The sequence below is a fragment of the Larus michahellis genome, chromosome 4 (genome assembly GCF_964199755.1).
Source record: "Larus michahellis chromosome 4, bLarMic1.1, whole genome shotgun sequence".
Classification (NCBI taxonomy): Eukaryota; Metazoa; Chordata; class Aves; order Charadriiformes; family Laridae; genus Larus; species Larus michahellis.
Genome location: NC_133899.1, coordinates 39,411,499 through 39,555,677, shown reverse-complemented (window position 1 = coordinate 39,555,677; position 144,179 = coordinate 39,411,499). Strand labels below are relative to the sequence as shown.

The 144,179-nt window shown below is 39.8% G+C and overlaps 3 protein-coding genes across 5 annotated transcripts; 1 reads left to right on the top strand and 2 right to left on the bottom strand.

Annotated features, from left to right (window-relative positions):
* Nucleotides 1–27,173: 27,173 nt before the first annotated feature.
* DDX24 (DEAD-box helicase 24) lies at nucleotides 27,174–43,948 on the bottom strand. 2 transcript variants are annotated; one of them, XM_074584128.1, is made up of 9 exons: nucleotides 43,827–43,948; nucleotides 42,737–43,477; nucleotides 39,368–39,745; nucleotides 37,511–37,664; nucleotides 36,616–37,131; nucleotides 34,418–34,493; nucleotides 33,627–33,815; nucleotides 30,104–30,233; nucleotides 27,174–28,348 (listed from the first exon to the last, which is right to left on the bottom strand). In XM_074584128.1, the coding sequence occupies exons 2-9, from the start codon at nucleotides 43,458–43,460 to the stop codon at nucleotides 28,113–28,115; spliced, it is 2,403 nt and encodes an 800-aa protein (XP_074440229.1). In that variant the 5' UTR covers nucleotides 43,461–43,477; nucleotides 43,827–43,948; the 3' UTR covers nucleotides 27,174–28,112. The 2 variants fall into 2 exon arrangements, with proteins under 2 accessions (XP_074440229.1, XP_074440230.1); XM_074584129.1 differs by having other exon boundaries at nucleotides 27,181–28,344; nucleotides 30,100–30,233.
* Nucleotides 43,949–54,834: 10,886 nt separating this feature from the next.
* PPP4R4 (protein phosphatase 4 regulatory subunit 4) lies at nucleotides 54,835–126,364 on the top strand. 2 transcript variants are annotated; one of them, XM_074584123.1, is made up of 25 exons: nucleotides 54,835–55,344; nucleotides 55,834–55,907; nucleotides 81,434–81,536; nucleotides 90,300–90,447; nucleotides 91,144–91,217; nucleotides 93,370–93,476; nucleotides 96,190–96,297; nucleotides 100,812–100,933; nucleotides 103,467–103,589; nucleotides 106,177–106,346; nucleotides 107,405–107,524; nucleotides 109,383–109,460; nucleotides 110,983–111,066; nucleotides 112,216–112,398; nucleotides 113,161–113,266; nucleotides 114,061–114,208; nucleotides 115,038–115,182; nucleotides 116,081–116,122; nucleotides 116,214–116,288; nucleotides 118,591–118,666; nucleotides 119,068–119,148; nucleotides 119,490–119,583; nucleotides 120,003–120,073; nucleotides 120,913–121,051; nucleotides 125,255–126,364. In XM_074584123.1, the coding sequence occupies exons 1-25, from the start codon at nucleotides 55,231–55,233 to the stop codon at nucleotides 125,277–125,279; spliced, it is 2,610 nt and encodes an 869-aa protein (XP_074440224.1). In that variant the 5' UTR covers nucleotides 54,835–55,230; the 3' UTR covers nucleotides 125,280–126,364. The 2 variants fall into 2 exon arrangements, with proteins under 2 accessions (XP_074440224.1, XP_074440225.1); XM_074584124.1 differs by lacking the exon at nucleotides 116,214–116,288.
* Nucleotides 126,365–128,861: 2,497 nt separating this feature from the next.
* Nucleotides 128,862–140,131, bottom strand: SERPINA10 (serpin family A member 10). The gene is made up of 5 exons (XM_074584126.1): nucleotides 139,713–140,131; nucleotides 134,274–135,011; nucleotides 132,529–132,802; nucleotides 131,678–131,825; nucleotides 128,862–129,082 (listed from the first exon to the last, which is right to left on the bottom strand). The coding sequence occupies exons 2-5, from the start codon at nucleotides 134,980–134,982 to the stop codon at nucleotides 128,891–128,893; spliced, it is 1,323 nt and encodes a 440-aa protein (XP_074440227.1). The 5' UTR covers nucleotides 134,983–135,011; nucleotides 139,713–140,131; the 3' UTR covers nucleotides 128,862–128,890.
* Nucleotides 140,132–144,179: the final 4,048 nt, after the last annotated feature.

Below are 144,179 nucleotides of genomic sequence, written 5' to 3'. Positions count from 1 at the left end.
TGTGGCATAGCACAATTAAAAGCTCTGTTGACACCAAAGGGTCCCTTTAACAACATTCTCACTGTTTGAACTAACTTCTATAAAATAGTCTTGTGCATTTCTTCGTTTTATTTGCCGGCGGCAAAAAGTAGAGAAGAAAGTTGCTAAATACAAAGAATATGAAGATTTCCTGCTGCAAACCAGTGACAAATTGCCTGCCAGTGTTACTCTAAGGCACTTGCTGGCTCTTTTACTGTACTAAGGGCAGCTGTCATTGCCTCCCTCTGCTCCTGCGCTGTCGTGCGGTCAATCAGCTGTGCCGAGAGGTGCTGGGGGTGTAGCCGGCGGAAGATGGCAGGAATAGCGGGGAGCGAGTCAGACCCACACTCCTGGGGCTGAGCCTGGGTGCCCGGGCAGCACTGTCAAGGTAGAGGACAAGGGAGCCAGATCCCTTCTGTAATCGCTGCAGCCCAGTTTGACCATGGGATCTGCATAGCCTCATGGTTGGGAACTGGGAGCACACAGTTCTCCAGCTGATACCAGCACGAGGGACACAAACCTTCTTCAATTTACCAATACAGCTCTGCTGGGGAAGAAAGTAAGCCAGGACGGCGTAGTGCAGCTTAGCAGCATCACAGCAATTAATTGCTGATGTTGTCCGCTAGGCCAAGATGACATGAAGCTGCTGAAAGGGATGCATTTCTGCCTTGCTGAGCTTGTCTGCTATAGAAGGTGGGGTCTAAAGCATGCCTCTTGCCCAGGGAGATCTTGGAGCTGCAGACTCCAACCAGGTACCGCAGTCAGCGTGCCTGAGGGAGAGGGCAGTGATGCTTGGACGGCTCCACCACACTATCCCTGCAAGACAAGACTGCACTGAAAGCGGCTATAAGCACCCTGAGCCTCCTGACCCCCTTGCTTCCCATTTCCATCGTTGGCTGTTAGCTCTGCTGTGCTGCTGGCTCCGCACAACCATGCAACACTTGGGTAGAGCCAACCTGAAGAAACCTGCCTGGACGAAGTGAAGCCTACTTGCCTCGCTTAGTGCTTTTCTCAGACCCCACAGGCACATCCTCAGCCCCCAGGACTTGGGTTTTGACCATGGTTGGATTCTTTCCCTCCAGGCGACTGTGGACCTTGCCCTAAAATGGCTCCAGAGCACACGCTTGCGTGAGAGCAGTGTGGATGGGGGGACACCTCTGAGCTTCTGCTTCCACCCTTTTGTGAGAGACACAGTCTGTTTTTCTCCACTTATTTATTAGAGGATTAGAGTTGCAGTAGAAGAGGCCCCAGACTGTTTTATAAGGCAACATTTTTCAGCAAATTGGTTGTGATCCCTGTAGCCCCACACAAGGCAACCAAGAGGGTTAGAGGGTTGTGAGATGTTGAAACATCTATTGCACTATAAAATGTATGAATAAAGTCCTGCTCCCTGACTCCCCCCCACATGTCTAAGGTCAACTATGCTCTGTCAGCTTCTACAAACAAGCAAGTCAGTCCAATAAGCTTTGATACTTCTTTTCTCTTGCTTTTATAACAAATATACTGGGGTCAAGGGAATATTTGTGTTAGAATGAGGGGGGTGACCACCCAGTGGAGACTGTTAAACATAGATCCAGCTTGCAGAAGGCTCATTTGGTGCAGATAAACCCATTTGTGTTTTAATGCTGTATTTAAACACTTAGGTGATTTTCTTTTAAGTAAATTCACTGCTGTGTTGTTTAGATAGAGGTAAAGGACCTGTCTATCATTACCAAAGTCTCTAATCCTGCTGAGTGACACATACCTTACAGAAGATGCATTAAATGCACTTTTTTAAATAGATCTTAAATCCTAACTGAATCCTTGCAAGCATTCCAGGTCTTTGGGTTTTCAGTCCAGTCTCAGTCTGAAGTGATAATTCTGCACCAAAAGGTCTATTGGCAAGAGCTATTTAACACCTAGTCAGGTGTTAAGCCTATAAATAGTTTATCTCTTGGCAACGTTTAGACCTTGAGCCATGAAAAGTCACTGGCCTGCTTTCACTATGAGGTCAAGTCTGTTTGAAGAAATAGCCTGTTTAAAGGACACAGAAGTCCCCCTGCAGACTTTAAAAAAACACCCAAACCAACAAATCAAAAAAATTCTAAAACAACTCAAACACAAAAACCAAACCAAAACCCCAAACAGGTTCTCTTAGAAACCCATTTGAGTCATTGGTGTGAAGTCTCACACTGGGTTAATTTCCTTGTTGGGTCACTACAGATGCTGGCTGTATTCATTCTCTATTCATGGAGCAACACCTTGCTTGGTGAAGAGTTTTTCTCCCTTCCACCCTCACTACCACGTTTTTCAGAAATTAGATTCCATGGGATTAGAAGTTTGAAGCCCTCAGTAGCAGAGGTATGAAGTCCAATACATTTCCCTGACAAAACCTTGAAATGAAATCACTTCAGCCACCTTGTTTTCTTACCTTTCCACATTCTCTGGGTAAACCAGGGTTGTTTCCTTTTGACAGGCATCCACCAGCAGAGGCACTTTACATGATTTTCTCACACCTCAGACTAGCTGATGCTTTGGACTCATCGAATGAAGAAGTGGTCCCCACTGTTCAGGCAGGGGTGGAGAACGAGGCACGGCATGTGTTTTTCCTAAGAAGTCTGTTTCATGCCTCTTCAAAGTTGCAGGGACGGAACCTGAAAATGTGAAACCCCCACATATAAAAACTGGCAAGCACAAAGAACTCGCAATTTCTATTTTTGGCATTGTTGAGATGACCTCCAAACGCAGCAGAGGGGAGCAGGCTGAGTGCTGAGATACGAGTGCTCCTAACTAGTCATCTTGAATCGATGCCCGCTGCTAGACGCACTCCCCAGCAGTGAGATTAGGCTGTTATGCAGAGGTCCTGGTCCTTCATGCATTTTGTAAGGTGCAGGCACTTCCTCAGAGGTCTATGAGCAGGCAGGAAAACACATCCTGCAGGAAGAAATCTGTACATCAGCAGGATTTGGCCCCTACCATGCAAAAAAAGAATAAGTTGCATGTGATAGATGGTAGGTGGCACCTATATCCCTTTTGTGGTCCATTTCCCTTGTGCCCTTCTACCGATTATTTAGATGACAGTAGGGACTCTGTGGTGACAGCTATCATCAGGAAGCAGGAGACTCTCTCAGCTACAAACCAGAACTTGATAAAGAATTTAGTCATCCTGTCAGATGACTACAAAAAAAGCTAGCATGAACTTGAAGCTTTGCTATGAGAACATGATACCACAAAAATCGTAATGTTATTAAGCACGTTATTTATGGTTTATAGGATGGTATTTGGGTCAACAGAGTCAGAGCACCTAAAAATCAAATTCTTTGTGGTGCTGAAGGATATCTTCTTGCAAGAAATCCTTAGGGTCCAGAATTACATATAACAGCTGAAGAGGGGAACATTTCTCCAGTTATTGCTGACCATAAATATAAAATATATCCCCCTCATTTGAACAGGATGGAAAAAAATCCCTGTTGTCAAAAGAGCGGTGTCAGTGGCCACTGCACAGCCTGGATTCCCTCCCTGCTGGAAGTCTCTCATGGATATCAAGTGGGCTCCTGGAGGGGGGCCAAGTGCAATCCAGGCCACGGCGATACACAGATATAGTGATTGAAGCCTAATTTTGAGCCATGTTTACAAAATGTTGCTACTGGAGCCGATTTCTATGGTTAAAATATTACTCCTGATTATTTTTTTTTTTGTTGAATCAATCATCCTTATTCATTATTTTAATTGGGATAAATTGAGAAACCGTGCCCTTGCTGGAAAGAGAAAGCAGTCCCGCAGAAGCCTGTCTCCTCAGATCATCACCCTGGATACGATACTCCAGGTCAGGTCCCAAGGAGGCTCAAGTGGCGCCCACAGGGCTTGGGCTGTGCCCGGGTGTCCCTCCTCCTGGCGCCGGCCTTTCTGCCGACGCCGGAGATGCTTGAGGTTTGCTTCAGCGTTGGTGCTAAGAGAAGAAGGTGGCCCTGCCAGCAAAGGCAGAGCTGCACAGCTCCTTGAGGAGCCTTGGTGCTTGTGGACCAACCTATCCTACACTTGTCCAGCCCCAGGCACAGGCTAAATTTGCACAGACACTTGGAAAGCCATTGGGGAACTGGAAGCCATCACAGCTGGCCACCTCCCTGCAAGTGAGAAGCACAACAGCAGGAGAGCTTTCTGCTTTCTGCACCCAGCTGCTGGTGAGTGCGCTTCCCCTACTTCAGATGATGGGCAACAGCTCATGGAAAAAAAACCAAAGAGCTGGAGCTACCCATCACCTGGCAGAAATGTCACTTCGGACAGCAGGTGAGCCGGCTGCACAGAGGTCAGACAGAGTGACAGGGAGGAAACGGGGACAGGGACAAAAGCAGCAGCAGCGGCATCGGGAAGCTCCCAAAAGAAAAAGAGGAGTTCCCAAAGGGATTTGTACTGGGCTGGAGACCTGCTCTTTCACCGTGGGAGGGATGGCCTTTTCTGGGAAGCTGGCAATCCCAGACTCGCTGCGGGGGGGCAGAAATTCACACCGAGCCAGGAACATGGCAGGCTGCCGTCAGCCACCCCATCCTACGGGGCCCTGGCAGGAGGTGGAGTTGCGATCGAGCCAGAACACGAGGCAGGTAAGTAACAGACACGCTTTGAGCCTGGCACGTGTGTGGCACGTCTCCGGGGGGAGCACGCACATCCCCATGGTCAGTCAAACTCCCCGCAGGTCGCCCTGCTCACCAAAGCACCCCGGCAAACGCAGAACCACCCAAGACGAGCAGCATCACCGACCGGATCCGGAGTATCACAGCCGTGGGCAGTGTCTTGCACAATCAGCTGGGAACAAGGAGATCCTCAGCTCTACCAGCGAGTTACGGAGAAACTGGGAAAAAGTCACAGACCGTCATGCTTTAGTTTTCCCGCAAAGAATGCTATTTCTCCACCTCTCCCATTTTCTCTGAAAGTTAATAGACACATTAAACAACTGAAATACTGGGGGAAAGGTGCTAAAAAGGGCTCTGTATCATCAGCAGCACACGCACCCATCCACGTGTGGCATGCATGTTGCACGATGCATCGCTAATCTCATTTTGCTGCCAATCTGTAACACTAACGGTGGTGGATGAGGCTCCTTTTAGGTGATCTGACAACAGACAGGCTACAAAGGCAGGACAGGGAGACTCGTACTTCTTGGGCGAGATACGTCACAATGTGTTCTTCAAAGCTGATCTTTCCAGGATTCAGCCCCTGGGAATGTAAACCTGAGGAGCAGAGTATCATTGGAGAAACCCACGGAGCACGCAGCCTACTAGGATAAATAAATCCCCTTGGAGACTAAGTTTGCCTAAGTTTGGCTATATATGGACATTTCTAAAAAGTGAGAACTGCAATGTTTTTTCCATCAGTATTTCAAGGGCATTCTCCAGTCTCTCCCAAAGCCCCGTATTAAAGTGGTTTAGCAGCATAATCCCATCCTAACAGAGAGATAACAGAGACATGGAGAAGTGCTTGGTCAGAGGAAGAGACAGGGAAAGGGACAAGAATAGTGTCCAAAGACAGTTCCCAGGCTCTTACAGCTTTGGGTCTAACTCTGAACCTTGCCTCAGCTCTCTCAATCCTCAGTCGAAATCCTGGCCCTACTAAGACAAGGCAAATTCTTTTACCTTGCAGAAATAAAGAGGAAGGCGGAAATCAGTTCAGCTTATGGTCTCAAAAGCCAGATCATGGACTTAGTCTGCATCTATATGCATTTTATAGCCAGGGCAGGGAATCTGGAAGGTAACACATGTTAATAACAATAAATAATCCCAGTACTGTCTGGGATTATCTGATGGGGTACAGAAACAGACTCCTTCCTTTGGTTTTTCTCATCCCCTGTGCCTGCATTCCTGGCTACAGCACGTGACTACAGCGAGGGCACAGGCTGAGGAGAGCAGAGCTGTAGACTCAAATCCTGTAGGTTAAGAGGGGACTTGAGGCAACTAATGGTTTCCTGCGGAGGAATCCTTTCCTTTTCATCACCAGGATTCACTTCCGAAAAAATATTCATATCATACACTTAGTGACACAGCCTGATGAAGCTGGAAAGTTGCAGTCTGCAGACTCAATGCAAGATCCTATGAAGAAGGCACAAAACAACCTACCTTTGGGCAGTTGTGGAATAATACAATGCAGTGAGAAAAAGCGGAAAGCATCCACGCGACACTATTTTAGATTAATGTACTGCTGCTGCAACAAATCAAAAACCTCAGCATCAGGCTAGCTGGTTTTCCTTAACTAATTCTTCTTCTAGTGCTCTTTTTTTCATTTGTTTTCCCTGCATGTCCAAGCTTGGTAAAAATAGATGTAACCGCTGCATAATGGAAACACACTGGTAATAAAAAACATTGACATTACACTGGTCGTGCTGGGAATGAGTGGGATCCATGTATATTTTGGTGCACTCTGATTCAGGGCATCCGCTTCGAAATTAGTGCTGAACCCCTCTTTTTAGTTCCTTCTTCTCTGGGAGAAAGTAGAGGTTACAAAATGGGCAGAGCATTACATACCCGATCGCCGTGGGAATGGTGATGAGTGATGCTATTTGAATCACTCACAGTGCCAAAACCATATCATGACACTTCAGAGCCATTTCAGTGTGAGGCCAGTGGCCACATTATCCAAGGGCTGAGACCTCTGAGAGCACCAGCAGCCGAAAGGGAAGAGTGGGCTGTGATTCTCTTTCACTCATCCTCCTTCCTACGCTCCCTCCCCCACAGCAATCCAGCCCTGAGGGGCTCTTCAGCTCCGGGGTGGACAGAGGTAGAGGAAGGCATCAGGAACAGAGGTTTTCCATGGCCACATGGTGTGAGCAGGAATGGAGGAGCAAGAAAAGGCAGGATGCAAACCCAGCATCGCAGATCCCATGATACCATGTTACTGGTCAGTAACGCACACGCTGCACTGTGTTATCAGCGTCCGTCACTCTGTGAGAGGTGATTCATTACCTATAAAACACAGGGGCTCTCCTGACTTATGCCTGGTGAGCGTCTTGCCCAAGATTTCCAGTGTCGTAGCAGCGTGTTCCATTCGCAGCTCTCCTGCTGGCTGCCAAATCTCTATACTAGAGCAAGTCTGCTGGAAAACTACCGAATTGGAAAGGAAGCGCCTGACACTGCTTCGCACCAGGCTGCAGTGAACCAAGCCCTTGACTTCTCCCTCACACCAGTCTAAATGGGAGAGCTGGTTGCTAAAATTTTGTTTCCTAAGAGTCACTAAATTAGACACTCCTAAGTGACTCGCCAGCTGATGCAGCTAGAGGCACTCATTGCAGGCAGCATCAAGTTCTTTCAGATCTACCCGCAAACTCCTTCTCTTTTGTCTCAGTCCAAAGGTAGCATTAGTTTTAATAGCTCTGGCATCAAACCACTTCTCAAGACCAGCCCTCCTTGAGTCATTGAGAATTATCCAGCTACTAAAAGCCCTGTGGGAGAGCAGCTGTGTGCCTCCTGCCCCGTGCTTGTTGCCAGACCCAACAAGGAGTGGTCCTGGTGCCAAGGATGCTAACCTTTAGGACAGGTAGGCAGGTGGTGGTGAGAGCTGGCAGGTGTGGAGCTGGGCCCAGAGCCCGGGATGGCAGATTCACACATGCTTTCCAAAATGTCCCACTGCTGTGCTGCAGATCCTGCTCCCTTCTCGCCTTGTGAAACCCAAGCTCCACCCTGGGCAGCTGCCGAAGCAGGGCTTGGTGCTGCCTTCTCCTCGCTCCTGCCCAGGCATTGCCATAAGATGTAATTTGGACCTCTCAACCTGAGGACAGGGAAAGAACCTCAAATTTAATTCTAATAGCCCTGCCATTGATAATAGATGAACGCTGTGTCCCTGTGCTACGACACTTAAGACAATCAGTGACTGCTGCTCGGTTGTGGGGCAGGCTGCATGTGGGGCTGGGCGCTGATGGCCCTGGCTCCTTGGTGGAAAGATCACCTCCCTTCAATCCCAAATCAGCTGCCCAGGCTACAGGGAGGTAAGGAAGATCACACGAACTCTTTCCATAATGTCCCTAGCAGCAATCTTTAGATAATGCCTTACAGTGAGTGTGGGGTTTTTGAGCAAAGCGACCTAAGTATCCACCTCTGGGATTGGGTCCCACTTCACAGGCCTTTTCTTTTGGTTAAATAGTGCTGAATAGCTGACCTGGGACATTGAGGACTTAAACCCGTGTTTCCCAGTTCCCAGCGTCGCGTTCCTCACAGGAGGCACCACATTGTCACATGTGTTTGAAAACCCCTCTCAACCTGAAAAGCTGCCAGTGGGGAGCAACGTAATGCCATTGCCCAAAACAGCATAATCCCACCTTCATATTGATGTGACTGTCCCTGAAAGTCACATGGATGTGGGGACCCACTGTGCCAAGGACCCGGGTAGGCACTTGCTGGTGAGAGGCTTGTCTCTGGTCCCCTGATGCTCTCCAGGGTGCGGTAGTGGTGGATCTTCAGTGCCTCTTCATCCACAGCACAGCACAGTGGGCTGGGTAGGACTGGGCCGCTCACTGGACTGCCCTGGATGATGTTTTGTATGAAAATTGCCTTCTGATCACACAGAGGATGAGAGAAAAACCTCCTCTCCAGCTGGTACCACAGGCCTGTGACCAGTCATCCCATTGGAAAACAAACAGGAATTGCTTCTTGTAGCAATTCACTGACTCAGTCACCCCAGGTTCTGCTAAGTTCCACATTTCAGATTTTTTAATGATCTTCTGATACTATAGTTACTACTTATAGTGCTGGTGTGTCGTTAAAGACCCAGAACGAACCAGTATCCCTGTGGGCTGTGCAGCTGTAAAAAAAAACAAACACAACAAATCCCCTCAAACCACCCCAGCTGTGCTCATTTGGAGAAGACATGGATTTTGCTTTGCTGTTGAAGGCTCAGTTCGATAGTATTTGGAAGCTGATATTCCTTGATAAATAGGAATTACCAAAGCTCAGTTCAAAGCTTAGAAATCTTTAAAAAACTTCCCCTTTATAACAAACTGCTGTACAACAAACCCAGGACAAAGTCAGGACAACAACAGACAGCAAACTGAGTTGTACAGTGAGATAAAGAAGAAAATAAGAATGTGTTTAAAGGCCTGAGGAAGGCAAGTGGTTTTGTTGATGATGTGTTAAGAGAAATGACTGAAGAACAGTTTATGCACGTGAAAACATGGCCCCAGTAACTCTGTCCGGGTCGGCCACCTGAGGGGCAGCCAGCACCCCAGAGCTCTGCAAAGTTTCGTTGACCTTGGGTAGTGTCATGGATATCTTATGTGATCAGCTTCACTGGGACTCAAAAAGCAGGATTTAGAGGTGGCTGGGTACATCCTACTCATTCTGGCTGCCTCTGCCCAGCTCCTGGAGCCCTCTCTTTTCTCCGAGTCTCCTTGCCCAAGATTGCCGCGTGGGTCTCGCCTCCCGTGTTTATCGCTGCGGACAAAGCCAGCTTCCTGCAGGTGGAAGGGCAAAGCATCAGTCACAGGGAGAAGGCTGTCATGCACCAGTCCCGGGGTGAACCTCGTCGAAAGAACCACTGCTAATAGGCACTGCTGATGCTGGAACTGCTTCTGAATGAAAACAAGACTTTCCAAAAACATGTTTTTTGATAGAAAATATAACTGCCCTTTGAGATACTACAACAGATACGTAAATACCTGGAATACAAAAGTCACGGGGTCTTTAGACTAGAGTTGCACTTGGCTCCATATATCCTTCAGCTTTCCCAGAGGCCAGGATCAGCCCCTCTTCCCCCAGGGAGCGAGGCCAGGGCCTCCCAGGGTGAGGAGGCTGAGGGGTCATCTCGGGATCCCAGCCTTAAGACGAGAATGACAGCTGCAAATGTAAAACATGTCTTTTAAGAGGCATCACAGCTCCTGTTTTGACTGCAGTCTTTCACGTTTTTGGAAATTAAATCAGAATTTTCCAATGAATGAAGCATTTCCATTTCAGCAACAATTTCTCTCGCTTTTTCTCTCCTGCCAAAATGCTTCAATGGATTTCAACTAAAACTATAAACTTCTGCATATCATTTTTATTTCCTTATTCTTTTCTTTAGGCCACCCTAAATCCCCTTTCTAGAAGAAAACCAAGTATCTGGAGTTGCTGTGGTCTTTGTTTCCGTGACACGGCTATAACAGCAGAATGGTGCCCACGCTGGACTTGGTTCCTCTGGCATGAATCAAAAGCCCTAACAATTACATAGACAAAACTCAGAACCGTCTCATTCCTCCTCTATGCACCTTTGTTTGTGCAGGGTGTAAAATGCAGCCGAATCGCACCGGTCCCAAGCAGCTCAGGTGCAGGGCAGGTCTAGCCAAGCACTGCTTCTCCTCACCTGCAGTTCCCCACCGCCTTCTTCCAGTTCCTCTGGAGATTTCTGCCTGCAGCTGCTCATCATTGCCTGCTGCATGGACATGCCATTGATGCTAGCCCAGCTCATCTGTAGTGAGGAGGGATGACCAGAGTCCCAGCCCTCTGCTCCCCTTCCCCACTGGGCATCACGCAGAGGTTGTTCTGCAGCTGTACCCACCGTGGGAAGCCCCTCCCAGAAAGGACATACGGCAGATGCATTTGCCACTGAAGCAATTCAAAGGAGATTCAGCACAACCGAAAAGAAGACCCACTACCTGATTTATCTTTGGTCACATTCAGTTGAGCGCCATAGTTTTTCTCCAGCAGCCAGCCAAAATCTGTGGAGAGAAAGTAAATGTGACCCTATTGAGGCTTTTGGATGTTCACTTGTCAAGAGGAAGGGAGAAAAGAGGAGAGAGGGATGGGGAGAGCAGGTCCATCCGCATCCTGAACTAATGACTGGCCTCTCTACAGGGAACAAACAGCTTTGCCGGGAACTCAGAAAAGACCTTGCTCAGCATCAAAATTTCTCATCTCAGGCAACAGAAGAAAGCAGTAACCAAATCTTGTACAGCTCAGTTTATCTGACTGATTATACCACGTTCTAACTTATTTCCCCAAAACAGCGTTGAGCAAGCAAACACTCATTTTCTCCTTCCTACACGAAGGGGCTGTTTCTCCTTTAATGGATTATTGGCAGAAGCTGGTAGGCCTGAAACCTCCAGACTGCTTCATGACATGAAAAGACACAAGCTAAAAGAGGAATCAGACTTCTCTGGGCTCTGTCAAAGCTGTTTGTTTTCCATGTGGGCCTCAGGAGGATGGCAAGGTTATTTGTAGAAAGCTTGTGCTAATGTTGTGTAGGTTCCCTTCCACGCCACTGCTACCGAGCCTATTTCCAGAATTAACCATGTTCACAATGAGCAGTAGCTATGTTCCAAGTTGATACACAGGAATCAATACACTTCTGAATTAGAGAAGTGTTTAGCGATGCTATTAAGAAACCACTGTTTGAATGCTGGCTTTACCAGTTCAGTGAAATGGGGATTTAATTGGGCATCAATTCCATTCCAGCTGGGCTACATCTAGATGGATGGTTTGAACTGTCTCTTTCCCCCAAAACTCAAGAGGACTGGTGTGACCCTGAAAGGGTTACTAAGCATTGGAACAGGCTGGCCAGGGAAGTGGTTGAGGCACCATCCCTGGAGGTATTTAAAAGACGGGTAGACGTAGTGCTTAGAGATATGGTTTAGTGATGGTTTTTGTCAGAGTTAGGCTGATAGTTGGTCTCGATGATCTGAAAGGACCCTTCCAACCTAGGCGATTCTGTGATTCTATGATTCTATGACTGAAGCTGTGGTCTTCCCTTCCCTAAGAACAGTAGCTTAGAATCACAGAATCACAGAATGTGTTGGGTTGGAAGGGACCTTTAAAGGCCATCTAGTCCAATCCCCCTGCAATAAGCAGGGACATCTTTAACGAGATCAGGTTGCTCAGAGCCTCATCCAGCCTGGCCTTGAATGTCTCCAGGGATGGGGCCTCCACCACCTCTCTGGGCAACCTGGGCCAGTGTTTCACCACCCTCATTGTAAAGAACTTCTTCCTAATGTCTAATCTAAACCTGCCCTGCTCTAGTTTAAAACCACTGCCCCTCGTCCTATCGCTACATGCCCTTGCAAACAGCTTGTATGGTTCAGTTTAGGATATATTGGTGACTTGGAATACATTGGGATGAAAATGCATGATGCAGAAACACAAAGCAGGCACTCATAAAGTCCTTCTTAAATCACATAGATACCCGTATTTCAACAGAATGTGCTTATTGCCTTATACAGTGGAAGTAATCATGCTGACTTAAAGCTTGCTGATTTAGAGAGTTAATTGACTTTGATCATATTTAAACTCTGTTGCACAAACTGAATAATAACTACAAGATAAAAAAATCTTATATTCAAAAATATTAAGTGGTCTCACTCTTTGGCAGCAATTAAGGAACAGCACAAAGCAAAAAAGTGTAAGAGAATATTAATGCTATTAAGATTAATCCACCCTTCTGAAAAACTGCAGAAGCTTTGGAGATGGGGCACCGGCAGTAACCAGACTGCTGGTAATGGCAAGTTCACACCACCACCTCGGAAACCTGCCTTCCTTGGTGAAACTGGTCACACAAAGAGGACTCCTCCACACAGGTGGTGGCATTGCCAGCTTCCAAGGTGGCTGGAATAATCAGGTGGAGATGTGCCTTTTGGATATCCCGGAGAATAGCGGTGAGACAATGAGCACAGCAAATACCATGGTTCTAAGGACATTAAGGACCAGGGAGCCTGGATAGGAACGCCACTTAACCTCACATCAGCCAAATTAAGGTAAAACAAAACAATACTTTTACTGGCAATAGCGACAATGTTCTAATTGATAAATTTTTACTGAAGCTGAGGCAGTTTGACGGGTCGCAGCCACAGCAGTGGTGATCCTGACACCCGCCCTGGGGCAGATGGACCCCAATGTGCCAGTGGGTCTGCCCCAGTGCCGGGATTTCAGGAGCCTCCTGCAGCTGCTTGGGGTACCGACAGATGCTGTTAGCAGTGGAACCATCGGCGTATCAGTTCCAGCCAGCCACGTCATGGACTGTGGAGGTTTCGGTTTGCTGGAAATTCAGAAGAATGTTGGTTTCCACCCAATTTGGATCAAAACCAGGCTTTTTTAAAAAAAAAAAAAAACACAAAAATTTCCCATGACCTCTCACTTTTTGGTTGGCTCAACTTACTACCTGCATGCACAGTGCTTCGTGCAGGGACCCTACCCTGGAGAGAGGTCAAAGGCATACAGTGATATACAGCCCAAGATCCAAGGCAGGGACAAATACAGACTTGCCTCAAACCCAGCAATACAAATCGTGTTTTATACCATTGAAACTTAGTTTGAAGCTCACTCAGTATTAGAGCAATGGGGTCAAACACTTGAAGTTTTATATTTTCTAAGCAAGTCTGCTTTTGTTCAATGCATATAAAAAGCCATCAAGAATATTAAAATCCTAAATAGGATTTTCAACAGCATCTATCAATTTAATTACTTAGTGGAAAAGGCAACAATAGGACTGTGTTTTATTTTTACATTAATAAAAAGGCATCAACAGGTGGGATAACAATCTGATGAAGCTGTATCTATTTCCAAAACTATCAGCTTAAAAAAAATAAATTTGTATTCATGAAGCAAGATGATCATGCTCAAGAGAGATTTTTCCCATCACATACCGTTTTCTGAATAGAACATCCATATCGCTTCCACCCAAAACATATTCTCTAGGGACAAGAGAAAGAGAAGGAAAGGAATGGGAAGAGAATAGGATAAAAATCAATCTCTCATGAAGTACACCAGATGCTAAGACTGTTGTGTTTCAAAGATTACTCCAATCTCTAATTTCTGGGATCAGTACGCGACCTCTATGGAGGACTGATTAACCCGTATCTGCCTGTCATCAGTTGGTTTTTCCTTCTCAACAGCTGCTTCTGACTGGTGTCAGAGATGGAAGCTGGTCTACTGCTGCAATCCACAACGGCAATTCCTACATTTCGCAAATCAGCCTCTTGCCAAACGGCTGCATGCCCTCAGCAGCTACAGAATTGGTACATGGGTATCTCATTAAAACAAGATACTTATCACATCAACATTACGGATTAAACACGTGCAGTCATAGTTTGGTTCAGTTTCCTAGTTGAAGAAGCATCTCTGTGCTACTTGACTGTCACTTAGTGAATGTCTTTGCTCTCAGTCTTAGAATTAAATCTGGAAAATGTTTGATGTTATGGATTGAATTAAATCCAGCCTACTTTTGATTCATACGCTCACTCCTTCATAGGAACCTGAGGAGGAATTGTAAACACCAAGTAGGCTTCTGTCCTACGAACTGGGAAAATTACTGAAAACATTGAATATTGAAAGCAAAAAACTACTGACTTATTTACTACCAGGCAACAGAAGTTATAAATCTGAATATGAACACTGACTGTATAAAAACTTACAAAGCTCAAGAGTAACAATTAAGATCAAGTAGATTCCTCTTAAATTTAATATCCCCCATATTTGTAACAGTCATGACTTGAATCTAGTAGATTCCCGTATTTCTGCAACCTTGTTGTGGCTGTCATCCCACAAAAGGGTTTTTGCAACTCTTGAACAGGCTTTCCAGGACTGCAGTGTTAAGGCTAAGTGAAGAAGGGGGAATCCCTAAATCATTTTTTGCTGAAAAAAGGGAGGATTTATCAGGTGCGCGCAGGCACTGCTCTGTTTGTTTCACTCTTTTTATAGTCTGGCTTCTGGGTTGGGATTCTTTTACCATCGATGTTTAGAGCAAGAGCAAGAAACTAAGGCCAGGAGAGGGCAGGTGCTGTGGGCAGCATCCCCTGCCGTCTTTCATGGCTGTGCTCAATGCCCCAGATGGACATGGGGACTTGGCTGGAGAAACCATCCCTACGGCTTTTCCCTGGGTTTATACCTTGGCAGGCACCAACAGCACTTGGGCAAAGTGGGATTCAGCTGCTCCAGCTTCTTGGGGGAAGCTCAACAGAGGGCTTTGCCCAACACAGGGTGGCAATGTCTCCTCTGGGTCGTGCCTGTGGACATCCACCCCCAAGAAGTGCCTGGCAAACAGCCCCATTGCACGCACCCAAACTCCTATGGCCCCACTGCTGCCCCATGCAAGATCTGCATTAAGCCAACCAGCATAAACGGAGACTTCGTCTCAGTCTTTGTGACCATCGCAATTAGCAGTCTGTAGAGTGTAAATAGCAATGAGTGAAGCATCTGAGTGAGATTTCCCCAAAAGAGAAATCCACAAGAGGCGTCTGCTGAGGCCATTTACCAACAAAAGTGTGGAGAGTCAAAATATCCTTGTTTCAGGCAGGAGGGACATGGGGAAAACAAGCCAGAACTGTTGTCTGGACAGCTTTGGAACAGTAACAGGGGTCTGTTCATCTGGTTTTCTGTCCTTGCTGGTCCTTGCTGTCAAGACCGACATCTGTTTACTTGCTTCACATCACCGTTTTGCCTAGAAGTTTTCCAGCTTCCTTTGCCCTGCCTCGCTAGGGTAGACTTAAAGGACAACTGCGATCATCTTCATCTCCGGGGCTGAACATACACAGATCAACAAGAGGGCACAAGAACAAAAGGGATGCAAAATGCTGAGGATTTAAAGGAGGCTAAAGTCAGATCTGCTTCATGTTCTTTGCTGCTGAGAGAAATGAGTTACCAAAAAAAAAAAAAAAGTAAGTTTGGGCAAGTAAAAGGGGCAACGCAAATATCCAATGTTCGTAATTTCATCCATGAGCCACAAAGAGGAAAATTTACAGATCTATAAACTTGGCCTGGGACACCTCTTGCTGAGGCTAACGAAGCAGGGTGTAGCAGCTAACGAAGCAAGAGTTCTGGGCTCCCTGGTTCAAGAAGAACAGGGAACTGATGGAGAGGATACAGCAAAGGGCTACCAAGATGATGAGGGGACTGGAACACCTCTCTTCTGAAGAAAGGCTGAGGGATTTGGGTCTCTTTTCTCTCTGGAAAAAAGACGGCTGAGGAGGGATCTTATCAACACTTACAAATACTTAAAGGGTGGGTGTCAGGAGGATGGGGCCAGGCTCTTTTTGGTGGTGCCCAGTGACAGGACAAGAGGTAATGGGTACAAACTTCAGCATAGGGAAGTTCCACCTAAACGTGAGGAGAAACTTCTTTACTTTGAGGGTGGCAGAGCACTGGCACAGGCTGCCCAGAGAGGTGGTGGAGTCTCCGTCTCTGGAGACATTCAAAACCCACCTGGACGCGTTCCTGTGCAACCTGCTCTAGGTGACCCTGCTCTGGCAGGGGGGTTGGACTGGATGATCTCCAGATGTCCCTTCCAACCCCTACCATTCTGTGATTCTGTGATTACACTGAGGGTTCGTAATTACTCCGGTCACAGTCCCTCGCGTTTCCCACCCAGGCGCTTTTGCTGCGGATCCCCCCGTTTGGCTCCGAGGAGGGGAGGATGCCCCATCCCATCCCATCCCATCCCATCCCATCCCATCCCAGCCTTCCTCCCGCTCTGCAAGGGCGTCGGTGCCATCTAGCGCCTAATCTGCCTCACTACCGAAATGTCCCACCAGGAGCAGCCCAAGCGGCCCATGGTTGCTCCCCTTAATGCGCTCCTGCGTGCTTGGGAAAAGGGCTAATGGAGAGGCTCTTCCCAGAGAGGAGGTGACAGGCGGGTACAGAGGATTTTGCTCGGAAGAGGAAGGCACTGAAGGGAAACGCATCACCTGGACTAGGAATCCCTTAGTGGCTTAAATTCAAACAGCACTGTCCTGTTGCAAATTTTTGTAAAAATACCATGTTAACAAGAGACATTTTAACAACTTCCATATTTCCTCCATTACTGTTTCCATGAGCCATGTAGTTACTGTGAGTATTTATCATCTTTCAGGAACTCTCCTCAGTCACTGCAATGCAATGACAACTGGCAGGACTTGGTTTTAGTTGCAATAACTGAATAAACAAATATGCCGAAAGCTGCAAATGTAAAAAGGAGAGAGGGACTGATAGGGATTTATACTCAGCCATAGTAAGAATCAACAAGAGACAGAGAAACAGTTAACGCTCTGTTGTTGCAGTAACACCTAGAGAAGCGGGGCAGAAAAGTGGAGTGTAACTACAGCCAGTGCTGAGATACAGGATGCTGGTGCGGAACCGAGGGGAGAGCAAGGCTCTTCCTTTCATCTTACCGTATTTAATTTCCCGCTTGCAAGGAGGAGGTAGGATTCCATAAGGAGAACAACCACGGCTCGTGCAGCAGCAGCACTCCGGTTAAGCTTTGTACTTAACACTACTTGTACTTTTGTACAAAACACTATTTCCATGAGCGACCTCTGCGTGAAACTAATACTGGAGTTAATGGCTGCACCAGTTTACCCCTCGATGTATCCACTGCTGCAATGTGCTGTTTACTTTATAATCCAACAGAAAAGTGAATTTGTTTACTTAAAATTCAGTGCTGGCTGGGCAAAAATGTACTATCACATTTGCCAGGATGGGTAAAGCCAATGGCTAAAGCAGAGAGAAGACCTGTTTACTTGTCACAACAGCAGAAGCCATTTGAATTTGAAGCTTTCCTTCCAGAACCTGAGAAAAGTTTTTGGATGAACATGGCATTTTTGTGCAAGGGGCACACAAACCCCGTGCCTGATATTCACCATTCGCTAGATAAAGCCAGAATCTTTTAATGTCTTAATGGGGAAAGTTGCCCGTCTATCCCCCAGGCACAATGCAGCCTGCTGAACGCCCGGGGCTTTAAAATGACAAATGATTTGACACCCAAAGGGGTTCAGGCTTGCAGGACTTGGACAATCTTTTGCTCGATGCTTGTTAAGCAACCAGCACGCAGGGTTCTGGTCTGCACCTGGTGGTTCTGGCTGCGTTACTAGGATTGGATCAGTAACTAAGGGGAGCTGTCAGGAACTGGCAAGTGCCACTCAGAAAGTTGTCACTCAAATCGTTTCCCCCCCACTCTCAACACTCTGAGGCGTTTAATCAATTTTTCAAAACGAGTGTTTACTTTTCACATTAACTCATCTGGAAAGTTCTGCCAATAGCTTGAAAAACAAAGCGAAGTGGGGGAACGTGTAGTTCTAGCAATCGCAAGGGGTTTTTTTGAACTCCTTCCTCCCCAACTCCTCGTTTTCGGCCGTTTGGCAGAGCAAAGCACCTCTACCTGTGCATTACTCCTCTGCCGGGGAAACGGTGCCATATATTCAAAAGCCTGACTTACTTTTCAGCTCGTATAAAAAGGTCATAAATATAAGTACGCTAAAGAACAGGAATGTTTATTTATGGCCTTGTTTGCCCAGCAATGTAACCAGCGTCTCACTGCTGTTTGTTCTTGCACCACAGCCCCGCTCTGGGAGGCTGTCATTCATCATGAACTGAATTCGGGTTTCACCCTCTGTATATGAGGAACAGTTTAATTAAAATGCGGGAATAATAGAGACAGCTTCCATTGACATTCTGTAGATAAACCTTAGTCGACTGATGTCTTACATAAGACAGTTTTCCCGGTTTAGCTTTTCGGCTTGTTGTTTGGGGTTTGTTTAGATAATAAAGCATTGCAGTGTAATGAATTATTATGGAAAATGAAGACATTTTCTTCATTGCAAGCAGAAAGCTGCCCCCGGCTATTGGTACCACCCAGACTTTTGTGTACAGAAAAGTGCTGGAATAAATGATGGTACTCTTTTCTAATAAAACAGTTCCTGATAAATGCTTCTCAGTGTTTATTTTTGTGCTGTCATCGATCATATTTTAAATAGGAGGAAACAACATGGAATTTCAACTTGATAAAGCTGTCCTCGTTTTTATGCTCCAAATATCGGGTCTTGATTCCCTTTTTTTGGCCAATGAAGCAATGTCATCTTGTCCTTGGGTGGGAAATAGGAGAAGAAAGATAAGCCAGTATCAGGTATCCTGTTTAAAGGAAGGAACATTTTTTTTGGCTGAGATTTAGTTGAGGTTGAACATTGAGATTTTCTTGTTTCTTTTGAAATGTGTGGTGACAACATTTTTTCCAGCTCGCATTTATTTATCATTTGGTAAATGTATACATCATTTCTTTAATGAATGAGACAAAGAGCTCCGGGGGGGGGAGCAAATCACAGTACTTTGTTCTTCTATAAATATACATAGCTATATTAGCTAAAAGACGGGTCACATTGTGTGTATGTGTATACACATACATAACTGAATGATGTACTTAGAAAATAGACTTTTGAAAACTCTTCTGATGAAAGGGACGTACTTTCCAACCATGTTTATGCTTGTATATATGTGCAAGAATAAACTTTTTTCCCAGCTGGGACTTAGGAGACTTTGAGAAGCTAAGCAAACAAAGAAGAAAAATAGCAGGAAATATTTCAGCAGTTTTAATTCTCACAAACTTTTTAATGTGCCAAGAAAACCACACTGTGAGGTCATTTCAGAACTGAGAAGATGGGAATGACCTCACTTGAGACAGCTTAGAAGTAACACTATAAGAAACAATTTGAGATTCCTCCACCTTGTCCCTTGCACCTCACAGCACTGTCATTACCAAGACTGGTACAGAAATCTAATCGGGTTATATTCCACTGCTACAGAAGAAATTAGAGTAACTGTTCTTCTCTCTGAATAGTCTTGTTTAGCATTAATAGCTCAGCAGTAGTAGATAAAGTACTTGAAGCCTTGAAGAGGTGACTGAAAGTAAACTTTTTGATAAAACTAACGCTGCTAACGCAGAACTAGCCGAATCCAGCAGATGCAAGCGCAATGAAGGAGATAAGGACAAAGGAAACAATTTCAGGAGAATGAGGTAACTTCGGAAGAAGGCCAGCCCAGAGACAGTGAAAACCAACAAGAAATCAAGAGACCACCGGCCAGAATTAAGTGATTGGACTTGAGGATTGAGTGCTGGGTGGTACGGGTATAACTGAGGGGCATGATCTGCTACCCATAGGTGGCCAGCGGGTGTAGGGAAGATTTGTGATGGCAGAAGAATCACCTACGCGTTTGTTGAGATGAGACGTACCACAATCCATAAATGCCCAGATCGGTCTGTCCCCAGAAAGGGGAGAACTTACAATAACAGGGGTCTGTCTCACTGCTGAAAAATCACTCAAAATTCCTGGGGTTCCACCTGAACTTACTAAAGTACCTTCAAAATTGTGGAGCTCCTCTGGAATGGGTGAGAGTTTATTGAAATCGGCATAGTCGATCTCCATCAAAAAAACAAAAGGAGGAAAGCCTGTAGCAATCAAGCAGTATCAAATTCCCAGGGAAGCAGAAAAAAAGTATTCAGAAACAAACCGACCAATATCTGAAAAAAGGGGTTTTATGATAATGCAGTTCCCCATATAATACCTCTATTTTACCTGTAAGCAAAAATAGGTTAGACAAAGGAGGAGATCCAGAATATCAGTTTGTACAGGACTTCAGAACAGTAAATCAGCATGTGATTGTACCTCATCCAGTGGTTCTGGACACATCAGCAATATTATTACAAATTCCAGCTTGAGCAAAATGCTTTACTGTTATTGATTTAACAGCTGCATTTTGTGTATTCCTATATCAGAAGCCAGCAAGCATCTCTTTGCATTTTTGTGGACCCACTTGCCCCACGGGTTCACTGGATCTCCTACAATATTCTCCCATTTGCTTAAAGATGACTTGAAAGCTATTACATTACCCAAGGATTCTATACTTCTACAACATATAGATGATTTTGTACTTGCTAGTGAGACACATGAAGATTGGTTGAAAGAAACTAGTTGTCTGCTTTAGCAGAAAAAGGTCACCGTGCATCTCTTTCTAAGCTTCAGCTGCGCCAGCAGGGAGTAAAATATTTAGGATTCATATTAAAAAGATTAGTAGACCCAGAACGGGTCCAGGCTATTGTAGAAATGCCTTGACCAGTAACAAAGAAAGAACTGTGAGGATTGTTGGGTGCAGTAGGATGCTGCAGACCCTGGGTACCAGGGCTGGGGGAGTTAAGTAAGCCGTTGACAGAAGCTACCAAGGTAGAGGACGTGGAGCCTCTACAGTGGGGTCCGGAAAGAGAAAAAGCTTTCCAAACTATAAAAGGAACTTTAGCTTCTGCTCCGGCACTGGGATTGCCGGATTTCTCCAAATCCTTTGAACTATTTGTGCATGAGAACAGAGGAGCAGCCGGCGGGGTCCTTACTCAAAAGCTAGTTCCACACCGCCACCCTGTGGCTTATTATTCAACTCAGCTGGATCTTGGAGTGGCAGGGAATAATTCCTGCGTTACAGCAATTGCAGCAGCTGTGACTATTGTAGAAAGCAGCAGACCGTCAGCCCTGGGTCACACAGCAACCGTGTGTGTTCCACATGGAGTGGAAGTGATTCTTAAGCAACATGCTGCACAAGCATCATCCCCACAGAGCGCGCATCGCTATGAATCAATGATTTTAAATGTGGATAATATTACTTTAAAAAGATGTAATGTTTTGAGTCCAGCAACTTCACTGGCTGTTCCCTCCAATGGTCAGACGCATCATGATTGTGCTAAGGTAGTGTTTCACTCAGCTGCCTACGGGACGATCTGCAGGATCAACCTCCAGAAAACTCAGATCTAACCCTTTTCACCCATGGACCTTCATACTATGTGAATGAAAACAACACATGGGTTATGGAGTGGTGAGAAACTTAGAGGTACTTGAAGCAGAACCTCTACGACCCTCTTGGTGAGTGCCCAAGGGTCTGAATTAACTGCATTAGCAAGAGCAGCCTGGTGGGGACGTAATCGGTGGGTAATTATTTATACTGATTCAAAATATGCTTTTGGAGTGTGTCGTGCCATGGGTATGCTATGGAGAGGACGAGGGTTCCTTACCTCAGCGGGAAAGAATATTTCTAATGGAACTGAAATCCAAATGGTGTTGGAAGCTAGAAAGCTTCCAAGGGAAACTGCTGTAGTACACTGTCCAGCTCTTACCAAAGGATCCAGCAAAATTGAAATAAATAATGAATTGGCAAGTAAAGGAACTAAAGCTGCTGCCTGCCAACCAGCTGCTGCCCGCCAGAGATCAATAATCCAGCCCAAATATACACAGAGGTTACTCGGGAAGAACGGGCTCAACAGGAAAGTTGGGAGGCTGTGAAAGATGAAACTGGAATTTGGACTATTGGGGGGAAACCCATTTTACCAAGAAAATATTTAATTACTTCAGCTGGGTGATTTCATGATAAAAAAACATGGAGGGATGACAGCAATTGTTAGCCAGATTGAAAAATATGGGCAGCCCCCAGAATAAATATGGCAGTAAAAAGGATTGGGAGTTTTTGTCCCACATGTTGGAATTTTTCTGGTACAAAACCCGAACAGGAGGTTGGAGGATGACCATGAGCATACTTCCCATTCCAAAGACTGCCAATTGACTATGCTGACATGCCTCTTGTGAGCAGATTTAAGCGCCTGCTGGTAATCATGGATCAACTCTCAGAATGGGTAGAAGCTTTTCCCACCAGGAAAGCTGATACTGTGGCTGTGGTCAGAGTGCTTTTGTAGGAAATCATTCCCAAATACATAATACCTGGAACTACAGAATCCGATTGGGGTTCTCATTTTTCAGCAGGAATACTAAACAATATCTATAAAAGTTTAGGAATATAGCAACAACTACACGTTCCGTATTGTCTTCAGGACAGGTGGAAAGAATGAATAGGACTCTCAGAAATAAAATTGCTCAAACTTGTAGGTTTGAAATGGCCTGAAGTTTTAGGAATAGCGCTGTGGGATATTACAAACATCCCTCACCAACCTCACGGGTTGCCACCAGCAGAAGTAGTGTATGGCAGGCACCTAGCTGTACCTGGGACATTTGTTGCCACTAGGACCAGCCTCTTAGATGGACATGAATGAGTTACCAAATTTGTATTGGGGATACAAAAACATCTACAAGAAAAGAGGGCACAAGCCAGATGGTTTCAATCAGTACCAGCTGGAAGGCAAGTCCATGATACCCAGTCTGGAGATGCAGTAATGATAAAGGTCCACTCTTGCAAAATAAAGTTGGACCCTAAATGAGAGGGTCTGTATACTGCGTTAACAACTTCTTTCCTTGCTATATAGGTTGCAGAAAAGGATAACTGGATTCATCACTCTCATGTTAAACAACCGCCCAAAGAATATCAGTTAGATGGACCCCTGTTGAGACCATGGGACTCCATCAATCCTACCTTGGAGACTGAAACCAGGACTGTTGGAGCTTACAAAGGCTGAAGGAAATCCCAGAACCATGTCATTTTTGTTTTCCTTCTAGAGCAACCTGGACCAGCGAGTCACCTGCTTCTTGACCAAGTGGATCATCAGAGACCGTAAATCAAGGACAGTGTCCTGTGTGGTGCATCCACCATCCGTATGGAGTGGCAATCACTCCATGCTCAGTTCCAAGAGGGAAAGGTTTGAGATGGAATCAAGCTTTGGTTATCCTCCAATAATTGTGGCCCGTGTCACCCTGGGTGGTGTACTAATAACTGTTATAAAGCTTGTTGGGAAAACGATTATCAAGGTTGGAACTGAGGAAATATAACCAGAAGAGGCACAGCCAGATAGATAAACCGGGGCTGTGTACGCAGGTGGCACCAACTGGCCATGAAGAAGAGTTAGCCATGAGACTCCATGTTTTATTACTAGATTAAGGTTATCTTCTATACCTTCTTAAGATAGGAGTAGAGTGTTTACCCTAGTTCTGGTATTAGCCTTTCTTTGTATAGATATTTTGGTTCTTTTTCTTTTCCAGAAACCAAGGAAACAATTCCAAGAAAATAAGGTAACTTCAGAAGGCGGTGAGCCCAGCAACAGTGAAAATCAATAAGAAATGAGGAGACCACTGGCCAGAATTAAGCGATTGGACTTGGGGATCAAGTGCTGGGTGGTACGGGTATAATTCAGGGGTGCGATCTGGGGTAGGGATCCCTCTCCGGAGGCACCCAGCTTGAGCTGTAACCTGAGAACTAATAAAAGAGGAATTGGAATCCTTCACTTGGACTTTACATTAATCATCAGGATCCCAGGGTCGGATCCTCTTATGGTGGCTGGTGTGCATAAAACCATAAGATCTGTCAACACTAAAATTGCTTATACTGGTGTAGGTATTTGTATGAGGAAGGGAAAATAAATTCTACTCCTATGAAAGCATCCACACTACTGATTAGACTGATATAATTACATTAATAATAGAAGAACATCAGCCCTCTAATTAGCCTGGTGGTACCAAAGCCTATGTGTACTTTGCTGTGCCCCTTCTCCTTTTCCAACCCAGGATTTAGGTCTGTGTTCCATAACTGCAGCCCTCACCTACAGAAATTTGGCAATTTGTACCATCTAAAGTTGGTTGCTCTGGAAACAGGCTACAATTTCTTCCAGCTTCACAGCAAGAGCTGCTGAACTCCGAGACAAACAAGGGTGGCAGCTCTGTTCATTTGCTTCCCCAGGCCGATGAACTTGCCTCAAGAACCACAGATTATTTTCCCTCTTTCGTACCCACTCTGTGAGGCCAGCCCCAGGAGGAGCTTTTGATTGACTTGAGAAGACACTGAAGCCTTGAAGAAGCTGGAATAGGAAACCTCACACACAGGCCAGAAAAATATCAGCCAACATCTGCCCGAGTATCAGAAGGGGGCGTCAGAGTGATCTGTAGAGGGTTACAGAATCGGGACCATTTCCTAAAAAGAGAGCCCTTCTCCCTGGTGCCTCCCTTCTCCTCCCCAATCCCATGACCTCTGACAACATCCTACTTTTCTGCAAGGACTATTGGATATTACTCACATATTGTTGCTTGCTACATTATCAGTCTGTTACTAGTCACTCAACTCACGATCTTCTGGGCTCCTTCCTTCACCAAGCCATTCATCAAACAATCCAAAATCGCTCAGGCACCCAAAATGCACTCTGCTAGGACAGGACAAAGCAGTAACACCCAAGAAAGCACCGCATTTCTTACCAGATTTTCCTCCTGGTGTCAGGCAGTATGAGGTGAGATCATCAGAAAGTGTCCTTTTCCTGTTGTCTTTCCCCCTTAGGGACCTGGATACACAGACCGATGGTGGTAAGCCTGTGGTACCCAGCCCTTTCTCACCAAGGTGCAAATTACCTTCCTGATGCCACACGGCCACGTGGCCAGCCATGTGCCTGGGCTGCTGGCATATGGCGAGGCACCACTCCAGCTTCTGCTCTGCTAACTTGCTGTTTTATTAACATACAGGGAAAGAGAGTAAGAAAAGGGATGGGGAACGTCAGGAAACTCTGCTGTCCAATATGTGAGATCCTGTCCAAACGATCTCCTCAGCAGATGTCTTAAACTACAGGGACTCTTCCTTCTCTGGACAGGCGTATGACAGACCAGGAACTCTGCAGCAAGAATGAGGTCAACTGGCCCCACGCGTTCACAAAATAAAAGTGAAGGCTCAGAACCTTTCTGTTACGTAGCACTGGTTCCTCTGGATCAGCTTGGTCCCTACCAACACTCTGCCGAACTCACACTTTTAAAAATCTACTTGGAAGTTGCTGTGACAGCCTGAATAGACTTAATTAGTCCTTGAATTAATGGGCATTTTAGCAGACACAAGCTGCCACAAAACACAAGATTACTTGTTTGAGGCCTCAGCGTATCTACTGCAGCGGTAGAGCATTACGCTGCAGTTGAAACCATTCGATACTGCGTATTTCATTAAATACTGAAATTAAATTGCCCATATGCACTTGATATAAAACTCGTCATGTCTAATTTGCACCAGTGATACATATGCAAATGATAAGAGATGGAAAAAACATTCTTTTTTGCCTTCCTCCTTCCCTGCAGTAACCTAGTTCACACTGGAGGAGAGCAGCTAAGTGGAAATATTTTCCAGTTACTGTTTAATAATTTCTTTAAATTACCCAAAGCAAGTATAAGGTTTTTCCTCTAGGTAGAAGACTCAGGGTACCCTGGTAAGATAAGGACAAGGCAAACCAGGCAGCCACAAGAGAGCTTTCAGAGCGCTAGACAAGTAGTCTTTTTAAGACAGCGAGGTATTTTTAGGGTCCAGGCTCAGCTTGAGCTCCTGTGGGGGTGCAGCATCAGTACATTAAGAATTAAGAGCTCAAGCTGAGCACATCAGCGGCTGCAGGAGAAAACCAGCAGCAGAGCATGCCACTGGCAACCATGAAGGCGAGGCGGAGGGCAGGAGGGTCACGCTCCGTCTCGGGGAGACTTTTCAAGACAGTGGGCTGAGGGCCAGACGGAGGGGTGGGGGTGTGAGAACGGGGTTGTTAAGCACGGTAAAACAGAAGCAGCTGAAAAACTTCACAGCAACAGTAGAGAAGAAATAACAACGCTTTCAGCCCCCCAGTTCAGTTCTCCTCATAATCATGTGGAATTACAAATGGCTGAAACTGTCCTACCTCATACAGATTTTCAGACAAGGGAGGAGATGCAGAGCTCTTGTGTCAGGAGCCAGCCTTGGTTTTACTGATGAATCGTAAGCAGAAATATATCACAAGATGCAGAAAATGCCCACCTGCTCTTCAGTCCCTTCAGGGATGCAAAACCAATGCAGGTTTCCTTTCCATAATGTAAGAATGTGATTAAAATAGCACAGAAAAAGAATGAGGGTATGCTTGCATTTCCTCAGTTCCTTTTTTTCAGCTTTGCTTACAGGGAACTTCTTGTCTTTATTTTTCAGATGTCACATTAACTCCAAAGACATGTCATCTTCTCTCATGGGTGAGGAAAAAGAACCTTACCATCTCTTCCCCCAAAAAACCTCCCCCCTCTACTCCAAAGGGCATGCGACAAACGGCACGTTGCAAGGAAACCTTCATATATGATTGATAATCTCTGTGTGCCTGTGATTCAACTGTCACAGCTCTTCTTCAGCAATGCAGGGAAGCAAGACAAAAGCACTCCAGAGATGGGGGGGTAGGGCGGTGTCTTCAATTATTTACATACATGAAAGAGTTTGCTATTCTCACATAACTGGCAAGTGGTTGGAGGGGACACTCAACTGCGCAGACAAATTTCTCTTTGACTAACTGAGTAAACTGATGCCTCCTGTCAAGGCAGTGAAACTGGTTCTATACTGTATAAGAGAAAAACAAAACAAAACAAAAAAACCCACACAGCTCTATCTAGAGCTGGCAGGTGCAGGTTCCCTGTGCTCCCACCAACACAGATCCCACTGCTATGTCTTACCTTTTGGGTGCTTTTCCCCTCTTTGCCTGCAAAGTGCAAAGGGCAGCAGCTATGCAGAATTTGGAAGTCTCAAGTGACTGAAAACAGAGACAGGCTTTGGGTTTTATAGCAGGTATAATTTAACAAAAAATTAAAAATATATTCCTCTGACATATTTTTCAAAATAGTTTTAAAAATTATTTGCCAAGGTCAGGTTAAAATGATTTAAAAGCATAATTATCAGGACGCACTCTTCAAAAGTGACATTTTGCAACATAATAATCTCTTCCATTAAAGCAAAGGTCATGGTTCTAGCATGTTTTCAAATACAGACTTAACTCCAAATGTTAATTAATAGAACAATAAGTAACAACACTCATTCCTTAAAACTCTACACATCTCCCAAGGTCAGTCCTGGCCCATTGCCACCTTGACTTTTTTGCACCTTCTAAAACATATAACACAGGACTAAGGGAATTAGACCTAGTGGAGAACAGAACAGAGACATATTATCAGAAATGAAAGAAAACTGGGAGACATGTCCATACCCAGAATTGTAGACCTGTTGGAAACACTACCTATATTTGCTGCCTTTCTCACTGAACTGGCTGCAATAAAATCCAACCTTTCCATTGCCACCAGCTCAAATCGTACTCAGACTGTATACAGTCTACCTTCCCCTTTCCTTTAAGGACATTAAAATTCGGTTTTAACATTAACTGCCCACAGTGAATTTTACCCAGTAACTTTTATCCATCTCACAAAAAGGAGTAATAAACAGAACTATTTAAAAACTAATTAACTTCTATTAATATAGAGAGTAAGAAAAAATAAGAAACAACGTAAGAAAACAAGATTGAAGACAAGATTCATCGGTAATTAACCACATGTTGACAGAGCCCTTTAAATCAACATTTTGCTTTGTGCCTGCATAATCCAGACATGGGCAACATCCTCTGATACTATGTGCCTTCTCACTGAGTTCCTCCATAAGTACTGACAGCTGTGATAAGGATTGTCCTTGCTTCCGTTGCACTGAGTGATCTTGCTCAGTTACCTAATTTAATTTTATTGATTTCTTCTTCTTGGCTTGTTGTTTGGACACGGTACCCAGAGCAGATTTTGAAATACCTGGTGATGTCTGAGGCAGGAGTAATCTTCCAGACTGTGTTGGGTACTTAGTTTTCATAAGGACTTTAAACAGTGGCTGAGACAACATATGTTTTAGTTGTTTTTTCATCCCCTTCAGCATCTTTTGCTTCTGGCTTTCTTCTTCCTCACTAGGTTTTCTTCCTTGGGGCAGAAATCAAACACACAGAGTGTTACAACAAAAGAACTTGCATTGGCCTCTTTCGCTAGGCTTTTGTAGTGCTAGGGGCAGATACTAATCTCATTTTTCTCTAACAAGGTCATTCAACTCCCATACAGTCTTCCAGTCACCTGCGACACTTTCAGATCACCCAGGCTGTCCACAAGATAACAAGATTAAGAAGAATCCTGACTATTGAGTAACTAGACCCCAGGTATTCTGCTAAATCATTCAGTTGGCTCTCAACCAACCCAGGAGCAAAAGGAAAGGGACCTCAGAAGATAATGTATTGTCCCAGGGCTTCTAGTTCAGGCAGAAGCTTCTTCTGTGTATTTTGTTACTTTATGCATACCTCATTTCAGCACCTGCAAAACAGGAAGCCTTTCTTCCTTACACACAAAAAACAGAGGTGCTCAGATTTCATACCATAGGAGAAAGAAGGGTAAAGAAAAGACTGGAGATAGTTAAAAATGGTCAGAGGCCTGAATTGGAGAGAAGAAATGAAATCAAGGTTGCTGTAATGTAAATTGAAAGGACATTACTAAATCCTTTGTAACAGTGTAAGAGGCATTTAATTCATGAGAGGAATGACTGAGATTTTAATTGGTCTCCAACAAGCTACAAAAGAATCAGAGACTGAATACATTTTAAAGCATGAATCTGGCAAGATTCTGGGTGGCAATTACAAAGTGCTTCACTCGAGAGCCACAACTTAGTTGGACTGGATGTGCGGTTTAGAAACTCATTTCAAAGCACAGCATACTCAGATTATGTCAAAACAAGACAGCAGAGTGCTAATTATCTGAGAGCGCTCCTGAACAGTTTGGACAGCGACGATTAGTGCTTACTTGCAAAGCGATTGAGAACAAGCTAGTCCAGCCACGAATAAAGGAAAGAAAAAAAATTAAGCCGAACATACTTCAAAATCAAGGCATCTGCATATTTAGCAGCTAACAGGTTAGAGACAGCTTAAGCTGCAGTGATGCAGGCAGCATCCCTATTCCGCATGCCTTCAAAGAACTGGTAGGAAATCATACCTCCAGCTCCTAAAATTTGAACACAACGTGGCATTTTGCAGTGCATCTAAGCAGTGAAAAGCTTCGTGGCATTGAACTAATAGGCACCTGTAGTTGCACAGCCCTACTATACATTCTCTCAGGCATAGCCTGCAGAACATTTAATTTTAAAAATATAAGAAGCTATTTACTTCTAAGATACTACCAAAAACCTCAGCAACTTGAATGTAAGTACTGGCCATTTAGCCCACGCAATTCAACCTACGTAAGGCTCACATAATTTTTGGTGTTTGCTAGTGTTTCCTGGGTGTTCCCACACAGAGCTGTCAGGCTCCTGTCCTGCTGCCTGGCTACACGGGGGTGGGAGAGATAAGTAGAAGTGTAGAAACAGCTTTTTCTTTGACACAGAGGGGACAAGACTCAAGCAGGACATACTGAGCTGTTAGATTACCCTGAAATGTTTGCCAGAAGCTAAACATTTCTTGTTCTATGACACGTCTGCGTGTCTGCGACTTGCCAGAATTGTCACACTCAGCTCCAGCGCTATCTGCTGCACAATCATCCAGAAAACACCAGCAACAACACGCACTAAGCAATGACACTCTTTTCCTTCCCCTTCTGCCCTGCAGGTTTTAAGAGTTCCTCTGCCATGGTGGGGCTTCTTCTAGACACCAGTGCTATGGGATCAACTAAGCATAATCATAAACAAGCATTTCTACTTGCCCATTAACATGTCATCATCAAGATCCATCTCAAGAGCCTCTGCAGCTTGTTGGAGCCAGGAGTTGTGTTGCTTTGCCCGACTGTTGAAAAATTCTGCCTTCTCAATCTGCCGTGCCAAATTCATCCGCTCCTGCAACAGGAGTACATTTTAGACATTATGATCAGGTTTAAATGTGGGGCACTTTAACAGAATCAGTGTTTGAGAGCCTGCATTACAATGCAACTGAGGTACAAGGACACTTCTGTTCCCTACTGCTGTCCCAGCAGATGCCCCATGTAATAAAGACATGTCATCATTTGCTAAAAAGTGTTTTCCTTCTTCAGGTCCATGATAAAATGTGACTTCTAAAACACCTCAACTACTAAACACGCCTGAATGTTAACTCCTCATTCTTTAAATGAATCATTGCAAACACTTCAGAGACATCAAGGACAAATCATGATTCAGATACCAATCATTTCCAAGTTACATATTTACATAGTACAGCTGGATCTTACAGTTACTGGTCTCAGCAGTAAGGGGCAGCCGCTAGCTTCATGCCACTCTGAAGAAGTAAGCTCCTGCAGGCCATATGGAAAGAGCTATTCATGTTTTCAGAAATGCACCTGATCTTGTTTAGGCACAAGACAAAATGTCCTGTGCTTCTTCCCAGTTGCACGCAGGTGGAACGAAGATGTCCAGCAAACCTAACTTGTCCTGCAGCCTTCCAGCTGGGACAAGCTGTCTTAAAAAACTAATTCATTATGGAAAGAAAATCTGCACTGACAGTAAATAATAATCAACCCAGCAGCAAGTTCTGCTGGTTGGAATGTGCCTGCGGTTGCACAAAACAAACCCTGTGCAAAACACCCTGACCACAGCCAGAACTGCTACGATAATTAAAACACAGAGGGAGGAAATTAAACTTGCAGTTGACTAATAAAACAAGTCGGTCACTTCTCCTTAGATCATTACAAGATATTATAAACAGTTTTCCCATCTTTGTAAAACTTGAGTCCTCTTTTGGTCTCTCCTCTACCCTGCTTCACCAATTCTGTTCCTCTCCAGTGTGAAATACCTTCAGATATTTCCTGATGAACTTGAACGAAGCCATGCAGAACCAGGGAAGGAGTGTGCCAAAGGAACAGACATAAAGAACCAGCACCACTATTAGTCCCAACTACAATGACTTTGTAATTAAGCCCAGGGCAAAGTGTAAATGAGACCGGACCATGTGAAGGGTCTAGGAAGCTGGAGTCCTGTAACTATTATTACAAAGACAACTTTTCTGGGGAAGGGAGCATTATTATGCATAGGAGAGAAGACTGTGAGATGGTGGCAGGAAAATTTAAGTGTGGAAAAAATATTTATTTGCCCATTAATTGACAGAGCACGATAAGAGCCAAGAACTACTCATCAAGAAACACAGAGGGACCTCTGAAGAAACACTCTAAAAACAACAGATTTCTTTCAGTAACCAGAAACATTTGGCAGGTGGAGGGGGGTGGGGGAAAACATGGAAAAAAAATAAAAATCCAATTCTCTTTGTTACTACCAAGAGGAAAAAAATGAGTCCTTGGGCACGTTTCTTTGATTTTCTTTCTCTTTCAGAAAGCTGCACCTCCTGAAAGATTCATGTTAAACACCCCATTTCATAGGATCATAAAATAGTTTGGGTCGGAAGGGACTTTTAAAGGTCATCTAGTCCAAGCCCCTGCCATGAGCAGGGACATCTTCAACTAGATCAGGTTGCTCAGAGCCCCGTCCAACCTGACCTTGAATGTTTCCAGGGATAAGGCATCTCCCACCTCTTTGGGCAACCTGAGCCTGTGTTTCACCACCCTCAGTGTAAAAAATTTCTACCTTATAGCTAGCCTAAATCTTCCCTCTTTTAGTTTAAAGCCATTACCCCTTGTCCTATTGCAACAGGCCCTGCTTAAAACTTTGTCCCTATCTTTCTTATAAGCCACCTTTAAGTATTGAAAGACCACAATAGGGTCTCCCCAGAGCCTTCTCTTCTCCAGGCTGAACAACCCCAACTCTCTCAGCCTGTCCTCACAGGAGAGGTGTTCCAGCCTCTGATCACATTTGTGGCCCCTTCTCTGGGCCCACTCCAGCAGGTCTGTGTCTTTCCTGTACTGAGGGCTCCCAAGCCGGACTAGGTTGGTCAGGCAGGAAGCCATGCTGGCTGTCTCGAATCACCTCCCTGTCCTCTACAAGCCTGGCATAGATTCTAGGAGGATCTGCTCCATGATCTTCCCAGGCAAAGAGGTGAGGCTGACAGGTTGGTAGTTCCCAGGGTCCTCCTTTCTACCCTTTTTAAAAATGTGCGCAGTGTTTCCCATTTTACAGTCACCAGGGACTTCACCTCACTGCCATGACTTTACAAATATCACGGAGAGTGACGTGGCAACTACATCAGCCAATTCCCTCAAGACTCTGGGATGCATTTTGTCAGTCCCATAGACTTCTGTATGTTCAGGTTCCTCAAGTGGTGACAAACTTGATCTTCTCTTGCAGTGGGAGGGACTTTTCTCCCCCAGTCCCTGCCTTGTGGTCCATTCACTCAAGAGGTGTGGAAAGAGAGACTGCCATTTGCAGCAAGCCTGGGCTTTGAAACTTGCTGATGTTATTCACCAGGTAAGGCTACTGCTGTTGCCACTGGGGTGGATGCTGGGCTCAGTCCAAGCCAACTGGGTAAGCATGAACCAGAATACTATATGGAAGATATCTGTTGCATTACCTGTCTGCTTGCATTTCTCTCCTGTTCTCAATGGCTGTGCATTATTCGGACACTCCAACCCCATCTGGATTCCTTTAAAATGCAGTATTTAAGTATGTCCCACTCATACATGTCTGATGTCACACAAACTGTTAAGAGAATGCTAAGACATGAAGTGGTGTCTTACTCAAGAACTTGAAAATCTGTTGTGACTAGATGCTTTCTAAAATATATTGTTTTGTAAAACCTATCAATTTTCTGTCTTGTGAGTTAGTGAATGACTGAATTCTCCTTAGAATGGGGAAAAACCTAGAAAAAGGAAACATACCTGGTTTGATGGGGTTCAGTGGTAGCTGTGGCCTCACGGTATAGGAGCTTTTAGAAAAGCAGACAACTCATTACTTAACTCAGAGGAGGCAGATGAAGACCACTGAAGATCCCTGGACCTGATGCTGTTCTCTAGTCTGCTCCTAACAGAAGAGGCTTTAAACAAGGTACTTAACAGAGCCATCCGTGCTCTCCAGCCACAAACCATACTCCCTTCCCTGTACCGTTTTAGGGAATCTAGTAATGAGAAGCTCTACGTAACAATGTTCAAGAAAAATGTAAGTGATGTTTACGTTTGAACACCTTTCTTGGGCCAGTTATTGAGGAGAAATCACAAATATTGCTTAAAAAAAGATAAAGCGTGATTAACTTCATTTTCAAATACAGGTCCTGAGGAGTAAATTTCATCTGAAATGTAGAAAGAACATGATGGGTAATGCAGTAAAGTAACCAAGCAAGCAAATACTCAGGCTGCAAAGAGACTGTTTCTTTACCTTGATAGAAATCATGTACTTGGTTTCAACTGGGAAAAACGGCAGCTCTTCACTCTTCTCCAATGTTTTATAGATTTTCCTAAAATTGATCAGGTCATCAGGGCCGATCAGCAGCAAGCTCAGGCCTTCACTAGCAGCTCGGGCTGTTCTGCCGCTTCTGTGTACGTACAACTCAGAAGTACGAGGGACCTGCAAATATTCAAAAAACCATGAAGCTGGCCGTGGAAAGCTGGCAGCAGCCTGTCATCCTTCGGCCAAGAGGTTCCCAGAGAATATTGCTTTTTCATATACACGTGGTACATTGCATGTAACACAGATGAAGGTAAAGTAAAAGATGACGTCTGGAGACACTTTTTGTTCTCTGGTGCAGTATTCTTCCTTGCATAATCTTTTGTGAGTCTCTCCTAACTTCTGACCCTCTGTTATTTAATTTGCAAAGCAGTAAAAAATTGTATATGTCCCCAAAGAAGAGTTCTAGGGCTGAGTCACGTGACAACTTGGGATACCAAAGTTAAGCAAAAAGCAAGGAGAATCGTATCTGTTATGTCATTTCTCATATATAATCACACATTCACGAACTGCTACCTACTACGGTCAGTCACTGCAGCAATGAGATCCTTAAGTACAAAGCACTACAGGTCAGTTAAATAAATAATGATTAAACCTCTACACTCGGGACTATACTATACACGGGACCGAGAATCACAGCTTTATAGTGCTCAGGGTTTGGATCAGAAAAAGCTTATTTCAAAACCATGACAGTAAAAGCAAAAACACTAAAAATATTTAACCTGGTAGTGGATGACATGCTGCACGTTGGGAATATCAAGACCACGAGCTGCAACATCTGTTGTCAGGAGGACGCAGCTGAAAAAGTGGTAACATTTAATGAACATAAAATTGAAGAGTAAACCATCTGCCAAGGAACATCACATACAGAGACCTAGCATTCTACCACAGCAATTTAAGGAACAGATTTGTACTACATCACCTGCTGGAAATTCGCTATTTGTTTGCCCTTACAGAGAACGATACCCAATATTACATCAGAGGCAGCTTTGAAACAACAATTCTTCAGGTAAAAGAATAAATGCAAGTGTTACTCTCAGCAGGTCTATTCTGTTTCCAATAGAGAAATTCACTACCTTGCTGGATCCTGTTTTCCTATGCCTTTTTTCTCTCCCAATTGACAGGAATGCCAGCACAAATTGCTATTCAATGACCTAATCCAACCACTTGGCAGGGGGATGTGCTCCCCTTCATTACATTTTTCAATGTTCTGCCCAGGCTGGGTTTAAAAATATCTTTAGCTTGATATGACCATACCATTAACACCACAGTTGATCTTTTGGCAGGACAGACAGGTTATTACAAGTTTCACCAGGCGAGAAAAATCACATTTATTAACACAGATTTAATTAACAGCTTTTGGTGGCTGAAATATCTTCTACCAAGTTGCGCTCAAATAAGTTCTCTCATAAAAACCAGAAATATAAAGGGGAAGGATTCTGTTCTGAGACAATTAGTATTTCTTCTTACCCCTAGAAAGGAATAACTACTCAAGAAAGTAATTCTTTGATATAAACCGTCTACTACAGAGACAAAAGTCCATACCCAAAAAAGGGTATGGAATAATTAATTTTAAAAAAATCTCCCAGCAACCGAAATGAGTCACTTGTAGGTAACAGGAATCTGTTAGGATTTTATGGCATCTGACAGCATACTCCATTGCTACAAGGTTCAAAGCACGCATAAACAAAGGAAATTCTACGGCTTGCAATCTGCAGGAGGCTGTGATAGATGGTCTCATAGATTTCTTCTTGCCTTGAAAATCTGCAGTCTCTGAAAATGTCCCATCTGGCCTAGGCCAATGCTAATGATACTACATTTTGCCGAGGGATACTGCAGGTCTATCGCAGCAATTCAACCTCTGTTCTCCCTGCCCAAGTCTATTAAAAAGGTACAAATTCCCAGGCAGTCAGACAGCACGCAGCACTTCACAGCAGACTAAACTGCGAGGCTTCTGGCCATCCCAAAGCCAGCAAGAACAATAATTCTGAAAATGTCAGGACAGGCCTGCCTGGGTAAACCAGACTGCCTACTGCTGCTGAAAGGCACAACTGCCCCTTCTCTTGCATTGTTCTAGGATACCTTGACCCTCAGGAAGCTAATTCATCTAAGTAAACCCACAAAACCCTAACCCAGCAAAAAGTGGTTAGTTTTCTGATGGCTTAGTGAGGTGAAAACTTACAGAAGGATCAAATGAGCTACGGAGCCAGGGCACATGGGCAGAGGTGTGCAGGATGCTTATAAAAGCACTTGGCTGAAAACAGGGCAAGTGACAGCTCCTCCAGCAGCAATGAGCTGCCAGACCACAGGATAATTCAGGCTCCAAGCGACCTGAGGAGGTCTCTAGTCCAACCCTCTCCTCAAAGCAGCATGAACTATAAGGTTGGACCAGGTTGCTCAGGGCTTTATCTAATTGAACCTCAAAGACCTCCAAGAACAAACAGCCTATTCCAACACCTGACTGTCCTCACAGAGAAAAAGCTCTTTCTCACGTCCAGCCTGAACCTCTCGTTTCAGCTCCCACCCCCTATCCTTCATCTTTCCACCATGCACCACTGCGCAGAGCCTGGCTCCCTCTGCTTGATAACCTTCTTTTAAGATATCGTAGGGCTGCCAGTAGGTACCCACAAAGTCTTTTTCCCTGGTGATACAACCCCAGTGCCCTCAGCCTCCCCCCTTGCACAGCAAGTGCTTCTTGACCATCTTGGTGGCCTTACACTGACCTCGCTCCAGTTCATCACCTCAACCATACTGGGAAGCCTCATCCTTAATTGTTAATAACCTGGGGTCACGGACACGGTAGTTGCATCCCCAGCTAACTCCCCCAACCTGCTCCTACTGTAACAGAGCTGTTTCCTCTTCACACTACATTTTACATGATTTCTTTTTTGTTCTACTAGGAAGTAGAAAATGAACTCACCTCTCTCGCTCAGCAAACCTTTCCAGGTTTTTCAGCCTCTGCTTTTGGTGCATGTTGGCATGCAGAGGAAGAGGATCACAATTTAAGATTGTGAGGAGAGAACTAAGGCGTTTTACACAGTCTATGCTGTTTGCAAAGACCATGGTTCTTCCTGGATACTGGAGAAGAAAGTAATAGAGATAATAGTCCTTCTCGTTTGTATTACAGTGGATTCTGGTTTCTGTCAGAGTCTCGACAGTAGCCTCTTTCCTTGTCAAGTCTATCACTTTGGGTTTGCCCTTTATTCCTACTTTTTCCATTAACAATTCTAGTTTGGTCTTCTTGTCCATCTTTTTAGCATGCTTTTTCTGTAAAACTCTTGCGGGAGTCTGATGAACTAAAGTCAAAGTGGCAGAAAAAACAAAAGTCTGTCTTTGAGGGTTATACTGTGAATCATTTAAGATTTCCAGCAACTGAGACAGCTCTAAGAAGTGACCTCTCTCAACCATTCGATCTGCTTCATCAATCACAAGGCACCTGTCAAATAGGAAACACACAGTAAAAATACACTTGGGCAGAGAAATACAAATCTGACACACTTCAAAAGAACTTTTCCTGCTAAACACATGAGGGAAGTTCTGCATGTAAAACCCAAAGGAACACCAGATACGCCAGAGTACCTACAGTAGCCTTCCACATTTCTTTTTCAAAAACCAGGTTTCTAAAGGAAAAATTCAGGTTTTGCTACTGGCTTTAATTGACATTTCCTTCCATCACCATAACCACTACGCATTTCAACACAAAACTCTTGGCAAAGAAATACGTGGTCTAAATTATTTAATCAGTTAGTAAAACTAATCAGTATGCAGTGATGCCCAGTTCAGTATCAAGCAGTTAGCCTAAAAGGCACCTTTACCTGAGCTGCCGGAGATTTGAAAGATGTGGGTGTCTGTCTCTAACTAACTCCCACAGACGGCCTGGGGTTGCAATTACAATTTCTGGCTTTCGATTCAGTACACGTTCTTGCTTCTGTGCAGCCATGCCTCCAACTAGAATTGCAGTCTTAATGCCTAGAACATATAAATAACAGTTTTTATTTCACTAATTTATCAGCCAATGTCTTGACATACATCCACTCAAATAAGTATTTTAAAAAAATCTATACCACAACTTTCAGCAAGCATTTTGGCCAAGAAACTTCAGGAGTTTTACGTAACACTGAACACGCAGCAATGCCCTCAATTTTACAGAACAATCCTCATTATAGTTAGATGCCAAAAATAGTCTTTCTTTTAGTGCACCTGCCTTTCAGTAGCAGCAAGAATCTTGCATGTCCTCCACAGTTGTTAGCTTTGTTTACCCACACTTCGGAATCTCATGTTTCGGCAATTTTATTTGCACGACCAAGCATGTTCCTGTTATGAATAAACAGCAGACCCCTCCAAGAATAAGACTGAGAAATGCTTGTCTTGCTAATAACCACTTATTTGCTATGCAACAATCCTAACAAGAATGCTCCCTTCCAATTAATGATTCCCTGGACTGTGCAGTAGCCCAGAGACCCTCAGTTAGCTTTAAGCAGTTTGCTTACTAAAAGGAATCTAGCTTTGGAAGCACAGACTCCACACGTGGCGTATTTCCCCCTACTTCTTAAGAGAATACACTGGCCCATGACAAGCTGAATATGGTGCAAGATTCCTCCAGTGTCCAAGCTACCACAGATCTCTCTTTCCCATGCTTACGGGTGGGGATTTTTTTCAAAGTGAGTTTGAAAAGAAAGAAAAAGAAAGCCCACATCAAAATGTATTTTCTCTCCTGCTGCCGCAACTATGCATCACTTGGACAGCAGATTTTTTACACACAAATAGTACCGCTCCTATCAGAACTGTACTGACATAAATTGATTATTTCAGGCTAGGAGTTAAAATTAGCCTTGTAATCACCTGTAGACGAATGAGCACAGCAGGGCGTATAAACACCAAAGGAAGATGTGCTTAAAAGCAGTTCACTGCACTGCATATCCTCTTCAATAAATAAACAATTACCACTATTGGAGAACTGGGGAGTTGTTTCCCAGTTCTCCCCATCTTGAACAGCTTCACATCTTCATTCATTCACTTAACAGATGTGCTGACCTCTGGTTTGCAAGAGACAGGAACAGGATTCAATTGTTTGCAACAGGCGTTACCCAGCAATACGCCATGGCCTGACTGCTGTAGGAGGTAAGTCAGACAATCCAGCAATGCCTTCTACCCTTAAAGTTTATGGCCATAATTTTTTTCGACAGATAGACCAAAATGACATATATACATATAACTATATCTATCTCTTACCTATGTGGATTGATATAGCTGTCAAAAAAGGAAATCATGATTATATATATTTTTAAAAACTGCATGTGTGTGTGTGTATATATATTTATTAAAATTAAATGATTTTTTATATATAACCTACGTTATCCAAACCAGGACAAAGTCAGCTGTGGCTGGGTATCTGTGTATTGACTCTGTGCTGCTAAAGGACAAGCCAATAGCTATTTGAAGGAAAAAACATCTTGAAGCAAAATATCCCACATTAACTGTTCGCTTATGCATGCATCTCATTGAAGGATCTTAATGCATTTCTCAAATATTAGTGACTTTGAATCCTAACACTTCGAAATACACCCCAATTTTATGACGTGGAAGAAACTGTGGCACACATTCTGGCTCAACACCAATGCCAAGATCCAAACTCAGCGTAACTGGGGACACGGCCCACGGGGTCTACGTACCTGTAAACCTTGCAACTGCATCAATGTGGTGTTTTACTTGTACAGCTAATTCTCTTGTGGGAGTAAGGACCAGTCCTAAAAGAGGTCTCTTTTTATGGGAGCCAAGAGTATGTGTCTCATCACCAGAATCAAATTCAAAGTTTTCCAGCACCTTCACGCAGTCTGTTGAAAAAGATGCATCATCTTCATCGTTGCTATCTTCAACCTGCTGATGGGTGAGTTTTTCTGCTTCATCCTCATTTTCCCATCTTGTTTCATCATGATGCTGATGGGACTCGTTAGAAACACTGTCATTTCTGGTTGTGGAGCTATTTGATTTTTGCCACTGCAGCACAGAGTGAATCATTGGAATCGCGAACGCAAGCGTTTTGCCGCTTCCTAAAAAACAAACAAGAAGAATAATACAGACTGACAAGTCATTTATTTGAAAAGATGAGAAAAGCAACAGCCAATCACACACTGTTCTTAAAACATACAGTTGTAACAAACACAAACTCTTGGTTTTTAGAAGACCAGAAACTTGCAGCAACGGCATCTTTTCTCCTGTTCTTTTATACATCTGCTTGAGGTCACCAATAGCATACTTCCTGGGGAACAGGTATTTTTCCAATCTCTAGCAGGTCAGGCAAATTCATTTGTTCTAAAAGTGTTTTTTAAAAGCTGCAGTTGCAGACAAGATATTTTTGAAGAACTGTATGCCCGTAAGGAGAATACCATGCCCTAATTGACAGCTCTGATCAATGTTCTCCAAATAAAGGCATAGCAAATGAGGCCAAGGACAAGCTGGAATGTACCTGAAGGATTCACTTCCATCTTCAATTTACAGTACTAAGAAACTATTTTGACATACTCCACCATCTCACATTTTTATAATCAAAATACATAAATCTGATTTAAAACAGATAACCCACTTCAGAGAGAAAGGAGCCGTCAAATACAAAAAGCTTCCCTAACTTTAATTTCAGGGGTTCACTGTAACAAACAGCAAGTCACATGCCTGACACATATTCCCTTCTGAACCATCTGTCACTAATAAAGATGGTAGGAGCAGCCTGGTAGCACATCCACCCCAGTTAAGGTTCTCATAAATATCAGTTCATGGATCACAAAAGCAGCATCCAGAGCACAAGACACTATCACACCATTCCTGTAACAGGCCACTGCTGGGAAGCAGTCCTCTGGAAATCTCATCTCAATTCCTTGAGCACCCTTTGTCCATATCACAAACCCATAATGGTTTGCCAAATTCAGCAACGCCAAATTTTGCCTATTTAGAGGAGAACCTTAGTATTAGTTAATAATCAGTTAAGCCCAGTATCATTATCCTGAACAACACTGCTGCAAAGACTCCTCATATCTATTGATGGTTGGACTTGATGATCTTAAAGGTCTTTTCCAACCTCAATGATTCTATGATTCTATCTAATTCCCCACCTTTCTGAATGTCTGAGAGGTCTTTTCTGACTTCTGCACTTGACGCAGAAAATGTTTATAATCTGCATTTGCAGAGCACTTATACAATAAGATTCTGTATTACCAGAACACCTGTTTTTAAGGTGAAGAACACTGCTGATCTTGAATTAAATGTAACGCAATTCGGCTGGTGCCAAATGTCAGTACTGCACCCAAATAGATTATGGTTGTGATAATCAGGACTATTCGGCAGACACTAGATTCACCCACAAATTAAATAACCACCTCACGGGGCATGTTATCTTCATAACACACAGATGTCATACCATATCCAGGCCTGCAAAACCAGGAGAAAAGTATAACTTGGTAGCCCTAGACACTACAGCTCAAGCTAATTCATGCTCTTTTAAATGGTTTAAGATTGTAAGGTTTTACAGAGATAAAATTTAGTTCCTTAACCCAAAAGCTCTACATTGTTAATGAATAGAACTGGCTAGATCCACTGCAAAACCAACAAGCTTTGACATTCCCTGCATCTGATCTCCAGAAAGAAGAACTGGAGTGTTTCAGCCTCTCACAGCTGCAGAACTTCATAACAGACAGTTGTTCACATCTTCTCTCAAGTTTCTACAGAAACACTATCAGTGTTTCAACGCACTGGGCTCTCTGGAGAGAGCCTGGCATTCTTTCACAAAAGAAGTAAATAAATGAGCAAAACACAGTCCTACTACTTCAGGGTTATGAAAAATTAGAAAGCAACAACACAACCTGCCACCAGCCGTGCTTTCCATTCCACAGCTAGAGAGGGATTTGCTTTCCAGCACTGCCAAAATGGCACTTTTTTGCAGCACAAATGCGCCATTTAAATTTTCAGTTCCGTTTTCAAAAACACTCCCCGCAGGGCTTTCTAATCTTATTAAAGCTAATAGCACCAGCCTCGCTTCTAATTAAAATAAAAATGCAAATGACTGCATATCTTATTACTTACTATACCTTCATGTTCCAGAGCAGTAAATGGGTTTACAAGACAAGCAGTGAGATAAGGCAACTCGAACAGATGAGGAGAATGCAAAGGAAGCCTTTAAACCAACACAGCTTCCAATTGTCCTTCCTATTTTTAGTTTTTATGGGGAAAAAATGTTGCACTGCTAAGGAAGACAAAACTTCAAAGGTACGAGCAGCAAAAAAAGTTAGAGGGAAAGTAATGGTTTGAGACTTCACAGCCATTGTTTAAATAAAAAAAAAAGAAGCTATAACAAATTTCACAAAGGCTAGGAATGCTCGAAGACAAAGGCATGAGCTGATCACAAGCTGGACAAAAGACAGTACCTCTCCAGTTAATGGATCAACGTGATACTTCAAGCACAGGCAGTGAGAAGGGCTAGGGATATGATAACAAATGGGCCAACCCCAGAGACAGGGCACAGAGTGGGCCTTTTTTGCTAGGATAAAGGCCTAGGCCATATTCACTACGCCCAACACCGTGTCTAGTATTTATTTAACGCTCCAAACTAGTATTGAATGATCTTCAGAGGAAGCTAAGTCTCTGCTTTGCCTTGGCACGGGGACACTCACAGAAGTCAGCCTGTTGGAACGTGACTCTGTTTCAATAATTCTGCCCTTTGCAGCTTATCGCCTCACAGTTCCCAAAATAGGAAACAATTTGAAAAACAGCAGAAAAAGAGACTTCTGTCAAAAGCATAGCAACTCATTGAGACTTCAAAGCTTTGCACACTATACTTTGTAAAGATGGAACGTCCCTTGTTTTTAAGTTACAAAGTTTTAATACTTCACAATGCATCATTACCAATGTATTGGATATGCAGAAGCTACACGCTCTTCTCCTACCTATAAATGCTTCTTCTGCTACATATAAAAGCTCGTAACAATTAGCTGCATTTAAAAAGGGGAGATGTGAAGCTTCCAGCATATACAACCAGTTTAACAGATTAGTACCTGTTTCTGCAGCACCAAGAACATCCATACCATCCCGGATGGCAGAAGGCAAGGCTAAGGCTTGAATAGGAGTTGGAGCACTAAACCCCAGGTGGCTCAAGGCCTGCAACACCGGTTCAGGTACAAACAGGTCTTTCCATGCAGACACATCAGCCTTCTGATCGCTTGATGCAGACAAAACTTTTGTTGTCCAGTTTTTAACTTTTTTAGAAGTAGTTACTGATGGAAGAGCTTCTTGAGCTTGAGAAGCCTTATTTTTACCTGCCTTCTTTTTCTTTGGAGCATCTTTTGTGCTTGAAGCGTTCTCAGACACATGTCCATGGTTCTCACAATTTGCTGCTTTGATTATTTCCTTACACTTTGCCTCTTTATCAACTGGCACGTCAATTTCCGCTGCATGAGGATCACTGCTTTTATCTGTTTTGCTTCTCAAGTCTTTTCTTTTCTTTTTCTTTTTGGGAGGGACACTAGGTTCTTCCTCCTCCTCATTGCCTTCTTCTGAAATACTCTCAGCCTTTCTCTTCTTCTCTTTTACTTTCCCAACTTTGGAAGAACTTACTAGTTTATACTCTGTAAGTTCCTCCAAGCATACGATATCTCCAAAGTCCTCATCACCAAACAGATTTGGGTCGATTGGCACAGTTTTCCATTTTCCTATCACTTCAATGCCTTTTTGCTTCAGTTTAAAGGGAGATTTAAATCTCCCTCCTTTTTTGGTCTTCATTTTTACCTAAAAAAAAACTGGGAAGGGCAAAAAAAGCAGGGCGTCAGATCAAAAGTACAAGGACTCCATTGATGATACTCAAACACCCGGGAACGCAAGGCATAATTCTCTTCCTTTGAGAGAAATAATATGAATGGTTTTAAGCATAACTACAGCCTGGCTCCTAGGATAAAATTAAAACCGCCGGAATAAATCCCGGCAGGCCGCGAAGCGCTCCCGCCCCTGCCTACCCCGGGAACCACCCGCCACAGGCCAGGCCAGGCCAGGCCCGGCCCGGCCGCCGCACACGAGACCCGTGGGAGGCCCGAGGGGCCTCCGCCGACCTGCAGCTCCCGAGCGAGCTCGCTCGCCCCGCCCAGCGCTTACCGCGCTCCGCTGCCCCGGGACGGGGAAGGACGGCGGGGCTCCGACCGACCCGGCCGCCGCTAACGCCGCCGGCCGCCGCGTGCGCTGGGTGCCGCCATTGCCGCGTGACGTCACTGCACGGCGCCGGCGAACGCCTGCCCGGGAGGGGGCGGCGCGTGCCCTGATGAAGGAGGGAGGCGGGCAGCGGCCCGGCGCGGCGGAGGGGTTGTGCGGCCCGTTCCCCACCTGTCCCCGCGGCCGGCCCTGCGAGGAGGGTTATGGGGTGCGCTTGCTTCGCGGGCGGTGGCCCTGCGGAGCAGAGGGCTCCAGGGCAAGCCCCTGCGGTAACGGCCGGGTTTCCGGGCCTCGGCTGCGAGGGGACGGGAGGGCATGCGGCGCCCTGTCAGCCCGGTGTCTCGGCTTGTCCCTCACCGGGGCGGCTGGCTGGGGACGTGGGGGGAGCGTCGGTGCTGTGTAGCCGCCGGTATCTGCTGTCTTCCCCAGAGGTAAAGCGTGGCAGGAGTGAGGGCTGCTCTCGGCAAGGCCTGAATTCACAGAATCACAGAATTCGTAGGGTTGGAAGGGGCCTCTGGAGATCATCTAGTCCAACCTCTGACGCGGCCCCTACGGGTGCTCTAGGCTCCCTCGGCAGCGTGATGATCTTGGGGAGACAAGCTTTCTAATGTGTAACCACCTAACCTGAAGGAATTGAGGATACTCCCTCTTCTTTCCAGTTTCTGGGTTACTAGAGAGTAACATGTGCTTGCTAGTGTTACTATTAACGTAACTTATTAGTGCAGCCTACATTTTAGACAAAGCAAACAGCAGGCTAGCTGTGGCTTGCAGTCTCCTTGGACTGTGGCAGTGCTGATGGTGACAGCTACTGCCCCAGCGTGGAAGAGGACGTGCCTCTTTTCTAATCAGGCACCGCCTTTGTCTTTCACAAGTACATTCGTAGCTATGGTGCTATTTGCATAAATAATACTAAAGTGTATATTAGTCGTACTGCTGCAGCCCTGACAAAGAAGGAATAGGAAAATTTGTTTACCTTCCTGCAACCGAAAATTTTATTTCAAATTATAATCAGCATCTCTATAGATCTTCCGTGTATTACTGTGTGCATAATAGATCTCCTTCAAGAAAGAATGCATAAAGGGCCTCTTAAATTTCAACACTAAAATTAGCAGCTAAGGTTGAATGTCATCAGCATTGCTCATTCAATAAAAAACCTGTTATTCATACTTGCTTATGTGTTAATGTGTTCTTTATTATTCCCTGTTTAGAAGAGTATTGTGGGTAAAGTAGTGCAATTTGGAAAAAAGTTGCAAATAACTAGAAGCAAGCATACCACTGAGGTCACAGCATGAATTTTTTTCCTTTTGTGTGATCAAGTGCTCTTTGCAGCTTGATCTTGGTGTAGGAAGAGGACGTCATAAATTATATACTATGATAATGGAAGATTTTTATTTCTGCTAAATATTGGCAGATGCTCTGAACAGCTTCTTTTGCTATGAGACTTGGGAAAGAGAAGAAAAAACAGGTTTCTAGGTGATAGAGATTAGGACTGTAAATTAAGGTGCAATTACAGCGATAATTACTACTCTGTGGTATCTGCAGCTGCCTGTTGGTTCTGTGAGAAGATGGGAAAATGGAGAGTTGCTTTAGGGTTTGTTTGTTTTTTTTAATGTGCTAAGGCCAAGGGCAGAAATAAGCATATTAAATGTTTTCGAGGACGGTTTCACTTCCAGTTAATCATCATTAACACAGATCTGCCAGTGCACAACATGAGGAGCTGCTTCCAATCTATATCCTCATGTGAGCGAGGCTGATGAGCATTTGATACTTTATCCTCGTGTTCTGTAAGAAATGAGTTGAAATCGGCGAGAGTCCCAAAGTGAGTTCAGGGAGCAGGATTTGATGGGGTAAAGTTTCAACCAGCAAACCTTATTTATGTAGTACCAAACTGGAGATAGCGATGACTGATAGCGCTGCTCGCTGATTGGAGCTGGGACTGCATCTTCACGGTCAAGTTTAATGAGGGGTCTTGGCAGTCTTTAAGCATTCCTTTATTAAAAGTATCTTTCCTTCCAGGTTGTGTAGATTCAAATGTATAAGTGATGGTTTTGCTAGTTTACAATTTTTCCACTTTATCTCTTTTTATTTTTTATTAGCAAAAGCAAATTTGCAGAAGCAAAAGAAAATGATTACTCTCAAATTATGGTGTGTCTGACTTAATGCTGATCCCAAATAAAGAGTGAAAAAAAAAAAAAGTGGATGTGAGAGTTCTTGGCTGTTAATATGGCCTTACATAGTTTCACTTTGCAGCTCTGTCAAGAAAGACTTAACAGGGAAATGACTTGCCAAATTATGTTGAATTATGCTTTTACAGACCATAGGAGCATTCTGATTTTTTCCCTCAAGGGTCCATTTGTGGATGCAGCTGACTTTTCTTCTTGATCAGTATTGAGCTCTATACACTATTTATAGACTAAAGGATGGAATTACAGTCCCTAAATCTTAATTTGAAAGAACGCACATGCCTGCTTGTAGTGAGTCTGGAGGTTCAGAATGGTCTTGCCTACACAGAGGTGGCAACTCTTCTTACTGCTGTGGTGTGAACTGGTTGTACAAGAGGCGCTAATTTTCTGAGTTGCTTTGACAAGGGATAACCAAGGGAACTAAACATTTTCTTAGTTTTGGAGTAACATTGATATTCCTGAGCCTTTGTAACCTGAAAGTGATGCAGCTTTGGTGTGTTGTGATAAGGCTTTGTCAACAAGAAGCGTGCATTTGTGTCTTACCAGTGAGTTGGCTGTTACACTCTTGGTCGCTACAATTCCATTATTGACAGTGCAAAGTGAGCTCTTGGTTAAAATGTCAACAACAAACAAAACAAAGTCTGCTCCCCCCACAAGACTTCTGTAGATCAACAGTTATTTAAATAACAGGAAATTGTGAACTGACGAGAATAACGTATTAATGATAGTTAATGAGTCATGCTATTTGTATGCTTGTATAATTCATGTCAGTATCATAGAATCATAGGGTTGGAAGGGACCTCTGGAGATCATCTAGTCCATCTAGTACTTATATACTTGATTATTTTATCAATAATTTCCAAATTATTTAAGACATTATGTCTGAGGGCCCAAGAGAAATTGAGGGGTTTGATGTCTTTATTAAGAATGTTAGCCAATAACAGATCCTTCTGTCCTTCCAAGCTGTAAATTTATGGTCCTGCAGATCAGTAGCCCAGAGGTCATGGTTTCGTCCCTACTGTGCAGTATTAGATACTAGATATTATATGTTTTTTTCAATTAATATTTTGGTGTTCTGGAAAATATAAATGATTTCTCCTAAGGTAGGTCAAGTGCCAGAAACAGCTGAATCTGCATGTGAGAAACTGAGGTAGGCTTTCACTTCGTAATCAATTTCTTTGGTTTCTCTCTTGCATTTTTGTCTCTTGCAGGAAGATCAGTATCTACTTAACTACTGATTTTAGTAGCCATTACGGCTAATAAAAGAATGTTACTGTGACATGATTTATATTGATACTCATCTTACAGTGCATTTTGCACATGAAGAACATGCAGCCACTGGCCCCTGGGGTACTCAAAGCCTCCAGGGCTTTGCAGGCTGTAGAATTTACTCTTCTGGCTTTTCCAGCATGACAGATGAGGCTCATCATCCTGGTCCCAAAGTGGGAAGGTAAAATCTTGGTTCTCATATTCAGAAGTCCTGGAATATCGTTCTAGGACTGACAAGATCGTAAGGCATAGCACCATAAAATTATTAACTCTGGGAGATGGGTTGTCAACCAGAGGAGAGTTTTAGGTTGGATTCTTCTTTCTGTCTTCTGCAGCATTCTGGAACACTTTTCCTATTTTTTGCCAACTTACTAGTTCTCTATTGTTAAACCTCATTTGAAAACATACACCCCTTTGCCTTCACTGCCTTTTTTTTTTTCCTTTCTCTCTTTGTCTTTTCTTCTAACTTCGCAGATGAGTTGTTTACATATCTCTGTGAAGCATTTTTGGTATATAGTATGCTTTATCAAAGACATAGAGCTGCTTCTTCAGCTAATGCTTTCACAAAGCCAGGAGAACAAGATAATCTCCAGGCATGAGATTTAAGAGTACCGGCACGTTTAACTCTAGCTACAATAGCAAAGACTTTTTCAAGTATATGTATATCAAGGTGAAGTTTTTTTTTTCTGTGTGATTGAAGAATAGCAAAGACACCTTCATTTAAGACGAGGGAAACATTTGCAATGGTTGCAAATGCAGTCAGATGCAACAGGTACTTCAGAATGTATTTTGAAGGGATGATATGAAGATTAACAGGGAATGAAATAAAAGGCTGCACTTTGTTAACCAAGGGGAAATGGGAAGCCATGCCATGCCACTTGATAATGTAACTGGTTTTCCGGGAAGAAAAATAAAGTTCATCTGATCTATCTGGACACCCTCAAAACATCTTATATATGAGAAATGATTAATAACAAGGAATAGGAGAGAACTTTGAGGTGAAACAAGTTGGCTAAAGAGGGAAGGGAAATGCATATTTCACTGGGGAGAGCACAGGTGTATGAAGTTTACTCAAGGAGTTCTTTAAAGCCTTGTGGAGTAATCGTATTTAATAAATAACTGTGAGAAAATATTAAATTTCCTGACGACACGGTTGTTAATACAGAGGGAGATTATCATATCGAGTAGACTGAAAGCACCTCAAGGACCAGAATAATCGGATGAATTTATTCATACAAAGTGCAGCACTGTTCTGCTAAGGTGAATACTGAATTTATACTATTAAGATGGGAGTTAATTAGTTTTAGGTCACTGTGGATGAGAATGACCTCATGACCTCATGTATTACTTGATCACAAGATAAGTGTGAGCTGCTGATGTAGTATATTTAGTAAACTAACTCCTGTACAGACATTCATTCTTCACAGGAGGCATTACTTCCCTGAAATTTTTACTTACTTTTCATTCTGGTCACCTTAATTCAAGAGAGGTGAAGTCAAACTGCAGCAGGTGTCAAGAGGGCTGTTAGGGTGATCATGGGAATGAAGAGCCTGTTTTAGAAGTGAAGACGAAATGCCAAGCTTAGTTTGTTTAACCCAGGATTAAAGCAGACATGACTGCAGTGTTTAAGTACCAGGAAAGTAAGAATAATTTAAAGTACAGGACAACACTGGCACAAGTAGAAACTTGGTAAACTGGCCAACAGTAATTTTAGGTAGGAAATCTGAAGTTTCTATGGCAACCAATAAGTAAAGAATACTTGAAGGCAAAAAGTTGTTTGTTTTAATATAAAGTTTGACACGCGTATGACGGGTAGTGTTCATGGTTGTCATAGCAAGGAACTGGCCTCATCGGCTGCCTCTATGTGATGAATATAATGGCGCCAGTCTTTGGCTCCGAAGCAGACTGGTGTGGCTTGACAACTTCCGTACTGGTAAATTCTCTTAACTTCTGCAGTTAGAGCACTCACATCCTTACTGCCCACGGGGAACGGGTGCTAATGCCTGGCCCAAAGCAGGGACCTGCATGGGAGCATGTGAGCTGGCCTCGGGGACCACACTGGCAATGTCACTGTGTAAAGACTGAACTCCAGTCCCTGTACCCTGCCCAGTATTATTTAATCTGTTATTGGTCCTACTGATGTTTTCTGTTCCCTGCTCATTGAAAAGGGTTGAGAAAATTGCTGGTAGAATATGGCATGGACTTCCTTACTGAAATACTGATGGCACTGACATTTTGGCCATTATTTTCCTATTCCTAAAATGTAAATAAATTCTGCTTTATGCGGATATTTGAAAAAAATAGTAAACCTGGGCAAAAAAAAAAGTGTTCTTTCTTTACAATAGAAAATAATTCACTTAAACTTTGTAAAGTAGTTTGCTATTAGATCCAACTCCCAGGTCAAAAATCCTACAAATAGCTGGAAGATATGAGGAAAAATGGCACTTTCTATTCGCTCTGTTGTTATTCTGTCTTTGTGCATGTGCTATTAACTGCTTTTGGAGAGAAGGTAGCAGATTAGACACTGTAGGAGGAGAACGTTAATAGTTCTTACAGAAAGACACGAAGAATGCAGTGATTGCAATCTTACACATTTTATACATTACATAAAAACAAAAACAAATTTAAGGATCTTTTCTATGTTCTTGCAAAATAATCATTCTGGGTTTTGTAGATCTTATTAGAGGGTACTAAGTTACAGGAGAGAATATGGGAGACCAGTTTACAGACGATGAAAGCATGAGTACATTCCAGCATTTTTTCCTTTGTACTCCTTTTAATTTTATAGCTGTTACTACAAGATGACCAAAGGGGCAAAAGAACAATCAGAAATTTTGTGCAAATCACAATAGGAAAATGAAGCAACAGTTTCTTAGCAACAAACTGGAAAATATGCTAAATAATATTTTTTCCTACTGAGGTTTGTGTATGCTATGTTCCAAGCATTGTTCTGAAGTAGACCCAGATTTTTGTGCGTGTTTCTTTTAGATTAATGATTTTATCAGTTTGCCTCGGCACAGAGTTGTTCTGAAGAACCACTGTTTGTGGAGACATTCTTATTTGGAGTACAAATGGAATCCAAAATCTTGGTTTTTAAGGCTAATGTGTTAGATGGAACATTAAAGCTGCATTTTTTTAAGGATTTGTTGAACTGTAAAAAAAAAAAAAAAAAAGTCAGTCAGAGATTGCTTGTTTGGAAATGGTGAGTGAGAGCTGATCCAGCTCTGGCTGTCTCTAGGTGGTGGTCAACAGACTGAACTGAACTTCTGCACAGTTTAGGTGCTGAATCCTGAGCAGAAATGTGGTTACACAGTGCATAATCTACATGGTGTACATTATGAAAGGGTATTTATTTTTTGTGGAATATTAAATTAACAGAACAAAGGGGATATTAAGAATGAAATTTTAATTTAATTTTGACCTTTACAAAGACTCTTCAGTGGTCTAAATTAAAAAAAAAAAAAAAAAGCCAAAAAAACCACCCTGGGATTGAAAGCATTACTTTCAAGTTGACCCAAAATGTACTGGGCTTTTTTTTCCCCAACATAATAAAAAAATATTCTGCTGAATTTTTCCTGCTTTTTTTTTGTTTGGCCATTTGTTATGGTTTGAAGAACCCACAACAATTTATTGTCATTTAGACAATTATTTTATCACCCAATGACCCGTCCCCACCAGTGAAGGCAAATTGTGAAAAAACAAGGAAACCTGAGGGTTGAAATATAAACAGATTTAATAGAATAAGACTAAATGATTAATAATATTAGAGAACCAATATTGATCCCAATACCAATACAAAACATACAAGGATTATACTAAGCCCATTCTCTCAGCAGGAAGCTGTGCACTCCCGGCAGGGGACAGCAAATGTGGGATACTGCAAGCGCTGCAGCTTCGGGAGGAAGGAAAGGGCTCCGGGGTCCGGCACTGGGGCAAGAAATTCTCAGGATCGCAGCCATCATGGAAGAGACAGAACTTCTCAGTAAACTTTCTAATTTATATGGAATGTGACATTCATGGTATGAAATGATCCTGTTGGCAGCTTGGGTCAAGTGCCTGGGTCTCGCTCCTCCTCATCCCTGCACCTGGCAAGCTTGAAAACACTGAGACCTTGAAACCCACATAAAATACCTGGTTATAAAGTAAATATTTTCACAGATTCAGCCACTCATCTTCTAAAAATGCAGTTTTCCCACGCATTAGAAGAGACTTTACTGCAAAGTAAAACTACTGAAAGAGAAATTAATCGTGTGTTGCTCAAACCAGGACACCATTGCGTAAGAAATTCTGGCTTTTAATCTGGAGTGCGCACATTTTGCCTGAAAGCATTTCTTGGCATATCCTTCTATATTCCCCAAACCAGTTCCTTCATATTTCAGCTGATTCAGGCGTTGCAATACATGCTGAGACTTCCTAAATTTTCAACTTCTCCGGGAATAATCTGATTTACAGGTTAAATCTTTGGGAATATATACCAGGTAAAGTAAGAATCACAGCCTTTTCAGAGCAATTTCCAGAAGGCAGACACCTAACTGCTGGGTAGGGAAGGTGAATCGTGCATCTGTGCGACATGACAAATCCTTTCACCCCAGAGTCCTTAGGTTGAGTCACTGTACCTGAAGAATCCTTCGGGTACAGAGTCCTCCCATCTATTTTGTCTTTTTTTTTTAAAAATCTTTGTCTGTATTGTATTTAGAGTTTATTGCTTTAGAAGGCATGAATAACACTATTTCTCTTCTTCTGCTAGGTATGAGTGCCATTTTCCCCGGTGCTCTGCAGCTGTCTCCATCAATGAAGGATTATTTAAAATCAGCCTTGTTTTGGTGTCGGAAGCTTACACGGCTCCTGTGTTAAAAATGGAGGCTCTAATTCACTCTGGATTTCACAAAAGCAGTATGAAATAGCTCTTCATTCTACTACAATAGCTATGACAAGGTTAGAATGAAGCTGAAAGTAGAGCTTTATTTGGGAGAAGAGAGTAGGGGAAAAGGGAGGAGCTGAAAGCAGCAGCAGTGGAAGGGAAGTCATGCGTGACTTTCATCACAGATGAGAATGACAAACCACTTGGGGCGAATATGCCTGCAGATTTACTATCAGAGGGGATTAATTTCTATATGTATGGTTTTGGAAGAAAATATGCAAGTTTTTGATTTTTTTTTTTTCTATCTGGCAAATGTGTGGGTTAAAAGGAGATATGTTTATATTGACTCCAAGCAAGCTAATTCCTTCTGTGATCTTTGTTCTGCTCCAGTATTCAATTTACAGAAAAAAAATACGTTATTTTTATTCTGCTTTTCACATTTCCAGGACATTTGTAGATCTCTCTGACATATTTACTGATTTTAAAATTAATGGGAGTCATGCCTGCACAGTGTTTCCTGGACTGAGTTACAAGGATAGATTTTTAAAGGTATTAAGAGAGCTGTTTACATGTTTATAAAACCCCCTCTTCTTTAGTGGCTTACGAAATTTATGTAAAACATAATATAATAAATCAGCCTGATTGTATATCTAAACTCCACATTCTTCAGTCTTTAATTATGAAATACCTGATTTGAAAACTGCAATGAGTTCCTAATTCGAGGCATGCAAAAGAAAATATCTTTGGTCTCCTAAGGTCTTTAAGATTCATAAGAACTATTTGCAAAGTGAAATAACCACAAATTGGCTGTGAAAGAAGTTGCAAAAGGATTTTCCTAACTAATTGAGATTGGGATTGCAGTATGTTTTCTCATACTCATCACTGGCAGTAGCCTGCATGTCAGGATTCTGAATTTGAGAACAGAACGTTTTATAAAACTCTTTTTTTCTTTTTCCTTGTGGCACTAGCTGGTAAACTACTCTGAGAAGACTTAGGTTCAGTTATAACTATTATATTTGCTGTCTGATGATGTTCCCTGGTTAAAAGGATAATGCAAAGGAGATGTTCAAAAGAGCATTTCTTACTTTAATTTCTCATCATGCCTTGAAATTCCAAATGGTTTTGGTTTTCTCCTATGTAAGAGTTTAATTATTTATATGTACTTTGGATTAGATTTTTCTGCTAGTAATTCTGTTGTACATTTGAAATTGATGGAGATGCTTTAATTTCTTACTGTTTTACTGGTTTAACTGTGCACAGGATTTGGTCTAACTGGTAGGGAAGTAACACTCAACGGACCACGTTTATTTTTCACTAAATAAAAGCCAAGGTACTTACCAATCATAAACAAAAAGTCATTCAAATTGTGAGCAATATACTATGTAGTATTATCTAATCCTTACAATTTCTGGAATTATTTTTATACTTTATCAACAAAACTTACTGGGTCATGTGGGCATTTCACAGTAATAGCAAAACGTTGCATCCACTCAAGTAAGCCCTTGTACAATATTTACAGGTTGTTTTTTTTAACGCCTGGTGTGTGATTGTTTAGTTGTGTTCCATATAATCCTTGCAAAGACAACCATCTTGAGGCCTGGAGAATCACTTCGCTCAGTAAATGTTCAGCTCAACTGTGGGTGTGTTGGTTCTTGCGTGGCGTGCATTTTGCGTCACTGACCCACCCCAAACAAAGCTGTCTTACTAAATTAAAAAATAATAATAATAATATAGCGTTTTCCATGCTTATTTCTCTACCAGTCAGGGGTAAAAATGGCATACCTTCATTTTGAAATAAATAGTCTCCATTGTACCCGCAAGGTACTCCATATTTGTGAGCCAGAATGATAAATCCTGCAGCATCCAAGGCCCAGCTGCGGGTATCGGGAGGAATATCCATATCCCTGCTGTAAATATGGGCGATACGTAACCTCCGTCAGGGACAGGGCTGTGGAGGTGAGGAATAAGAAGTTATGAAGAGTGAAAGCGATGCATTTGTTGTAGATTCACAATCCCCTGCCAAGGACGTCGAAGGTTTTTCCTTGGTTTTTTGTTTTGGTTGTTTTTTTTTTTTTTTGTTTTTTTTTTTTAAGTACTAATACATTCATTGGGGGAGGAACCCGCTTTGGACTTTTCATTAAAATCGGCACGTTTATAGATTTCTTCGGTGCAATTAGTGGCAGCACAAGGTCGCGGTGTCCCACGGCAGCGGGAAGGGGCCGCGGTGCGGGCTGAAGGGCCGGTGGGGGCGGTCGCGGTGCCCGGCGGGGGAGGCCGCAGCGCTGCAAGAGGCGCTTGAGGGGAACCCGGAGCTGCGGGAGGGGAAGCCCATGGCGGCTACAGCTGTGGAAGAGGAGTCCAACAGGCGACCACAGCAGGCCGGGAGGGGTAGCCCGGCGGGGCAACCTGGGCTACTTGAGGCGGCGGGGGGCGAGGCCCCGCGGGCGGGTAACGGCGGCTGAGGGGGCGGCGGCACCCCCACCGTCGCCCGATCGAGCGCCGTTTTGCCCCGTGGAGGCCGCTGTAGCGCCGCGTTGCCCACGGCGACCGGCTGGGAGGTGCTGGGGCGGCCCCACCGCGGGGGCCCGCCGCCGTGAGGGCCGCGGGGTTTACCCCGGGCCCGGCCCGGCCCGGCCCGGCTGCCGCGGTGGGCGGCTGACGGGGCTGCGGGACGGGGGCGGGGAGCGTCACTGCACCGCGGCAACCTCCCTCCTCCAGAGGCGGCACCCGGCGACGAGGGGAAACTTGACTCGAAACTCCCCCCCTCTCCCCATCCCCGCCGCTGAGGTACCGGGGCGGGGGGCGCAGGCGCTAGCCCCGCTCCCTCCCTTGCTCGCCCGGGGCAAGCGGAGAAAGTTTGTCGGTGTGGGCGAGCGGCGGCGGGCGGGCGCTGCCGCAGTGTGTGCGCTGAGGCGAGGCGGGCGGCGGGCGCGGAGGGGGGGTTCCCGCCTCCCTCGGTGCGAGAGACTCGGGGGGAGAGAGAGACACAGAGAGAGAGAACGAGCGAGCATCGGTCGCCAAAGGCGTTAGTTGTTACATGCATCCAATAATCTTCTCCAAAATGGATTTTAGTCAGAGCAATTTGTTTGGATACATAGAAGACCTGCAGGAACTAACTATTATAGAGAGGCCAGTTCGCCGGAGCCTGAAGGTATATACCTCAAAATACAACGATGCTTTAAAAATCCATTTGGAATTGTGTCTGTCGTATTTATTTTTTTTTTCTTAACAGTTTATTTTTTTTACAGCACCGGGATACTAAAAATTTTCAGTCATTTTGCAATAAAGTCTCGAAGTCTGTATAGCAGAGGCTTAATATTTTCATTGTAAGAATATTAAGCTGGGAAAAAATAGACGAACTCAGGTCTTCAGATTAATTTATATGTGACTTGTTTATACTTTAAGTGATTAATAGTGATAGTGTCTGACATAGAGTTGTGCTTCTATTACATTCCATCATTTCCTGGTGAAAGATTTATTTGATTGAATTTGAAATGTTGGCTAGAGATTTCAAGGATTAAATTGAAATTACTCATGGAATTATCCCTGGGTATGTGGGGAGGAAGGGGTTGTTTTAAGAAGATTAAAATCATGAAATAGTAAGGCATTGTAAACTCATAATCTATTTCACGCTTGACAGACACCAGAAGAAATAGAAAGATTGACAGTTGATGAAGAACTCAGTGATATTGAAAGAGCTGTTTATCTACTCAGGTATTTCCTAAAACATTACTGTGAAATGTTCCTGACCATCATGCTTACATACAGCTTTTCTAGTGCTTTACTCTTCACTCCTTTTATTTTCTGTCTTTCAGTAGTAGTTTTTCACTTTCTGCTATGTTAAACGTATAGACAAGATAAAAATAGGTACTGTGTTTTGGTTTTTTTAAAAAAAAAACATGCATGGAATAGGATGCCTGTGTACATGTGTAAACATTTCTTTTCTGAGTTTCTAATATGGTCCTCACCAACACTGAGTTGTACTTCATCTTCTTTTTCCCCTGCAGTTGATTTTTCAAGATTCCCTGAGTGTTAATGTTAATAACAGCAATCATTCAGTGACTTCGTATTCACTCTAAGGCATGAGCAGTTACCACAGGCTGATAACAGAGCTGTTTGAGCATACTGTATATGCCTGGGCTTTCGGAAGGGAAAACTTGAGAAATTATAGTCCTTGGGAAATATTGTAGAAGATGCTATATTAATACTTCCCTGTGCTCTGGTTTTTCATTTTACCTCCTTGTTCTTTGAAGTATTTGCAGTTACTTGAATGACTTAAATTTTGATAGTTTAAAATACAGATTCTTAACTACTGTGCATAAGTCATCTTTGAGAGTACAAATGTTCTGAGGGATTTTGATTTGAATATGCATTTTTAAACAATGCCTAGTAATTGGAGAACCAGCTGCAGCTCCCTCTCAGTTTGCTTATTCTGCTATTTTAGGTGCCCTTCTAGTCTATGCCTGTCCTCAATGTTTATAGTACATATTCACAGTCCCTTAATTTTCTCTTTTTTGGTGTGTGTGGCATTATTTTTAGGTAAACATTGTTGTCCACTGCTGCTACTTTTGATATTGACTTTTGTTTATGTTTTTTGGGTTTTTTTAATGCTGAACTTCATTAAATAGTGGATTTTAAAACTTGCTTTGCTAATAGTTCCTGTAATCAAAGCAGTCTGTTGACTCTAGGGAAATTCAGAGGAAACAGTTTGCATGTGGTGCGTATCATTGCAAAGGATGCATATCAGTTTTGGTTCTTACCTCACAGCAATTGGCACAGTTTACTTTTTTTTTTCCCTTTCCCTGTGTGGCAGCAAATTTCTTTGCTCTTTTCCCAATTAAAGATCATGTTTCCAGCATTATGTCTTTACTGGATCATTGCCTTGTTAACGGGTAAAAGGTTCCACTTTGTATCTTTCATCTTACTAATTGCTTTTCAACCTGGTCTTGAACTTCTCCTGACATCTTCATCTGCTTTCTCTCTACTTGAGCAGCTGTTCTGGGGGCATAATATTCTCTTCCTTGTGATGAAGTTTTCATTTTTGCCTCTGCATTGTCCTCATTGCTGAAAGGTAGCTTCATCTCTGCTTGATAAGCTTTTTGTAAGGCAATCACTTGCTGTGATTGTCCAGGTATGTTAATACAATAATCCAGTGGAAGCTTTTGCTATTAAATAGTATATTGCCTTCCCTGTACTGAGTGGAGTATAAGCAAACGGAGTTGAAAAGCTGCTTGTAACACAAGTAGTATCTTTTATATAATGTACAAAGGTATGTATTTTTGGCTTGTCTGGAGTTTTTTAATCTGTTATAATACAATACCCCTGCCTCTTCCTATTTGACAATAATGTCTGGTCTTGTCGTGCCTCGTTTTCTCACACAGATGCATTATTTGCTGTCCTTCAGGTTGTCCCTTATGTGGGACTCTCCTTGATGTTATCCTTTTCTGAAAATCTCACTATAAAAATTGCTTTGATGAGATTGAGTTGAATTGTTAATGATGTCTGTGTTGTGCTCCCTTTGGAAAGGATGATGCTATCTCCATATACATTAAAAAAATATGCAAGAACAATAATAGGGAGCAAATATCTTACCTTAAATATCTACAAATGGTATAAAAATACTTAATGTTGTGTCACATTGTCTTTTAAATTATCACTTATTTATGTAACTCTAATCTGCAAGTTGGGGATTTTTAATTTACTGAGGAGGATATTTTTAGTGTTGCTTGTACAGTACAATGGAGCTGACTAATACTGAGTGAAACCTTTATATGATACAGCAAAGCTAATGTTTAGTAATTATTTTCTGTGATAGTCCAAAAAGAGTCCTCACATTTTAATGGCTTTCATTCTGAACAAAAAAGCCCAACCACTTTCTTCTCTTTTCGCATCCTCTGTTCCCTCCAAAACCTGCCCCCAACTTCTCCTCCCCACCCTTGCACTTGGATGCTCTGGTCTGCTTATATGCAGAGCTGTAGTATGTTTAGTAGATACCTGCTTTTTCTAGATTTCTGCTTTTGAAATCTTTTACTGTTGTAGTCTGAAAACAAGTATATTGACATTCTGGTTGGAGAGAATAGTATGGTATTTTACTGTCTGAGGTTTTTGGTGCCTGAATGGTATTTTTAGTTTGTTTTGCTGTGTTTTTTTTGTCCCTCTGTTGTTTTTTTCCTGTGACTGATTCTTGCTATACTGTGTATATGAGGAGGTATTAATTTCCCAACTCTCATCAGTTTGTTCTCATTTTTTCACCTGTTGTATTACTTCCCATTTGCCAGTAATACTATGGAGTTTCTGGCATGCTATTTTACTTCTCAATATTATGAAGTTACTTGTTTTGCTTATCTAGTATGTATTCATAACCATCTAATGATTTTGTATTTCTACAATGTCTTGTCTGTCTATATCTGGCCATGAAGTTTTGTCATCGATTTTGTAAATTTCTATTCATTTTCTTAAGTATAACATAAATATATGTCTTAGCAGGTGGTGAGTACATTGACACATTAATCCTGTTTGAGACCTCTCTTTCATAGGGATGTGGATTCATTTTAATTGGTTTTCTATTGTTACTTGTCATACTTTCGTTTCACATTCTAAAGTGCTAATTGTAATTTGGATAACCCTAACAAATTTCTCTCTATATACATATTTTCAATTATTATTTTTAGAGGATTACTTTGCTTTGTCTCCCATTTTCTGACAGTACTCTTCTCCAGATAACTATGTAATGAGGTAGATTGAAAAGAAGATCTAGCTAAAGCTGATAATTTTTGGTCACATTAGTTTTCAGCTAAATCAACTCCTTGGTTTGGCTCATCACGTGGATATAGAAACAGTTGGGCAAGCAAAAGGAAAGGACTCAGTAGCTCTCCTCGTGGCCAGAGTCATTTTAATATGATATAAACGTGGGTGAACTTCAGTTTTAGATCATTGTTGCGCAGAGTACTCAGTTTTAATTAGGTAACATTCTGCAATTAGACCGAGCAAGTTCTAATTTAGTAAGAATGCAGTAGCCAATTAGACTGTCATTTGTTGTACTGTCAATTAACCTTGATTCTGGCTGAGGAACTGGGCTTCCTTAGATCAGGTTGTTGGGGATATTTATGAACTTCCCATGGAAATCAAACAGATTTAGGTCCCTAAAGAGGGAGAGGCACCTGAGTGTCTGGGATCTGTGTTTTAGAGCTGCAGCCTGATTGCTTGGGGGTTTCTGGTGGGTCTAGCTGGAATCACTGAGTTGTATTCTGACTTTGTTTTGCATGTTGCTGGCCCAACAGAAGAACAAGGAGAGCAAAATAGCTAGGTGCATCTCAACCGTGGCAGTGTCAAGACTGATGGCTTATCATAAACCCATCAGCAGATTAAGACAAGCTGCCAGACTGCGCTGAAGCGACTGAATAGTTTGCGTTCCACCTCAGGGCATCGTGACCTCTACCAGGACAGTGGCAATAAGCAACTCAGGGACAGTAATTTTATTCCTGCTATGAAGTTTTACCTGTAGTCTTAGTTTCCATGTTTGCTGATGTTTAATTGATGTTATTACTGATTTTTATTTGTCTTAACTGTAGCTCACCCTTTTGTGGCATACAATCAATAGTAAAATATGTATTCTTTGCCTGATGTGCAAGTGGTTTGGATACTTACTGGATGCTTACTGGCATGCACACTGTGGAGTGGTTTGTTTTCTGCGGACTTTTCTGATAGATTTCCCTATGGGTTTTACATTGTTGTGTGTACTGTATTATTTTGTGTTCAGCTACTTTTTGTTTGTTTGTGCCTGCTTAGTGTTAAAGCTTCCAGGTCCTGACACTTCTGCCATACTCAAAATAACAGGGTAATAATGAGTTATCAAGGTGGAAGATTGAATTATTCACCCCTGTGGGAACATACTGTACTTTGGTTTTGGAGTGATCCTATTTCTCAGTTCAGAAAACAACTCAATCCCCCTCCAAAACACTTAGCAGAGTTTCTGAAGACACAATAGATACTTTATCTAGATTGGAAAGAATTCAATGCCTATAAACTTCACATGTCTTAAAGAAAATCAAAACAGAGTTGTACTTTATTGTAGCCATCTTTGATTAGCTAGAGTAGTCTCAAATTCTAAACATCTTTTTATACAGTACATGTTGTCAATTATAAGTGTCAAAATCACTACTATGTAAAAGATTTTAATTTTCCTTCTAGTTTCTAGTCTTCATCATGTTTGTTTTGGAGATTTTCTTTTCTCTGTAGGTGCAGGCAACTCACCTTTTGAATTTAAATGAAAACTTCCATTTAAATGTAACTTTAGGAGCTGATTTTCTAATGTAAAGGTGTCATTTTCTTTTGTGTTACATAATCATGAAAACTGGCTACTCTATTCTGATTATATAGCTTCTGAATTTATGGTCCTGATGCATACCTAGTATTCTGAAAGATCCAGCTGCCATGCTAAGCACATTGGGAAAATAATTCTTCCAATGATACTGGCAAGCCATAAATACTAACAGGAAAAGTATTTATTCAGTCTTTTTTTTTTTTTTCCCCTGTCTCTTATTTTGTAAATTACAACTTAAATTTTATAAAAGTTTCATTCCTGATTCACTTAGTTGGACAGATAAATTAGTTGCTTGACCTTGACTCTGTTATACAAATAAATTAATGTATATGAAACTGATTCATTCACCTTGAAGCCAAAGGTGTACCTGTAGTCTTCTGCAATGATGCTAAGTTGCCTTCTTTTATTAAATTTGGATTTGTGCAAATATTTCCGTTGATCGTATTTGCTCAGTTGAAACTACAGCTGAGGAAACAGCTGTAAATATACAGAGCAGAGTTAATATAGTTCTCTGAGAAACCTAAAGAAGAGAAGATGAGAGAGAAAAATCTTCATTTGAGTTTCCTTTCTCGGGCCACGGTCAGTGCAGAAGATGGCAGTGCTGGTCCTCTCCCCCTTCTACTGTTTGTGCTACATTTGCCCTTGTGCCTGCACAGCACATTGGGGAATTTATCTGAGGCAAACCATGAAAATAATGGTTAATTTTAAAACATCAACTGTGTAATCCGGGGCTTAGTGCACCTTAAAAAAGACCTGTGCCAGCACAAAGGAATTGGGTAGCAGCATGGGAGCAGTGCTTGGGAATTGGTGAAATGGCTTTGAGACTCAGCACCACGTTGGGCTGCCTTATGGTTTCCGTAAAGCTGAGGTTTCCTGGTCTGTGGTTTCACAGTGAAGTTAAGCTGAATGAAGCTCTTCCTGTATCAGAAAGAGCAGCTCTTCTCTCCTTTCCTTACATGACTGTGTGTTACTGATAAATTTTGTGTGCCAGCGCTCATGCTATTGCAGCCGTGCAGCCTCGGTCAGATTAGGGAACAGATGCTAATTCTAACAAATGTTTCAGGTACTTGCTTCCAACAAAATGTGCACCTGCATGACTGGTGGCGCTACTGTGAGCGGGAGCATGGGCAGAGAAGTCGTCACAGCTGGTAGATCGCTCTCCCATCAATAGCAGAACAGATTTAGTTTGGGTTACTTGAATTTTGAATCTATACTTTGAATCTCTGAAGTCCAGTACTGGTTGAAATGATCAGAGAGTATAAAGTATCATCTGTAGTGTATTTAATGAAGCCTTTGACATTAAATGGACTTCTGGAAGTCTACGTGAGAGCTGCGATGTGTGAGATCGGTGGTAGCTCTTCCTTACACATTGTCAAATTCTCCTCTGGAGATGTCAATTGTATTTATGTTTCAGAGCATCTTTGTGCATGGCGTAATAAGGCAAAACTAGGTAGCTGAGTGGATGCCTTTTTTTAATAGTAAGCACAATTGAAACAACTGTGGGTTTTCTTAACTTCTAAAAATTGTTCTGTTGCCCTGTGAAAACCTTATCATGCTCTCCTAGAAAAGATCTGCACAGGAATATGCAGTTAAATATTTACAATGTTTCTTTCTTTCTACATGACAAATCCCATACAGGAATAGCATGTTGCCCAGCAGGAGATCGAGTTTGTTTTGTTTTTGTTTAGATGATCACTGGCATTTAATGAATAACTTTTAACAGCTGCACAGTTCATTTTGAGATGGCGCATAATTAATGTGTGAGTATAATAATTCTCCTTTATATCACCTTCCTGAGAAAGCTCCAAGGGTTTATAACAACATTTTGTACTTGTAAGGAGCTTTTATCCTCATGCTTGCTCGATGTTACTAAATTGTGTTTGTATGCTTTGCCTGATTTGGCAAGAGATAATAGTATTGCACTAGTTTACGTCAGGACCTGGAGATGCATCCAATGGAAACTGCATCAGGATGCAGAGGGGAAAATGTAATGTTTTGTGTTAGAATATATCACAGATACAAACTCCTGAAAGGGCAGGTCAAGCTGTCCATTTACGGCAAGCCTGAGAACACTTTCCCACAATGGTGCCTGTCTGATTGTGGTATGCTACTGAATGAAACAAGTATCTAGTGGATTTTCTTGCAAACTCCTGGTGTTTTGGGGATGCCTTTGTTGTAGACATAGGGAGCCCTTCACGTGTCACGGTGCGATGCTTCCATGGCCCTGCACTCAGACTCTACTTCATTTGTTGCTGACAGGGAGAAGCAGCAGTTAGTAGTGGTCCAGCTACTCTACCCCTAAATGCAGTAGTAGACAATTCAGTTTTGTGAGTGTAGCCTGCACCATTACCTGTCCCAAAAATCTGAGTACTCTGAGACTCTTCAGAATAAAGATTCTTAGTGCTGATATACCACGTATTTTTACAATCAGAGCTCTTTTAGATACTCCTCTGAATCTCCACAAAGCGAGGCATATAACACTCCATTATATATTGATTCTCATTGCTGCACTTTGTAAACTGTGTGAAAGGAAGTTTTACCGAGGTGAAATTCTGGTTATAATTTAAGGACTTCAGGAACTAGGACTGTAGGCTTGGGCCTGTGTCTGTGCCTCAGCTGATGTGCTGAATAATTTGGAATGAGACAAGAAATAGCTTCGTTGAGATTTAAAATTAATCCTGTTCTCTGGGGTATACTTGTAGAACTGTTTTATTTAGCTATTTTTAGCATTAACTTTCATAATATTAATGTTTTTGCCTTTGTTCCACCAGCTGTTAGTCCAAATGCCAACACTGTGGTAAAGTTACACTGGATCTTTGTCAAGCCTCAGAGCCCAAAGCTTTATGTCACAGAAAAAGAAACCAGGGTTATTTCATCTCTTAAACAGAAATTTTTACGCTGTGAAAACAGGATGGGAATGCACACAATTCTTGAGACTAAGCAATTCAAGGAGGTCTCCATTATTCATTGAGAAGTTCTGCTACTTTGGTAGGGGCATCTTAATTAATCTTTCAGGGGCAGCTTTTTGTATAAGAAAAGTTTGTTTCAGGTCTTGAAGACAAACTGAAGGGGAAATTGTATGTGATTTCCATAGTGAGGGTTTGACATAGCCTGGCAAAAGCCATATTATGGCTGAAGAACCAGCTGTTTAAATTATACACAATTACAGGACTCTGTGCCTGAAAAGAAGGTCACTTCAGATCCCAAAACTGATGCCACAAGTGGCATTTCTAGTCAAAGGCAGAGTTACGTCCCTAGGGAAAGATTTTTAAAGATAGGCTAGTGATGCAAAAGTAGCAAGAATCTTTTCACTTAAACATGATAGTGATGGGAATGCTACATAACTGATTTGTTCTCGAAGCTCACACTTTGAGAATGAACGTGTCACTATCATTCTTACATCTTGATTCCCACCTTGTCCCTCTGGATGTATAATTACTTTCCTAGATGAGGTTGTGTATGGGTCTTTCCAGTCTGAACAATAATAGTATCCTTAGCAGGCTTTGAAAATAAGGGTTCTCAAACTCTTACTCCTCAGCCTTTTAAAACTAGTTTTTCATGGCTGTCACAGTCACTGCAGTTCTTGAAGTCGCTCCTCTCTCCATGAATGGCTTTTCTGGTATCATGGAGACACTTGTTGATGAGATGGAGTCTTTCCCATTGAATATTAATTCCCTGTAGCCTATCAGATGAACACCTCTGTCTACGGAAGAAAAATGTCTTTCTGCTTCATGAGTCATAATAAAACAAAATGAGAAAAGAGACAAAGAACCACTTGGAAACTTCTGCTGAATCTCTTAGATACATCTGTCTGAGGCATGCTTTATTGTTGCTGGCTGGTACTTTTATGCAAGCAGGAAAATATGCCCGGTATTTTATATCCATGTTATTCTTTGAATGGACTCTTGATGATGCAGGTATTCTTATTTAAAGTCTACCTTTTAGCTTCTTTTGCATTCAAATAAATTTTCTGTGTGTTTCTTTTTGCAAAGCACTAGCCTACGAAGGGTTAATGTTGGAGAATAAAAATATCAAGCTCTGGATATATTCCTCCATATCCTGGTAGCGTTTGTTTCAGGAGCAGTTTTCTTTATTCCATGTTGTTGCATGGCTGTGGGTTCTGAGGATGTGTACAACTCTCGTGTGCAGATTAGCTGAGTCATTCCTTGTCAGTCCTATCAATTCACAGCAGGACCAAGGGGAATTGCAATGCTTTCTTCAACTTTTTTCCGACAATAGTTAACATCTTGCCCATCTACCCCTCGCATGCTGATGGATTTTTAGATACCTACCCCTTTCCTAGCAGACCCTACAGATAGACAGTACTTATCATTGTATAATTCCAAAATTAGACACTCTTTATTTACAGAAACACACTACAGTGTGATTTTAGTCCCCGTGTTTCTCTGTGATTCCTTCTTTCCTATTCTTCCACTGTTCTTTACCATAGCATAAGAAAGTCAGGTTCAGGCTGTGTGTAAGCAGGGATAAATGAACTGACATGAATGGAATTGTGTCATTTTAAGTGTGTATGAATCCAAGCTGAGTCTAGTAACTAGGGGTCTTGCTTTATTGACTTTATCTACCTAGAGTAGCCAGGAAGGTATTCGTAGGTCTTCAGACCTTTTTTTTTTTTTAAACTTACATTTTCTGTAAGACTATATAAAAAATGTGACCAGCATCACCAAATCAAAATAATGTATAATGATGAAGAAAGACTGAAGGCTCAAAGAGCGTAGTCTTACATTCTTTCTATTGGGGGTGAAAAAAAAGTCATTTATCCATTCTTCTTGTCCCTTCCATTTTTCAGTAATCATTCAGTTTAAGAGAATTTTTCTGGCTTTGCAAATAAGTCAATGCAGACATTTTTTTCCTAAGGCATTTTTCTCATAGGTTTTTAAAGTTAAGTCTTACACTTGATGGTGAAAAAAAAAAACTTAGGAATTTTTTTTTTCTTTCCACAGTGTATCTTAAATCAGAATGATATAATTTGGTTTTATATTTTTAAATGTGAATGCACTGTAACTTTGAATAAAGTTGCAGCAGCTGCCACAGGGTTTTCTGTGGCAGTCCAGGAGCATGAGGAAGGGTATAAGCAGAATGTCTTGGAGCCCCTGTTTTTTTACTTACGAGAGTAGCTTTACGTACAAATTGTCAATTATGTCCCTGACTTTTTTTGTATATGAGTATAGCTTTGTACACAAATTGTCAATTATGCCCCTGCTAAAAAGCTTTGAGCCTACGTTTCTTAAAGTAAAAACAGTGAATTAATTTGGGTAGGTATCAATTAGTTTTACCCCCCTGATGACTATTGTTGAACAACAAAGAACAACATTAAGCACTGGAGCCATCAGTTTATGCTCAGATTGAATAGTTATTCAGAGCTGCCTGTGTAACTCCAACACATTTCTCTTTACCAGCTGGAGAAGAGCAGGAAAGTTGGATTCAAGCTGAGTTGAAGCATTGATAACTCAATTGATACAAACAGAGCTGCACAGTAGGAGAGGTACTGTTGCACTCAGTAATACCAATACATTTTGTTTGCAAGGGGTTATGTCTGCAAAATGGGATGATTTGCTGTTTGCCTGTACTTCGTGAGAAGTGCACCTCACCAGTTTGTGGTCTGGCTTTCCAAAGTAGTATATACTCTATTTATTTCCCGCCCCGCCCTTTTCCTTTTTCTTTTTTCCTTTGTTCCCTGCCGTCCCCCCCGCCCAGTGAAATTGCTTGGTAAATTCTGTTACCAAGAGTATATTGAGAAGGCTAGACTAGGGACAGTAAGGAAATGCTTTAAAAATGCTAACTATGTTTTTGTTGTAAGTATGAATTGATTGTATTGTCTGTGACAGAATAAACATATGTAAAAGAGAAATGTGAAGGGCATCTGCTTTAATATACATATTTACATGGTAATATTACTTACTTTGTTTTGCAGGCCTGGAGATAAAAATGCTGGCTTTAAAGGAAGAAACAGAAAAGATGCCATTTTCACTGCTGAAATTGTAACTGAGCTTTTTGAGGAGGAGGAGGATTTATGTCCATATTAAATAGCAAAACATGAGTCACAGCCTCATTGCTGCTAGCACCAAAATTCTTCTGTTATAAACAGTTAATCTCCTTTATGTAATTTCATTTTAAAGCTCAGGATTAGGGTATCTGTTTTTCTGCCATTTTGAGAGCTAGAAGTTATTTAGGGTATAGTCTTCAGGTCAAGATTTATTTTTATTTTTGCTTTTCACAACTACAGTAAGTGCTAACTGCTAAATCAATGAAGAAAAGAATGATGGCTACTTAAAAGTAAACTGCTTCTTTAGCACAGGTTTTAACCCAAGAGTATGTCTATTTCTCTTGTTCTTATCACCATGTAAGGCCAACTGTAAGTGCATTTTAAGGATTACTTGTAACAGCTTTTGAATCTTGCATGCCTGTTGTATTACACACAAAGAAAATACTCACACCATAAGTTTGTAGTAAATGGAAAAATCAACTCTTAAGGGCAGATAAATATACTTGCACTTTCATCACTTAAACTGTCCCACCTACTTGAAAGCGATGTGTTAGAAAGTAGATAGATCAATAAAATTAATACTCAGATCTTTGTATCTTACTTATTGCCAATTCTGAAGGCTTTAAGTACTTACGTTTCCAGTGCATCATCTTACTTTCCGATTAAATGGAGAGGATTACTTATTTTTTTTTTTCATAGAATCAGAGAATGGTTTAGGTTGGAAGGGACCTTAAAGATCATCAAGTTCCAGTCCCCCTGCCATGGGCAGGGACACCTTCCACTAGACCAGGTTTCTCAAAGCCCCGTCCAGCCTGGCCTTGAGCACCTCCAGGGATGGGGCATCCACAGCTTCTCTGGGCAACCTGTTCCAGTGCCTCACTACCCTCATAGAGGAAAAATTTCTTCCTGATATCCAGTCTAAATCTATCCTCTTCCGGTTTGAAGCCACTACCCCTTGTCCTATCACTACGTGCCCTTGTAAAAAGTCCCTCTTCAGCTTTCTTATAGGCCTCCTTTAGATACTGGAAGGCTGCTATAAGTTCTCCCCAGAGCCTTCTCTTCTCCAGGCTGAACAACCCCAACTCTCTCAGGCTGTCCTCATAGCATAGGTCCTCCCACCCTCTGATCATCTTCGTGGCTCTGCTCTAGGCTTCCTCCAACAGGTCCACATCCTGAGAGCCCCAGAGCTGGATGTAGTACTCCAGGTGGGGTCTCATGAGACTGGAGTAGAGGGGCAGAATCACCTCCCGCAACCTGCTGGCCACGCTTCTTTTGTTGTAGCCCAGGATACAGTTGTTCTTCTGGGCTGCAAGCACGCATTGCCAGCTCATGTTGAGCTTCTCGTCCACCAGCACCCCCAAGTTCTTCTCCTAAGGGTTGCTCTCAAGCGATTCTTTGCCCAGCCTGTATTTGTGCTTGGGATTGCCCCAACCCGGGTGCAGGACCTTGGCCTTGTTGAACTTCATGAGGTTGGCCCGGGCCCACCTCTCAAACCTGTCAAGGTCCCTCTGGATTGCATCCCTTCCCTCCAGGGTGTTGACTGTGCCACACAGCTTGATGTCCTTAGCAAACTTGCTGAGGGTGCACTCAACCCCACTGTCCATGCTGCCGACAAAGATGTTGACTAGCACTGGTTCCAGTACTGACCCCTGAGGAACGCCACTTGTCACTGGTCGCCACTTGGACATTGAGCCGTTGACCGCAACTCTTTGAGTGTGACCATCCAGCCAGTTCCTTATCCACTGAGTGGTCCATCCATCAAATCTGTGTCTCCCAATTTAGAGACAAGGATGTGATGTGGGACAGTGTCAAACGCTTTGCATAAGTCCATGTAGATGACATTGGTTTTTTTTAAAAGGAAGAATTGGAAAGTGGCAGCTTTTGGATCTGTTGTGTATAATACCTGACACCTTTAAGACCCATGAGTTGAAGACGGTTCTAAGTACATTTTCGTACTTTTTAGGTCATTTGAGGTGTTCGTGACTCATTTTACATGCTTTTTGGTGAAGGATGCAATTGCTAGGGTTTTTTTTTAATTCTGTTGCTCCCCCTTTTGGAGTCCAACATACATAAGACTGACTTTATTTTTCCCCAAATGCTATTCCTTCCCTTGCAAGTGCATACATTTTACTTTCCTTTTGTTTGCCATCATCCCTATGGTTGAGGGTTTGCCTTAAGCTCGTTATCTTCAGGGACTACACACTTAATAGCAGTTGAGATGGTTTGTGTGACACCTGGAAGGACTGTGTTGGCCCTGTGGTACTCATACAGAACTTTGGAGTTCTGGATGCACTGAAATAACATTGACATTCTAAGCACTGTGTGCTGTTTTTAGGATAAATTCTACCCGTAGATATCCATTTGCATGGATACCATACCAGCTACCTAATAAAAGTATTATTCATTAAAATAATACATTGTGTTAATATTCCACAATGAGTTTAGACCAAAAATTTACTGCCCCACACCTTTAGTGACAGTTAATTCTGTTCCTTTTCAGTAACAAACTAAAGGGGGGGGGTATTTGTGTGGGGTGTGTGTGGAAGTGGTGTGTAAATGGTATTGTATCAATAGTTGCCTTTTACTGAAATTTTTATTTTTCCACGTTACTTTTGCTTCCATAGAAGGATATTGATACTAACATAGTAAATAGATAAGCCAGATATTCTGATGGTTAACACTGGTGTGCTGTGAAGGATCTATGCAGTTGAGTGTATTTGACATGCATTCAAAGGAAAGAGATATTCTTTTCTTCCAGAGATGATTCTGAACTAATTTTAGTAAAAGTGGGTGGAATTACTGGTAAATGCTTTATTTATTCTTTCCATTGCAGAATGTCAGACTCTTCTTGGGATAATTGTACCGTTAGAAATAATTTAAAATATGAGTATGTGAGGAAAAAATAGTCTAACAAAAGGCTGTTTAAGATCACTGTAGTAATTTTGAAGGTAGGGAACGTTATTGGGGTTATAATTACCGAAACCTAGTTGGGTAGGCAGGAGGATTCTGATGGTGTGCTCATAATGATTTTAACAGGAATGTAAATACAGATGAATTATCTATATACATAATACTAATTTATCTGCTGTTTGAAATTATTCTGCCAGAGAACTGGAAATTTGCAAAGACTTGTGTCATCACTTCAATTTGTTTATTATGTTAATTGTATTATCTGGTTTGATTATCTGTCCACTCCAAGCTGTATGCCATCAATGGAACAAATCTCATATTTCTGAGAGACATGACTCTGACTCTTTCTTCATTTTAATTAAGTAGCTGAATTGCATCCTACTTTCCAAAGTGAACATGAATCAAGCAAAGCACTTTTTTGTTTGACAGAATGTGAATCAGCAACAGCTTGGAATTGAAGTAATTTTTAGTTATTTGCATGTTTACCTCGGGAATCTGATTTTGATCTATGGTTGCTTCTGATGGATGAGGAAACAATACTAGAGTTAGCTGACATTGTATTGCTGATGCATCTAGCTGCTTCAGTCTGACGTAGATGTCCAGTACTACTTGAAAATGTTTGAATAATGAACAGAAGGCGAGCAAGCAAGGCTTTCCAATTCTGAGCTGTCTAAAAGCTAGCTTATATGAGGAGTAATTTCACAGTTATGTGTTCGTTTTCTAATTATTTTTTTTCTTTTGAGTCACCAGGCCTTTTGAGTATGACAGCAATAATTTGGTAGAAATTTAGTGTTAACTGTTTGAAGTCATTCTGAGGTCACAGTCGGATTTTCTTGCTTGGGAAAAAAAGAGCTGCTTGTAGAGCTAAGGTTTCAAAAGAGTTTTTAAAATGTCAGATATATTTTTTCAGTGCTCACGATTTTACTCCCATATTTTTCAAACTGAAACATGAGTTCAGCTTAGATTATTGTATATGATATCTGTCTATTTACAATATCCCTATAGGTGTATTTCTATCCCTATAGATACATAAATATATTTCTCTTGCATATGGGGGGAAATGCTGTGAGCAATAGCTTCAAACCCTTGGGTTCAATCTCTATCCTTTTTTTATTTTTCTTTTCTGGTGGCTTTTCATTCATTCACTGTACTCATACACTGTACTTCCATTCACTCTGTATTTAGCATTTTTTACAACGTTTCTACTCGTCTTTTGCATTTATTTTTTTTTGATCCATTCTTTGTAATTTTGAAAATGAATGGTCAACTCATGTACAAAGTATGTTTAATGTACCATTTGTCTATGTTACAGTGGTCGAGGCAGCAACTTAGGTTTTGTTGTTATGGATCTTATAAGCCTATTCTAAAACATCAGAATGTTTTGGAAGATGGCTCAAAAGTCCTACTTGTACTTTAAGTCTTAGAAGGTTATGGTTATTTCAGTCTTTTACCATGGTCTTCAATATAAAATAAACTCTTGTTACACAGAAAAGGCTTTTTTTATGAAGCAATGCAGATATAGAGAAATAGATCAGTAACAGTTGCTTTCCTGATCTTTCATGTGCTTTTCCTAATGGCATGCAGAGGAATTCCTCATGGAAATAGCGTAGTGTATTTCAGTTTTAAATGACTCATAGCAATGGTTGAGGTGAAGGGAAGTGATATCTTCTCTTAGAGCAGTCAATAAATCTTGACAAAATAGACAATTTTTTTTAGACCTGTGAGTCCATTTTCTAAAGGAGAGGTTGAAATGTACAGATACTGCTTTCTGGATCAGGAATCTTTAAATATTTTTGAGAAGATCCTCATCAACTTCCACAACTATTGAAACAGAGTTGTTGTTAAAAAAAAAAAAAGGGAATGGATACAAGATGGAATATGTTACGATACGAAAGGATGAGAATGTATGATGGAAAGACACACAGATAAGTAATAAAGTGGGAGCTTTTGGATCTATTGTGTATAATTATACACAATATACACTTATAAGACCCATGAGTTGAAGAAGACTAAGTAGATTTTAATACTTGCTAGGTCATTTGAAGTGTTCATCTCTTTCATGCCACAAATAGCTAACCTTGTGGATGAAATACACTGATACAAAAAATAAGATGGGAGAATTAAAAGAGATCCTGTGTCTAAATTAGACTATAAGATAAATTTAGGTCACCAGCAGTAATTTATCCTTCTAGAATTTGGTTAGCATCTGTGATTATTTTTTTTCCTCTCATTTTCTGTGTGAAAAAATTACAGGCCTCGTACTTTATCAGAAGACTTCTTATATCATATAATGCATGCTGTGAAATGACAAATCTTATTGAAAGTGAAAATTATAAATTCTGTGAGGGAATGAGGACTAGGCAGAAGGGAAAATAGTATCAGCTACTAGCTCGTTTTTCTTGTATCACCTAGGAACTGGAAATTGCATTAGCTCAATGCTGGGGTGAAAGGACTGGTTTTACTTTTTGAATGTAGACTCAAAATAAAAAAACCACCAAGATGAATTCTACTCAGAGACCATAAAAAACGCAGTATGTGTTATAAGTCATCTAAGGAAGAGGAAACACTTATCTTCTCGGAGATAGTAACGTTGATACTAGATAATATTTGGGAGGAAAAATGTGTTCCTTTGAGGCACTTTTTATAACCTTGAAACTTTTCTTAAAATTCAAAGGAGAGAAGCTCAGTGTTTCCTCATAGTAATTAGTGTCTAACCTCACAGAAACTGATGATAGCATGAACAATGAAGTTATTGTGTTATTATAGTACATTTGTTTTGGCTCAGGAACAGAGAGGAGTGTTTGTATGAATTAGAAATCCTTTTGCTGTTTGATACTTGTTCAGCAAGCAAACAGAAATAAGAAACTTCAGTTGACCAATCTGATCCTGGTAAACAAGGTTACTATGAATACAAAATTACTGTTCAGCTACATGTGGGTTTTCCATTCTTACTGTAATTGCACTAGAATTTTCTTGTGTAATGGTGCGCATTCAGATATGTACTAAGATCAGATTAATTTATTCTTTTTTTAATATAGATTACGTAGACATTATTCAGATGTGCTGTAAAACGACCACAGGCACGTACATCTGAAGTAGAAGATCAGGATGAGAAAGTGGTTTTAAAAATGAGATTTTAATAGAAAGGGGTTACAATGTCAATTGCAAGGAGATGTTCATATGGTATGGCGATATTATCAGGACTTCTGACTTCTTGAAAATAGATATTAATCAGATTCATTTAATTCAATCTTATTTTCAGCAAAATTATAGAAACCTGAAAATAAAAGTTTCTTTTATTTTCTCTGGCTAGACAGGTAACAGAGTGAGGGAAGGGTTAAAGGACAAAGCTGCTTAACGCTTCTTTGGCCCAAACACAGTCTTAAACTTAGGTACAGTCTGGTTTATATCCCTGTTCTAGAATCTTGCATATTACCATAAATGTTATATATGTGAAGGCTTGCATACATAAAAGTTATAGTGTATTAATACATACAGAAAAAGGCCATTGGTTTCTAGGACAATTTAAATTAGTTTAGAGGTTGTTACAAATGATGCCCAGCTAACTGTGACCTTAAGAAGGTTTTCTGACAGGGAAGAAAGTGAAGCATACAGTTTAGGAGCCCCAGTATTGTATTTGAATACATAAGATTGTGTTATAATATATAAAATAGTTAATATGATACATAGAGCTGTAATTATGTATATGTGTGTGTCTAAATGAGTAATGTTTTTTTGAATTCTTGTACTAGTTTTTTTTGAGAAGGAAGACTCTTTTTTTAGCAGTTACTGTACAATGCCAGAAATATAAGCAGTTTGATACATCGGGTATTTGATTTTAAAAATATACCCCAAATATCTCATGTATCTTTACAACTTCAAATCCTAGGGCAAATTGCCACATAAAACATCGTTTTTTGATTCCAGATACCTTTTTTCTTTTTTTTTTTTTTTTGGTCATTTGCAACAGGGTAGAGGATAATGTACAAACAATTTCATCCAGCACTTACATGGCCTATAAAATCTCCCTTGTAATATATAGTTTCAAGGCTGTGTTAATATTTGTACAGCTCATCCTTCTCAGTCTTTGTTCAACTGAGGCTCTTAAAGGAAGTTATTTTAATGGAATGACAGCTCCTTCCAAGGGACTGGGTCTGTTCATAATATACTTAATATATGTCAAATAGATGTTCAGATACTCCTGGTATGTAATTTATGTTTACAGAAGTATACATAAAATGTAAGCATGGATAACATGAAATAAAAGGAAAGTTACTGCTTTACACTAGTGTTAAGCAGTGTTAAGAAAAGTTTGTACTTTTACAGAAAATACCAGGTTGAATTTTATTGGAGTATTCACCTTAAAATGACATGAAAATTACTCTTAAAATCACTCAATATTTGTGATTTCAATAAATACTTTTACTTTCTAGAATTTTTTCCTTTTTTTGTTACCAAAACCCTGAAATTATACAAAGACAAAATTAAGAAATAAAACTTGTAAAAGTGTTAGTTTTTACTTAGCAAGAATAGTATGTAGAAAGCAGTTTAATAAATTGTAAGTCTATGTCTCCCTGTTGGCATAGCAAAGATTGCCATATAAAATTCTTCACAATAAAAGTAAAGAAGCTTCTCTAAGGAAGTCTTATGGGCTAAGCACTTTTATGTTATTTACAGAAATATTTATCTGGATTTCTAGTTTGCCTTGGCAACCATTATATTGTTCAGGAGAACAGAAATCCTGGAAGGAGAATTGCTATTGAATCATTATGTATAGGCTAAATTCTGTCAGATACTGAGCTTTTATATCAATAGGAAATTAAGTTTAGGATTTATGAATCACAGTCATAGAATAGTTTAGGTGGTTGGGGACCTCTGGAGGTAATTTGGTCCAATGCCCTGCTCAAAGCAGGGCTGACTTCCAAGTCTAATGTAATTTGGTGTTAGATCAGGTTGCTCAAGACATTGTCCAGATGAGTTTTGAATGTCTCCAAGGATCTCCCGACCTCTGGGCACCATTTTTCAATGTTTGACAATGTTCTTTGTGAATTTCTTTTTCCTGATACCTAGTTAGTTATTGAATACTTTATGACTTTGTTTTTATCATGTTATTCTAATCCCTCACTCATTGCAGATTTAGACAGCAGAGAACATTTTGGAATCTTGCACAGAAAATAATGTCACTTATGGGGTGTTGAGTTAACACTGTAATGCCCTGCAGCCATCCGTCAGAACTAGGTTCGTAAAACTAAGTTACGCAAAGCATGGACTTCAGTAGTTGATTCAACAATGGCCATTTAGCAAATCATTTTTGCTGAACTTGGTACAGTTAGCCACAGTGTTAAAGAAAAGTCAGTTTATAAACACAGTGCTTTAGTTAGAGCTTGGGTAAACATTGTACCTCAGTCGTCTTTACAATATTGTATTCCGCTCCTGTCATCCTGTTTTGCAGGCTAGTGCAAATGAAGGAGAGAGAGATGTAAATCTATCTTCTCCTTTTCAAACTCCTTTGTGGTAATATTCTCTTGGGGAACATTCAGTGACTAATCTCCTTTCTTCATGCTGTAGAAGGAGCTGTAGTCCTTCATTCCCTTTACAGATAAAAATTTTTCTAATTGAGTACCCAGGGACTTTTTAAAATTTTTTGTTCTTATTTTACAGAACTCGTTTTTAAAAATACTTATAAAATTAAACTCAAATTGGATTTTTAAGCATCTACTTTAATTAGTTACTTTCTATAAATATCAGATATCTTATTGTCTGCCCTGAGCTTGCTAAAAGCTTGCAAACCTGGAAACACCTATCCTGAATATGAGAACCATAGTGTAGTTGTGGTGTGAAGGGACCTCTGGACATACATCTAGTCCACCTCCCTACTCAAAACAGTGTCAATTAGAACAATATTGTTCAGGGTCTCGTCCTGAACTCAAGATTTTGAATCATAAGGATGGGGAGTCCACCACCTGTCTGGGCAATTAATTCCAATGTTTGAGCATCCTGACATTGAAGAACTTTTTTTGGAGGGGTTAAGTGGAGTTTCCTGTGTATTCAGTTTGTGCCTGCTGCCTCTCATCCTGTCACTGGGCACCACTGGGAAGAATCTGCCTCACATCAGGTTTTATACATATTAAATAAGGCCCCCAAGTCTTATCTTCTTTAGACTAAATATCCCTGTTGTATAAGCTTCTGCTCAAATGTTAGATGCTGTAATCCCTTAATCATTTTTGTGGCCCTTCGATGGACTCACTCCCGTCTGTCTATGAGTTTCTTGTGCTGAATGGAAAAGAATGATTGCCTCCCTTGAGCTGTTGGTGATGCTCTTCCTAGTGGGGCCCAGAAAGTCAGCCGTCTTTGCTACAAGGACGCATTGCTGGCTCCTGGTCAGCTTGGTGTCGATTGGAACCTCCAGGTCCTTTTCCCGCCAAGCTGCTTTGCAGTTGGCTGGCCCCCAGCCTGTTCTCCTGCATGGGGTTATTGCTCCACAGCTGCAGGACTTGCATTTCCCACTGTTGAACTTCGTAAGATCCCTGTTGGTTTGTTTCTCCAGCTTGTTGAGACTGTGCAACCATCTGGTCTATCAGTCCCTCCTCCCGGTTTTGTGTCATCTGCACACTACCTGAGGGTGCACCCTGTCCCAGGTCATTAATGAAAACATTAAACAGCATTACAAGCCGTGTAGACCTCTGAGGTAACCCGCCAGTGGCTGGCTGCCTTGCCATTGATCACAGCCCTTTATGCTCTATAGTTCAGCCAGTTTTCAGTCCACATCACTTTCCCTTTATCTAGCATGTACTTCATCAATTTATCTATGAGGATATTACGGGAGATGATGTCAAAGGCCTTGCTAAAATAAGTTAAAGAACTTCCACCATCTAGGCCAGTCATCTCGTTGTAGAAGGCTGTCAAGTTGGTTGGTCAGGCGTGATTTTCCCCTTCACAAATCCAGGCTTGACTACTCCAAATCACTCTTTTGTCCTTTGTATGTTTGTAAATGGTTTCTAGGAGGATGCACTCCAGTCTCAAGGCAGTCTCAAATATAATGTAGACCTCATTTTTATGATGGTAGGAAAAAAAACCCAAGTAAAACCAAAAGTACCAGCTCTTCAGTGAGCCTTGTAGCTAGACCAGGTCTGGTACCACCAGCTGGCTGCGAGCAGCTGGTGTTGCAGTGAGTATTAGAACAGAAGTGTTCAGGCATGAGAGCTTTCCCCCCTGGTTGAGGATTCCCAGCATTGTAAAGTCACTGGGATCTCCTGTAGGATGAACTCAGAAAATGGGGCCTGAATTTTTATATTTAAATGGTATTATCTGTGTGGATTTCACTAGCACAAAAGAGGTTGAGCTAAATTGCTTCTAAGTATAGGGCTCTGCTGAGTTCTTCTGCAGTTATCACTGTTAATAAAGGAGTAGAACCTTCCTTACATTGAGCTTACTGTGACTCTAAAGAAAAGACTTAGCATTTATTTTAATGTATTTATTAGTACAAAAATATCTAAATCTGAGCATTTAGCAATAATTCACTCTAAACCTGAAGTCTTTAATATATAAAGAAAATCTATGGTGCAGCTTCTTTGGTAGAAATAGAAGAAAAATCTTCCGCAGTTGGAAAATTACAGGCTGTGTAGGTGTTGCAATGCCTCCTGCTTCACATTCTTAATTGGCAGCAAGCCAGATCCTGAGCATTTTTGGTTTAAAGGGAAACGCTCCCCGTAGCTTTACATTTCTGACTGGTAAAGTTGGTTGCATTTTTTAGCAGTTAGGATTTCTTCCATCTTGGTACAAACTGAATAAAACTTTGGATAAAACAGCTTCTCCTAGTTCCTTTTGCGTCATTACTGCATAAATCAAAGGTACTCATCTCTTCCTTGCAAGTCGTGTTGTACAAAGTTGTGGGCCTCATCCACCCTCTGACCCTTTTCTGCTCTGGGGGCTCTGGATTTCTCAGTTCTTCTGTAAAGCTTTGTTGGAATTAATATGTGGTACTCAGAGAAATCTGCCATAAACATCAAAGGCTTTAAGATTCATGGCTTTACATCAGCTAATAAAATGGCTTTGAATAAGCAAAAAAATATTGCAAGCTGTAAATAGATAAGTTATTAATCATTAATTTAAGTCCATTTTCAGTAGTTGACAGAATACTGTCCTTTCACTGAGTTTAGAAGTTCACGGGAGACATGTTTTTCTTGAACGAGCTCATGCATGTTTAGCAAATAAGATTGCAGGGATGCTAATATTAAAATCAGTCTAAAAATCTGTACTCTCATCCATTCGTGCTGGTTTTGAATCACATTAAAAAGGGCTTTTTAAGAAAATCCCATTAGCTTAATTGAAAATTAAGATGATGTAACATCAGTAGTAGCCTTAACAGGATTAAAAAACTAAAAAATACTGATACATTTTCTCAGTTGGAATACACACTGTATTTAAAAAAAATACAATATTGGATTAGTAATTTTTTGTATTCCTAAAGTAAGGTAGATCCCAAGAGAAGATAATTGTATTCAAAAAAATACAGGAAATGGCGATTGTTTCTATGCTCTGTCAAGCCTTTTCCTCTTGACTTTGAAATGATGTCTCTTAAATTTGTCCTGTTTTCAGCCTCTTGAGGTTTTTTCAATTAGTATGTTTATTACTACACTCTGGTATTGTGAATTTCAGTGTATTTTTCTTACATCCGTGTTGACCTCCATCCACAGCTGCTCAACATTTTTGTTCGTTTTTTGTTATTGTAACTGTATAGGCACAATAAAGGTGAAGTCTCTGCTCTGGGAGTGATTCCCAGAGTTTGGTCAGCAGGTCAAAATGTTGTAGCCCTGATGACAGCAACGTGTGATAACCTCAGTACAGTGTTCACAGCTTTCCGCTCATGTGTTACTCAGAATGGATGGTAACTCTTCTGTTTGCATTCTTTCTAATATTGGGTTCTTTCTGTCTTTCTGCTATTCAAGGTGAATAGGGTCCATTAAAAAAGACACAACTATATTAATTTCTGGCATTGGTGTAATGTAGCACCTGTTTAGAACAGTCTGCCGTGACTAAGTTTGTGATGGATCCTTCTTGATCACTCTGGAACGTGGGGAAGTAAGAAAGTTTGGTTTTGTCCACAATAAGGTATATTAGGTGCTGTAATCACACAAGAATTTCTAAAGATGGTTCTTCACAAAGAGGGTGGCCGGTCACGGAAGAGGCTCCCCAGGGAAGTGGTGATGGCACCAAGCCTGCCAGAGTTCAAGGAGTGTCTGGATTATGCTCTTGATCGTAGGGTTGAACTTGACGTAGCCTTGCGAGGAGCAGGGAGTTGGACTCGATGATCCTTATTGGTCCCTTCCAACTTCAGATATTCTAGGATTCTATGATAATAACCTGAAGGCCGCACAAGGCTGGGAAATTTCATAGTGACCCAAGCTGCAGGGAGACAGAACACTCCCCGAAAAGGCAGGTCTGGTGGGCAGACCAGGGGAGTAGTGAATGAATTCTCTGTGCTTTGCTTCAGCGTGTAGCTCTTGCTTTACCTACTGCACTGCCTTAGCTGAACCCCCAAGTTTTCTCACTTTTACCCCCCGATTCTCTCCACTATCCCACTGGAGGCAAGTGATCAAGCAGCTGTGTGATGCCAGGCTGCTACTGGGATTGACCCACAAGCCCTGGGAAGCCAAAGCCCACTGAATCGTGACAGCAGAGCCCTCTGCACCAGCTCTTCTGCAAAATGCTCCCCCACTCTGTGGCAGCTGAGCTGTCAGCACCCTATGCCTGCGTTCCCCAACAAAGTGATGCCCAGACGCTCATGGATGCAGCATCTGTGTGTAAACAAGGGATTTATTGACACCTTTGCACAGGGTAAAGCTCCCCAGGGGAATGAATTCGGGAAGAGGGAGGGCAGTTGCGGTTCAGGGGGTAACGTGAGTGAGTCTCTGTTGCAAGGCTCCTGGCAATGGCCCCTTCAGCTGCATCAGATCCCACTGCCCAGAGGTGCTTTTGCTGTGGAGGAAAGGTGCGGCAGCAATTCCCACTGCTGATGGAGCAGTGTGTTCTGCATGTCCAACGACTCAGTTCTGCAGCAGCAGCTTCCCTGGGAGTGTCTTCAGGCCTGAGCCCGTGCCTGAAGAACTGTGCCTCTGCCATAGCATAGCTCTCTGGCCACGTCCTGCTGCTGGTAACAGTGGCCCCTGCCTACTCACAGCTGAGGGAGGCGTACGAGTTGCCTTCCTTCACCCCAAACATCGCCTCAGTCAGGAGGGTACTGTCGGAAGCGTGTGTGAGCTGGAGCTTGCGGCAGTGCCTGGAGGGCAGCACTGTTAGACGGCAGTCTCTCGACTGCGGCACAACCGCCCAGGTGTCTTTTACCGATATCTGCAATGAGCATGTGGTTCTATGTCCAGGTAGGGGCTGGTGCAGAGGGTATGTAGGAGGCTGGGACCCTGGTTTTCCATCAGCTCCTCCTGAGGGTGGTGGCGGAAGCACAGCACGTCCTCTGCCAGCTGCTCCCTCATGCAGGTGCACTGCAGCTCTGCGTAGAGGCTGAACTTCCTCACTGGCATGTCCTCGGTGGTCGTGCCCATCTCCAGGTGGAAGGCATGGCCATGGCGGGGCTTCAGGGGCACAAACAGGCGGTAGACAACATCCTCTTCTTTCCAGTAGGATTTTACAATATTTCTGCTGGGGTATTTTAGTCTGTGATGATTTTAACCAAAGCATTTACTTTTGCTTCTTTCTTATTATGCAAACATGTCCTTATTTTTAAAAACACATTTGTATGTGTTTAACAAAAAAGATTAAATTGTCCTACTTGACTGTACCTAGAATTTTGTTTGATCTTCTGAAAGACATGAATGTTGAGGATAATTTAGATCATTAATGGAACGTGTAAAGGTCTTTTCAGCTTAAATGCTGCAGAAAGGCTTTGCATCTGAACTGTGAATTCCCTAATATACTTCAGGGGCAGGACAAAATTGGAGGGTGGTTTTGCGAATCTACTGTCCTGTGACCAATTTATATACCTAGTCCCCTTCCTGAGGTCGTATTTTTCACTAAGAAAACTTGGAATGATGACGGGATGGGGAGTGGTATATGGAAATTTTTAAAATTAGTTTTACTAGGAATTTCTTTTAAAATGATGTGTATAATCATATTCCATATTTAATTGTAATGTCACACTAAGAAAAATGCTTTCACGTGTACAATTGAGCTTTGCGTGCTTGTTTAAAAATGAGCTGCTTAGCTGTTGGAACAAGTGTGAATTTATTTCGCAAAATGGATTTTATGCATTTCAACAGGAAAGAGGATGTGTTGATGTTTAGTTTTAGTTTTAAATTTGACATCCAGATCCTTTCCGATTCTGTTCTAGAAGTTAATCCACTTGGGTAGTTTTTCTTTTCATCTCATTGTGCCTTTTCTTCATTGCTGCCTACCGTTTCCCTGCTGTCCTCCTTTTTTTGGTTTTGTTTCCTTTTTCAATTGTGGGATAGCATTGAGAGAGACAGGATAAGGAGAAAGGTACAAAATCTGCAATCTAACCAAGTTTTTGCATCTTCCTTTAATCACATTTGTCAATATACATCTGATTATACCTGACTGTTTACCCTACAAAAGCAAAAAAAAGGTAGATTTCTGCTAAAATGTTGTATGTCGAGTGTATTCATTTGTATCTTCTATTTGTCCCCTTCTTATGCTTTATCACCCGTATTGTTATAATATAAAAGCTTTGACAAAACCACTGCCTTGATCATCCAGTTTTAAAAGATATTTCAAATCTTATATATTTTTTTTCCAAAGCTACACTAAAAATTAGAACATTCCATATTAAAAATGATACATAATCTCTTATGGTTGATTTTTTTAATGTTGTTTTCTGCTACATATTATATAAAAAAGGTAATACCTCTCGACTTACTATATGAATAACCCGTGTAGTGTGGATTTTTTTTGTTTTTTTTTTAATGAAAGCTGTGAACTTGTAAACACAGTAGAGAGTAATGTGTTGCACGTATATATTTTTGTAAGTTCTGGCCAGGATATCCAAGGAACAAGTGTGGTGGCAAATCTTCCAGTCCTGATGCGACAGAATCCTGCAGAAACACTTCGTCGGGTTTTACCAAAAATCAGAGTAAGTTGCATGTAATGAGGTTTGACTGTGTCTTTTTCTGCCAGTATAAGTATTTCAACAAAGGCAAAAACATCCCACTTCCATTCACTCTCCAGGATAGGTATGTCCAGTAGATCTTCCACATTAATTCACTGAATTTACAAAGTATTGTGGGTATTATATATAAAAAGCAGAATTAATACTATTTACATATTCTAAAGGTTTACCAGTGTTTTGACAGCTTTTTGAGAACTCCTTTTGAGGACCAGCCAGTCATAATGGTTCATTTTGATGTTCTCAGTCTCCTTCCATCCAAACATTTAGATTTTCATGCTGCTATCCAGAAAAGTATACTTTGCATTTAGCTGTCTGAAGTTTCATGTGCTGCCCTCCACGCTTTTAGTAAGTCACTGCGAGCTGTGGTAGATGCATGCCGGCCACGTAATGTTATATAGTCATTTCGTATGCAGATATGTACGTATAAAGAATATTTGGGTTGTTTAATCTTAATGTTTGATCTTAAAGGTCTTTTCCAACCTAAACGATTCTATGATTTAACCTGGAAGAGAGAAGTCTCCGGGGACACCTTATTGTGGTCTTTCAAGACTTCAATAGTCTTACAAGGAAGATGGGGCAAACTTTTTAGTAGGGCCTGTTGCGATGGGACAAGGGGTAATGGCTTTAAGCTAAAACAGGGTAGATTTAGACTAGATATAAGGAAGACATTTTTTACACTGAGGATGGTGAAACATGGGCCCAGGTTGCCCAGAGAGGTGGGAGATGCCCCATCACTGGAGACATTCCAGGTCAGGTTGGACGGGGCTCTGAGCAACCTGATCTAGTTGAAGATGTCCCTGCTCATTGCAGGGGGGGTGGACTAGATGGACTTTAAAGGCCCCTTCCAACCCAAACGATTCTATGATTTTAAGGAAGATAAATATCTCTATTTCCACTCTGCCCCAGGTATTACCCCTTGCCTAGAAGAAGTGAAAAAGTTCGTTTAAGGTGTGGTTTAAGGAGCAGCTTCAGCCAAATAGGAACAAACTGCATCATAAATGCAAATGCAAAGCCTAAGAACTCTAAAGCTAAATAACTCTAATAACTCTATGTAAGGCTACAACAGGAACTAAGACTTTGATTACGTTAGCCTGCCTCTTAGAGTTGTTTTCGGTGATTTTAAAGGCTACCAGTTGCGTGGAAAAATACATTGGGTTTGGCTAGCAAAATATCTGAAAGTTTATTTTGGTAACAGCAAATTTTTGAGTTGTGGTTTTTTTTTTTTTTTTTTTTTCATTAGATCAGTGTGTTGTCAGCCTTCTACTGATGCCATTGACAGTTTTTATGGGATTAAATAGAAGTTTTGATTTAGAACAGTTTCTGGCCTGGAATCATCCAATTTATCATTTTGATATAAACCTGTTTCTAGTTCATACAAATTGTCAGCTAAAGGAACATTATGTTTGTTAGTGGCTGTTTGGCTGTAGTAGCTGTTTTAAAGTATGTGCTCTCAATGGGAAAAGAGATAAAAATCACAAGGGTTTCTTGTAGAAATTTTATTTTCCAGGCATTCAGTTGTGTTCGTAATTTTATGGACAGACTCAGTTTCCCCATATGTTTTTAGAGATAAATTTGACATTTTTGGTATTGTGATTCAGTCATGATTTTACCAGGACACTTCGTAGAATTTAGGGCTTTTTCCCCCCATACAATTTAAAATTCTTTCCCTTTTTAACACAGTTTGCTAACAGGAATGTTATTTTCCTGTTGCAAACAACTAATGCTTAAGAAGAGTATTTAGATCCCTTACTTCAGAAAGACAGAAAGAGTAACTAGTTGCTGACTGAAGCTAAATATGAATTTGATGATCTAAAATGCATTGAACTGAAAGTCTGAGTTACATTAAGAATCTCCTCAGTTACTTTGTCCTCTCTATCTCCAGCACTTTAGGGATGAGAAGAAAAAGTCTTCTGTAGTAGCTGCTGTGTGTTTTCTTGCTATAACTGTATCAGTTTCTCATTGCCAAGTGTAAGAAAGTATATAATTATATTAGTAACAAAGGTGAGGTGTCTGAGTCACATGCTTACGTTACACAGTTTTCCATCTACTGAGGAGATGGTTACCAAATAGTAAAGTGGGCCCATGCGAAAATGATTTTCCCTTAGTTGAGGAGGACCGGGTCAGAGACCACTTGGCCAAGCTGGACGTTCATAAATCCATGGGCCCTGACGGGATGCACCCGCGAGTGCTGAGAGAGCTGGCAGATGTTATCGCTAGACCACTCTCCATTGTCTTTGCAAGGTCATGGGGAACAGGAGAGGTGCCTGAGGACTGGAGGAAGGCTGACATCACTCCAATCTTCAAAAAAGGCAAGAAGGAGGACCCAGGGAACTACAGGCCGGTTAGTCTCACCTCTGTCCCTGGGAAGGTAATGGAGCGACTCATTCTGGATGTCGTCTCCAAACACATAGAGGAACAGGAAGTTATTGGAAGTGGTCAGCATGGATTTACCAAGGGCAAATCATGCCTGACCAATCTGATAGCTTTCTATGATGTTATAACGGGTTGGCTGGATGAGGGGAGAGCCGTAGATGTCATCTACCTTGACCTTAGCAAGGCTTTTGACACTGTCCCCCATAACATCCTCATTAGGAAGCTGAGGAAGTATGGGCTAGACGAGGTGACAGTGAGGTGGATCGAGAGCTGGCTGAGTGACAGAACTCAGAGGGTTGTGATCAGCGGCACAGAGTCCAGTTGGAGGCCTGTAACGAGTGGTGTCCCTCAGGGGTCAATACTTGGACCAATTTTGTTCAATATATTCATTAATGACCTAGATGAGGGGACAGAGTGTATCCTCAGCAAGTTTGCTGATGATACCAAGCTGGGAGGGGTGGCCGACACTCCAGAGGGCTGTGCTGCCATCCAGCGTGACCTGGACAGGCTGGAGAGCTGGGCAGAGAAGAACCTAATGAGGTTCAACAAAAGCAAGTGTAGGGTCCTGCACCTGGGAAGGAAGAATGCCAAACACCAGTATATGTTAGGGGCGGACATGCTGGGAAGCAGCTCTGAGGAGAAGGACCTGGGGGTCCTGGTAGACAGCAAATTATCCATGAGCCAGCAATGTGCCCTTGTCGCCAAGAAGGCCAAGAAGGCATCCTGGGCTGCATAGGGAAGACTGTGGCCAGTAGGTCGAGGGAGGTCATTCTTCCCCTCTACTCTGCACCGGTGAGGCCACAACTGGAGTACTCTGTCCAGTTTTGGGCTCCCCAGTTCAAGAGGGACAGGGAACTACTGGAGCGAGTCAGCGTAGGGCAACCAAGATGATTATGGGACTGGAGCACCTCCCTTATGAGGAAAGGCTGAAAGAGCTGGGACTCTTTAGCCTGGAGAAGAGAAGGTTGAGGGGGGACCTGATTAATGTTTACAAGTATCTAAAGGGTGGGTTTAAGGAGGACGGAGCCAGGCTCTTTTCAATGGTTCCCAGCAACAGGACAAGGGGCAATGGGCACAAGCTAGAACATAGGAAGTTCCGTTCAAATACACGGAAAAACTTCTTTACAGTGAGGGTGACAGAGCACTGGAACAGGCTGCCCAGGGAGGTTGTGGAGTCCCCTTCTCTGGAGATTTTCAAGACCCGCCTGGATGCTGTCCTGAGTAATGTGCTTTAGGCAATCCTGCTCTAGCAGGGGAGTTGGACTAGATGATCTCTAGAGGTCCCTTCCAACTCTGAAGATTCCGTGATTCCGTGAACATCAGGAAACACTTTTACTGTGAGGGTGATGGACACTGGTACAGGGTGTCCAGAGAGGTTGTAGAGTCTCCATCCTTGGAGGTATTCAGAAGCCATCTGGGCATGTTCTGGCTCTAGGCGGCCCTGCTTGACCAGGGGATTGGACAAATTGACCTCCAGGGGACCTTTCCAGCCTCAACCATTCTGTGATTCTATGAATATCAGACATCACCTTTTAACTTCATGTATCTCCTGAGACTTCTGTGATCCCAGGAGACTCCTATTTCTTAAGAGGAGCTGATCCAACTTTTTTTCTGATTATTTAAATTCAGCAAATGGCCAGTAAATTCAGAAATAGCTGTCCTCAGAACTGAAGATTGGTGTAGACTGACAGGTTGTCTAGAATGCGGTACAGTACTTCATATTCTGTGCTATAAGATGCAGGTCAGTAGGCATTTTGTTTATATGTGTGTATAAAAAAAAATGCTTTGAGAAAAAGAATGACTTGAAGTTGCAAAGTAATCAGAAACCATTTAACTTACACCAAGGTTCTTCAGTTACTACCACATGTTATTCTGACATTCATAACACATTCTTTCCTAAACCAACCTACTGGTTTCAAGAACAATTTGTTGATTATTTATTTATTTATTTATTTATTTTCTGTTTAACACACTGAATCCATTTTTATTTCTGGTGTTTCTGCTTTGAGAGCAGAGTTCTTCCTGAAATGAAGGAGTAATAAGAAATGCTGGGGGTTTTTTATGCTTGTTTGTCAGGGTGTGGAGAAGTGGTAGTCTTTCCCTCTCTGTCTTTAATAAAAAGGATTACAGTTTTTGATTCTAGTCTTATTTTTTTTTATATAGGGATGGAGAAAAAGATTAAAAGGATGATTAGCATGATCAGGGTCTAGCGCCTGGAAAAAATTTGTATGGTAGGAGTTGGAGCTCAATGTGTTTAGATTAAGCGGTACTTAATTACTTTATAAAAGTATCTTCCTGCATAATGTTAAAGGACATTCAACTGAAAACAGCGTATGAAGAAAGAAGAGTTAGGAATTGAAGACAGAAATATTAGAAACGAGGCAGACAATTTTAATAATAAATCTCATCAATCTTTGAGCAAATAACTGAGAAAAGTAGTGTGTTTTTCATCTTGCGGTGTCATTTAAATCCCAACCGAATGCCTTCCTAGATGATAAATTAAATGAAACTTAAGTTAATGGGCTCAAGGCAGATGTAAAAGAGGGAAATATAATGAGGTCAGTCTAGATTTAAGTGTTCCTTTCAGGTTTAAGCTTTATAAATTAAAAATTTCTGGAATATGTATGAGTTAAATTTCTTTCTGTGGCTGTGCTTTTATAAAGCAGGTTCTTCAATGGGGCTCTGTTATCTAATTTAATCTTTAATAGAAGAACCACGTTATACCCATGTTCACTACACTTTTAACTGAAAAACAGTATTTGGCATCATTAATTGCTTGACCTATTTTTTTTTCTTATCCTTATTTTTATTGGAGGAATAGTCCTGACCATTAAATGGAAACTGTGATAGTCTTACAAAGGCATAATCAAACTCAACTGCGTTTAGAGTCTTGCAAATGTAGTCTGGCATTGCAGGGAAATAAGCTGACTTAAATTACTGCACTTGGTTTCACTTCTGTAGTTGGGGAAAAATAATTTATGAATTCAAATTTGCACTTGAAAAACTAGTTATGTAGTCGTTTCAGGATGCTATTTAACTAATAGTATTGTCACCATGTAAAGTTAGGGAAATCAGTGTACTTATTTAGCATAGCTGCAGAAACCCAAAAGCAAAAATAAATACAGTTTTTATTAGAGCTGAGGTTAAAACAGATAGAGGAAGAAATAAATGCAATGAATGTTCTAGCTCGATACATTACAAATTTTATTTCACTTATGAGAAATTGATAAGCCTGGTTACTTTTATAAATAAGTATAGAAACGGATATGCAAACTTATTATCATTCCTTAAAACCTAATTAAATTAAAATTATATTAAAGACCCTTTATGTATTTAACCTAAGTGGTTTAGGTCTGAGATGAACAAAATCGACATACAATAAATACATCAATAAATATGCCAGATCTAAGTGATGATTAAATTGGGTGTCAGTATTTTGGTTATGCTAATAAAACAAATATGTTGTATATCATTTAGATGTTAATGTAGGCATGAGATTATAAAATATATTCTTAAATTCTGGAGTTAAAATGAAGTGACATCCTTGTATGGATTCTTTTGCCTAGAGATCCCCACTCTCTGGATTTCTGCATGCACCTCCTCATGAACCGTGGAAGTCAGTGAAATGCAGATTTAGGGAAAGCTTAGACGTTTGTCCCAGCATTTCTTGTTGTGCACCAAATGGCTCCTTTCAGATGATGTTAGTACTATTTTCCCTGTTTTCCATCCTTGGGCACTGCCACCAGATGCCGTGGAGGGAGATTGCAGGTGTCTATCTGATTGACTAAGAAGACATTCTTCCAAATGCTGTGATTGCAGAAAACTATGGCTACTCTTGTTGATGTCTGTACATCAACCTTTATTCACCGCTGTCTGATTAGTTCCAAACTAATTTTCGCAGTTACTTATTTCCTTAATATATCAGTCTCCCTTTGAAAGCTTTTGCTTTTTTTCTAGTTGATTTTATAATTTAAGAAGAGGCGGGGTGATTTTCACCCTGTCTTATACCTAACATTGATTTTAAGGTCTGTCCTCATTGTATCTTTGAGCTTCTGTAATCTCAATTATTTCTGTGTCTTTCTAGTCCTAAATGAAGACTTCTGTCATATCAATGCATTTACTAAAATGCTTGACTCTGTTTCTGCTTGCAGCATTCTTTCAAGAGAATTCCGTTGCTGCACAACATAAAGTGCATTAAACTAGAGGTGAATTTTCTGTTTTCCAATTCATGGAATAAGCCTTCTAAATTTTGCAAATCTTGATGCCTGAGTTTAACTTGTAGGCATTAGGATAGTTCAAAAACATGCTAATACCCTTAAATTCCATTAAATACACTTGTCTGAATAAGACAGGAAAAGCTTTTTCCTCCAGAGGGAGAGTCTGTGGAGGATCCATGTGTAGAAAAATATATTACTCTCTAAATAAATAAATTTATATTAAGTAACTTTAAGTCACTCGAGTTCAGTGAAACTGGAATGAGGAGACCCATACATTTTCGTATGTGGAACAGTACATTTCTGAGTGCAAACTTCAATGCAGGCAGGTGTGTAAGCAGTCTAGAAATTTACATTTCAATGTCTCCCGAGGTCCATGAGGAGGCACATCCAGAGAATGTGTTCTCACACATGATTATCCAGAGTTGTGTGGATCTGTGGAGGAGACTATTTGGAAACTTTATTTAATGGTAAGTAACCCTGTTTGCATTGCGTACAAAGTGATGACATACATAAAAGTGAATTCAGCTCTGTTATGTTCTGATCTGCAGTGGTGTCAGAGCATCTACAGTGTGTAGATAGTTCTTTCAGTTATTTTGGGGATGTTTTTTTGGACAAGCGCAAGTCAAAATCCCAGAACAGCATGCATGGGTATTTTGATCCCAGAAGCATTCAGGTTACAAAATTGGTAGGTGTCCTTATTCTTGGCTGTACTGTTGTAGTAACAATGGAGGATCAAGGCCAGAGACAGGCTATGGAGATAACAAGAGGGTGGTTTCCGTGGCTTTTGAATATTTTGTCACACTTGGATTGGTAAACTGCAATGCTTTTTCTTTTTTTCATTTGGGGGAGCAGGGGCAGAGAGAATGCAGTTACAAATATACACGGCTATAAACTGAGACAGCTGTTGAGAGAATAAGTAATGATTCTCTTTGAAATCAGATAAGCTAAAAATTGTACATTTGCATGCACAAACTGGTTGACACTTGTGTAATGAAAACTTCTTGTTCTATTGCTTTGAAGTAAGCAAAGTCTACTAAATAATTTCTCAGGTGTTCTCTGCAAACTCTATTTTCTCAGTAAAATTCCTCTACTATATAACACTTAGGTGCATAATGGATATTTTCTTAATCTGGTCTAGGCTGACTTTTTTTAAAAAATAAAATATCAGCTTATTGTTGATTTTTTGAAATGCAATCTGAGAAAATACTGTTCATCTCAAACACTTTACAAAAAGAAGCAAACCCACATATATAAAGTGTTAAATAGGAAGTACGGGCTTTAAACTCTTACCAAGTTTGGAATGATTTGTAAAGTGAGTGTAGTGCTTTAGTAGTAGAATAATGGACTTTATTTTCTCATGAGATAGATACATTTAGAGAAGTAAACAAATGGAGTGTTCAGCTAGTTGTTAGATGTGTGCATACAATGAATGCTATGTCATAGATTGCATCTTGCAAGCTCTGTCATGTGTGTAAATCTGAAATTTTAAATTTCCTTTTTGTTTAATTTAAAAAATTTAGTAATATTTCATTCCCATATTATCTTTGTTTAACTTTTGAATTGATGCTTGTAAATACAGGCTAATTAATTATTTTCTTATATGTTAAAGCTAAGTACTAGTAAATGCCGAGTTACCTAGATAAATATTCTAGTACATCCTGCTTTATTCTTAAAGAGTATAGATATATACACACATTTTCATTTGTGTTCCATGTTAGTTGGCAAGGGATGAAGTTTAAATTGCCTTCTGCTATTTTAGTATCTCTCACTGGATGAATGAAATATTTCTTTTTAATTCATGTACATTAACAGCAGAAGTGAAATTTGTTGGCTGGTCTGTTTTTACCTCTCATTTTGTAAAGTTGAAAAATCCACACGTATGCATCTATGAAACTGAAAGTACAAATAAATTATATAAACTATAATTAACTATTTTTCTTAAAAGTTCATGCTATATTATAGGAGATTTGAATATCTCCAAGTAATTGCTGTTAAAAGAAAATAATTTTACAGCCAAGTTTGTAGTTTATCCAGGTTGTTGCACATTCACACTTAAAAGTCAATGTAAAAATTTGAATGTTTTTTCAGTTCATTTCTGCCTCATGCTTTAAACTGATGCAATTTGTTAATTTTACAGGAGGTGCTGCATGTTGCAGGAGTGGAAATGCAGTTAACAGCTGCTGTTTCATTTTTGACTGTTCTGCAAGAGGAGTCGGTGTCCATTCATACCTACTCCCACTCCTTCCTACACATCATTCTCCAGAACCTGGAACACAGAGATGCAGGTCAGGGCTGTGCAATTATGCTGATGATTGATTACTTCTGTATGTTTATGTTTGTTTCCATAGTGACTGTACAATAGAGTGTAAAGCAGTGAGTGCAATCAGTGTGACTTTGTTTCTAGATTTGCGTGAATGAAAATATTTTTGCATGCTGACCACTTACATACTGATATTTAAATATAATTATGATTGAAGCAAACAAAAACACTTTGTCTGAAGGACTAAATCCTGAAGTTGTTACTGAGTCCGAGCTTCTACTGAAGTACTGGAATTTTGTGACTGACAAAATGGAGGGAGGATGGCTGACATTTCTTCTGTGAAGATTAGTTTTTCTAACTACTTTGACGCTATTTTTAGTATACAAAGGAAAAAAAAAAAGGCTGCTTTTAAAACCAGAAAGTTTCAGTGGGCAGAAGAAAAGAATATGCTTCTAAATGAGAGAAATCCTGTTTTCAAAACAAACAGGTTAATTATTATTTTTTTACTGGAATTGAAGAGATAGAAGAAATGGGGACAGAATTTGCTTCTCACCTATCCTACTTCTTAGTTTGAAGTCTTGAATGTTCATTTAGTGGCTTTTAGATATATCACTCCTTGAAGAGATGCATGTAAAAAGTGAGAACTAATTTTGTGAAACTGATGTGTGTTTTCCTATACTCATATGTACAACATAACATATAACCCATTTCTTTCTAACAGGTGTCAGCAATGCATGGCTAGAAACTCTTCTTGCTGTAATAGAAGCTTTACCAAAAGAGACTATCAGACACGAGGTAATGATATTCTCACACTTATGCTAACAACAGATTAATAATATTTTGTAAGATTGTAGTTCCCTGAAAGTCTCATTCACTTTAGTAAGATTTGTGGCAGTTCTATGCCTGTGAAAACAGTAATGCTGGTTGAACATGTAAGAGAGGAATGTACTAAAAGGCGAGACAAGAAGGTCACCTTAAAAATTTTTGTGTTCTTCAGCAAATAAAGACTCTTTACTGTAACACTTCCACTGCACTTAATATTCTTAGTAACATGTTTTCACATATCCTGGTTTGGTTTATGGGGTAGTATCTGTGTCTTTATGAAGAAACTAGATTGTGTTTGCTACTGGATTAAAATTCTGGTTTTCACTAAATGGGACTGAACGCTAGGGATCCGTTTCATTGTGTATTTCAGTTGTTCTTCATGTACCAAAAACCTAATGCCTTGCAAATACTCTTAATTTTACTCTGTGGAGCTCAAGAAAGAGTAAGGAAATCTGTAATGAAGTCATAATGTCACTCCCCTTTACTCAGCTAATATATTTGGTTTTGTTTTAAGTATTCATATTTATATTTCATTGTTAAGTTTAAAAGCTTTGGAAAAGGCATAATCTACTGTGTCTGTAATTTAAAACAATATGGAGATTTAAACATATGATTGTTTTTGTAGTATAAAAATGCTCATTAAAATTAGTGGGCAATTGAAATCCAGCACTGTTCACAAAATAAACTTCCAAGGGGTGAAAAGTTAGGTTGAAAAAAAAAAAAGGGGATAAATTATTCTATTCACCTCTAAAATCTAATTGGAGTGTAATTTTAAAGATGCCACTTAAATAAAATGGAGTTTCTCCCCTGATTTGTATCTAGGAACACATTTGTAAGTTTACACAAAGATTTGCTTTGGGACAATCACAACTGATAAAGGAGTGTTGATTCAGCAGCTATACCGAAACCTGAATATGAAAAGAGGCCTTTCATGTTACTTGGAGGATCTTTCTGTCAGAAAGCTTGGAATATTCTAGTTGTTAAGCGTTTTTTGTTGGTTTGTTTTTTTTTTTTGGTAAGTAAAAATCAAAGTTCAGCCTAACACAGTGTCCTGTCTCTGGCAATGGCCACTTTATGGGAGAGACGGTGTCTAGGTCAGTAACTGGAGTTAGTATTACTAGGCATGGTGAGTTTGCTGCCATAGTTCAAAGACCAAATAAGTAATACACAGTTTTGTAGATAACTACTGATATGTTTCGTTATGCAGTGTTATAGTTAGAATCATACCTTACGTACTAATTCTAGTCTCCTTACAGTGGTAAGATTCTCTCAGCTCAAAATTTCACCTGGTAAGAGGAGGAGAAAAATGCTTTCAGAATATTGTTGGACTTTCCTGCCCTGTGTATTTTCCTTTCGTGGAGCTCTGTGAAAGAGACTGAGTGAGGAACTGTGTGAGGCTACAGGAGATACCTCTCTGTAAAGTTCCGCTTGGCCTGGCACCTGGATTTCTGTAATTCTTTCTGGGCAAAAAATAATATATCTAAACATGGTGCTCTGCAGGCCTGCCTTTGGTTGTTTCTGTCACTTTAGAGGTGATCCAACAAATGGCAGCAGAGCTCCAATAAAGATGCAGGTTTTCTGTGTCTGTATGGAAATGAAACCTCTTTCCTACAGATCCCCCAAGTATGCGTAATCAAGAGGGATCATTGCCTCAAAACTTTGCATCCAAAGAAGTGTTTCCTGCGAAAACTTATGAGGAGGAACCTTAGAGAGGCTTCCTTTTCGTTTCTCTGCATATTTATTTCTTTTGTGTGCAGGAACATATTTAACAACTGCCGTTAAAATTGCCAGCTAACAGCGACAAACATTCATATACAACTTAGTCTCAAAATAAAGACACAAGTAGACAGGTGTAAAACTGTGGCCATGATGTGAATCGTAAACTGATATTTGGACCAAGGTACGGGTTTAATATGCTGTAATTAGCACTGAATATTAAATGTGGGTTTCCAATAGACTCTTAATGTACATAGGCATCATTAGTGTTAGTACTGATTAATTCCATGAAAAGGGTGGATGACATTTGGGATATGTTTTCCTAGATTTTTATTTTTTTTTAAAGAGGAATACATTATTTACTGCTCACATTTATTCTATTCCTATTTCTTCTTTTTTCATGCAGATCCTGAATCCACTTGTTTCCAAAGCACAGCTTTCTCAAACACTTCAGTCTCGCTTAGTTAGTTGTAAAATCATGGGAAAATTAGCTAATAAATTTGAAGCTCATATGTAAGTAGACTGTACATATATTTTCATTCCACAGTATACACCAGTATTTCTTTGTTAGTGGGCAAAAACTATTACAAGAAAAGTAGACTTTATTGCACAAAGTAAATGCTTTCTTTTTACAGATCCCTTTATCTGGATGTTAATAATAATAAAAAAATGTTCATTATGTAACTGGCACACTCAGACTTGCTGATGTTTATAACTTCAGTTTGTATGGTCTTCCACAGGTTCGGAGGGGTACCATTTTCATGGCATTCTTCCCTATTGTTTTTCTTACTAGAAAATAACCCAAACAGTGGATTTCTCTGTAATTTACAGAGACAAAACACAACTTCAGCACCTTAGAGTTTCATGTCATAAAGAGAGGAATCCTGTTCCTAACTTTTTATTTGTCTAACCAAATTTAACGTGGAGATTTTTTTTTTCTATCCCTAATTATATGGAGATGTATCAGGAGACACTGTTGTTGCCTGATGATATCCAGCTCTTAGATTCAGTTTCTGTGGCTTTGAACCTTGGGTGCAGAACAGGGAAGCAATGGTGACAGGAAATCGGAATAACGTATCTGCCTGGAGCAGTTGGTATGGTGCATTCTTACCCAGTCTTATGATAGCAGGACCATTTCAACAAATGGGTTTCCTATCCAGGCAATTGGCAACATGTAACTTTTGCATTACAAAAGAAATCCACTGAGGGCTACTAAACGCACAGGAATCGTGCCTGGCTCAGGAGTCCGCTTTAATAATGATTTTAGTCTGCCCCAAAATGCAAGAATTCAGCATGAATTCAGCATGAAAATGTGAACAACAGAACCATATGACAAGACATTTAGGAATAAATTTCTTTAAATTATGTTTTTTTTTCTTCAATAAAAAACAACTAGGAGCAACCAAAAAGAAGCTATCTACACTTTAATTTGCTACGTAGACTACACTTGTTGGACATGCAAAAATTAATAAGCATGGTGAAATAGTTTATTTTGAGAATGTTACCAAAGCCTTTGTGTCCAAAGAAGAGCAGTGAAACTGGTGAAGGGTCTAGAGCACAAGTCCTGTGAGGAACAGCTGAGGGAACTGTGTTTGTTCAGCCTGGAGAAAAGGAGGTGAAGAGAGACCTTATTGCTCTTTACAGCTACCTGAAAGGAGGTTGTAGACAGGTGGGGGTTGTTCTATTCTCCTAGGTAACAAGGACAAGAGGAAATGTCCTCAACTTGCACCAGAGGAGGTTTAGATTGGATATTAGTTAAAATTTTTTCACCAAAAAGGTTCTCAAGCATTGGAACAAGCTGCCCAAGGAAGTGGTTGAGTCTCCATCCCTGGAGGTATTTAAAAGACGAGTAGACGTGGTGCTCAGGGACATGGTTTAGTGGTAACTTGGCAGTGCGAGGGTAATGATTGGACTCTGATCGTAAAGGTCTTTTCCTGCCTAAATGATTCTATGATTCTGTGAAATCTTTTTATCTTCAAAATTTGTAGAATTCTGGCAGAATCGCAATTGCTTTTATTTATTTGATGTTATATTCTCATGAACATGAAGAGAATTTCCAGATCACTTAGAGTCTTCTGAGAAATTCTAGTAGTGTTAGCCATAATAAGTTCAAATAATCATACCTTCTTTTGTTGGGTTTCTTTAATATGATTCCTTGATGTTCAGAAATAGGAAACCCCTCAGATAGTAGTGCCATTTCTGTCCAAAGCTACATGTTATGAAGGTGGCTGAGAATTTTCTGGGACATATCGATCCTCTGGTAGTGGGTTATGAGTGCAGTTCACTTTTACAAAGTATTTAAAAACTCCTGACCTTGGAATAGAACGTTAATTTTTCTACCTTCTGTTCCACGAGCTAGTTAAAAACCAGTCTTTTGTGGAAGTAGTCCCTACTTCAGAGTGTTCTAAAGACTGCCAAGACTTTGCACAGTTTTTGAAACTTGAGGCTACATTTTGCTGTAAGAAGTAAATTAATTTTCACTGGGATGAATGGAAGCTGTGCAAGCTGGCTTGAAAATTTGCTTGTCTGTGGCTTCGTATCATTTCTCTTGAGTTTCACAACAACATAAAGATTTGGATAGAGATATTTTATGAATACTCATGACAGCATCTTGGGCAGTGAAAGGAAACACAATGGCTGATTTTGCCAAGTTACAGTATGTGTTTTTACTTAAACAGAATTCAAAATAGTTATTTTGTATCTGCCATTGATTTAACATGAATACTTGGGTCTACTTGCACAAAGGCATTGCAGTGCTGAAGCTTTTAATCTGAAATTCTTTTTCTACTTCCCAAATATCTCTTTGGTGATACATGCATACCAATGATGAGATATTAGAGACAATTAATTGGGATTTGCACTTCTATTTATATAATTCTTTGTATTCTTACAGTGGCTGTTCAAAAATTGTACTGAAGATGGTTATTAAATGAGGACAGCATCTCTAAGCCTACTTTTTTTTTGTAGTTTTAAAAAAATTAGGTAAAATACGAGCAAATTGTAATTACTGTGAATAATCCTTTTCTGTTTTTTTATAGCACGTATTTGTCTGATGTACAGTATTCTTTCAGAATTGCAAATTTTCAGAAAAATCATTTGCCATATGTGATAAATAATTAAAAAAAAATGCCATTAGAAGTAATGTAAGGGTAAAATTTGAGTACTATGGAGTGGATTTTATATATCCTTGTTCTGCATATTAATAAAAAAATGTTCACATTTTTAGTATTAAAAGAGAGATTCTTCCATTGGTAAAATCACTGTGCCATGATGTGGAATATGAAGTTAGAACTTGTATGTGTCGGCAACTGGAACATATAGCTCAAGGAATAGGGTAAGTAAATTTGCATAACTGCTTCTAAACGCAAAATCTTTCTCTAGAATATTTAATGGTAGCCTAAAAACGCCTTTTAAGATTTCTAACAGCATACACAATGATGAATTTGGAGTGTACAGATGTGTTCTTAGGAACTGGCTGTTGACAGTTGGCTCTCTTCCATTTTCAGATTTTTATTTCTCTCTGGTAGTAAAATTGCTGAAGCATACAGACAACGGGTTTTTTTGTAAATAATGAGTTCATCTATAGCTTCTTGAATCTTCTCCGTTACTCACTGATGTCATTGGGCTTATTTAAAAATGGAAGAGGATTATGGCAAGTATTAGCAGTTTCTAATAACTACTGTGCAGTTTTTTTGTGAAAGGATGCTAAATGTGTTTTGTAAGCAAATTTCAGTTCAGTAGCAGCTTTTACTCTTAAGCTTGAAGACGTTCAATATTGCACATATAAGAATAGAAGCCTGGAACTTTTATTTTAATGAATAAAACTCACACAGGATTGGTCTCTGGGGAAACAAATATTTTAAAATTCCATGTCTGTCCACTTGTTATTGTGTCAGGAAGAAAAAAAAAGCGGTAACTTCTGTTACAGCTTGAAGAAAATATCATGTGAGGTTCCCTGCACTACGTTACACAGCAGGGATAGATTAGTTCTTAAGAGTCCCTCTGGCTTTTAAAATTGTGAATTTATGAGAAAATTCAAGGATGAGGCTGAAACTGAAATGTAATTCAAAAGATACGGTAAATGTGCACTTCAGTTTGTTAGTAGTGATGTTTGTGGAAAAGACGCTTTCCTGTGGCTGTGGAATGATTTTTATTTTTTTTTTTTTTTTTTTAAGTGGAGAATTATTTTGTGGTTTAGATTCTGAGTTAGTTTGTTTAAAAAACAAACAAACAAACAAACAAAACCAACCAAAACCAAACAAAACACCAGAAATTCCTGAAGCAATGGTATTTACCTCTCAGCCATGGAATACTGGAAAAGTATATGTTCAGGCAGTGTTTTAGCTTACTCAGATATAGGGAATGAATATTCACAGCAAGAACTAAGCATTACTGCCATGTACTTAATTTAACTTTGCTTTGTTAAGGTCATACAGGATAGTAATTTCTAGATTCCTGGACAAACTTGTCTTTATTGCATACGAAATAATTTTATATGTGTGCTTTTGGCACCTCTTTTGCAAAGTCCTTGTCCTTCCAAAGTTCAAAGGATGCAAATAATGTGAAAACACAATATTACTCATCTCAGTAAAGTTACTCATTTGTTTTTGTACTTACTTTCTTTTGTAACAAAATGTAGGCTAGCACGGTAAATCGTTTTAACATTTTCCATATTGAATGGCTTTGACTGTAAAAGAACTTGTGATTACAGAAAAGAAAGGTAGTATTTGTTAATATTGTTGATATTTGTAAAACTGGAAATTTAAAACACGTTTTACTAAATTGAATTACTGAATAATTTGAGCTTGCATTTATTTTTACTGTGTGCGTGTATCTCATGTATCTTAGTGTATCTTAAAATTTAATTCTCTTTAATGGAAGATTAAAGATGAGTGAAAGAGGGGACTCTGTTTATCTTCAGGGCGTGACTAGTTGGGTTTTTTTTAATACAACTACCGAGTTTTGAAGGAAGGGACAGTTCTAACTGTCATACTAGTTTGAGGATTTTTGATGTCACCAAAATGGAAATCCACAGAAACATATTTGCAAAGCATTTTTTTCCCCCCGCCATGATTTTTGGTCTCGATTTAGGTTGCTGTCCGGCCCTTTTCTCCCCTGACCCTTCCTAGGCCTTATGTTCTTGTCTATCATCTCAGTTGCTTTCCTCAGTCTTTTCTCATTTGTTATTGCTCAATCCCATGAGATTTTTTTCGTGTCTTATTTGAGATGCGGTCTGCATTGCCACGGATTCCTCTAACCTCCTCACTTCACCTCTGCTATAGTAAAGAGGTGAGAAGTAATCATATGAATTTGTCTTTGAAAATTATTTGTGACACAAAATACAGCAAAATTATTTTTTTTTTACATAGTGTAAGTATGTTATTCTGAGTAAAATAACTCATATCTAGGCTATGCGTATAGTTAAAGAATATCCCTTTCAGATATTACTGAAACATTTTTTTATGTTTTAAAAATGTACAGCTGCACAGATTTCCTTGCCTTCTGGCTCCGTCTGTTAAGAAATAGAAAATGTTTTTGGTGATAGCCTTTAGGAAGCACTCACTGTTCATGTTAATCTGTGTGAATTTGCTTTCAAAAGTTTTATTTTACATTTAAGATAGGTATATGTACATCCAGGTGTTAAAATAAGAATTAAATGTGTACATTTAGTTCTCGCTCCTCCTCAAAAGGCTGTTTAACTTCAATGTATACTAACCAGTGTGGAAGAAGAAGCAAAAAAGTTGTTTTCACTTGTAACAAGATGGCTGTATCTTATAAGTGACCGTTTTGGAAAGGAAATAAAATTTTCTTCATTCTGTTTAGTGCCTTTGAAATGAACTAAATTGCATTTATTATACCTGGGAGCTGAAAGTCTTAAAACAAGGTAGGTGTTATGCAGTGTCAAATGACAGTGTTACTGACAGTTTACCCAGCCTTAGAATAGTGGTTTAATAGGGCCAAATACATAGTTATCAATTAATGGTCCATTCTGTATATTTTTCTTTAATTCTTTCCTCCCCAACTTTTATTTTTAGCATTAATATATCCATGTGCAGTGTTCTCTCTGTGAGGTTTTTGCCTAGTCCCTTCCCAACAATTTAGATGCTTTAATCTTTAGTCTCATAAAAAATGGTGAACTGTTGGTATTTTCGGTATGTAAATTAATGCAGTCTTTCATGTTGAGGATGAATAGGTAGTAGGAAAAATAATAAATAATAATAAAATAATAAATAGAAATAAGTACATTTTTAGGTAAATATTGAAGGCATAATATGGCAACAGCCCCAATGCTTATTTTTACTATTTAGTGATGTTACCACTCAATGATATCATGTCATTTTCTCATCATTTTATATGAATGATTGATCCTCCGGAATAACACTGTTAAGCTACATCTTGATTTGCTGGTAACAATAATAAACTCTATAAGGTTTGGAAATCGCTGCTGATGATTATAAACATTTAGAAGTGTTATTGTTCATAACAGATTACCAAAGGGAAAGCTGTAACTTGTTTAGTCTGACTGGAAGGGATATTTGGGGCATTTTTATTTCAGTAAAAATCTGTCAGCCTGGATGTTGTGATTAGTTTTGTATTAAAAATCGCGATGGAAATGAGAGTCGAAACTCTTCATTCGCAGTTGCTCAAAGTGTAAAACCTGGTTTTGATTTTGTCATCTTGATTAATGCTCACATAGTGTAATTTTATCAGTGTTTCCCTGCAGTTTTATGTTTTGAGCAGTATAAATGTTGAGGGCCAGATCCTTGGCTATTAGAAACTGCTGAGGTCCCATTCTTGAGACGTGGTGCTTAGAACAGCTTTCACTAACTGACGAGCAGACCAAGAGCTTGTACATGTGAACAGAACAAAGTGGGCTTTTTAACTCAAATGCAGACAAACACTAGACATCTTGATTACTATAAATAAATAATAATTTAAAAAAAAATGAAAAAAAAAGTGGAAATACTGTGTTTGTCTTCCCAGTTCTCGTTGATAGTAGGGCTGTAATCTTGTAAAACAATCAAGAATCAGTTGTATGCTGGGACATGGGAAATGGTGCTGGATGATATCTTTTATATAAGCTATGCTTTTGCTCCAAGACGCGAATCTCATTTCGTTTTATTTATGCCAGTTGCCTTACTGCGCGTATGTTTCTGTGTCAAGAGTATTTCACTGCTCCTTAGTCACCTCTCTGATTAAACTCTGATTTCTAAGTCAGTCCCCAATACAGCAATCCACTGCCAATGTGTAGATTCAAGTTCTCAGGGCTGTCACACAGGCAGACAGGGCTAGTAATTACCAAGGCAAAAAGAGACAAGCGGAACCCCTTCTTCGTTACTTTAAAACAAGCCTAAAAGCTACTACTTGGACTAGTTGGGAAACTGTGTTTTCCATGAGCAGTAGTTGCTTACCCTCTGCAAAGGAGGCTTATCTTTGAAGCGTAAGATTTACAGACACTTCATTCCAACATGACTCATGTTTAATAATTTTGGGCTTTGGGCCATTGCATTGAGCGTTTTCTGCATCTTTGATCAGAAGAGTTTTCTTAGTGAGACAGTGAAGTAGCTGGACTCCTTTGAGTTTTTTCTTCAGACTGTATTTTCTCTGATTTATTTCGACCTAATTTGAATGCTTTTCTAGTGATGAAGTTTCGTATTTTAAACTTGGCTGACAAAGTCCTGAGATCGACTGGAGGTTTTACTTAATTTTCATTTCCTTACTACTTTGTCAAATTTTCTATCTTGACTACACAAAAAATATCTAAATGGGTATTTCAAGAATTCTGTTTTGCTGTGGCAGTACTGTTTCGTTATATGTTTTCTCTTGACTGCTTGCCTCGCTTTGCAGGACAGAACTAACAAAAACTGTGGTGCTTCCTGAGTTAGTCGAACTGGCAAGAGATGAGGGCAGCAGTGTACGCCTTGCGGCTTTCGAGACGTTAGTGAATCTGCTTGATATGTTTGATGCAGGTAAGAATTTAATTTGGGCTTACTAGTCCACTTCTTAATGCTTTAATGCACCTTATTTATAAATGTATGTAAATGTTTTTTGTTCTGGCTGCATTTTTCAGACCTTTCTGATTTTTTGTTTATTGTTTTATCCTTTATGTATTTCATGTCTTGCAGTGTTTTACACACAGTAGGTTTTAAGGAAAGTGAACCAGTTGTCCACAAAATCAGTTATCTTATTCGAAGCTTCTAATGTGATGTGACTAAATGGAATGGGTAAAATAACTGTATAAATGATAGGAATATTGGGTTGTTAGTATTTACTTAATGCTATCAATGCACAGAAAACAAAATGTTAGCTCAACAGATGCGATTGCATGTGCTTTTTTTTCTATTAACTAGTTTTTGCCTCTTAACTGAAGTAAAGCTAGTGCTGCCTACAGACTGCAGCCTGCCTTCTGAGCTAATACGGTATTCGTGTATGTATCAGTAAACCTTGCTGGTTTTAACATCTAGTTATATATATCCAATACATTTGTAAATGTTGGAACAGAAAAAATTTCTTCATGTCCTATGAACTGCAGTGTGCACAATTGATCAGGTTTGGAGGTACTAAGCATCAGCAATTACTACTTAAATCCATTTAAACTTGTGGGTAGATGGCCCTGAAAGCTTTCCTCTTTGCAATGAGAAAGTGTGTCTATTTTATAAAGCTTTTCCACATTTAAAGCAGAAAATGTAAATGCTTGTATTTTTCTCAGCACTCTGTATCTTTCCTCTGATCAACATACATATTTCATGCTTCTCCGGGTGTAGGGGTGAGTGTGTGTGTCTTCATCTGAGGAAGGAGAAATTCTCTGTTGTACCCGGTTCTTTTGGCATAGAGGCGGTGGGTTGCCTACGCGCGTGGCGCTCGGGTTCTCATCACAAGTTCAGTTCAACATTGATTGGGGCAAACTTTCAGGAGAGCGACTGTGAGTGCTCCAGTGTAGGGGAACATTCTGGGTAACCGCTGTGCCTTGGCCTCCAATCGGCTGCTCTCTCTAAATTTTTTCAGGGGGATGTAGAAGACAGTAACAGCCAGCTTTTCTGGCTCTATCACTTCTGCTCTCTGCTGGGTTTTCTTTCTTTACGACTGGAAATGTACAAAGCAGCAAAGTACATGATAGTGTGTATGAAAAAAATATTTTACATCATTGATCACTGTTCATTATTTGCCACTTTGCTCTTTATACTGTCTTTTTCCAAACTCTTTGGTTGTTTATCTTCATTAGCAACTCTGGATTTTGCACCACATTTTACTGACTTTACTACTCCTTCCTGATACATAACTGAGGAGCAAATATTTACTGTACAGGAACTTAGTGATGAATTACTAAAATACATGATTGCAAATAAGCCATATGGAGGAGTACATAAAAAAAGATAGTTTTGGGGAGAATACCGTAAATGGACATTTTAGCAGTTAGTGCTTATATCAGTAAGTATGATAGTAGGTTATTTTTCAAATTATTGAGCCTTTGCATTGATGCTATCAAGTTTATACTTCTCTCTGCACCTCCCAATATTCACTCTTCTCCCCCCCTCCCCCCCCCCCCCCCCTCCAGCCCCAATTGCTGTAACTACTACTTTTAGCTATTGAGAAAAGCTTAGAGAAAGCAATCCGGGATTATTTACAGGTTTGTAAGGAATGTGTTTCTAGACGTTTGGTTTGTATAGTTTCTTGGTTTCCTGGCTGAACTAGAAAATGAACATTTCAAAGGTACATGACCCACAATTATATGCTAGGGTTTCTTTCTCACAATATCAAAATATTTCTTCAGGTCAACCTAAATATTTTGTTCAAGCATAATTATTTGCTGGATTTTGGTATTGATCTATCATTAAAAAATCATAATCCCTTTAAAACTTGGAACATTTTAAAATACAATGGTTTTATTTAAAACAAGTTAAAACATAAATTTATTTGAACATTTACTCCTTTATTTTATAAGGAGACAGAGCGCTTGGGCTTGTCTTTTAATTTCTAAATGATTTCATTGCTTTCCTCTGCCATTAATTATTTTTTTCTCTGTGAATTTACCAAAAGATTTTCAACCTGTTCTTCTCAATAGGTTGAAAAAATTCACTTCCAGCATATCCAGATTTTTCTTTTTACTGTCATGGTCATGTTTGGTCTTGATCTCTCTGTATTCCTACTATTGTAGGAAATCTTATTGCAGGAGTACTGCAGTAGTCTTTCTATCCCTGTATTCTTGGTGAATTGGAGAAGTTAGTGTCTATTCATTTATTTTTTGTCTCGTCCTTTAATGGGGGATTCATTTTCCCTAAAAACAAACAAACAGGTAAGGTGTTAAAATTTAGGGCCTGTATTATGACAGTATGTTTGTAATTTTGTATACCTCTTGTTTTCTACCTCCAGTGACAGCTTGCCAAAAATACTCCCGAGCATGTTAAATTATATTTTTCATAACTTATTATGGAAGTCCATTCTCTGTGCTCTTTTTTAGATGTTGACAAATGGCTAACTTTAAAAATTTCTCTTGTTTTTCAGATGATAGGAGTCAAACTGTGCTCCCCTTAGTGAAATCATTCTGTGAAAAATCCTTCAAAGCAGATGAATCTATCCTAGTTTCTTTATCATTCCATTTAGGGAAGCTGTGTAATGGATTATATGGTATGATTTAATGTTCTTTTAAAAAAAAATCTTAAAAACGAGGGAAGACTGGAGAATTGGAAAACATCCAGATTTTGAACGTATCAAATGAAATGATAGTTAGGAAAGGAAATAGGGAAGTAAAAGTCTGAAATCATCTATTGCATATATATTAGATTTTGTGGATTTCCTCTTTGGGTGTCCTCTGTTTATTGGGGTTTTTATGTTTGGGCAGGTACAGAATTTTTTGTTTAGGCAGGGTCAGAAATGGAAGCATGGTGGTTTGTGTTTATTGGTTTGACTGATTTGATTCCTTCTTGGATATTCTGGAGCTTGTGAGTTGGCTGGCTAACTTTTCAAAACTGGAAACCTTTGAAAACACAGTACGATGTTAACTGTGTATGTTCACCTCTGTGCTTGATGCCCTTTTTGAGGCACAGTACGGAGTGTGGCCCATAAGGAACTTGAGGGGAGAAAGGAGACCTAATGGTGTGTGGATTCCCAGCTGCAGCTGCGGCCAGATCTTTTCCATAATTTTTGTGGTTTTCACTCAAGCACAGCAGATCTTTCCTTTGTCATTCTGCCCACCATATACCTGCTACACAGAGCTTACCTGGGGAGGCACAGCACAGAATCATGGTTTTACATTATAGAGAATTTCTTCCTAGACTCTTAAACCCTTTGGTCTTTCTTACAGATTTTTAAAATAATCCTTTATGAGTATGTTAGAGACCATCAAAGTGACTGTTGCTTCACTACAGATAACTCGAAAGGGCTGTTCCACAGTGACAAACTGTTATTTACAGAAACATAGAGCCAGGACAGTCCATCCTGTTTTTATCACGTCTTCCCAGTCATCGGTTCTCTAGGTTGAATGACTTTAATTGCTTATTTCTCTTCACCCCTGAACTCTGTCTGGCAAGTTCATATTTTTCCTGAAGTGTTACGCCTTAGGAGAGCTGAACAAAGTGAAAGGGTTACTTCATGTGTCTTGCAAGCTATATTGCTGTTTACATTTTCCAGTACGAAAAACTGCGTTTTTTTGGGGGTTTTTTTGCAACAGTTTGCAATAGTTTGACATTATTTGTTCAAGTGCAGCCTATGAAGCCTTTTTTTTTTTTTTTTTTTAATTTTTTAATAAATCTCACAGCTAGTTAGTCTTTCTCTTTCCTGGCTGCGTGCAGGTGATGTGAATCTAGCTAAACATGGTACTTTACCTCTGTCCTAATGGAATAATAGTCTAAAGTTTTAAGAACATGTGTCCAGTTCATGAAGAAAATTTTAAACTCCATCTTCTGTAGCATAAGCGTTCTCCCTCCTAGGTTGATGTTATCAGAATATTTAATAAGAAAAGTCTCTAATACAGCATTCAAAAAACCCAATGAAAATACTGAATAGTACCAGAACTATTCTTCATATATTCGCCTGTCTTGTCAGTGAGCCATGGATAACTTTCTCTTAACCACTTTTCCAAGCAGTTTTGCAGCACCTTTGTAGTTTTTCACCTTCTTTCCTGATCCCTTATTTTGCTTGTGAAAAGCATGACCTTTACTGCAGGTTTTGTATTCACAGGTCCTGTTATCCAGTACTAGAAGGAAGTGGAATCAGTTTGACAAGTTTTGCTTTTGCCATGTTGGCTGCTACTCATTTTCTTGTTTTCTTTTCAGTATTTACAAGTAGATTTTTTTATTTTTGTTACAAGTTTTTCAAAGACATGAAAGTAATCTGACTGATCTATTATTATATATCTTGTCCTTCCCCTTTGCAACTATTAAATATCGGTACCACTTCAGCTCTTCTCCATTCTGATATCTCACTTATTTAAGGTTTCCACACCTAGTACTTCACATACTTCTGAATACTAGAACAAAGCACATCTGACCCTGCACGTTTTGAAAATGTCTCATCTTTAAGTATTCACTGACCTGATCCTTCTCTGCTTAGTGCTTGAATCTTTGTCACGCTTATTAGTTGTGCTGAGCCTGATGATGTTAGTGGAATTTGAGAAAGAAAAGAAAAGCATTAAGCATTTTGACCTTCTCGATATGAATCACTGACAGCTTTCCTCTCTCTTTTGAGTAGAAAACTGAGCCTGTCCTTTATTGTTCTCTTACTACTAATGTACTTATGAAATGACTTGTAATTTTTGAAGTCATCTTGCTAGTTGCGTTCCAGTGTGTTATGAGTTTTCTAAATTTATTCTTATGCCTCTTTATCATCTGTGGTAACATGGCCTAATTTTTTGACTTTCGTCAGGCATGCATTCTTCATGTGACTGAGTTTCATAAAGGTCTGAAAATTTAATCAGGAAGAAGTCAGTGTTAGTGGAACAAACAAATGTATTCACAACCCTACAGTTAAAGTCCTGAGTATTTCAAGAATTATGTAAACAGAAATTAAGATGCATTCTGTTATAGTGTTATAGTTACCTGTCATTTTTCTGTAAACACTTGCGTAATATGTACTGATGATACTCTGCTAGACTCAAGGTGGGGGGAGGAGGGATAAAAATTGACGCATTTGATGGATTTGTAAATGAGACTTTTTTGGGGGACAGTATAAATAGCATTTGTAATGAGGAAAGTAAACTTTTTTTTTTCTTTTTGAGGCATTTTCACTCCTGAACAGCACTTACGGTTTTTAGAATTCTATAAGAAGCTTTCCACGCTGGGTTTACAACAGGAAAATGGTCACAATGATAATCAGCTACAACTTCAAACTCTGGAACAGGAAAAGAAGTATATTTCAGTGAGGAAGAACTGTGCTTACAATTTTCCAGTAAGTAACATTCATTTAAGGTTAAATAATTTGTGTCGTGCCTGTGGTTCACTAAATGGGACTGCATGAGTGATAGAGAAGTTATTCCCAAACTGTACATTCTTAACTAGATCCAGGCTGTCTCCTGGAAAGTTCAAGTTAATAGCTTAAAGTAGAAGTTGTCCAAAAGCGTTACAAGGAAAGATTCCTCTTTTTGGAGCCTAAGAAAATTACTGGCAAGTTTTGGCTGAGAGCGCTGCTCTAAGAGGTTACTGGCCTCATTCTTTCCTACACATTTCCTCCAAACCCTTATCACAAAGGCTTTGAGAAAATGGCTGTGAAACAGAGTCCCCAGTTTCAAACCAGTCAAAGCTAGGGTTTCGCATTTGCTGTGTTTCCTGGCATTTCAGGGAGCTGAAGATTGATTCTGAATGGTTAGATTCATGTTTTAGTCATGTTCCTGCCTGAATACGGAGAGTCTTTTCAAGTTTATGTGAGGTCTTTATACTTACCACTCATGTTTCTGTAAATCTACTTCATATTTTGATGTTATGCATTTATATTTAAAGAAAATATGTTTGTACCAAGAGCCAGTAGACAGTTATTTTTATTCTACTTTTTAAAGACAAGCACACTGTATGTAGGTAGACATCTGTTGGTTTTTTTGACCAAAACCAAGGTATGTATACATACATTTATATTGAAATTCAGATGCTTCCTTTGCTACTTGCTAAAATGTTCTTTGTTTTTGAAGTCTCCAGTTGCAACTTCCACTAGTGTATGGAAACATAAACAATATTTATAAAACTAAGGTTTTCTATCATGTGGTTTTAATCTATGTCTTCAGAAAAAAACCTGCAGCATGTCTGGAAGATATGTAAATCCAGTTTAGTTCTCAGTTCCAGAACTTGTATAGTACCTGTGTTTTGACACAGCCATCAAAAATGCCCCACTTCCTCTTTAAAATCACAACCTGTTATCTCCCAGGCGTCTTGCTGGTTGTGACTCAGTGTTTTGATCTGATAATCTCTGATAGTGCGGTCCTTTAGCTATACAATAAAAGACTTGTCTTTCCACAGGCCATGATTGTTTTTGTGGATCCAAAGAACTTCCATTTAGAACTATATTCTATATTCTTTTGCCTTTGTCATGACCCCGAAGTCCCCGTCAGATATACTATGGCCATGAGCTTCTATGAAGTAAGTCTATAATGGTTTGTTGTTAGTACTTGTGTGTTTTTATTTTATGTTGTTTTCTTCTTTAAACTCACATTTGTGACTGTTCAAAACAGCAAGATTTGAGAATACTTGTTGAAGTGGTTTAGTTTGTCAAAGGTGTTCAGTTCCTCCTCACCTCTCCATATCCACACATTAGTCCGTTGAAGTTGTGTGACTTCATGCGATAAGAGGCTACTGCTAGGTGAGATTTTAGGGAGCAAAAGCTAAGAGAAACTTGTAATGGTCCAGTACCACAAACATAAGCAATTGTAGTAATTACACTATTTGAAGGTTTTCAATGCTATTAGAAAATAACGAGACAAATGGGAGAAAGGAACTTGCCACCTCTGGTCCTGAAAACTCTCTCTAGAACTGTACAGTTTGCTACCATGCTGGTGTTCTATGGAGAACATTTATAAGGATCAAATCTAAGTTAAATGCTCAATTTAATATGAAACTACTTGGAAATTTATGCAAATGTAAAAGCAGATGTATTCTTATTATTCCATTCAGTTTACATAAGTTCCCCTGTATTATTTTCATAAAAGTTAAAGAATGTACCACTGCATAGATATTATTAGCTGTACGGGGTGAATTCCAGAAATGAAAATGCACTCCCTCCTGATTTTAGTGACCCAGGTCACTTTTAGGCAGGTCTTCAAGATTTTCATAGTGTTTTACTGAGAACCTTGTGTTTCAGTCCTTGAGCTGGCCTTTTATCCCATTGTGTTGCTAGGGAAATTGGTAAGTTAAGCAGCTTGCTGAAAACATTTAAATTACTAGTAGAGGCATAAATGGCTTTACTTCCACCATTATAAGAAAGAAAGATGGATTTCCAGTTCTTGTTACCTATCGATACCTTGTTTTAATGGATGATAATCCAAGGTAATTGCTGAAATTGTAAATGAGCATCTAATTCTACATAATATTTTGTGTTAGATATATAATACTTTTAAGTTACTGCCTGAATGTAAGCAAAGTCCTTCAGCTCATTCCAAAAAACCTGTAAAATTATACCTTGGTCTGAATGTACACTTAGTGCTGGTTGATTTAATTTTAACACCATAACTAGGCAACCACGTGACAGCCAAAAATGAGTAACTTATGGCATTCACTGCTAGGTGGATTTTTTTTTTTTAATTTAAATAAACACCCTGTAGCCATTTCCTTAAGGCTTCATCTTGATTGGAAGTAAGCTCTTGTTTTCATTTGGCTTATATAAAGAAAATCATTAAAAAGCACAATATAATAGTCTGTATGGTAAAAATCTCATTCCTCAAGTTTTTCTCATGTTTGCTATAAAACCTTTTTAGCAGTGTGGAGATGGACTGCTGGTGTTTCTTAGAAATTTATATCTGATTTATGAATCACAGTAAAAAACCCGAAGAAGTAAGGAGTGAAAACTTCAGATGCAAATGTTGGGAAAACTTAAAATCCAGCACAAGCTAAGCCAATTTTTATATTATCTTTTTCTAAATTATATAGCAGACTGACTGTTAACTCTCCTAAAGAGCATGAAGTACAACATTTGAATATTCCAGAAGGAATTTTTCTAGCCTTGCAGTGCAGTCTTAAAAATTTTTGGTAAATGTGAAATAGGGTTAATTCTAAAAGCATGTTTCGTGGTTAGGTAATAGACCCGTTTCTTAACTCATGTTCTTTATGTAAGCGTATTTTAATGTGATCAATGGAAGGTACACAATTTTAGATGGCTGATATTAAACAGTTGTTCTGCATCCCTTCTTCCTGCTTGCTGTAAAGTAAGCACATGTTTTATAGTTGTTGTAGTGCCATGGAACTAAAGAATGTTTCACCTTGCTGTCTTACTGTCATTTTTTAGGTTGCTAAGCTTTTAAATTCTGGTGTGTATACAATACATAAAGAACTGGTTACACTATTACAGGATGAGTCACTGGAGGTAATATACTTTTATTGATACTTTCTTTTGCTTATTCAATTGAGGCAGATTATCTTGATGTTTGATAACTCTGCAGTAAGATGGTACAGTAACTGTTTGAAGTGATCAAGAGCTTTTACTTCTGTTTCCCAGACACTGCATAAAGATACCAGCCTTTTGTGAATAAAAAGGAGGAAAACAGGAAGGTGTTTGAATTGAGTAAACCCCCACTGAATTTATGAGCTTTAAAAAATATTAATTCTAAATAGGTTTAACTGCTATATTGTTTATTACCTTACGATTTCCGTGGAAAGATTTGTGTTGGATACTATATTAAAATAATTGTTGATAGCATTCAAAGTTTTTGCTGTGTTTCATTTTCATTTCTCCAATTGAAGAGGTGATGAAGTAGTTTTGTATGGTTCAAAGGTCAAGATTTACAGAAAGAGTTTCAGTCCAAGATATGGTACAGAATCTCTGAATGTTTCTGAGACAGTTGGGTTTAGTGTACCTTGGTTTCAACCTGCATAAAACATGAATCGCTTAGCTATATTACAGTCAATATAGTGAGAATTTTTTGGATTGAAAAATTGCAAATATTTATGTTACTGATACCAGATTCTAGTAGCTTGTTGGAGGTTTTTTGGGGTTTTTTTGTTTCTTTTTTTTCTATGTAAGATCTTTGGATATGGCATGGAAAAAGAAGTTTTGCTTTTAGGTGCTCCTTTTTGTTTTGGTATCCTTTGTTAGACATTTTCAATGAAATTAAAAGTGTTCATAGAACATCTACTTACAGTTTATGAAATTTTGGTCCATTTTAAAAGATTTCTCGAGTTGAACACCTGAAAGTTGAGACTCAGAAACAGCTGGTGATTTTGAAAACTCCCTTGTTTTAATCCGTATACAGTTATGTAAATAATAAGAAAATATTTGGTGCTTTATCATATATGCCACCTCTGTCAGAATTGGTGCCAAAAATATTTAATTATGTACTTTTCTAGTCTAGTTTCAAGTATTACAACATTTGAAAATAGGGTTATTCTATTAATATAGACTATATATTCTATTCTAACTTATCAGCTGCAGTTTTTCTTAAAGCAGGAAATACTGCTTTTAAGATTCAGCTGACAAATATAAAAAACCCCACGTTTCTTTGTGTTTTTCAAGGGTGTTACTTAACTGTCTATGAAATACAGATCTTTCTTAAGAATGAATGTTAATTTTAAAATATTGTGTGCTGTGAATAGTTTAGACAGCATTGACTGTGGTATTCACATGAACCAAAACTATAGGTTGTTTTCTTAAACTGAAAGCTATAACACTTATATTACTTACTCCATTAAAACACCAATTTTAAATCGCAGTCCTCATCAGTGCAAGTATGTTGCATCTGGGTTTGGTTTGTTTTTTAGTTTGTTTTGTTTTTTAAATGGATGCGAGAGAACACTAACATAAGAAGTGTCAGCAGAGGTATGTTGGTGAGAGATAAAAATTGAGTCAAGTTAATTTACAGGCCTCGTTTACTCAGCCTTTCTTTAAATAGGTGTTAGATGCCCTGGTAGGTCACCTTCCTGAAATCCTTGAACTAATGACTAATGGAGGAGAAAACAGCGGATCAGAAAGCAAAGTGGGTATTCTCATGTTTTTTTAATTTGCTTTCTAAATGAAGGTAGTAGTAAAGTTGCTCAGACATATATTGTATGAAGAGGCTTTCATGATTAGTTTCTGCTTGGGAGACATATAAAGTTTCTGTCTTTTTTTTTTCATTGTTGACTTTATAAACTTTAAAATAAAATAAAAAACGTTTTGAAAGATTAGACTTAATATAAAATGAACAGTTTATCCATGTTATTTTTCTAATTAACCACAGATTTCCCATGGTTGCCATTTTCTGCTAGAAGGAAGCCTGTTTCCTGAAGTAAAGGCACTGAATTGTGATTTAGGAGATCTGTATTTGCTCCCAATTTTACTAATTTAATTGTATGTGGCTCTCTATGATGGTTTATTCAGTGACTCCTCACCTGTAAAATGGAGCATAAAAGATCATCTTCTCCTTCAAGATGCTGTATTGAGCATACTTCCTAAATGTATAGAGATATTGAGAAATTCCAACAACATAAGAACTGAATAAATTTATTTTCTTGTATGGGCAAAAATTGAGAGTGTAATTTAAATTGCGAATTTGTCGGGTGTTTACAGCTGTAAAAGTATATAACAAGTGTGATGTCAAGTGTGGGAGTCTGGTTCATTTTGCTTAGTACTAAAGAGAATTTAGCTTGGCTATTGTAAAGTCTTTGCCTCCTACTGAGAAAAGGTGTATAATTGCTACTAAGACTAATTAGGGAGCTGAGAAGAACAAGTGCAAAGATTAGGGGGCTAGAAGGAAAATGGGTTTTATTTGGTTTGAGAAAGAAGACTGAGGAGGGTTGTTGTAATGGTCTTGGTATCTATAAAAGGGATTAGTTTGTCAGGAGGAGGGCTTGGAAATGAAAGTGTGTTTAGTTAAGGACTGGAATAGCTTTTTGACTAGTTAAGTGGAATTTACTGCTTAGGGGAGATTGTTTAATCCTGATCATTAATTTTTTTAAGAAGAAGTTAGACTAGTGTCTACTGGAAATGGTCACAGCGTAGCTGATCCTGTCTGAGGAGAGGAATTAATTGATCCCGTAAAATCTCTTCCCTTCTTACATTGTTGTGATGCGCCTTTTAAACATAACAACATGACATACAGCTAGAAGATGTAAAATTGTTTTAATGTTTGTATTTTTATTTCTAGTTATTGTCTATTCCTGACTTGATTCCTGCATTAACAACAGCAGAACAGAGAGCAGCAACTTCTTTAAAATGGAGAACTCACGAGAAGTTACTACAAAAATATGCCTGTCTCCCTCATATCATATCAAGTGATCAGATTTATTACCGTTTTCTTCACAGAATGTTGACAATCATTTTGACAAATGTGAGCCCGCCTTTTTCCCGTCAATTTTTTATTTGTTTACACCATTTAGAACAACGACCAATATTTGCTATCCGTAGTACTTAATATATAATACTAATCTTAAAGTACTGTTTTGCATTGCACACGGTATATCAGGCTGTGTGTTTTTTTTTTTTACGAGACTGAGAAATTGCTCTGAGAACTCTCCCCAGTTTGAGGAGCAAAATGTGAATTGACAGATTGTCATGTTTTTCCTCCCACCCAAGTCTTTCCTGTCTTTGTGTTCATTATCAGTTTGTTTCTAGGTAAATCCAGATTTTTTTCCTCTGAGATATGCTTTCTTTTTCCTGATTCCATACATTACTTTGCATTGTGTTCCATTCTTTGTGAAAGAACACTTTATTCTGAAACTGAATGATGATTTAGAGCTACTAGTCTGAAATTTTATTGAATTCATTCAAGAGTAAAACTGTCTGTTGTAAGAGAAGACGTTGTAAGTTCTATTTTCTAACACCTACAATATAGAAGGTGTCTTCCAAACATGGAATACTTTAAGATGTTTATGAAATAATTGAATAAGCAAGTTAGACAAAAGGGATAAAGAAGTAAGTGTCTCATGAATTGGCCAAACTTCCTTATTCTCCCTTACATTATACCATTATTTCAAAATTTGTAAAGTTAGGCTAATTTTTAGCTATTTTTTTCTGCTTCTAGAATTTTTATACGTTTTTACTCGTATTCCTTCAAATATGTTTAATTGTGTTCCCTTTATTTTCTCTCAAGAATGTCCTGCCAGTCCAAAAGGCAGCAGCTCGAACTCTCTGTGTTTATTTACGTTATAATCGCAAACAAGAACAGAGGCATGAGGTTATTCAGAAACTGATTGAACGTAAGATAATTTTTCCTTGCTTACTTAGAGATGCAAGTTAGTTTTGACTGAAGATCTATTTGTGGTTATATTTATTCAGTGTAACTTCCTGCCATCATTGATAGGATTACACTTAGAAGACATTCAGTTGCTCATATGATCCCCAGGCAAAACATATTGTGCGTGTGCGAGGAATATATCTGAAGCTTACGCAAGGGAATTGGGAAACAGGCAATGTGGAAAATTGATAATATGCCAAGACCCCTCCAACCCTACTTCTTGAATCCAAGATTGCTTAGCTGTAGGCACTGCAATATACAAAGCAGAATTCCTCCATAGAAGTAAAATTCTCTAGAGGCTGCAGGATAAGAAGTGCTGAATAAATCCTCTCGGAATGAATTTATGAATGAGTTAGTCACCTAAGTTGACTTTCTGGTCTATGCTACGTGTTTTAAAGATAGATTAGAAGTTTGAATAGTTCCCATTAGCAATCCTTAATGTTTATGCAGTAATTTTGATACGTCTGTGACATGGTTTGAAAGGCATACAGGGCTTTGTTCAACGTGTTACCTGGTTCGTGTGCTATTTTTGCTTTTTTCAAATGGTTAAAGGGACAGGTTGTATTTCTGAACAAAATGCTCACTGACAGAAATGGTCATTGAGTTCAGAAGGCTAGGTTTTCACTGAAAGAACTGAGAGAGACTGAGATGTGCCATGTGATAAGCGTGCTTATCATCCTTGAGTCAAAGGTTAACCTTTGAAATGTTTTCTAGCTGACATTGAAAACTTAATATCCTGGAATTCTTATTTTTCAGAACTGGGGCAAGGAAAAAGTTACTGGAATAGACTTCGTTTTTTAGATACTTGTGAATTCATTATGGAACTGTTCTCAAAATCGTTCTTCTGTAAATACTTCTTTCTACCTGTGCTTGAACTTACACATGATCCAGTGGCAAATGTGAGGTACTGTACAAAGAGTATATAGCAGTGTACAGGAAAAAAGCTTTAAATAATATATTAAGAAATGTTTGTACAGGTTTTATGTCTTGTTTAAATAATGGGACTTGAGTAAAAAGGTACAGAGCCTTCAGGGTGACCAGTATTAATGGTGTAGGGGACTATGGGAATGATGTTGGGAAACCACAGAATCAGGTCAGTCTGAGTGTTTGAGAACTGATCAAAAGTGTCGAGGTTTGGCATGAAAGGAACAAGCAATAGATGAGAAGAAAGTAATACATGAATTACACACATCAGAAATAAGATTAAAAGTGTAAAATCACACAAAATACATGACAAAAAAAAATGAACTATTTTCTTATTGATAATAACTGCCTGGTCCCTATCAGTTTAGTGAAGAAAAAAACTGACTTCAAAAATAACGGAAAAAACCCTGTGTATAAATGAATAACTTATCAAATTCCCATATATTTTTCTATTCCTTTTCAATTTACTTTAACAACGAAGTAGAAAACTTTTACATAAGGTAAAACCTATGCTAATTTTTTAAGCTCAGACTACTGAAAGAATTGCTTGCGTGCTTTACTTTACATACAGTGACACTGAAATGGATGGGATTGACTTTGAGATACAGGACTGTAATCCTGGTATGTGGAGAAGTTTTTGAAAATGTTACAGCGTGTCTGGAAACAAAATATAAGTGACAATCATTTCTGAAAAATAAGACCTACTGCCTTAATTATTTTATCTCAAATGCTAGAAATAAAAAAATTAATAATGTTTATTAAACATCAGCATCAAAAGGTGAATATTTACTTTTTTTTTTTTTTAATAGAATGAAGCTATGCTATTTGTTGCCAAAAGTTAAGTCTACTCTGAAGATTCCCACTGATAAACATTTACTTCAGCAGCTGGAATTATGTATCAGGAAACTTTTGTGTCAAGAGAAAGACAAAGATGTCCTGACTATTGTAAAAAGAGTAAGTATTTTTCTTCTCCAGCAGCATTTTGTCTTGAGGTTATCATTAAAAGTTAAGATGATCCAAGTTATGCTTTCTGTTGATTCTCTTAATGTAGTAAGAGGAAACTAAAGAATTCTATTGTTTGTAGAAGATGTTAATAGAAGATGTAGTATAGTGTATTCTGTCAAATTTACAAGAGTTGGTGTTTCCGTGGTTACTTATATTGCAGTTATTTTCTAGTAACTGGGATTCCGGGTTTTGGTTTGACCATTTGTGAAAAAATAGCAGATGACTAAAGATAGGATTAAAGGTTGACCCTAGTAAAAATGATCAAGTCTTTGAAGTAGATTTATCTTGTTGTTCTATTTACTTTACAATATACAGATACAGGATTTGCAGGAATTTGAAACGTTACAAATGTCTTTGTAATATGAATATTCACAGAAAAGAACACCTTTAAAGGATGCCCATGCTTATTCTCCAAGAGGCCATGAAGTGAAGTAGCTGAAGTAGGTGGCTTCCTCATAGGGCCAGTCGGCAGGAGAGGTTGGGGGAACGCCTGTCTGGAGCATCCTGGCTTTTTCACAGATTCCGGAGCTATTTTTTCAGTCTCGATTCCTAGGTTCATGCTCCAGCCATTCGTGCTTCTGTGCTCTCCTCGACTATATTTTGAGTTCCACATAGACAGTCTATTAGTCCTTCCTTGTGAGTCTCAGCAGGGCTCTGAGAATATTCTCTGACAGTTTTTAACTACATTTGTAGCACAAATATGCAAGCATAGGCTTCAAATGTTTAGGAAGAAAAGGCATGGTTAACTTTGAATACTGCTATTCTAAGCTTCTTATCTGGACAATTTTTTAGTTAAGTGTGGCATGCTGCTGAATAATGGTAAATAATGTTTTGATTTTCTTTATAGACAGTGTTAGAGTTGGACAGAATGGAGATCTCTGTAGATGTTGTAAGTACCTCCTAACTTTAATACTTACCAAGTACTTTTAATTCCCATTTTCATGTAGTGATTTTTTATTTTTATTGGTTTTATTTTGAAGTTTCAGAAAAGATTTTACGAAAATGATTTATTGGATCAAGAAAAAGAAAGACAAGAACATCTCCTTTTGGAAATGGTATATTTTATCAGTACAATCTGTCCTTTTTTTTACTAGTTCGTAGCTAAATATTAATGAGGCAATAATTTTAAGGTAGAGGAAGTGCATATTATGGAGAGACCTGGTAGGTTCATAATCTGTGTGTGGTTTCATTTTATGCTTTACAATAAGTTTAAGTCCTTCAAAGTAACATGTGACTTAATTTCCTTTACTACCTAAATTTTACTGTCTCCATTAGAAAGGCAAACTGAAATTTCTCGAAAAATACTCATGCTTGATGCCTCTATAGTTCTAAAATTGCAAGCCTTTCAGCACACCTTTATGAAATCTTTTTGAGGGAGCTTAGCAATTTGTCAGGCGTATATAACATAATAGATTGAATAATGAAACACCTCAGAATTCACATACAGCTTCCACTGGCAAAGAAATTAATGTCATAAGTTCTTTTGTGCCAAGGAAGCCGAAGGAGGCTCTGTGTGTTGCAATCTTTCCTGTTAGCCAGAAAAAAAAGGAAGAAAGAAAGGCCGTTGTCATCTGCAGCCTGGCAGGAGGGAGACAGTGCAGGTTGTATACAGCGAAGGGAGCTACAAGTTAGGATTTGAAAGTGAAGTGTGCAGAATGCTTTTCCAACTTACAAAACTATTCATTTTCAGTCATGGCTGTAAGCGAAAGCGGCTTACAGCTTTGCCACATAGCCTACTGCGTCTTCACAAAGCCTAGATTTGATTCCTGCAGTCCTTCCTTCTGCTGCCGCCTCTCCAGCCCGAGGTGGGAGAAGCTAAGACGCTCACAGGATTTAGAAGAGGCCGAATTTCATTAGCATAGTTCCCCTGACTTGTAGTAATTGCGCTCCTCTGTAGTGAGCCAGAACAGATTCAAGATTGTCCAAAATATGTCACTTTTTCCTCTTTGGGATTGCTACAGAGCCTACATTTGTGGCCCACTTTGATGTCAGTAGGTACTGCAGTTGATGATACCTGTCTCAGGGACTTCCTGCCACCTCCCATTAGCTCCAGCCAAAGGTTCACCTTTGTTCCCAGGACCTGCTTACACATATTCAAAGACCTGATCTTAGCTTTAGCAGTTTTTAGGTAGATACAATTAATATTTGTATAGCAAAAGCATTTGGAGCTGTGGTAAAATAGCCTCCAGTGCACGCTGTGTTACCGTGTATTGTAGAATAACATTAGTTTTCACCTTGTTGCTACAGCTAGAGTTTAGAAGGGCACCTGTATTATTATGATATGATATGTATTATGATATATGATATGGGCTTACCTTCTGTATCACAAAGGTCTCATTAAGCATCGTCAGTAAAAGGCGTGCTTTTGAGGAACTGCAGATGTACACAGTAAATTGTGACGTCTTGCAGGCTCAAATAGATGAGGAGCCATCGAACCCAGTTAAATGTATCTGGATGCTACAGATTTTAATACCTAATATCTTGATAAGTTTCCTTAATTTTAGTGATTGACTCAGTAGATAAAATATTCCAGCGACCTTGACCTGAATTAATTACCTCTTTTTCTTTTTAAACTCTGGTAGTAATGAAAGTGAAATGAAACAAATAGAGTAGAACAATTACGGTTCACTTGGTGCTTTTTATTATGAACATTGTACAGAAAATATGCTAATAACTTTTTGAAGTGATGCCTATTCGCCAATAATCCTGAAGCAAGTACTGGCTTTAGAAATCATTGATGTAGCTGTATTAACACTGTCTTCTGTCTGTGCATGTGCTCTCAAAAGCTATTCTAAGGCTAGCTAAATTACAGAAAGGCAAATAAATTCCTTATACTTGAAGAACTGTAATACTTGGGTTTGCTTTGCATAAAGGCTTGTCAACTGTTGATGTTAATTTTAGACCTTTAAAAAGTTTGAGCATATGTGATACACCTTATCACTTCAGAAAAACATTTTAATTGAATTGTGTGTTTGAATTAAAAATGTTGTCGGTTCTGTTATGAGAATATTTGTGTAGCATAAAAATTTTACATTGTCAGTTGCCAATTTCTTTATCTTTTTAATTAAAAAAAGTCCAGGCATAACTTTAATAATAAGTTATAAATGCAAACTTCAACTCTGAGGTTCCTTCATAATTGAAATCAACATTTTTTGGTGTGATTTTTGTATGGGATATGTACCCTGATTTCATTCTGTACTGGTAGTTGTTTCTCTGCATATTCACTAGGAGTTGTACTAATAGTAGGAGAGAGTAGAAACTAACTGTTATTTTGATGATTTGGAAGCAATCCCTAATGGAAACGCAATTTTTTTTTTTTTCCTGAGTAATACCTAAGAAAATTATTCATTTTTTCAGGAACAATTAGAAAAAGAGAAGCAGCAAAATGAAGGAAGATCTACAAATGTTAATGATAAAATATTTGAAAAGAAGCGTAAGTTTGTTTATTTATGTACGTATTATTTGTGCATGCATTCTGCAAAGGTAGAAGAGAAGGGAGCAGAAAAGAGGCACTTTATACATTAAATTGCAGAGTTTTAGAAAGTGTCAATAAAACTTTTTTCCTATATACTTGTAAAAATATTTATGAAAACTGGCCTCATATTAGAAGGAAGATTTTTGGTTTTTTCTTTATTAATAAAATACATGATAGTTTTAGTTGTCTGTTATTTTTCATTTTGGGATGTAGTGTAAGTACTTGTCTGTGATGTGAAGCGTCTGAAGTGTTAGTAGCACGGGATTAGATATTTTTACTGTTTACCCCAGGACTGTGTCCTCTTTCCTTCTTTAAAGTTCAGCTTTGAGAGAGAAGTATTTATACTGGACTTTTTTTAGGTAGAGACAGCAAAACATCATCAGTGTTGGCAAAAAGTATCACGCTCTCTGTTCCTGTAAACTCTTCTGGTACATCAGCAGGTAAGAACTCCTTAAAAACTCTTCTAGCATGCTTTGATCTCACATCAGCAGGTTAAAACCCAGAAAAGCTGCTGTTGGCATCCGTGGGACAAAGTTTCACCTACTGCACATAAGAAAAGATTCCATTCCTAGAACTGCACGTGTTTGCTATGATTTTTAGTTATATTTTATTCTTTAGTATGTAAATAGGTGACATAAATAAAACTCATTGTTATTGAAGTAGTTAAATCAGTTCCTTCAGCTAGCATAGGTTGACAGAAAATTATATTAAAAAGTGTTCTTAATTACTGAGGAAATGCAATGATATCCATGTTAAAAACTTGTGCTCCTTCTAATTTTAGGCAAAGAAGAAAAGAAATCCAAGTTGGTTCGAAGCCAGTCTTTCAGTACTCAAGCACTACATCCAAAATACAGCAACATAGACAAGTGTCCTAAGTATCTTTATTGTCTTCATTGCTTACTTCATAGATAACTCTTTACCTAAGAAACTACTGTTATGAAATTATATGCACGTTAATTTGTGAAAGTAGTGATCTGCTCACCGAATTGTGACCTAAATTTTCAGCTTCGTGTTTAACTGAGGGAAGAAATACCATTTTAAGGCAGACTGAGGCCTACAAATTGTTATGAATTCCTTTTAATATGTGTCATGATATATTAAAAATATTTTCCAATACGAACTGCTAAATCTAAATTCATACATTTCTTGAAGAAATTTAAGCGTAACTTTCTTATTTAATTTTTTTATATAAACTCAAAAATAACCTCCAATATTATTAAACAGCAGGATGATACAACTGGGAAGAACACTTTTCTGTGATAAACAATTTTGTTTTGTTTGGTTTTTTTTTAAGTAAAAGCTCTGCTACAGGATATACATCTTCAGTATCAGGAATGGGAAAGGGTTGTATGTTATCCTTCAGTGGTAAGTAGGTTATCATATTTTACATTAGTTTGTTGTGGGGGTGCTGAATGTGTGGGCCTCATTAAACAGGCATGCTTTAAGATACCATTCTCTTAAAGAACATAGAATAACAGATATCCAACATGTTTGAGCACTTGAGTGCTAGTCCGTTTGGTTTATTTTATTTTATTTTATTTTATTTTATTTTATTTTATTTTATTTTATTTTATTTTATTTTATTTTATTTTATTACATGTTCATTGAAAGTTACATTTAAAAGTAGTAAAAGTAAAATGAGTTTGGCATTTCTTCATTTGCATTTTGGATGCCATAAAAAGGTTGGGTTTGCGGTTTACCTCCACCCATTTTACGTGAGGAAAGGGATATTACGTATAACTTCTACTGAATTAGGGGAGCAGAACTGCTGTCTGGAAATGCCTCCGTCTCCATTTGCTGTTGAAGAGTTTGGATGATTAAAGATTAGAATAAGATTAATTGCCTCCTAGAGAAACCTGTCTTTTTCCATTCACTACCAATAGACACTAGACAATTAACTTACATGAAATAGGTAAATTTTTATCAGCTAAACACTGGCAAATGAAATCCCACTATTTTCATATACTAAATGTAATCTTGCCTTCCAAAATGTATTTTCTAATTATTTTTGTTTACCATTTTTTCATAAAAATACTTGAAGAAATGTTAAGTTGCAACCATTCCCTTGCAGAAAGTTGAACTTTTGGATTAATGCCATAGGAAATATGTCACTATTACCACAGGAAAAACAGCTCATTCTGTTTACTCTCAGCATATTTTTTTCAGACAAAATTCTTTGTCTAAACTGCGACTCTATATTTCAGATGACTCATTCCGGACTCATTCTACTGGTAATAGTGGGAATGCTGCCTTCCCTTCCAGTTCTTCTTCTCGCAACTTATTTAACTCAGCTGACCAGAAGAGCAATGGAAACAAGGAGACTCAGTCCCGAAAGATGAGCATGTAAGTGGTTGACAGGAGGTTAAATCAGGCTTATGGGTAACATTCTCAAAGGGAAGTCAAAAGATCCATGTAAAATTAAGCCTATATTTAGGATACTTCTGCGCCCAGATTTTGAAATACTAAAATAGCAGGGTAGAAATGCGATGTGTGCAATTATAAGTGTTTTTAAGGTTGCGTTCCCTTTTAATTAGCCTTTCACATCAATAACTCGTGCACACATTTGCATTCAGCTGGTACATTGTGGGGAGAGTGGAATGGGATAAAGTGAAGGTTAGTGCATTTGATATGTAGTAACTACAGTCACGGTGATTTAGCTGCCTTTAGTTGGAGAAACAGAACCTATGTAGTGTTAGATGATTTAATTTTTCCTTCTTTTTATTTGTTTATATATCATTATGTAACAAATTCATGATGAAGTTTGAGAGTTATGATGAACTGGTGCTGCTACTTTTTATTAAGTCTGCTTTCTTTGCCTTACATTAACCGCTTTGATAAAAAAAAATTCAATGCTAGGCATTTCCCTCAGGCTTGTTTTCTTTAAACATCAGCCTAAACTGTTCAGTGCTTTGCAATAACAAAATCAAATATGAATTTGTTTGCTCCTGTGATAAAAGTATGACAGTCTTAGAAAAATCACTGTGATGTGTACTTACTCAGTCAAATCTCTGTAGACTCTAGCAGTTAATTCCCTGCACATTCCTTTTACATAGTAACTTGTAGTTCTAAATTACTGTCATTGGACTAGCTGTAATTTTAGGGGCTCAGACTGAGATTTCTCTTTGCTATCAGAGATTTTCTTTATTAGCCGAGGCAGAATGGAGAAAAGAAAGGAGCCAGCTGTAGCAAGAAGGGGAGGCTGTTTAGGAAAGTTGACTGAAGTGTAATAGAAACTAGAACTAGAAGCTGAAAAGTATGTGGAAATGCAAGTTGGGCCTTGGAAGTCTGAGTAGGTACGAGAGACCAAGAATGAAAGGAGAGCCTAGGATGTGAGGCTATGACTTGCTGGTCAAAGATAACAGAGCTGAGATATGGAGCCTACACAAGACAGGAAAGAGGAAACACCTTACACTGGTTTGCCCGGTATAAAGAGAAAACAATAGCGATAGTGATGTCTCTTGAGTGGTCCTTTCTGGAGGACTAAGTATCTGTATGAACTCATATTTTTCCACTTTGGTATTTTCAGGTTCCTTTAAAAAACAAACCAAAACACCCTCCTCCCCCCCCCGCAACTTTACTCACAAATATAAGTTAATAAAATTCCTAAATTGTAAAATAAAATACCCAAAAGTTTAACAAATGTAAAAAGATGTTCTCTGAACAGCTTGGATTCAGTTACTTGTAAACATTATATTATGATACAATTTCTTGCTGTGTGATCACATAGGATTTTTTTCCTGATGTAATTTTACCACCTTCACTGTACAAGATAAATTTATTCTGGAATGAAATCAAGCTTGCATAGTGACCTATTGTTTTTAAAACTGCATTTTCTTTGTATGAAAGTTTGGAAGATAAGTAGTGAAAGAAGGTGGGCTGTTTGTGTTGAGTCAGTGGTTTCACAGCAGAAGTACCTTCAGGTGCCAAGTCAAATTGCATTCTATCCCTGTCTTTGCCAGAGTCTAATGCCTTCTCTTAAATATTACCCAAAGTACTTACTTAGACCTTTTTATAAGTGATCATTAGGTGGTCACTTATTTCAAAGTGCATGATTTCAAACTCAACAGTTAGATTAGTAGACATGCTGACATTTTCAGCCATCTGTAAAGTAAATGGGACATGTATCTTGAGTACATAAAATGAAACATAGTGCTATATACTTTGAAATATTAGGTATGCTCAAAACCCCATGTGCTTTCACCCTAATCACTGCATACCTCTGTTCCCTCTCTTTAAAACCAGAAATTAGTTCAAATGTTGTAATTTTTTTTTAGCAACCATTGTAGAAATTCCAATTACTCATCTGTCTCAGAAGGATTTGGGGAAAATAAATGGATTAGTATTCACGAAGCAGTTAGATGCAAAGATTAGTTAGACATATTTTTTACATCATATAAAACTTTTCCAAATTTCAAAGGGTTTTCTATCTGTCACTTAAATAAAACCGATACCTTTTGTTTGAATACAAAGGGACAGAAAAAGACTCACACAGCAGTTTGTACCTTTGTCTTCAGGCAGGCAAGTGGAATGTAAGAGACTCAGCTTCAAGTCTCAATGTACCGTTCCCAAGTGAATACCTTAACAGCAGACTATTTGAAAGTAGGTATCTGATCAAACACAATGATCTGGATGCTCTCTCTGATTCAGAAAGTCCCTAAGCTGCATAGTGTCAGAAGCCAAGAGGATATACCAGGGGAAGAAAAACAGTTTTGGTTAAAGAGGAGCAGGCTTAGGATGACCTACATTTAGTTCTGAATAAGAGTTTTAATGTTCTATGTTCTTCTGGGAAAACACATCTCTCAAGTCGGTATAATGTCTGCTGCACTGTAGATTCAATTTCTCTTTTGTAATCTGGCCCAATTCTTAATCGTTTTCCTAAGAAAATGGAGCAGCTCTATAAGGAGATATTAAGAGATACAGATACAGGAATGGTTGGTGGTAAATGCGTTCCTCTGCATAACCTCGTTGACCACAGATATGTTTAGGTGTACCTCTTTTATATTTCTTTTGTTGAGAAAGTCAGTCCTGGTGCTAAATGTACACATACTAAAATAGAAAAAAAGTCAATTTGAAGGAAACGTTATTTTCTGAGTTGAATGATGGAAAAAATTGATATCCAAATATATAAGCAGTTGATGGAAATGACTCTTCCTGAGAGAAGAATTTAAATATCGTCCAATGAGCGGTGCAGTTGAATAGATGCTCGTGAATGAGTGTCACCATCTATGGGCTCACTAAGGCAGAAAACTTGTGAGAAGGTAATAATTGAGTATATATTTAGATTATATCATCACATCAATTTACATATGTGCTGGTTAAACATTGTACTGACCATCTTAGTTCTGGCAAGTCCTAGCTTTTAGTTTATTGGCTTTGCAACATGAATACGGTAACTTCTCATATGTTTCTTTTTCTAAGGAATTCTGTGTGTTTGGGAAAAGTGGAACATTGGGCTTCAGTATGTTGCTTAATAATTAAAATATCAACAGATATGATTAATGATTCTTAGTTCAAAGTGATGTGTGTTTGGACAAAATCTTATTTAATTGCTTAAGTGTAATCTTTTCCATAAAACTACTCTACTGAATATTGGCAAGTGTTCACTTTTGACAATATAGTGCAGTTTGCAGGTATGAAGAATTTCTCATTGCATATATTCATGTTCCAGGAATTTCTCAAAACCCAAAATTACTTTGGTGGACAACGGAGGTCTTTACTTACCACGCTCATGAGTTCAAACATTTTGTTGTCCCAATTCAGAGATGTGTGTGCCAATTAAAATATTCTGTCTTTTTGAAAATAATGTAGAAGCAAGAAAAAAATATATCAGTAAATCCTGATCCAGTGCTCACAAGCAGGTGACAAGAAAATGACCATTAGCTTTGGTGTCATTTGCTGGCAATAGAAAATGCAAGAACTATGCTAAAGATGCACCCATAAAACTTAATGGTGGAATGCAAATTAATATTTACAGACACTTCTAAAAGTTAATTCCTGTTCTTTGAAATATTTCTGAACAATACAAACAGTTGTTAATTGACAGAGCTACAACTGTGGGAAGTTGGAAGAGCAGTATACTTAAAGATTAAAAAATTAAGGCTGTGAAAAATGCAGAAATTGCCCAAATGATATTGTGGTCAACAGAAGACCTAGAAATAACTCTGTAAAGAGCTCTAAGTTTCTCTCTTTTCCCCATCTCCACTTTCCCCAGATTTTATCGTGGGTTAAGCTGGAGACCTCTGGCATTACTTGAAGCCATGAGTAGACTGCATGTATTACCGTAACCGTCTCCCTTAGAGGGATCTCTACATGACCTTCTGTAGAAAACTAGAAAACTTAATGGAGAAATACACCCTTCTTGTGAAGAATGCCCTCAGAATGTGTCCATTTGGCTTTTTCAGTGGGTGCAATAGAGCAGCTTCTAATTTTTAAAGTACAGTATCTAAGAGTTACGTTAAAATGTTACACGTAATAGCAGTTTACTATGTTATGTCATTTAATAATATAGCAGCAACATATTATGTGTGTTTCTTCTTTTGTATGAAGAAAAAACAGAAAATCAAACTCTTAGATCTTCTGACAGAAAAAGAAGGGAACCAGAGGCTGGTGGAAGCAACTTACGGTGCCATAAGGTGGGAGCAGCAGATGGGACTTTCTAATGCCTGGAATGAATAAAATGCATCTTGCAATGTTCAAACTTTTTATCTTTTAATTAAAATCCCAAGCTGTATAATATGTTCCGATAAGTAATGTACCGGTTGCAGAATTCCAACGTTGTAGTGAAATGTTATGAAATGTAACTTCAGCTATGTGCTCTTCACTGCTGCAGCTAAAGAGAGGGTTTTGTTTTCTTCAATTATGCCTTTGTAGTTCAAGTTCTTGGATTTAGAATGCACATATCCATTACTTAATTGGCTTATTTACAATTTTAGCAATTCTTAGCACCCATTTTTTTAATACAAGAAATAGAAAGAATTGTTATGAATATGAAAAAGTAATCCCACATTTGAAAGAATCTTCAAACCTAATTTAAGACCAAAGTCCAGAAGCATCGATCAGTCTATAAAATATATAAACTTTAGTAGCATTGTGCTGTGAATTTGGAGGTAATGTTTTTTACAAGTGCTAAGTGAAGTTCATAAAAATCCTGTGTAAGTTTCAAAGCAATCTAAAAACAGATGTCTCCAGATGATATTAAAAAAACAAAAAGTTTTATTTAATAAGCTTTGTTGTATAAATACTTGTTTTAATTTTTAGTATTTCAGATTGTATTTTCACTTCAATAATTTATAATGATGAATCTACTTTTTAATCAGCTGCTATTGCAAGCTATCATGCTCCAGTGATGTCATCTGCATTTGTTTGTATTAATGCTAATGTTTCTATCAAATTTGTCTGTGGGAAAACATGCAATTCTATTTTAAAAAGTTCTATTTATGCCAATACTTGAGAGAGAGCCTATGAAGCTATTGTCAGCTTCTCTATTTCAAATGGAAGCAGCGTAAATATATTGATATCAGAAATACGTGGTTTTTAAAATTTATTGGTGTATGATAAAGATGATCTGATCTGTGAATGCATATGCGTGTGTGGTTACTTTTTATAATGTAAAAATATGAATGATGATTTACTCAAAATAAAACCTAGGACAATGCTGTACATGCATGTTCTTGAAAAAACATTTCTCAGGGCATCTTTTATAATTAAAATAAATAAAAGCATTTACCTATAGAAGGTATATATTTTAAATAGTAATAATGCTGGATGTATGCTGTCTTTGTGAGGTACAAAACGTGTCTTTGGATTTAGCAGTGTTTTACTGTCTGAATTCTTAAGCTTCTTACACTGCAGTTGGATTTAGGTGTATCCTCTGTCTTTAGTCACAGCCATTGTTTGGATTCTGTGGAAACACTCGAGTTTTCAGTTTGTTCTGCAGCCTGGAGTAGGATCTTGTAAATCACAGATTTCTTTAAAAGCTTCTTCAAGTACTATGATGTTTATCGTGCAGTACTGATACAGATATACAGATGACCTATACTGGCTCCTCCTAGGTCCTGCTTTTGTCTCATTAATGAGAACAGATGCTCCCAGTTCCCTGGGGACAACTCGCGCAAGGTGCCAGCTACAGCTGCTCACCCCTGGCCACAGGAGACCGCTCAGTCTGTTCTCAGTCTGACTTCTGCCAGGGACCAAACTCAGATCAGCAGTACCCAGCTGCAGAGCAGGACTCAAAACTGTGTTTGACCCACAAACTAGAGCAATGTAGAACCGCCAGTAAGTTCAGAAACTTGAACCCAAGCTATTTCTCCCCTTAATGAGCATGTAATGAGTTCTGTATACAGTCTGTCTTTTGTTTCTTATTGGCTGTCATTTGTCTGTCATTTTTAACTGATTAATGCTAATAACACGTGTTGCACTCAATAACCCTACTATGTATAAATTCCTGCTCTGTAATCTTTAAATACTCTATATAGGTATTTTTTTGGTCTGCATGTCTTCCTTGTACAATACTCCTGGTGTCTTGTGTATACTTTCATCAGTCCTTCACACTACAGACCTCCATCCCAGCAGTCTTTTTTGGGGCTGCTTACTTCTGGGTTACTTCTGTTGGGCCGCACCAATACTGTTGAACCCTTTGTAGCATTGTTTTTACCTGCAATTCAGAATAACAGCTGGAGATCAGCTGCGCAGTTATAATTGGGTGGTTCTCATCTAGAGCAGCCTTCCTCCTGTTATTCATTCAGAGGCAAAAGGGAGTGATTCTCTTTCTTTCTGGGTACGTTCACGCTGCCACGTGGAGTTAGGTTAGAAGCACCTTCACAGTCTCATCAGATACCAGAGTCTGCCCGCTAAATCCTTTTGTGAGTGGCTTACACCAGCATCTGGGCTGCTGTGGGTAGACATCTCATGGGAAGTGGTGTGATTTTTAGAGGTGTTCACCAGCTTTGCCCTGCAATGTGTCTTTTGTATCTTCTCTTGCGGATGCGTCTGTCTATGTGCGTTTACTGATGGATACCTTTGAAGCTGCTCTGCCAAATGATTTTGAAAACTCTTCTGCCCCCTTTTGGGCAGCTATTTTTGTGAAGGCTGTTATGAGCAACTAGAGTAATGCTTAGATCTCTCAGTTATATATAGCTAGAAGTAGCTTTTTGTGTTGTTTCATACTTTATATATAGGACTCTGCTGCTAATTAAAATTTAGTAAATGTTAAAGATCTTGCTGTTCTGCTGGAATCACTGCACTGCTTGAATAAAGTGAATTGTATTTAGGTCATGGAAATATTTTTCTGAAAAATTTTGGCCACGCCTCTTGGATTTTAGGATCCAACTCTGAAGAGATTTATTCCACTTTTATGGAGGTATGTTTTTTCCTACCAAAGCGTGTCTTAGTTCAGGCATAGAGTCCTGTTACATAGTTCATCCTGATATCTAGATGATAATACATGCAGAAATTCTGCTTTAAGGAGAGGCACAGTTTGGTCTTATGAAGCAGTACAAATTCAGATTTTCCACGTTCAGAATACCTAATTATTTTTCAGAATTATTTTGTCTTTAACAGAAAGAATATTTTAAAAGCAAACACATCATGTACCCTGAGGAAATGAGGTGATTTGATACTCTGAATAAACACTTGGAAAGAGGTCACACTCCCAGAGGATGCAGACTTCATGATAGACTCAGCACAATTTCTACAGTAATAAAATAAAGATCTAGGCAGAGGCTGTAAATTCTCTTTTCGGGCTTGATACTGCTTCTGTTTCTATAAGTGGCAAAATTCTGCCAACATTGAAGTCAGTAGGCTCCTAAGTCTCCTCACAGCAGAAGATAAGATTGAGGAATATCAATCAAGCCTGCAGTGTTTGGGAATGAGCTTCCTGAATATTTTGGCATATGAATCTCTGGTTTTCATTCAGACTTAAATGTTGAATTTCAAAAGTTCCGTTCTGTGGGGTTTTTTTAATTGGCATGGTAGATTTTATAAGACACATTTTTGTCACTTTGTGCCTTAGTGAATTTCGCTTGTTACTTGGGCATTAATAAAATATTAATAGGGTGACCTACTGCTAGCTGGAGAGGCAAAACAGGTTTTCACATTTCACTGTCTTTTTATTCTAATGTAAATAATTAATAAAATAAAAATAAAACCTCTTACATACTCCAGAATAGAAACTGTTGCTTTTATTCACATTTCTGTTGGATCAACCACCCTGCCAATGAACAGTAATGTTTTAAAAGTTTCTTCATAAATCATAAAAAGGAACGGTTGATCCACTTTGATGACAGGAGGCACTGTGAAGGCGGTTATTTCTGACCCACTTGCTGCTGTGGCCTCCGTTCCTTCTTCATCCACTTCAATTACTGCCTTTTGGACAACCTGAAATGCAATGCAGCAATTAAATATGTGACAGAAATAAATACAAATATGTAAATAAATATAAATAAACAGTTCTGAGCATAGGCCTCACTTAGAGATTTTCTTCTTGCAGCTGGTAGCATGAAGTGACCATTGCATTTGTGTGGTGCTCCTTGTTGACACCTAGCTAAAGGGAGAGTTTCTCAAAAGTGGGAGGTGGGTTTTCATCAGTCACAGACACTGGCTGGGTATGTCACCCACAGTTGATTTTGTGAAATCTTAGGCAAATGCACCAATCCTGGCTTTTTTCCTGTATATTTCTAATCCGTACATGTGGTAGCATAGAGTGAGTATGTACAGCAACGAGGTGCAATCCTGGACTGGTTTGAGGACCTTCCCTTCCCCCTGAAATCGCAACCTGGCAGGATCTGATCCCTTTTTGTTCTTTCAGCCTGTGTGTACCTCTGAGTACTTCTGTATTGGTGAACTGCTTAGTCAGCTATTGCATTCCCAACTCTCCAATTCCTAATTCTAGGAATGACTAATGTGAAGACAGTTGAAAGACTTCACCAGCGTTGAGCTCTCTGCTAAATATTCTTAAATAACGAAGTTGGTTATCATGATTCACAGGCACAGGATGCTCCTCTGGCACTTTGTAGCTGATGCACGTATTGCTTCTAGTATCAGTTAGCAGCTACTATTCAAGTGTGATTTTTCCATAACACAGTAGAGTTAACTGCGGAGAATCAGCATGAAGTAGCTGTGTGATCAAGAGGAAGGGAAAAAAGTGCTGCGGATCCTTGAAAGTGAGACAGTTTATACCAAACTGAAAATCTCTGCAATTTTATCTGTTAAATATTTATTCTTAGGATGTTAATGTTTTCCCAGAAAGGTTATTTTGTTAAGCCAGCAAAATTTTGAAAAACTGTAGTTCAGGGGCTCGAGTTTTTGAAACTTAGATCAAAGTGTTTATCATACCAGCTATTAACAGTTTTGGCAAATCACAAAAGCTTCTGTAAGGGTTTGGTGTGTGGACACTTGTAATAGCAGCTCCAGCAGCTTAGAAGGATTCTTTCTGGTTGGGTACAAATACCTGAAGTGAGGTTGCAAATAAGATGGAGCCAGGCTCTTTTCAGTGGTGCCCAGTGACAGGACCAGAGGTGATGGGCACAAACTGAAACACAGGAGGTTCCCTCTGAACGTGAGGAAACACTTTTTCACTGTGAGGGTGATGGAGCACTGGCACAGGGTGTCCAGGGAGCTTGTGGAGTCTCTATCCTTGGAGATATTCAAAAGCTGTCTGGGCATGGTCCTGGGCAACCAGCTCTAGGTGGCCCTGCTTGAGCAGGGGGGTTGGACCAGATGACATCCAGAGGTCCCTTCCAACCTCAACCCATCTGTGATTCTGTGACGTCTCTCCCAGAGTTATGGTCCTAGGTTATTAATGCTATACATCCCCAAGTAGTTGCATTATATAAATTCCTTACATAGGTTTAAAAAACTGTTTTTAAATCCTGTATCAAATTAATCTCATTTGAGTCTGTTTTCCTCAACTGTTTATCAATCCAGCTTGTTGCAGAAATTTTGTTGCATTTTCTCTAATGTATAAATTTGCATTTAGTATTAATCGCATTTCATCTTGCTCACACTGCAGTTCTTGAGTTCACCAGTTTCTCTGTGTGGTATCTTTTTTATCTTCTTTCTTTTACCATACCTCTTCATTCTCTGTCATCAACAAGTTGTCTTTTGTATAGACTAGCTGTTTCTTCTTCGTGGGACATCTCTGGTCACGGAGACCTGTTCCTTCTTGATATTGGTGTGGTGTCTTCCATTCTTTTCTGCTTCTCGTTTTGCCTCTGTTTTCTGCCAGTCATCTGAAAATCATCTTTGCTCTCCCTTAAATAGCGGTACCGAGTTGTCTTCTCCTCCTCTTTTTCTATGGAGCTGTGTTCCTCTCTTCTTGGCTGTTCCCCACCGTTACCTTTGCCTGTTTAAGTGATGATCTTTGAAAGTTTCAGTGTATGAAGTGGAACATTGGTATGGGTCAGAGTGCAACTGTGTTGTGCTGAGGCTTTGCTGTGACATTCTGTTTTTTCTCTGCCAAGGTATGCAGAAGAAAAGGCAAGACTGCTTCAACTTCTCTTTCTCACTGTCACTTCTTGAGATTTTATTATTTGAGCTTTCTAAAGTTCTTTATTTTTAAGAAGAATACCTATTCCTGGACTGTGTGTGAGGGATTCCCTCTCTAGGTTTCCTGCCTTGCTCTGGCTTTTGCCATTTAACTCTCATTTCCAGTGCTTTTCTTGTCCATAGTTTTTGTTTAATTGTGCTCCTTCCCCCCCAACTATATTCTTGAGGCAGAGCTTTCCTCTAGGAAAAGCTTTCCTCCTCCTTATCTCAAGATAAGCTAGCTTCGGAAGGTGTTCAGCACATGTGAAGTGTGACCGCCCCTTACTTCTACACACTTCATACTTGAATGATGCAGAGGAGGTCCTTTCCTATTTAGTGTCCCTGTAAGTGTCTCTATATACATAAAGAGAGACTATATATAGTTGCTCGGCTGCGCCCTTTATATACTATTATAATCCAAATAGCAAATAATTTTAGAAGGCTTACCTGTGAAACTGCTACATATCCTTCATCTGTGAGATGACTAAGATCTGCTGTACGTGTAAAGAGATTTTTAATTCCAAGAGCATGAAGCAATTTCTTCATTTTATATTTTTGTTCTAGTTTGAACTTTGGAAATGAAATGTCCACTTTTCTGTTGGAAAAAAAAAATCAATGCAGACTTGGACTATGTAGTAGATCACTTGACTGTTGAAATGCATGCTACTCAGGAATTAAGCTTTACACGTTAAAAAGAAGAGACAAGAACTAAAGAGTCTCTGCAGAAGTTTCGGTTGGCAGAATATCCTCTCTGACCTGTTGACTGCCAAAGATTCTAGAAATCATTTCCTTCTCTGTGTAAAATCCACCAGCATTTCCAGTGCCCTGATACCAGGCTGACACATGAATTTACTGACCAGTGGAAAGAATTGTCATTTCAGGAATTGCATTTCACAGGAATAACTTGGGTTTACGTTTTCATACTCTGTGTTTCCACTGGTAGGAAAGATTTCATAAATACACTGCATATCTAGATTTATTGTGCACTTCGCCTGGCAGTGTGAAATTTACAGGGAGAGAATGGAAGGTGTAAGGAAGAATTTGGAAAGACTGGATTGCCTGTGCCCTTAGAGAGACATTTCTAACTGAGACAAGCCACAGAGATGTCATCTCAGAGTAGAAACTTTCATATGGGCTGTGGGTTAGCCATTAAAGGACCTCTACTTTGTAGATACCTAATGCCACAGAGACACCAGCGTGTGAACAGGGTTAGGAAGGCTAGCTAATCTTTATTGTGCTTTTGTTGCTTTGCTGCAAGACATAAAAGACATTAAGGTCAATGGATGTCAACGCAATACCTTGCCTTCATGTTTGCAAGCCAGGATTCCACAAGCTCTGTAGTCAGGTGGTCTTCAAGTGACATGTAATCTCCCTCCTTTTCTGGGATGGCAATCAGCATGTGGGCTTTCCCTTTGTAGGGTAACTTTATCACAGTGCATCTTAAGTTCTCATCAAAAGTTGAATTAACTTTATCTGACTTAAACATCATGGGTACCTTTACGTTTCTGTATTTGTTTATGTGGAAAGTCTCCATTTCTGTGAATTTGGAATTAAATGGGTAGACCCACTTGCCTGAGGAAAGAAAGAAAAAAATAATTATGTGGATTCAGACTTGTTCAGAAACCCTTAAAAAAAAGTATAGGATATTTTCTGTGTCTAGTTGAAGTGGATGTCAGTTGTGTCTGGGATAAGTGGATGGCAATTGCTGTATGTTTAGTGTATGTGCTTTAAATTTTTTTTACAGCAGGAAAAGGAAGTGATCGACAAAATAAACTCCTTCATTTGCAGGAAAGAAGGGAAAATTTTTTCCAAGGTTGATTAGCTGCCAGTCAAGTTGAGAACTGATAACCTTTTTGTTTATTGAATGTCATATGAGCATCCATCTTTTATTAACATATTAATTTATCTGAAATTCTCTACCAGCTGTTCAACATCCTGTTTTTAAATTAATTACACAATCTTTTGGATGGGGATTCAGCAGTGCACTGACTTGTAAGGTGCACTGGAATGTGATCTCTTCCGTACTAATGATTCTGATCTCTACTGTTACTTTCAATTGTAGCCAGAGCCATTTATCTCTTTTCTCTGATTTTCTGCCAGAGAGGGTAAACCTTGGCATTGGACAAACTGCACTTTTGTAAATACGGAAGAATAAAGTTAGTCCATAGGAAGGCTGTATGGAAGAGGGGTAGTTTTCTTTGTTCTCATGTGTGCACTTATTTTAGTGGGGTTTCCATGGATGACATCTGTTGAGGGATTTGGACTTTGGAGTAGTGGCTGTGACTGTGGGTTCTCTGCACAGCATTCATCTCGTCCCCTTAGTTGCCCTAGTTCTTTGTCTTTGCATTTTACTTAACCATGTGTCTCTGCCTTCTGTACGGCTGTTTCAGAGTAAAGGGTGGGCCCTGGCTCCCTGTCATTGCCAGGACCTCCTTTTGGAGACCCTAATCTATCTTCTAAGCTGGTGGTCAGAAAGACCCCAGCCACAGGAAAATGAGCATAAGATATTTGTCAGTAGAGGACCCATCACAGCTAATTCTTTCCCGCTCCCTGTAAGGTAATGTGATGGGGTAGTTTGTTTCCTCTGGGGTGAAAGATTCTTCACTGAAATAGAGAAATTATTTTTTTTTCATGGTTTTGTGTACTATGTAAAATCAGTCAATGATTTTATGCCCTACTGGGCATATCCAACATTCAAAAGACTATCACAATTAAGGCTTTTTCATTTTAATTGCTGAAAGAAAATTAAACATCCTTTTTAGTCATAAGGAGGGATCATTCGGAGACAGATTGAGATAGGTTGGTGCAGGACTTCATGTTCTATGGAGACTCCGTTGTATGGAAGAAAGCACAGAAGAATTTGGTTGCCTTTCATGAAAAATCATTTCCTGTTAAATAAACCTAATAGAAGAAAGTAAATCTAGATAGAGATGTAGAGAAAACAGGACATCTGAATTAATTTAAACTTCCCCTAATGTAGCTGAAGTTAGAGTCTTGATTCTTCTAATAAATAATCATTTTGCAAAATAAAAACAACAATTACCTTTGAAGATGATGTAGTCCACAAGCAACAGTTTATTATGGCGGTCAAGCTCTTCAAACAGCTGTGGGATTTTTCCTTTGGTCCTTTTGTTAATGTTTTGATTTATTACAGATTTTGCCTGTGTAAAGTTTTGAAAGTCCACTCTCAGGAATTCCATATCAAAGTACTGCTTAGATAAATTGAGGAAAGACTCCCTGAGTCTGAAGTCCATTTGGATAAAAGAAAGAGTACCTTGCACAAGGAGAAGTTCTTCATTCATTGTGATGTTATCTTTCAGTTGTTTAAACAAAGCTGGCAGATGATGGCGATCCATTCTGTCCTTCAAAGCATGGAGGTTTAGACTTTTTACTATTTGTCTGTGTGTTTCCCCTTTGGCTGCCAGCATATAAGCAGTCATGAGAGCTGATACAGAAAGGGGAGAGATGATTACATTGTTATCATGTGTCATTGCAATTTTTCTGTAGAGGTTAAATCCAAAATTTGCAGTCTTTTCAGTAAAGTTGTAAAGAGTGAAGTCTTCGAGACCTCGCTCTTCAAAAGGCTTGGAGGTATTTTTATGATAATGCCACTCTTCAGAAATATTGACATTTTTATTTCTTTCCATTAAATTATTCTCTTTTTCATTCTTTGGACTTTTAGATTTGATGCCAGCCTTGCTGATTTCAACACAAATTTCACTTAAGAGAAGTAGGTAAATTCCTGTTTTCATGTTGACATCCAGTAGAGCTCTTTTTTTTTCTAGTAAAGAAAACAGAGAAATAAGAAAAAAAAAAAAACAAAACGGAATTAATTTTTAGTTTGTTCATCTATTTGCAATGCAAAAGGTCATAGATGTGGCAAGGTGGTCTTTCTGCGTCTTCAGTGTATATACCCTAAACTTAAGATCTGGTTCCTATCTGAAAGGTCAAATTTAGATCAGTGAAAGAGAGAGGTTTCCAACATCATGAAGTGCATCCAGAAGAAGTATCATCATCTTCTGGTATTGGTGATTCACGTCAGAAGCATTTCACTGATTTTCCCTTGCTAACTTGTAATTCCTTTACAAAATCCGAAATTTCAAGTATGACATGCAGCTCAAAAGATGAAAAATCAGCTTGTTGGACCTGTGTCGCAGCTTTCGCTCCTGTGAAATTGATTTCATCTATAAGCACAAGAATTCTAGGCAGCATGTGATGGAAATGACATTTTCCCTGGAGAGCTCTAATGCAGACTAATCCTAGCAAATTTGGATGGTGACCTACTAAAAGCTGAGAGACTTGTAGCTCCCTTTCTGCACTTCATTGGCACTGGTGGGTGGATTGTGTTCTCCACGGTACGTGTCTTAATCATGGTTACCATTCCTATTGGATCCATCCTTTCCTGGATAAGGGTAGTGGCCTGACAGTTACCATCCCTTCTGTAGAAATGTTAACCCTTAATATTTGTTACCTTACATGTTTTATATTAGTGGCATACTGTTTCAACAAGATTCAACTCCTTAGGGGGAAAAAAACACTTGGGAAGCACAAAAAGTGTCTGATTTTCTAGTACGATAAATGCCAACCTAGAAAACAATCTGGTTTTGACAGTGAGAGAGTATTATATTAAAAATTGTCTTTTTAAAACACACTTAAATACCTGTTTGTTCTCCACAAAAATCAAAGTACAGCCACTAGGTTTTGTTCCAGAAATGGTAACTTTGAAGAACCATGCAGAAAAATATATATGTATGTAAATATTTTTAAAATATTTCAGACGTGACTCAGAGAATGCTGGAGTTCTACAGTGCAGATCACTTTTACAAACTTTGAAAAATGGAGTCTTGCCACGCCAAACTTATGCCTTGTTTTCCTGGGAAGTTTTTTTAGAAGGATGTATTTATCTGGTTATGTAGAAAATTAAAATCAGACAAAACCAGTCTGTCTTTAAGAGATTGCTTTAAGCCAAACTCACCAGAATAAATCAGGATTAACACCACTCACACACGGATTGCACAAAGCTGGTCTAAGTCAAGGCAGACTCTGTGCCTATGGGATTTTTACACATTCATTCTTCTAACCACATAAAACACCCAGTTTTGAAATAGGTAGCCATGGCATAACAGGGAACCACACAGTAACGACACCTAGGCAAGGTGAGCTATTTGCACATATGGGAAGGAAAACAAAAGATCCAAATGCTAATGTGGCACCAGTAGCTCTTTGTCAAGCAACTGTTCTTTCAGGGATACCATTATCGAAAGGTTGTTGTGCTCAAAGAAACCCAGTCAGTGCTTTTATACTTTATCTTGCCCTTTGGTTCACTTACAGAAAAGTTAATTTGGGGAAAAAGTGAGACACAGTGCAGTTTTTAATGGTATCTGTAATCATACTTTTTCCCAGTCAGCTCTTCCCTTGCTACGTTGTGTTCGTAGGTTGTTGGAGAGCCGGGCTTCAGATAATCTCATGACAAGTATAAAAATCCACCTATCTATTTCATTTTTAGTATTGATAAGACATCTGGAGCTTAGTATAGAAGCAGTAGGTGAAGCATTTCTATAAATGTGAAGGGAGTGTACTGATGTGACCCTGGAGAAGCAGGAATGATTTAGACGTAGGAAGTTTTTGCCAATGAACCTGATCAGCACTCCACTGCCAAAAACAGCTTCAGAAAGAAGGTCAAAGTTCTGTGAAAACTTAGATACATATTGTTAAGACATGCCAGATTTTGTATGCAACATACACAGCAGCGGTCAAGGAGACGTTATGGCTACGGTGTTTGAATCCCTAGGGTAACATCCTAATATATGGCTGCATTGAGAGAGCCAGTCTCTAGCTCAGCAAGAGAACAAGGCTGAAGTTCTGACATCGGTATCTGTAGAGAGCTAGGTGTTGCAGCTGCTAATGTATTTCTGTCGAGAGCCTGCTGTCTACTGTTCTTTCTAGCAAGTCGATGTGAAATTTCTGTGTTACTGCCCATACTGACCAAGCCCTGAAAAGATTATGGGGCCCAGGACTGCAAATACAATGTCGTTGTGAGGAGTTCTTGCCTTTCCTCATTTCATTTCACTTCGCATCCTTCTGCTATAGCTTGCTTGTTACTCCATTCAGCTCATTCTCCTGATCATGTGCCATAGGATTCCCTGTTCTTTTATACTTCAGTGTCCAGCAAATGGTGAAGGTTTGTCAGTGCCATCTCCTCCCTGAAAATGCCATCTTTCAGTGACAAATAGCACAAGGATGAAACAGTTGTTCTGTGCTTAAAAAGACAAGTTGTGATTTCTGAGCAAAGTTGATAAAGGTCTCTTCGTCTGTCCAACAAAAGGTTTGGAGAGAACTGGACGCATTTTACAGAAGGCCTCAGGCAAACTTTAGTGTCAGACATTGCTTGTGTAAATTTGCACATGCGAACGCGGTTTTCAAGCATAAAGTGAAAATATGCTTATCATTCATCTTTCCATCAAAGCAATATATGAATTTCTCTCCCATACAGCAGTGTTGAATTGCACCTTATGGAAAAATCCTGAATGGCCATAATCCTTGGAGACACCTTTTCCCATTGTAAATTAAACAGGATGTTCAAGACCACCGAGCCTGCACAGAATCCTTTTGTATAGCAGTGGCATGCGAATGGATAAACGAGATGAAAAGATGGATTATATGGCCCATCATTAAAGTAGTAAGTGATTCAAGAATCTAGAAAACACATGGCAACTATTAACTACTCCTTTTAAGTTAAGGATCTGTAACAGCAAATTACGGTCATTGTATAATTTGTGATTTGGCATATGGGAAAGCTGGTTTTATTTGATTGCCGTTGATTCAGAGTTCAGCTGAATTTCACAGTTGCCTGATTCAGGCTGTGGGAGTTAGTCCTGAAAAGGTATGTTGATGTGAGTACTGAGACATTTGGGTGCCAAGTCACAGGGTGTTTTTGGCACTCAGGTGGTGTGCTATTTTCTTTTGAGATAATAGGTCACGTTCTGTACTTGGTGCAACACAGATGGGCTGTAATGACTTAATCGGGAGGCAGTGAAATCCCTGAATGTTATGCCTCCTCTCAAATGCGTGGCAGCCAGGGAACAGAGCAAAATATGCAGTGCACTGTGGTTCTGAATATTTTTTCTTTATTTGTCTTTCCTATTAACTCTTGTTTTGTTTTGAATGAGATTCCCAGTGTCTGGATTCTGCAGGACTGGAATAGAGAAGGGGATGACTTCAGCTCCTGCCTTGCTGGCTAAATGGTTTTGTCTGATTTTCTGCAGGGTTGGGATGCTTATTCTCCCCTGACAGACTGCAAGCTGTGCTGCTAAGAGCTATTACAGCAACTGCAAGGCGTTTCTGCTCCTTATGTAGTGACCCACTTCTGTGGGAAGTAACATAGGCACCGAGGTACCATCCTGACGTGATGCTGTGCCTGCCCCGGCAGCAAAGGAGGAGGTCCTTTCCCCTGGGAGCCATCCCTGCTTCAAAGAACTATCCTGCAGGGTCAGCTCTAGCATAGGGATGGGGATTGGAAAATTTTGCTTTTGATTGTATTCAGTCACAGAGAAAGGGCTTTCTGCAACAGCAGCAGTCCCTCTGAAAGAGCACCAGGCCTAACTGCTCACTAGACACTGCAGAGCACCAGCTCTTCCCCCTCCTTTCTGGGGACAGTGCAATTCCTGTGCTGACAGCATTGCGTTCCACGGACGTCACTGTTGCGTCTCTCTCTCAGAGGTCTGGGACAGTGCTTGGCTCAGGCAGGCCACCAGATTCACCCCGGGAGATAGGAAGTGACTGGATGGGGAAAGCAGGAGTTGCCCTCCAGAGGGCTCTGCCTTCCTGACCCGGGTGGGTTTCAGACTGAAAGGACAAGGCAAACAGGCACATCCCAGACCACATCATTCAGTGCTCGAGAAGAGTCCTGCATTCACAGGCAAACACAAATGCTACTGGCTCGGGTGTTATGAGCGTCACAGAAATAAGAACCTCACAGTTGCCCTAAGCATTCACTGCAAATTTGAGATTGCAAAAATGGAAGTTAACATTACAGCAGTTGTATCATTCACTTTTAGTAACAATTAGAAATAAAGCATGCCCTCTAGGACTAGGGAAAACAGTTCTGGAAACAATAAGGTGATATTTTTGCACATTTTAGGCTTGTATTTTTACACCTGAGTGAAGCTTATTGCGAATTTCAGAGCTCAGTTTATGCATAGAATAGACAGTTAATTAATAAACATATAAGTGTTAGAACAAAGTGAATATTCCTTCCATTTTAAGAACTTTTTTTGTCTAGTAGTCTCAGATGCATTTTTCTTCTGAAGGCATTAGAGCAAGAGAAAAATAAAATATATTAGAATGCTGATTATAGATCTAGAACCATTTAAAACATCACATCTAGAAAATAGCTGATAAATATATATAATTATGTATATATAAAAAGATATAATAATCCTTCCCTTTAGAATCTAAATGCTTTACATAAATCTTGTCTTACCTATTAGGTAGCTCCTCTGTTACTTTTCTCAATCAACTATGTTGAAAAATGAGATGAAGGTGTCTGTCCCATATAGAAGTTTTTCAACAAATATTTGCTCTTCCAAAGAGTGAAAATCTGGTTTTGTCTGTTATTAATTAACTGCTTTATAAACACTGCGTGTTGCGTTTCCCATAAATGGCATAATGAAGGAGGGTTTTATTCCAGTAAGTAAGTTATATCTTTCATGAAAAACAAGAGAACAGTAAACTCTGCATCCAGCCCTTCAGCACCCCGGCAGGATTTGGCCCCACACATCCCATTGCCCATGAGAATTATTTTACAGGCAGTCTGTGAGCTACTCGGTGGTGGAAGCAGTATCCAACCCTGCCTAAATACCCCCTTTCATAAAAGAATAGGTCACTGTTCACTGAGGCGGGGCGGAACACGAGGGAGGGAGGGAGCAGGTACAGAGCATTTGTGGGGGTGTTGTCAGCTCCCTCCCCCTCCAATTTGGCCATTCCTTTTCGAGGAGACACCACGGCTCCGCTCCCTGTTTCGAGAGCATGCCAGCTATTCAGTGACACATCAGTATGCCCAAATTAACTGACTGATAAGCCCATAGTGATGTTTCTCCTTGGGGGAAGCTGATAGTAAAATGTTGTACAGAGCTATGAGAAATAAGAATTAACATTTTTAAACTTTCAGTTGGTCTTGCTTGGACAGATTTGACAGCCTTGTTTTGGGTCGTGAGCATTATTAGTTGGGCAAGGCACATTCTTTAAGGCGGATAGTTTACTCAGCAATTTCTGTAGCGTGGGCATGAGCTAAACTCTCCACTATTTCGATCATTGGCCTAATTCCAAATAAAGTATAAATATGGAACCCCTTATCTTCCCCTCATGCTCCTAAATTACTTTACTTTTTAAAATACTACCAATTTCATTCTGATTTGAATTGTACAAGAAAAAGAATTTTGCCTTAGAACTTGAGGTAAGGGGCCTAGTCTCTATTTTTCAACTGAACTGAAAAAAAATTATTATTCTCAGTCTAGCGTAAGCATTGTCAGAGGAATGGATGAAATTTTAGAAAGCTCATAAAGGGCTTGGGCATTCAGAACTCAATGCAAAAAGGCTTTTTTTTGTTGTTGATGAGTATTACTTCTATAGAATTGACATCAGTGTTTGACTACTTAGTGCAAGATTTGCTTAGGAAGTGCTTAAGACCGGAACGTAGCGCCTCCATGGCCAAACCAGGTTTGCGTCCACGTTGCAGGGACACATTACTGGAGGACAGTTGTGGGAGAGTTGCACTGAAGTTCAATGGAGACATGAAGAGTCAGAGGCCCTAATTACCTAAATTCTTCCTTGGTTTAAATTTTTTTAAAATATTCTTTCTAATCCCTGTCATAATGTGCCTCAAGTGTAGATATTGTGTTAAAGAACACAGGGACATAAGATGGAGTTACTCAATTAAGGCCCTGTCCTAACATGACATGGCCTAATCCCTAAGCGTAAAAAGCTCAGCTGTGGGTGCCCCAGTGACTCCAGAACTTCAGTTCTCTGTCCACCTAACTGGGTATTTTTTTTTCACTTCCTAGTCTATATTTGTTTCTGGTTAATTCAGTTGGATTTGAAATTCAAATTTCTTCTCATTACATGGAAGAAATTTGCATCTGATGTGGTCGAACAGAGCTGCATTGCTGCGATGTGCTCCTGAATCTGTGTGTCTTCTGGAGAGTGTGGTACTGTGGTTGTGGCCCAAGAAGACAATACAAAGAAAGCCCGATTCATACAAAACCATACCCAGTTTTTGTGCTCAGCAAAATTAGCATTGTTATTAACAATGATAATAGCAACCAAGCATCTTCCTAGCCCTCGCTCCAGGACCCTGAGATGCATGGTCACCTCTGGAAGCCCAGCCTCAGTTAAGATGCAACGATATTGATATTTAATATTCAAAAGCTGAAGTCTTGTGTATAGATGGTAGTGAAAAGCAGGGTTTGAAGAAGTATTAAGGTCTTTAAATCTCTCTGGTAAATCTTCTCTGGACCGAAAAAACACATCAATCCCGTGTTAGCTGGAAGAAGGAGGCTACTGTGAGATGTATTGGTTGTGTACAGAGATCTGAGGGAATTGTCCTCCTCTCTAGTTACGAAGCCCTTGCTAGTTTTTCATGCTGGGTGACACCTTGCTGAGAGTATCTTCCACACACTATTGGGAGTAACATATTCCTCCCACCAACTACTATTTATATTGTCAGTCGCCCCTCAGATTCAACAGAGCTTTCTGAGCAGTAAAACAGCATATGGGTAACACCCTGCCAAACTATACATATTTGCAGATTGATTTACTGGGAGAGGATTGCCGGTGTGTCACAGTGGCAAAATTGCACTTTTCCGCAGTTTAAGACAAAACCACCCCTGAGAGTAGAACAAGCAAGGGCAATACACGTGTATTGGTGCCCAGTTGCATCTCTGCTGGGAGCTTGTGCCAGCACAGTGCTGAGGCTGGGCAATGGGCGACTGTTATGTCAGCAGTTGAGCTAAAGACCGTCTGTTCTCTAATAGACAAGTTTTTTTGGATGCACATACAACTCTGCAAAACTTGGCAGTAGTTACGCGGTCCAGGTTCTCACCAATCTGTTTGTCAAAGGCCCCGTGACTCTTGAGTACCTGGGGGTAGACACTGCAGAGGCAGGCTCAGCTGCTTGTTCCAAATATTCAGAGCATTTCTGAATAATTATAAGCCCCTTTCATTCTTTTACAGTTCTTCTTGGGCTGGCAACACCTCTGCTTCAGTGGCTGCTTTTCCTCTTACTTACTTTCCTCAGTTTGGTTTAGGAAACCTTCAGTGACTGTGGAGCAACCAGTCATCTTAATATTTGGTTTGTTTTGGGCTTAGGTTCCCTGTGCTAACTGTGGTTCCTTCCAGTTACAAGCTCCTTGGTACAGCCATAGTGTTTGCTTAGGTAATGCCCCTGTTTCACATGCCGTGCCCCATTTTAGCAACGTTTGTGACTCGACCACAGCTGAGCTTCGAAGTGGGCTATGAGGTGTGATGGGCATGACTGCAGTACCAAGAGATTGGGTTCCAGGAAGGAAACTGGTGGTTTAATTAAGGGTATCCGTACCAGGTTCCCAGTAAGAGAATTTTTGGAACTGTTTCTTGCCTTGCTCAAACAAGGTAGTAACCAGGTAGATACGTTTCACTCAAGGCCCTGCAAATTTCTGTCCCCAGCAAGTGGCCACCCACTTGGTTTCTCAAGGGCAGACACGGTATTTACACCTTGTCTTGATGGAGCTAGTTGAGATCAGTTAGAAATACTGTTCAGGCTGGAATCTCATGAGAAGAATTAAGGTAAAAAGTGTTAATTTAGGACAATATTTGGGCTGAATGTGATCTAACCTCTTCCACATTTCGTAGACTAAACAAAATACCAGTGTACCAGGAGTAGGGCAGGAGATACATAGAGATGATTTCCAAGGATCTATATTTCTTCTGAAGCTTGACTGTGAAATGACTTGTAACACATAAACTAAGATACTCTAACAGTGATAAAACAGCTCTTTATACAGTCTCTTGAACACACTTAGTTTGTCAACGAGATGATTCATCAAGGTGGCTGCTGCTTCTCCCACTCAAAGAATGCACACTGTAATTGAAATCAGCTGGATGCAAACACCCTGATGGCTCCATACCTACACTGTTTATAAGCCCGACCCGTATTGTGGAGAACTGGGTCTATGCAGTTGTTTGTATGGGAGGATTCCTGGAGTGAAAGCATCTTTGGAAAGTATGTATTTCTGCCTCTCATGTGGGGTGGGATGGGTGCGTTACTGTACAGGATGGACAAAGCAGTAAAGCTGTAGTATTTCATAATGTAGGGCTGAAGTATCTCCTTTATATTTTCATTTTCACAGTCAAGTGCTGTCTAATTGTCCTTGATCACCCAAATAAAATTATAATTGGCTGTTAATATGACATCTTGCTATGGAAGCTTTTCTAAGAAATGCAGAAATGACGAAACACTGTACTAGTGTGTCCAGAGAAGTACTCTCAATTTTCAGTAACAGGTAAAACAATCATCCATGAGGTATGATGGAAGTAGCATGAATCCTGGTTTATTCCAGGGGATGGAGTAAATGACCTTTTAAAGTCATCCCAGCCTTGTTTCCTGTGATTCTGTGACTCGCAGCAAAGGAAAACTTTCATTCTCCATATCTTATTTGCCCCACATTTTTACATATGAGAACTCTGGGTGGTTGGTGTTTGTCTAGTCCCTGTGGAGCCAGCAGGTGTCATCAGAACCTTTATTTCTCTGATGGGAAGCAGGATAATTTTGTGTGTTTGGACATCTCCCCTTCCTGTGCCTTACTGAGTTTGTACCGTGAGGCAGGACTTAGGCAGGCAGGAGACACAAACTTAAACAACTGGCACTGGAAGATACTTCTGTTCTCCTGGGAGGGCATCTCAAAAGTTTCTCCAG

What these genes read in the sequence shown, in the direction of transcription:
- DDX24 (XM_074584128.1), bottom strand. Translation starts at nt 43,460, where the DNA reads ATGAAGACCAAAAAAGGAGGGAGATTTAAATCTCCCTTTAAACTGAAG. An exon ending in AGGTTTGCTGAGCGAGAGAG is followed by an intron (nt 34,494 to 36,615) that starts GTGAGTTCATTT and finishes CCACTTTTTCAG; the next exon opens with CTGCGTCCTCCTGACAACAG. An exon ending in AGTACATGATTTCTATCAAG is followed by an intron (nt 30,234 to 33,626) that starts GTAAAGAAACAG and finishes CTCCTGTTGCAG; the next exon opens with GAGCGGATGAATTTGGCACG.
- PPP4R4 (XM_074584123.1), top strand. Translation starts at nt 55,231, where the DNA reads ATGCATCCAATAATCTTCTCCAAAATGGATTTTAGTCAGAGCAATTTG. An exon ending in GGGTTTTACCAAAAATCAGA is followed by an intron (nt 81,537 to 90,299) that starts GTAAGTTGCATG and finishes TTAATTTTACAG; the next exon opens with GAGGTGCTGCATGTTGCAGG. An exon ending in GATCCAGTGGCAAATGTGAG is followed by an intron (nt 114,209 to 115,037) that starts GTACTGTACAAA and finishes TTTTTTTAATAG; the next exon opens with AATGAAGCTATGCTATTTGT.
- SERPINA10 (XM_074584126.1), bottom strand. Translation starts at nt 134,982, where the DNA reads ATGAAAACAGGAATTTACCTACTTCTCTTAAGTGAAATTTGTGTTGAA. An exon ending in CTTGCAAACATGAAGGCAAG is followed by an intron (nt 131,826 to 132,528) that starts GTATTGCGTTGA and finishes TTTTTCCAACAG; the next exon opens with AAAAGTGGACATTTCATTTC. An exon ending in GATATGTAGCAGTTTCACAG is followed by an intron (nt 129,083 to 131,677) that starts GTAAGCCTTCTA and finishes ATTGCATTTCAG; the next exon opens with GTTGTCCAAAAGGCAGTAAT.